This window comes from Ostrea edulis, chromosome 2 (assembly GCF_947568905.1).
Source record: "Ostrea edulis chromosome 2, xbOstEdul1.1, whole genome shotgun sequence".
Classification (NCBI taxonomy): Eukaryota; Metazoa; Mollusca; class Bivalvia; order Ostreida; family Ostreidae; genus Ostrea; species Ostrea edulis.
In genome coordinates this window covers 26657700-26801878 of record NC_079165.1, presented here as the reverse complement: position 1 = coordinate 26801878, position 144179 = coordinate 26657700, and the positions used below count along the sequence as shown (strand labels likewise).

At 36.3% G+C, this 144179-nt stretch overlaps 6 protein-coding genes across 6 annotated transcripts in view; 4 read left to right on the top strand and 2 right to left on the bottom strand.

Annotated features, from left to right (window-relative positions):
• LOC125680480 (uncharacterized) overlaps positions 1-48273 on the top strand; it is a 53996-nt gene extending 5723 nt beyond the window's left edge. The window contains exons 4-17 of the mRNA XM_056156541.1: positions 3197-3269; positions 16931-17012; positions 18631-18754; positions 19529-19580; positions 29886-30003; positions 31089-31147; positions 36404-36504; positions 37475-37527; positions 38129-38160; positions 38370-38472; positions 40573-40655; positions 42493-42664; positions 43109-43149; positions 43414-48273. Of these exons, the coding sequence (XP_056012516.1) occupies positions 3197-3269; positions 16931-17012; positions 18631-18754; positions 19529-19580; positions 29886-30003; positions 31089-31147; positions 36404-36504; positions 37475-37527; positions 38129-38160; positions 38370-38472; positions 40573-40655; positions 42493-42664; positions 43109-43149; positions 43414-44253 (1933 nt within the window). The 3' untranslated portion in view covers positions 44254-48273. The remainder of the gene's footprint in view (positions 1-3196; positions 3270-16930; positions 17013-18630; positions 18755-19528; positions 19581-29885; positions 30004-31088; positions 31148-36403; positions 36505-37474; positions 37528-38128; positions 38161-38369; positions 38473-40572; positions 40656-42492; positions 42665-43108; positions 43150-43413) is intronic.
• Positions 48274-59495: 11222 nt separating this feature from the next.
• LOC125681189 (protein inturned-like) lies at positions 59496-81615 on the top strand. The gene is made up of 18 exons (XM_048921156.2): positions 59496-60774; positions 66626-67116; positions 67230-67315; positions 69517-69720; positions 69898-70004; positions 70484-70573; positions 71072-71324; positions 71563-71616; positions 71751-71813; positions 72147-72371; positions 73757-73806; positions 74865-74966; positions 75977-76077; positions 77459-77568; positions 78713-78795; positions 78991-79159; positions 80403-80542; positions 81444-81615. The coding sequence occupies exons 1-18, from the start codon at positions 60695-60697 to the stop codon at positions 81544-81546; spliced, it is 2511 nt and encodes an 836-aa protein (XP_048777113.2). The 5' UTR covers positions 59496-60694; the 3' UTR covers positions 81547-81615.
• Positions 81616-83706: 2091 nt separating this feature from the next.
• Positions 83707-92967, bottom strand: LOC125680801 (chitin deacetylase 1-like). The gene is made up of 6 exons (XM_048920573.2): positions 92409-92967; positions 90300-90398; positions 86807-86956; positions 85171-85285; positions 84133-84259; positions 83707-83905 (listed from the first exon to the last, which is right to left on the bottom strand). Exons 1-6 carry the CDS (start codon positions 92797-92799, stop codon positions 83810-83812), a joined length of 978 nt encoding a protein of 325 aa, XP_048776530.2. The 5' UTR covers positions 92800-92967; the 3' UTR covers positions 83707-83809.
• Positions 92968-95661: 2694 nt separating this feature from the next.
• LOC125679840 (uncharacterized) lies at positions 95662-111423 on the top strand (the record flags this gene model as incomplete). The annotated part of the gene is made up of 5 exons (XM_048919297.2): positions 95662-95731; positions 99812-99886; positions 107038-107274; positions 110518-110700; positions 111165-111423. Coding segments are annotated over 5 exons (795 nt in total), but the record flags the coding sequence as incomplete, so codon positions are not given.
• LOC125680800 (chitin deacetylase 1-like) lies at positions 99934-104243 on the bottom strand. Its single transcript, XM_048920571.2, has 6 exons — positions 103778-104243; positions 103148-103246; positions 102617-102766; positions 102224-102338; positions 101098-101224; positions 99934-100379 (listed from the first exon to the last, which is right to left on the bottom strand). The coding sequence occupies exons 1-6, from the start codon at positions 104172-104174 to the stop codon at positions 100284-100286; spliced, it is 984 nt and encodes a 327-aa protein (XP_048776528.2). The 5' UTR covers positions 104175-104243; the 3' UTR covers positions 99934-100283.
• A 17085-nt stretch (positions 111424-128508) lies between the features above and the next one.
• LOC125680441 (mitochondrial import receptor subunit TOM70-like) overlaps positions 128509-144179 on the top strand; it is a 20723-nt gene continuing 5052 nt past the window's right edge. Inside the window, exons 1-8 of the mRNA XM_048920040.2 lie at positions 128509-128793; positions 131879-132058; positions 136546-136672; positions 137122-137231; positions 137838-138170; positions 138877-139011; positions 140440-140545; positions 142321-142448. Coding sequence (XP_048775997.2) covers positions 128539-128793; positions 131879-132058; positions 136546-136672; positions 137122-137231; positions 137838-138170; positions 138877-139011; positions 140440-140545; positions 142321-142448 — 1374 coding nt within the window. The 5' untranslated portion in view covers positions 128509-128538. The remainder of the gene's footprint in view (positions 128794-131878; positions 132059-136545; positions 136673-137121; positions 137232-137837; positions 138171-138876; positions 139012-140439; positions 140546-142320; positions 142449-144179) is intronic.

Genomic DNA, 144179 nt, shown 5'->3' with positions numbered 1-144179 from the left:
TGAAAGCTTTCTGATATTGTGCAGATTCAAGTTTGTTCAAATCATGGACCCTGGGGGTAGGATGGGGCGGCCCACAAAGGGGGATCAAAGTTTTACATTCAAATATATAGGAAAAATCTTCAAATATCTTCTTCTCGTGAACCATTGGGCCAAAGAAGTTCACATTTACATGAAAGCTTTCTGACATAGTGTAGATTCAAGTTTGCAAAATCTATGGCCTCCAGGGGTAGGTTGGAGCCATAATAAGGACTACGGTTTTACATGCAAATATATATAGAAAGTCTTCTGATATGGACCAAGGTGACTCAGGTGAGCAATGTGGCCCATGGGCCTCTTGTTTTGTTTATGGTGCCATAGTGCATATTATACATTAGTATGAAATTGTACATGTTGTATATTTCATGATTTATGAATTCTTTTTTAATAAACCATTTACCGTATTTTGCCGAATATAATACGCACTTTTTTTAGAGAATATTTTTGTGCCAGAAAGGGGTGCGTATTATATACCACAATAGGTTTTTGACCTTTTTTTCCAGATGAAACTCGGCGATTAAGTAGTGTAATATTTCACTCAAAGACCAAGGCTTCGGATACTGTATGCCTTTTCACTTTCACCTATTTATTAAGTAGAAAATTCGACCTCAAGAAAATTACTACAGAAACGTAAAATTGCAGAAAATGTGATATATATACTTACAATATCTAAATAATTCAATTATCATGAAACAAACAGCCAATCAAATTGCATTGGATCTGACTATTCATTACATCGCATGCCGCCATTATTGAAAGCATGTGTACACAATAATGCCTTGACACGTGCTAGAATTGTTGGAAAATAATTTTGTCACTTGCTAAAAGTTTGTTTACTGTAAGTTTTATGAATAGGCCTAATTTTTAATGAAATACTTATTTGAATCTTTGAAATAACTATTCTTGCGTAAAAGCATGTGTTTTACGAAGCCATTGTTGTGTACACTGCTTTTGTTAGATACCCCCTCCGGGTAAAGAAATACCTAACAAAATTTTTTTTCACACATTTTAATAGTCATCGTAGTTAACGAGGAGTTGATAATTTGCATCTTTGTACCTACCATGGTGTGTTGATTACAGTAAAATAAGCGATAGTTTAATTGTTTAATTTTATTTTTATAACATCGGCTATTTGATTGATTTTAAGTTTCAACAAAGGAAATATCGAGTCAGTTAAGACTTTAATGCTACAAAATCTCGTGCTTTGCTGAAATGAACAGGCTTGTCCGGGTTGATATTTCCCTGAAGATTCTCATTGAAGATTACCGCGATGTAGACCTCATCTCAAAAAGTTTGCAAATTATTGTGCGGTGTTTAGAATTAATTATTTCTGCAAAAATATTAAGTGAAAATTAACACCAAGTATAAAATAAAGATTACCGCTTGGTCAAAATTTTTGCTGCGTATTATACACCCGAAGTGCGTTTTTTCACCAACTTTTAGGCTCAAAGTGGGGGGTGCGTATTAAACACCACTGCGTATTATATTCGGCAAAATACGGTATATTGAGTTACACCAGGGACGTATATGGTTTATAATTATGATTGTATTTTTTCTAAGTCTTGAATGTTGTCAGATATTACCATGTTCCCCCTCTTTCAAGGGGAAATATTTAAAAATTCCTGAAAATTTGGTGCCATCTTTTAAAAATCTTTTCAAGAACCACTGGGCCAGAAAAGCAGAAATTTATGTTGAAACCTTCATTACATTTTGTAGATTCAAGTTTTAAATCATGACCCCGAAGGTAGAATGGGGCAAGAGTGGGGGATCAAAGTTTTATATAGGAAAAAATCTTTCGTAATCTTCTTCTCAGGAACAGCCATTATTGTTCTCATTGATATGGAAAAATCCTTAGGTAGGGTAGATTCAATTTTGTTCAAATCATGACCCCCTGGAGTAGGATTGGCCCAATTAATATTTCAACTTTTTGAAACTGAATTCCTCTCTGCTTTTTCTAGCAGTAACCAAAGTGATCAGGTGAGCATTGTGGCCCATGGGCCTCTTGTTTAAGGGTTGCAAACTCTTTCACGTGGAATCCCTGAAGTTTCACCAAATCAGTGAGGTTCACACATTGTGTACAACTTGCTATATCAGTATCGCAAGAGAAATGCGATTCCCGTGGCTAAGGATATAAAGTTTGAGAAAAGTGAAATAAAGAACACAAATACTGTATACATTTTATTTTAATTTGGGTGTTAATTAAATTTCTACCACAATGTGCAATGTTGGTAGGGCAAGTAGATTGAAAGGTTTGGCAAGTGAATTTTGCCTAACCACTTGCCCGAGGGCAAGTGCTTAAAAAAAAAAATTGTCAGCCCCTGCCCTTATCAGAGGTTCGGGGGGCATTAATATATAGTTTTTAGTCTGTCTCTTTGTCTGCAAAAACCTTGACCATAAGTTTTGAGTGGATGGATGGTGATGGGGCTTTCATATTTCACGTGTGTATTCATTGTGATAAGACCTTTTTAGCTCACCTTAGCCGAAGGCTCAAGTGAGCTTTTCTGATCAAAATTTGTCAGTTGTCTGTCATCGGCGTCGTAAACTTTTCACATTTTCATCTTCTGAAGAACCACTGGGGCAATTATAACCAAACTTGGCCAAAAGCATCCTTGGGTTCAGGGTTTTCAAGTTTGTTCAAATAAAGGGCCATGTCCCCTTCAAAGGAGAGATAATCACAAAAATGCAAAAATAGGGTGGGGTCATTTAAAAATCTTTTTCTCAAGAACCACTGGGCCAGAGGAGCTGAAATTTTCATGAAAGCTTCCTGACATAGTGCAAATTCAAGTTTGTTTAAATCATGGCCTCCGGGGGGGGGGGGGGGGGGGGGGGGGGGGGGGGGTAGATTGGGGCCAGAATAGGGGATCAAAGTTTTACATACAAATATATAGGGAAAGTCTTTTAAAAATCTTCTCAGAAAGCAGTGAGCCAGAAGAGCTGAAATTTATATGAAAGCTTCCTGATATGTTGCGGATTCAAGTTTGTAAAAATCATGGCCTTCAGGGGTAGGTTGGGACCACAAGTAAATACTGATCCACTTCCTTAATAGTGACATTCTGTACAAGTCGGTTCTAAAGGAAACCGAAAAGTTTGTTATACATGCATTACTTAAATACTGAAGCACAGGAAAGACTGTTATTGGAAAGTGTTGATTGTGTTGCAGGGTAGATTTTGTAGTTTACGAAGTGGTGGGGAAGCCGCCAGTGGATTTGACTGGAAATGGTTTCGTGCGAAAGGTGAGTCCTTGTTTGGATGTTTTGTCAAGAGTTTGCTTTTTATACACCCCCCCACCCCTCGTCCCGCTTCATGGGGGGGGGGGGGTATATAGGAATCTGTCTGTCTGTCTGTGCAGATTCGTGTCCTGGCCATAACTTCTTTGTTCTTTGACATAGGCATACCATATTTGACACATGAGTGTATCACCATAAGATGATGTGTTGGGTTCCTTCATGACCTCTATATGACCTTGAACTTTGACCTCGAGGTCAAAATTGATTATAGGGTTTTGACATAGTCATACCATAAGACATGGGTGTATCACCATGAGACTATGTGTCGTGTACATTCATGACCTCTTTATGACCTTGACCTTTGATCTCAAGGTCAAAATTATAGATTTATGCCATGGATTTGTGTTCGAACTAAATCTTCCATTTTCTTCTACAAAGGCATACCATATTTTTACACTCAGGAAAGAGGTAATTTATACCTATTAACAACACCCTTTGGGAGATTGGGGTAAGCAGGGGGTATTCTTAGTAAGCATTGCTCACAGTACCTCTTGTTAGCTCACCCGAGTCAAAGGCTCCAGTGAGCTTTTTTGATCAAAAGTTGTCTGTTGTCGTCCATTGATTCATTTTGAAAATGGTTATCATGAGTCCAGCGGACTCCCCTTGATTACAATAATGAGTCCCATGCTAAAATCAACGAGTCCAAATTTCATTATTTCAAACAAACGGCCTGACAATCACAGGTATAAACAAACCAAGTTAAGGAAGAAGCTTGGTGTTGTCACCCCCTTCTAGAGAATGAATATTTCGCTTTTTATTACAAGCCATCATTTGCAGAAAATTCTTGTTCGTAGCTAGTTCATATTGCCAAATGATTTTCAGGTGCTTAAAGTTGAATGATGGAAGTTTTTATTCCTAGCTGCTTTGTTCATGCCATTTAGTTTTTAGCTCACCTGAGCCGAAGGCTCAAGTGAGCTTTTCTGATCACTTTTTGTCCGGCGTCTGTCTGTCTGTCTGTCTGTCCGTCTGTCTATAAACTTTTCACATTTTCCTCTTCTTCTCATGAACCACTGGGCCAATTTCAACCAAACATGGCCAAAAGCATCCTTGGGTGAAGGGCTTTCAAGTTTGTTCAAATGAAGGGCCATGTCCCTTTCAAAGGGGAGATAATCACTAAAATGCAAAAATAGGGTGGGGTCATTTAAAATCTTCTTCTCAAGAACCACAGGGCCAGAAGAGCTGAAATTTACCTGAAAGCTTCCTGACATATTGCAGATTCAAGTTTGTTCAAATCATGGCCCCCAGTGGTAGGATGGGGCCCCAAGGGGGGATCAAAGTTTTACATACAAATAAAGTAAAATATCTCTATCTCGAAGTCCGAGGGACCACGAAAAAACTTCGAGATATTCGGGGGTTCGAGATATCCAAAATCGATCTTGGATATTTATTTATTTTTTGAAGGAGGATATTTGATGCATAGTATGGGATTTGCATTATAAACAAAAACCCCGTTGCCGTTTCTTATAGTTTAATACAAGTTGATAAATTAATATTGTGGAATTTCAAAGACAAACATTTCGTTTTTTTTTAATATATATAAACATTCAATTAAATTCACAATGCGTTTCAAAATTAAGATGATCGTGCCTGGTTGCTTTAAGTTTACTGATGTCCAGGCTCGACTGGGATGTAGTTATTGCGTTGTAATGAAATAACCTATCACGTAAGAAACAAAAAAGACGGATTAAAAGAAAAACCAAACTGTTAAATGTTTATTAAATAAATTATTGTGTTTTCTCTGTACTAGTTTAATGATGAAGCGTGTATTATTAAATGCATTATCGTTATTACTATTTAGGGTATCGGACTTTGAAAATACTTCGACATAAGCATAGTATTCGAGATTACCGTGTTTGAAATATCAGAAGTTTTTTAAATCATTTATATAGGGAAAACGGCCGGGACCGGCGGTCGACTTCGACTCGGGCGGGGTATTCGAGATAAACCATATTCGAGATACAGATATTTTACTGTATATAGGGAAAAACTTTAAAAATCTTCTTCTCAAGAACCACTAAGCCAGAAAAGCTGAGATTTACATGAAAGCTTCCTGACATAATGCAGATTCAAGTTTGTTCAAATCATGGGCCCCGGGGGTTGGATGGGGCCACAATAGGGGATCAAAGTTTTACATACAAATATATAGGAAAAATCTTTAAAAATCTTCTTCTCAAGAACCACTAAGCCAGAAAAGCTGATTTTTACATGAAAATTTTCTGACATAGTGCAGATTCAAGTTTGTTCAAATCATGGCCCCCGGGGATAAGATGGGGCCCCAAGGGTGGGATCAAAGTTTTACATACAAATATATAGGGAAAAACTTTAAAAATCTTCTTCTCAAGAACCACTAAGCCAGAAAAGCTGAGATTTACATGAAAGCTTCCTGACATAATTCAGATTCAAGTTTGTTCAAATCATGGGCCCCGGGGGTTGGATGGGGCCACAAGTGGGGATCAAAGTTTTACATACAAATATATAGGAAAAATCTTTAAAAATCTTCTTCTCAAGAACCACTGAGCCAGAAAAGCTGAGATTTACATGAAAGCTTCCTGACATAATGCAGATTCAAGTTTGTTCAAATCATGGGCTCCGGGGATTGGATGGGGCCACAATAGGGGATCGAAGTTTTACATACAAATATATAGGAAAAATCTTCTTCTCAAGAACCACTTAGCCAGAAAAGCTGATTTTTACATGAAAACTTTCTGACATAGTGCAGATTCAAGTTTCTTCAAATCATGGCCCCCGGGGGGTAGGATGGGGCCACAAGGGGGGGGGGGGGGGGTCAAAGGTTTACATACAAAGATAGGAAAAAGCTTTAAAAATCTTCTTCTCAAGAACCATTGGGCCAAAGAAGTTGACATTTACATGAAAGCTTTCTGACATAGTGTAGATTCAAGTTTGCAAAGGGTAGTTTGGGCCATAATAGGGACCAAGGTTTTACATGCAAATATATATGGAAAGTCTTCAGATATGGGCCAAGGTGACTCAGGTGAGCGATGTGGCCCATGGGCCTCTTGTTTTTGTTCAGTGCAAATGCTGCAATAAATGATTTTTTCTCCATTTTCTTCATTTTTTTCAAATCTTAGTCAAGAATAAAGTGTAAGTCATTTTTGATGACATTTTTTTTCACCTTTCGAATTTTCTCAACCTCTACTTTGTTTTCAGGACTGACGTTTGATTTCGGGGACTCCGCGTTTGTTTTTTACCCATATATAGTTACTGATAATATTATCATTCACATCACTTTGCAAAACTGTTGTTAACTTTCCATGATTAGGAAGTTTTAAAACAAAAAAAAATCGGTGGAATTGGATTATATGCAAGGAAATTCTAGTTCCCAGTTTTGTTTACCCGCCGTAATGCCTTCTATATCATTTGGTTTCATTGGTTAATGCAATGCGAGTTGACCAATGAAATATCAATATTCTTAATTCGGAATATCTCGGGTGTGTAGTACGTTTTGGAGCTTAGATTTCATACTAATTAACGGGGGGAAATGAAAACATTTTCATATAATTTCAAATGTTCATGCGTCCGCCGGGATGCACAGTTATTGAAATCATGCGTCCTGAGCAAATTCAATGCGTAATTTACGCAGGACGCACGCCAAAATGAATCAGTGGTCGTCGGCATCGTAAACTTTTCACATTTTCGACTTCATCTCAAGAACTGCTGGGCCAATACTTGTCATTTCCATTAGTGGAACTCTTCAAATTAAAGGTGCGTAAAGTCATGCTATCGGGACAACATACATAAACATTACTTAGGCCTACGTAATATAAATTATGGTATCGAATACATATTATAACCGACTGCAAACCACGACACTGATTAAAATTCTAAAGGCAAATTTAGGAATTGATTATTCTTACAAGAAAACAGACGAACTTATTAAACTATGTGAAGGAGTGCAGGTACTAATTCTGCCAAATCTGACCGATATAAAGCATCAATTGCAAGAAGAACTGTGAAGGGAAAAACCAGTATGCACATCCAACACAATAACTTTTCTTGTAATTAATGGGATTCATATGTTATTAAAATTATACTGTCAATATACTGTCAATTATGAAGACATTCTATTTTATCTTACAATTTGGACAGGTTCATATGGCATGGACTTTGTAATCGTTAATGTACCCCCCCCCCCCCTCTCTCTATCTCGATCGATCTCTATCTCTCTCTCTCATTTTCAAATATTTTAGAATAAGTTAAATATTTGTCAAACTGCATTTCTTTTTTAGACGTTTATAACACTAATTAACACAACAAATGCGTTTCTAAACTGCATCTAAGCTATTTTGAAAATTACAAAATATTGATTGACTTGGGACAGAGAACATCGTTGTTTGGAATTTTTATAATAGGTGTAGTAGAGTTTAAAAAAACATGTAACATCCTTGATAAACTAGTGTTAGAATATTTTAAAAATGCAGTTTGACCAATGGCTATTTTATTTAAAAGTACACCATGTACTTCAACTTAAAGAGGGGGGGGGGGGGTACTATGAACGTTTCGTTTATGTCCCAGTAGTTTCGCACTTACTCGCAAGACTTGTGCATTTTCTTACCAGTGACGCACAAGAGTCATCAAAGCTCGATAACTCTAATGTGCTGGGAATGAGAAGTATTTCAACCAAACTTGCCACAAAGCATCCTTGGGTGAAGGGCTTCAAGTTTGTTGAAATGAAGGGCCATGTCCCTTTCAAAGGGGAGATAATCACTAAAATGCAAAAATAGGGTGGGGTCATTTAAAAATCTTCTTAACCACTGGGCCAGAAAAGCTGAGATTTACATGAAAGTTTCCTGACATAATGCAGATTCAAGTTTGTTCAAATCATGGCCCCCGTGGCTTGGTGCATACATGCATGATGTATTTGGCATGTGTGCATTTGAGCTAAATTCATGCATGTTTTAGCCAATTCATGTGAATCAATAGGCATAATTGTGTGTATTTTTCTCATCATTAAAAGTCCTGTCTTGTTATATTCAGGAAACACTTGGGTTTTGGAATGTTATGCACATCAACAACTGGCTGGAAACGGCCTGTTGTATAAAACCACAATGCAACCGCAGGGTTCCAACTTCGACTAAATACCTTAGGGGCCAAATGGGCCCCTGAATAAGAAATCCTGTTAGCCCACATGAAATTTTAGTAGCCCACACATATGAAATTGAATAACATGGTTTTTTTTACAAGAAAAAAGAAACATCAGGTCACATTGCAATTTATTTAAAAAATTAAAATATCAGTATTTGAATTCTGTTTCCTTCTCTGTAAGTCTTTCAAATACCTCTCTCATTTCCACTCTCATTTCGTCAACCTAGCAAAAATATCAGAGTTCATGGACTTGATGATCTTCGCGGTGTCTGACTTTAACACACATTTCTTCAGACTTTTTATGTGATTTCAAAATTTCTCAGCTTTACGATGCTTTTAAGTTTATAGCTTGGGAGAGCTGTCACAACGATTGGACCTTTCGTGTCATGTTTTGTACACACAGCACGTCATCCCCTTTTCACCGTCATCGAGCCATATTCTCCCCTTCTTTCCACTTTGGTAAAAGCAGATGCTTTCTTTTCGTTTGAAGTAACCCTTGCGTTGTTCAACTTCTGGTTTAAATACATTTTGGAAGGTTTGATACCCCAGGAAATCGTACTCCTAAATCGTAAAGGGGGTGGGGTGGTGGTGATCCTTTAGTACATGTATGAGTTCCATCAATTTAACCTTGCATTTACACTACCATTCACCGCTACTATTAACTATATCAAGTTACCAGCTAATAAATCGATCTTTGCATGTACTAAAAACAAATGTATGTGATAATTTAACACGATGTCAGGAAGGGGGGGGGGGGGGGGTCTGGAGATCTTTTGTTTTGTCTCCGCTGCCAAACTTCAGTAATTTAATCCAATATTTCATGTTTTGGTACCAGGGCATTTATTTGCAACACTCTGAAAAATAATCTTCAAACCAAGCAGATATTTTTGTATCAGAAATGAGTTGTCTTTAGCCATCACCAATTTGTATGTACAAGAGTTGCCCAAGTGATGCATAATTTTCGCAACTTCTTTTTCTGAAGAGTTCCAAAATTTTCCAGTTCCGATATCCCATATACGACTCGGATCGGTCGGAAAGAAAAATGTTGATCAGACAATTGCGATCGCCAAGTGGGCGATGAGAACGGAAATTTTGGGTGCCCACAAGCAAAGTTTAGTCACCAATGCGAGTGGGCAAGCGGTAATTTGGAACCCTGGCAACCGTGACCTGCAATAACACATGCACAAGTCATGGATAAGTGGCCTTGATAATCAAGTGTATATCTACGAATAATAGAGTTGTCGTCAAGATAAAACAAAGGGTTATCAAAATCCTGAAACACTCTCTCAAGTTAAATATGGCAATTTGTCCAACAACTAGTAACATACTATTTTCCCCCAAAGTTCAACTTAAATACCTGAGTGGCTGTCCAAAATTTATAAAATTCATGCAATATATATTTCAATGGAAAAATGCAAGTAAGGAAAAAAATATACAATTTGGATTAAAATTCTTTTTTAAGTATATCTTGAGGACATTTTTTAGTCCTATGAGGGTAGCTTAACAAGTGTACAGTCTGTAGTCTGGAGAGTCCAAGACAATACTGCAGTAAAACCAGTCAAAAATACTCAAAAACTTTATTGAGTAAAGATGAAATGGTAAGAAAACTGAAAAGTAACAAAGAACACACTATTACAATTCAATCATGTACAAAAAATGAGATTAACCATACATACACAAATCAATGCAAGATTATGACAATAACTGGTGACCATACTTTTTAAATTCAGACAGCAATTCGCTTTAAAATTGTGGTAATTAAAGCAAACAAACAATTGAAATATGATAATAGAAAATATAAGTGCATACACTTTATCTCTGATATCCATAAATTCATGTAAACAACTATGTATATACCATCAATACAAAACCCCGCATCATAAACATCATCCATACACACATGTAAATGGCATAAAAATCCCTAAGTTGTGTATGCATCAGGAGATATTCATATTGAAGGCTTGTTTAAATACTTCAAGAAATGCTAGTATGATAGCATTACAAAAAATCCAGATAATTTCACAGTAACAGTTCCTTTCATATTTATCCGGAAATTTCTCTGATACACAACCTAGTATACATATGCAAAACTGAATAGGTAAACAAGTTTCCATAACTTTACAATCTAAATAAAAAACATCTAGATAAACACTTGCGCTGTGCAGGAACAGTTTCAAGTGAACAAGACACTGAAGATCTACATTTTATGCAGGTAAACAGATACGCGAGTGCTCAGGAGCACATGCTGCATATAACGTTTGTAATACGTTCTCAAAACATCAGATTGGAAAGAACTAAAAATCAAAATCCGGATAAATAATTCCAGTGACGGAACAACAAGCATGCGTGTAGGTCTGTCATATAGAAATAAGATCTTCAGAACTACAAATAAATATCAAAGTCAAGTGACTTTGACCTCTGACCTTGATCATAAGAACTTCTTTAAAACCAGGATCGATAGATACATGAAATCTTAAGAAATAATAAAAGGATGTTGTGACCTATAAACTAATATCTACAGTGCATGGCCTTGACCTTTAACCGTCATAATAAAAACTTGTTATACTTTAAAACCAGAACTGAGAGACATGGATTCTTTAGAAATGATTAAAGAATGTTGTGACCTACATGCAAGTATCAAGATCAAGTGACTCCAGTGACCTTGACCTACCTTGAACATATAGAATTGATAAACTTCAGAACCAGGTCTGATAGGAAATGAAAATTGGTAACCTATGATCTGAAATGATGAGAGGATTATGGGACTTGCAAACTAGACTAGTGTCAAGTAGTGATGTACCGATTATCGCCAACTTTCGATTGTCGGTCGCTATAACTGAAACGATGTGAATAATTGATTGTCATTTTGAAAATCGAAAATCGCCGACGTTGGTATTTTAAAAAAAAAATAATACAAATATTCCTGCCGTGACTTAACTAAAATCAAAAATGGCTGAAGAAGCTGAATCATCCAAAAAGATTGAATTTGCATGAATATTGTTTAACAGGGCGGGGCGCTCAAGAATATTTCACTAATATGAAGATGTCACCATTGCCAGTGAAGGGCTGCAAAATTTAGGCCTATGCTTGGCACTTACAGTCTGAGAGCAGGGAGGGATCTTTATTGTGCCACACCTGCTGTGACATGGGGCCTCAGATTTTGCCTCTTGCAACAAACAAGGGGTAATGAGGCTCAGTATACTAACGCAGATTCAACAAGAACAACATCAAAAGTCGAGAGATCTATCCCTATCTCGGAAAAGCCAAATCAAAAGTATCGGATTATTAATTTCAAAATTCTAATGATTTTAGATGTCTCCATGAGTGAAAAATTTTCGAGAGACGTTAAACATGAGACGTTAAACATGATACAATCAATCAATATCTTATGATTTTATTAGCTCTTCTGAGCCAAAGGCTCAAAGAGCTAATGCTATGGCCATTTGTGCGGTGTGCGTAAACTTTTTAGAAAAAGGGCTATAACTCAAGAACCCCTTGGCCAATTTTTTTCAAATTTGTTAAAGGGTATCATTGGCCCAAGGGCTTTCATACATACTAAATAAAGGGATGTGACCCTTTAACAAGGGGAGATAATCAGGAAAATACAAACAGAAGTAGTGGTTGCTAAAAAATCTTCTTCTCAAGAACCACAGGTCAGATTATCACCAAACTTACACATAAGGATGAAGATATGTTGTAGATTAAAAATTGTTCAAGGCATTACCCTGGGGCAAAGGGCATGTCTCAAGGTCACTTCAAAGTTGACCTAAATTTAAATTTTTTTTAAATTCCTTAAATCTTAGATATTTTAGTCATTATAAGGACTAGGATCATCAAATTTTGACAGTTGATGCATCTTAGGACCTTGTGTCAAGTTGTCTCAAAAGTAGGTCACGGTGACCTACTTTTTGAGTTTTGCAGGTATTTATTTTAAAATTAATTTTGATGCATATCTTGGACACTTTGAAGCCTATGATCATCAAAACTTGTCAGTTGGTGGATCATGGGACCTTGAAATGCGTCAACTGAAAAATAGGTCACCGTGACCTACTTTCTGAATTTTATGGCTTATCATTTATAGATATATTTTAAGTTGTTATTTCAAATACCGAGAGGTTTAGAATCGTCAAATCTTGTAAGTTGATGCATCTTGAGGCCTTGAAACATATTTATAAAAAAAGTAGGTCACAGTGACCTACTTTTTGAATTTTGCAGATATTCAAATTTCACATTTTCAATTTTAGATGCATATTTTGGGCACTGTAAAACCTAGGATCATCAAACTTTGTCAGTTGATGCGTCTTCAGTCTTCGGTTTGTGTCGACCAAAAAGTAAGTCACCGTGACCTACTTTTGGTATTTGACAGCTAAATTACTATATTTCAGACACTATTTGACCTACAATCATCAAACTTTGTCGGTTGATGCATCTTGAGTCTTCGGAGTGTATCGACCAAAAAGTAGGTCAATGTGACCTACTTTTGGCATTTGACAGTTATATTTATATATTTCAGTCACTAATTGACCTACAATCACCAAACTTTGACAGTTGATGCATCTTGAGTCAATGGAGTGTGTCGACCAAAAAGTAGGTCACCTTGACCTACTTTTGGAATTTGACGGTTATATTTATATATTTCAAATACTATTTGACCTACAGTCATCAAACTTTGTCAGTTGATGGGTCTTGCATGTTCGAAGGGTTTCGACCAAAAAGTAGGTCAACTTGACCTACTTTTGGAATTGGACACCTATATTTATATATTTCAGATACTATTTGACCTACAGTCATCAAACTTTGTCAGTTGATGCGTCTTGCATGTTCAAAGGGTGTTGACGAAAAAGTAGGTCACCTTAACCTACTTTTAGAATTGGACGGCTATATTTATATATTTCAGATACTATTTGACCTACAGTTATCAAACTTTGTCAGTTGATGGGTCTTGCATGTTCGGAGTTCGCTGACCAGAAAGTAGGTCACCATGACCTACGATTGGAATTTGACAGCTATATTTCAATATTCAGATACTAATTGGCTTAAAATCATCAAACTTTGTCAGTTGATATTTCTTGGGTTCTCAAAATGTGTAAACCAAAAAGTAGGTCACAATGACCTACTTTTTTGAATTCTTAGGATTTAACTAAAGATTTAGAATACTAAGAGGCTAAGAATAGAAATGGTGGGGTTGTAGAGTTTATCAGAAGAGCGATTCTAGGCCCTTGGGCCTCTTGTTTTAATTAACTTAATATTTAGGGTAAAAAATAAATATATTTATGCCATAAATTTGAAATGAATAAACTTCAATTGTTTTTCGATTGATCAATCGAAAAGGTGCAGCCGATTAATTCGATCATCGATTAATTTGTTATTCCCGATTGCTCATCACTATTGTCAAGGTCAAGTGACTCCACAGACCTTGCCCTTTGATCTTGTTCATTAAAACTTGCATAAACATTAAACCAGGAATGATAGAGACGTGGCATCTTCAGAAATGATGAGAGGATGTTGGGACCAGTCACCTACAAACTAGGATCAAGGTCAAGTGACACCATTTTACTAATAAGATAAAATGAAACAAAGAGAATTTTTGAAAATTTCAATAATCAAGGTTTTTGTGATCTTGATATTTTAAATAAAATTTATTAAATTGACTTGGATTTTATGCAAGAAAGTTAATTAAATGATCATTGACCTTGTATATAGCTAAAGAGTGTTTTGGGAATTTTTATAACCATTTTCCCAATTAATTTCTATCAAAACTTGCTTTTCATTGTCCAATAAAAACCAGACACAGGTAGTAGACCAGGTAAATTTCACCAAAACACGCATCCTGACATGCGACATAGGTAATAAGGAATGGCTACTTGTCTCGATTTCTGATTGGCTAGCTACAGAGAAGTGACAAGGGATTTTGAATTTGGGTCGTGAATCTGGATGGTTGTAAATCTTGGAATATCTAGTTATACTAAAGTGGGATTTCTGGAGATTTTTGCTCCCAAAAAAGAAAGTGAGAATGGCTTTTCCTAATGCTTAAAATCAGGAGAATCCAGCCTAGAATAGAATAGTTTGCATTATCCCAAGGTCATTGGCAAAAAAATAAATTTAAATAAATGTGGAAGTTCATGTGTGACACAAAGGTTATTTATGAAGAGGCACGGCATTAAGGTTACGAGTAAAGATATCAGAAGTATCTGTAATGGGCTGTGTATAGCTGATGCGGTTTGGATTTCTCAAAAACAACTTTTAAAGTCGAAACTTGGGACTGAAATCTTGAGATTTTACTTAAAATTTCACTCCCTATATAAAAGAAAACGCAAGTTTGAAATCTTTTTCTAGAAATCCAAGTCAGATGCATTGCTTGAAACATCCACATGAATAAGCTCTCCTGCAATACTTCTAATTTCAGGGATTTTTTTAGGGTCTATAGGGGGCCGAAAGAATGCCCCATTCCCAATGCTAAAAAGCAGGTATTTTTCCCAATTTTTGCTTTGAAATTCCCAAACAATGAAAACTAATCAAGCAGGGTAGCCTAATTGTTCATAAATCTTCTTCACATGCAAGCCCACAGATTACAATTTTTGCTGCAAAATTGTTAAGTAAACCTAATTTTTTGGCCTCTGCTTATTTGAATGAGGTAAGCTTTGACCAAATTGAATGTCAGAAGGAGCCCAATTATACCTTAAAGCACTCTGGATTGGTTTTCCCCGTATTTTTTGTATGACACATTTTTCCCAATTTCAAACAAATGTTGTTATTTTTCCAAATGGAAAGGCCCAGGCACTTGAAATCAAAACCTTTAAAAAAAACCCTCTGAATTAGAAAATTTGTTTGCTACTATGCAATACACATGTAACCATTGAGATTGTGAGCATTGAGACCCATGAGCATCTTGTTCATTCAATTGTGTGTAGCCACATTAGGATTTGAAGTTTGACATTGGAACATTTTATATTAACTTTTCTCCTTGAGAGTCAGGAAGGTACAATTCCTCCAGTTATGAAGTATTTTTGTGCAGAACATGTTCAATTGGTTCAAACCTTGTTCATCAGTGTAAAGCCAAGGTCACGGAGCTATTTTAAGTTACACAAGTGAGAGTCTTCGATTTTATATCTTTATATGAGCCAGGTGGCCTCTTAAAGTTTTGTAAAAAGCTTAGAACCAATCAATAGTTTTCATACATGCCAACTTTCCCGATTTGTGCGGGATTCTCCCGATTTGAAGCAGTTGAAAAGACAAATCCTGATCGGGATTGCAAAAATACCCCGAAATCCCGATTTTCTAAAAATATCTCCCATTTTACGACAACCCCCCATTTCCAACCGGAATTTGAAATCCCGCGTCATTTCTGAACTGGCCAATCAGAAATCGGGACAATAGTCAGCCATTGCTGTTTACCTGTGTCGCATGGTATAGGGGTGATGTAATTTACCTGGTCTGCCTGTGTCGGGGTGCTTATTGGACAGTGCGAAGCATGTTTTGATAGTAATTAATCAGGAAGACGGATTTCAAATTGACATATCCTTTACACAAACGTGAATGACAATGATAATAGTGTCGCCACCAAACAATCGGACATTCCCGATTTTTGCCTCTCGCTGACAGCATCTAAAATATGCAATATTAAAGGTACGTCAAATATATGTTTTTCTAACTATAATAAATATAGGCTATCCGAATCTATCCGTCTATAGCGATGTATTACATAGTCTATATAGTGTAGTATTCAATAGACTTTGTGATCGTAATTTGCACAAATCTACTGAATTTTATATTGGCAAGTAGCCTTATTTTACAAGTAAAAATGTATATTTTGATGCGGTTTTTTCCCCCCTGGTAATTATTTCAGATGTCATGGGTGCAAAGGTTTTGTTCGCAAACTTCATAGCAGGGCAGACCACTCCTTTTCTGGTTGCAATGCAGATTGTTCCACCAGACTCTGCAAGCCCATGAAATTGTTTACAGACGAGCAAGATCGCCTTTGTAGTCGTACTTAAATACATGTGCTTTAATTTAAATTTTGATATATAGACCAGCCAATGTGTATATGGTGTAAAAGGATGCAACTTTAAGTATTATTTGATAATATGTATGTGACTTGTTGGAGAGGATTTTTTGCTGAATAGATGATTTTAATAAAATACTTATGTATATCTTTCAAAGTTTTTTTTATATAGTTTTGTTAAAGTTAATGGTCAAACACACTTGATGTATGATACATGTATAATGATTAGATTGATATTTTATTTGAAAAGACAAATATTTATTTTAATTGTAAAATGTCGTGAATTTTGAGCGTTGAAAAAAGGTCGTCGCACGCAAAATCCCCCATGGGGATTTTCAAAAGTTGGCATGTATGAGTTTTAAATTGAAATTTAAACCTTAAAGTGGAATTTCAGACTTTGAAAATATACAAGGTAGGGACATGAATTTTCTTGCATTTAAAAAATCCTCTAAGTTTGATTATTCACTGATCTTTTTCAGAATTTTGTAGATGAATTTTTCAGGTTGTTCTGTGTCGCCTTGACAACAATCAGCTGGATTGTGTCTACACCAAATGCTACCATGCAGAACTCGCTATTTGTCAGTGTAAGTGCTGCTCACCATTGGTATGTACTAGTTTGTCAATCAAATTTTACCATGTAGAACTTATGGCTAATGTTGAAAGTAAATGTGCTTCATGTACGCAAATATTGACATGCAGAGGTTGCCGTTATTGTAGAATGAAACATGTATGTGTCGTCCATTACCAGGTAGAGTACAAGTATCCATAGTTACACCAATTGTTTCCATGCATCACTTGCTATTTTTGACCTCAGTCTGTGTCTTTTTGTGTATAGAGCTTGCTACAGGAGAAATATGATAAGACAGGCAATGATTTGAACCCAGGACCTTTGGATCTTTAGTCTGCTGCTCAACCATCTGATTCAAGCTGTCTCCGGTCCCTGATGAATTCGACCCAAACATTTCTTTTAATGTCTTCACTTTAAATACTTAATTTAAATGACAAACGTTAAGTTTGAACTAAAATGCATTTAGTTGTCTCAAAAAAATCTTTAGTCTCGTCATTCAATTTGATGCTTTTATTTTCAAACACATTTTCGGTTTCTTTAAATTCTTACCGGCATGGAAATTCTTTAGTCCATTTAGAATAAAATTACCTCAATCTTTTTTTTTCTATTTCTATTTCATAAGCCCTGCTTTGTTTCTTCCCAAACGTTTTCCTTTTTTCTCTTTCTTGGGACATCTTTTGCTTTCCTTGAGGATGAGAATTCGTATTTGAATGTAGACATTCCTGCACATATGTAAACACCAAAAAATTGCTGTTTACGACATAATTTATTAATTTGATAAACACTCTCTTAAATCAAATTCAAATGAACTGTTTTGTTTTTTAAAATGAAAATGAATTCAATAAATCTATATATCCGAAACATAACTAATTACACACATTAACATTGTAGATGTCTTAGAACATCACTTCCGACTGCGACTTATTAGAACTAAAACTAGAGATTATGTCATCATGCAGTTCAAAATTGCTCGCAAACTCTTTCGTTATTTTTTTTTTTTTTTTTTTTTTTTTTTTTAAAGAATAAAATATCTTTTGGTTTAAAGTAAAGTTTCTTAAATTTTGTTTATTTTTTCAACAGTAAAATCGACATTTTACCCAATCGGACCTATCATTTAGTAGACTCAGTCGGTTGGACGTGCTTTAGTGTCAAACCCTGATATATATAAAATCTATGACCAGGGAAGATCGAGTCATCTTGTCACTCAAGCACTCCAAGCAGTCTGCTGCCACAAAATATATTGGGCTTTTATTCACAAACAAGAGCATGGCTAACAAATAAATAAGTAGAATTTTTGGGTCAGCTCAAAGCAATATACAGATTAAAACAGCTTATGATTTAGGTTTGCTTGTAGTAATGATGCCTTGAAATGTCTGGGAGGGTAAACTTTGTATTTAGATAGAACAAAAGTGCAGAAATTTACCCAAGGATGTAAACTTGGATAAAAGTGTTTAAGCAATTCAGATAAGCCCAGTATTTAAAGAAAATAAAATTGTTATTTTTTATCAAATGCTCTAATGATATTAAATGGAGTAAACTGTTTGAAGTGCACTCATCATTTACTTTGATGGAGCCTATTTAAGTCAATTTGGGTCTTGTGAACTTCAATTTTTCAGATATCTTTTTTTTTCCAGCGATTGTGTACGAGATTTTATACAGGAAGGTGTTTCATCTCCATTCAGAGCTGGAGGAGGCAGTCCACATTATTCGTGAACAGAACAAAAACAAGAACAAGAACGGAGTCTTTCCCGTTTTAGAGTAAGTCGTAATTAAAGATAAAATGAAAAATTTCATTCTTTTAGGAGTGTAATTCCTGTTTTGGATTAGTCGTAATTAAAGATGTAAAATTTCATTCCTTTAGGAGTCTTTCCTGTTTTGGACTAAGTTTTGTGTTTAAAGATTAATATTTCATTCTTTTAGTAGTGAAATTTATTCACCTTCACTTAATATTAAAAAAGTTCTTATTGGAGTTTTTATCAAAATTTTTATCCTGATTCTATTTTCGCATGAAGGTGATTTAAAATCGGGGTGGTTATGATCAGTAGTATTTTAGAATAATCAAGGAGGAAATTGTGTAGAAATGAAGAACAGAAATCCTGACTAAATTGTAGTAATTTATGAAGTGTCAGTTTTCAGAAATGCCAATACAACTTCATTGAAATTCATGAAGAAGTGTGTTGTACACAATATAATCAAATTGTAAAAAAAAAAAACTGTAAAAAGAAAACAGATATTGATCGACCTATGTACACAGCTAATGCAGCAGAATAATGAACTGACAAGTTATCTCGTGAACAAGAATTTTTTTTTTGAAATCTGGCTGAGTGACAGTATTGTATCCTGGGTGATTATGATGCATAAACAGATTTGTACATGAGGATAGGATGGGGCAGTCACAGCTGTTGAGAGGCTTCTGGAGGTGTAGCTGTTTGATCAATAACTTAATTTTAAGAAGCATTGATTGAAGAGGACAGAAATCAGACATAAGACATACTGTCATTCAGATTAATGACTTCTATCTTAACTTTGTAGTGCAGACTTTAGCCCAGACTCTACAACTAGTGGAGAAGAGAGTTTTACCAAGGTAAGTGTCTGTAACCTGTAACTCGAGTGCTCAAAGAGATGTAGGGTCACCGAAACATATTGATGACAGGCAAAAATGAATATGGTCTGATCGAAAAACACCCTATATAAGTTTTTCATGGGTGCATCATGCACTGTTTTTTGGTGCTCTTGTAAACCAATTGTTTGGCTGTTCTTGGCACCCAGATTTTGACTACGGATTACTCTGTTAATCTGATAAGACAAAAGGTTCACAGTGGATGTAACCGGTGAACAGGGGATGTTTACTCCTCCTAGGTACCTGATCCCACCTTTGGGGGTCTGGGTTACCTTACTCTTTAATTTTGTGTTCTTTATAGCATTAATGAGATTGATTATTGTTCGTTGTCTTCACTTCTTCATATAGTCCAGATTGTAAACTCTATCCTCCTGGTAGATTTTGATGAATTACATAGGAATTCAAAGTTTTGGATTACAAGATTCAGTTATGTTGAAGTAATTACATCGTGTGTCTGTTGAATTATATACATTGTTTATTTGTTGAAGTAATTACATCGTTTATCTGTTGAAATAATTACATTGTTTATCTGTAGAAGTAATTACATCATTTATCTGTTGAATTAATTACATCTTTTATCTGTAGAAGTGATTACATCATATGTCTGTAGAAGTAATTACATCATGTATCTGTTGAAGTAATTACATAGTTTATCTGTAGAAGTAACTACATCGTGTATCTGTAGAAGTAATTACATTGTGTATCTGTAGAAGTAATTACATCGTGTGTCTGTAGAAGTAATTACATCGTGTATCTGTTGAAGTAATATTACATCGTGTGTCTGTAGAAGTAATTACATCATGTATCTGTTGAAGTAATTACATAGTTTATCTGTAGAAGTAATTACATCCAGGGCTTTCAACAAATTTAAAAGTAGGAGGCTGAAATGAAAAAGTAGAATGCGAACGGCACAGCCGTATCGCACGCCGAGCTATGCTCGGCGACCTTGCGGCCAGGGGTCTGGGGTAAATGACGCAAAATCCTGCATTCTGGCGGTTTCCTGGCACTTAAATGCAGTTTTGAAATTGTCATTTTTTTGCCTGAAATTTTTACTTTTGCCATGAATTTATTGTTTCATATGTGAAATTTTCTGTTCATGCAAAGACTTAAAAAATTCAACATTGCAAAGCACTAATTTTGATGCAAAATGAAAAATCAAGTGCATCAAGATAACTACATGTAATTATTTTTTGCAATGCTGTATCAATTAATTATGTTCCCCAAACAAAGTTTGGGAACATATTGGTTTTACTCTGTTTCTTATTATGTTCCCCAAACAAAGTTTGGGAACATATTGGTTTTACTCTGTTTCTTCTTCTTCTTATTATTATTATTCTTTCTTTATTCTTGTCACCCTTTTTTGTCCACGAGTGTTCTCAGAAACTACTGAAGGGATCAAGACGAAACCTTTTTAGGATGATAGAATACTCTTTGTAGATGTGCGGAACGAACGTCATTTTGTCTGAAAATGCATGCATGTGCATGCACGTGCTTTGGATTTTTTGTTTACAAACTTTGGAATTCGTCTAACTTTTTTATTTTTCAATGAAATCGTTTGATATTTATATTGCAGGTATAACTTGAGAACCTTAACCGTTTGGCATCGTCAAAATTTCAATTCTGCACGCGCATGCACGTGTGCTTCAATTTGATTGGATAAGACAAAACCGTTTATAACTTTCATGTAAATTTAGACAATTTAATGATATTTGCAGGATATGTAAAGATTATAAATATCTACAAATCTATGTTATAAAATTTGAAAACGCGCATGCGCACGCACGTGCATTGACATTTGAATATTTAATTCTTTCAATGACCATAACTTTTTTGTTTTTTGTCAAAATCTTTTCAAACTTGTATTGTATATGTATATTGATATTCTTAACAAAAGTGTACAGTCATAATTACCATCCGGCACGTGCATGCACGTGAGCTAAATTCTGATTGGACGATTTTCAAATCGCCATAACTTTCTTATAAATGATGGAAACAATATGAAATTTATACTGTAAGTATATCTATCAAATGTCTATTGAATGACATCAACATTGATGTTGAGTCATACTCACGTGCGCGTGTATGCACGTGCATAGCTATTCTTTCATTTTTCGGGTACTAAAATGGTCATAACTATTGAATTAAAAACTGAAATGAATTCAGATTTACCCTGAGGATCTATGATATGAATGTCTATGAAATGATGTCAACAAATTTTCCATTATCAAAATCGCGTGTGTGTGTGAATGCGCGTGCATTGTAATTTTTGATGTCTAAATTTAAGTATTGGTCTATAACATTTTGGGATTGCAATGAATAGGTTTGAAAATTAGGTTGTAGGTATGTTTTGGGCCTCTCAATTTACTAATAGTCTCAAAATCACTTCCCTGCACGTGCATGCACGTGCGCTTAATTCTGATTGGACGATTTTGAAATCCCAAAAACTCTCTTATGAGTGAAGCAATCGATACCAAATTCATATAGTAAGTATATTGTTCAAATGTCTATTGAATAGTATCAACAAAATTGCTGTGTGGTACTTACACGCATGTGTATGCACGTGCATTGATTTTGGTCTTTGTAGTTTTGAGTTGCCGTTATTTTCTCGTTTTTCATTGAACAGTTGTAAAACTTCTCTTGTAATCATATAGTAAGACTTCTAATGTATCGAGATGGTCGAATTATTCATATTCACGTGCATGCACGTACGTGCACGTGCACAAAACTCTCAGATCTTTATAACTGATTTGAACTAGTATGAAATGGACTGAACGTTATAAGATAGTTATATATTCACATGTTTCACAGTTTGCAATGGTCAAAACCACTTGTACTGAAATAAATGACACCACTTGCTAAATGGGGGAATGTTTGGGGAACATGTGTAACGGTCCCCGTTACAATAAGTACTAGTTATTATTATTATTATTATTATTATTCTTTCTTTATTCTTGTCACCCTTTTTTGTCCACGAGTGTTCTCAGAAACTACTGAAGGGATCAAGACGAAACCTTTTTAGGATGATAGAATACTCTTTGTAGATGTGCGGAACGAACGTCATTTTGTCTGAAAATGCATGCATGTGCATTGGATTTTTTGTTTACAAATTTTGGAATGCGTCTAACTTTTTTATTTTTCAATGAAATCGTTTGATATTTATATTGCAGGTATAATTTGAGACCATTAACTGTTTGGCATCGTCAAAATTTCAATTCTGCACGCGCATGCACGTGTGCTTCAATTTGATTGGATAATACAAAACCGTTTATAACATTCATACCAATTAAGGAAATTTAATGATATTTACAGGATACGTAGACATGCAAAATATCTACAGACCGATGTAATAAAAATTGCAAACGCGCATGCGCACGCACGTGCATTGTCTTTTGAAAGTTCAATTCTTTCAATGACCCTAACTTTTTTGTTTTTTGTCAAAATCTTTTCAAACTTGTATTGTATATGTATCTTGATATTCTTAACAAAAGAGTATAGTCATAATTACCATCCGGCACGTGCATGCACGTGTGATAAATTGTGATTGGACGATTTTCAAATCGCCATAACTTTCTTATAAATGATGGAAACAATATGAAATTTATACTGTAAGTATATCTATCAAATGTCTATTGAATGACATCAACATTGATGTTGAGTCATACTCACGTGCGCGTGTATGCACGTACATATCTTTTCTTTCATTTTTCGGGTACTAAAATGGTCATAACTATTGAATTAAAAACTGAAATGAATTCAAATTTACCCTGAGGATCTATGATATGAATGTCTATGAAATGGTGTCAACAAATTTTCCATAATCAAAATCGCGTGCGCGTGAATGCGCATGCATTGCAATTTTTGACGTCTAAATTTATGTATTGGTCTATAACATTTTTAGATTGCAATGAATAGGTTTGAAATATAGGTTTCAGGTATCTTTGGTACCTTTCTATTTATTGTTAGGGTCAAAATCACTTTCCTGCACGCGCATGCACGTGCGCTTAATTCTGATTGGACAATTTTGAAATGCCAATAACTTTCTTATGAGTGAAGCAATCGATACCAAATTCATATAGTAAGTATATTGTTGAAATCTCTATTGATTAGCATCAACAAAATTGCTGTGTGGTACTCACGCGCACGTGTATTGATTTCGGTCTTTCTAGTTTTGAGTTGCCGTTAGTTTCTCGTTTTTCATTGAACAGTTGTGAAACTTCTCTTGTACTCATATAGTAAGACTTCTAATGTATCGAGATGGTCGAATTATGTATATGCAGGTGCATGCACGTACGTGCACGTGCACAAAACTCTCAGATTTTTACAACTGATTTGTATTAGCATGAAATGGACTGAACGTTATAAGATAGTTATATATTCACATGTTTCACAGTTTGCAAAGGTCAAAACCACTTGTACTGAAATAAATGACACCACTTGCTAAATGGGGGAATGTTTGGCGAACATCTGTAACGGTCCCCGTTACAATCAGTACTAGTTATTATTATTTTTCTTTCTTTCTTCTTGGGACTTTTTTGTCCACGAGTGTTCTCAGAAACTACTCAAGGGATCAATATGAAACCTTTTTAGGATGATAGTATAGCATATGTAGATGTGCGGAACGAACGTCATTTTGTCTGAAAATGCATGCATGTGCATGCACGTGCATTGGATTTTTTGTTTACAAACTTTGGAATGAGTCTAACTTTTTTATTTTTCAATGAAATCGTTTGCTATTTATATCGTAGGTATAACTTGGGACCCTTAACTGTTTGGCATCGTCAAAATTTCAATTCTGCACGCGCATGCACGTGTGCTTCAATTTGATTGGATAATACAAAACCGTTTATAACATTCATGCCAATTAAGAAAATTTAATGATATTTACAGAATAGGTAGACATGTCAATTATCTACAGATCGATGTAATAAAAATTGGAAACGCGCATGCGTACGCACGTGCATTGTCTTTTGAAGGTTCAATTCTTTCCATGACCCTAACTTTTTTGTTTTTTGTCAAGATCATTTCAAACTTGTATTGTATATGTATTTTGATATTCCTAACAAAAGTGTACAGTCATAATTACCATCCGGCACGTGCATGCACGTGTGCTAAATTCTGATTGGACGATTTTCAAATCGCCATAACTTTCTTATAAATGATGGAAACAATATGAAATTTATACTGTATGTATATCTATCAAATGTCTATTGAATGACATCAACATTGATGCTGAGTCATTCTCACGTGCCCGTGTATGCACGTGCATAGCTTTTCTTTCATTTTTCGGGTACTAAAATGGTCATAACTATTGAATTAAAAACTGAAATGAATTCAAATTTACCCTGAGGATCTATGATATGAATGTCTATGAAATGGTGTCAACAAATTTTCCATTATCAAAATTGCATGCGCGTGAATGCGCGTGCATTGTAATTTTTGACGTCTAAATTCAAGTTTTGGTCTATAACATTTTGAGATTGCAATGAATAGGTTTGAAAATTAGGTTCCAGGTATGTTTTGGGCCTCTCGATTTCTTAGTAGTCTCAAAATCACTTCCCTGCACGCGCTTGCACGTGCGCTTAATTCTGATTGGACGATTTTGAAATCCCAATAACTTTCTTATGAGTGAAGCAATCGATACCAAATTCATGTAGTAAGTATATTGTTCAAATGTCTATTGAATAGCATCAACAAAATTGCTGTGTGGTACTCACGCGCACGTGTATGCACGTGCATTGATTTCGGTCTTTGTAGTTTTGAGTTGCCGTTAATTTCTCGTTTTTCATTGAACAGCTGTGAAACTTCTGTTGTACTCATATGGCAAGACTTCTAATGTATCGAGATGGTCGAATTATTTACATGCACGTGCACAAAACTCTCAAATCTTTATAACTGAATTGAACTAGTATGAAATGGACTGAACGTTATAAGATAGTTATATATTTACATGCTACACAGTTTGCAATGGTCAAAACAACTTGTACTGAAATAAATGTCACCACTTACTAAATGGGGGAATGTTTGGGGAACATCTGTAACGGTCCCCGTTACAATAAGTACTAGTTTTTAAGTGTCTTTGCTTGAATCTCTGCCACCCAAGAGTAAGCAGATTAAAGTAAAATGTAAGAAGAATATAGATCACAACCAACACCAGTTTTATATAATAAAGCATCAATATATATTATATTTATAGTTGTTCTAATTACCTGTATTGTCAGCTTTCGTTTCCTTTTTTAACGGATACATTGTATGTTATAAAAAAGTTTACATGTATTTAATCATTTTTTTTTTGAATTGCAAATAAGAGTTACACTCCCAATATTTTAAGAATATTCTTCACCATTAACACAACTCTATATTTCTATTTTCATTTGGTCCCTTAAAGTCTGTTAACTGACACTGGGAGTAATATTTTTCTCCAAGACTGACATGAAACCCATTGGGACCTTTTACTTTTGCTCACCCCAATATTATTTAAATAAAACCCAAACAATCTTTATTACAAATTAATAAGTAACATTTAAATGACCTATAAGTTTATTTTTCCACAAATTCAAGTTAACAGCTACAGATTTGTTGGTAACATAGCGAATTTGTGCTGAAAAATTCTACTTTCGTTTTTATTTAATACCACGTGGGCATTTGCAAATTAAAAAGAATAGCAAGTCTGAAATCTTTCCTGATTAAATTCTGTTTTCGCTTTAAAATTGTTGATTGATATTATACTTGTGTCACTTTTACTTCTGGCCTTTTTAAAGCCGAAACTGAACAGGGTATTTGTTCTCTTCATTCCGTCAACATCATTGATTTTTACGTTCAGGACTTGTTATCTTTCGGAACTTCTCGTCTGTGTTGTCACGAATTGGGTAAATCCGAGGCTTTCCGACTATTGCAATTGACGTATTATTTTCTACACCAACAGACGACCAATCAGGTGCCGGTATTTACCTGAACTAAATTTAGCGCAAGTAAACACGTTTTTATATCCTAACGGCCGCGATTTGTGAGTCTACTAAAGTTTGGAAGATGTTTAAAGTTTTATAAAAGTTTTTTTCATTAGACATACATTTTGTCACTAAAGTAGCCGGCACCTAATGTTACTATAGGCGGCGGAAATCCGCCGGCTACCGGCTACTTTTGAAAGCCCTGTACATCATTTATCTGTAGAAGTAATTACATCGTGTATCTGAAGAAGTAATCACATAGTTTATCTGTAAAAGTAATTACATCGTTTATCTGTAGAAGTAATTACATCGTGTGTCTGTTGAAGTAATAACATCGTGTGTCTGTTGAATTAATTACATCGTTATTTGTTGAAGTAATAACATCGTGTATCTGTAGAAGTAATTACATCGTGTATCTGTTGAAGTAATATTACATCGTGTATTTGTTGAAGTAATTACATCGTGTATCTGTAGAAGTAATTACATCATTTATCTGTTGAAGTAATTACATAGTTTATCTGTAGAAGTAATTACATCGTGTATCTGTTGAAGTAATTACATCGTGTGTCTGTTGAAGTAATTACATAGTTTATCTGTAGAAGTAATTATATTGTTTATCTGTAGAAGTAATTACATCGTGTGTCTGTTGAAGGAATTACATTGTGTGTCTGTAGAAGTAATTACATTGTGTGTCTGTAGAAGTAATTACATCGTGTATCTGTAGAAGTAATTACATAATGTATCTGTAGAAGTAATTACATCGTGTGTCTGTTGAAGTAATTACATTGTGTGTCTGTAGAAGTAATTACATCGTGTATCTGTTGAAGTAATTACATCGTGTATCTGTTGAAGTAATTACATAGTTTATCTGTAGAAGTAATTACATCGTGTGTCTGTAGAAGTAATTACATCGTGTGTCTGTAGAAGTAATTATATTGTTTATCTGTAGAAGTAATTACATCGTGTGTCTGTTTAAGTAATTGAATCATGTATCTGTAGAAGTAATTATATTGTTTATCATTAGAAGTAATTACATCGTGTATCTGTTGAAGTAATTACATCATTTATCTGTTGAAGTAATTACATAGTTTATCTGTAGAAGTAATTACATAGTTTATCTGTTGAAGTAATTACATAGTTTATCTGTTGAAGTAATTACATCATTTATCTGTTGAAGTAATTGCATAGTTTATCTGTAGAAGTAATTACATAGTTTATCTGTAGAAGTAATTATATTGTTTATCTGTAGAAGTAATTACATCGTGTGTCTGTTGAAGTAATTACATAGTTTATCTGTAGAAGTAATTACATAGTTTATCTGTAGAAGTAATTACATCGTTTGTCTGTTGAAGTAATTACATAGTTTATCTGTAGAAGTAATTACATCGTGTATCTGTAGAAGTAATTATATTGTTTATCTGTAGAAGTAATTACATCGTGTGTCTGTTGAACTAATTACATCATGTGTCTGTAGAAGTAATTACATCGTGTGTCGGTTGAAGTTATTACATTGTTTATCTGACCTGTTGAAAGACACATTCATAAGCAGAATTAGAAAGTTAGTCAAATTGTCACACACATCCTAACGCGATACACACAAGATATTTTCTTGTGCATTTGATTTCATGATGAAGAGGACTTTATAACAGATGTGTTCTGTTGCAAGTATAGTTGGACAACTTTCAATTGATATGCAGATCTGTTGATGTTGTCTAGTAGGAAGACCTTTCATTGTAAAGTTAATATTTGATTGCCCAAATTCTGAATTTGCACAAGATTTTGAACATTAGTTATCTTCTTTTTAATTGTCGTTAGCCTTCACACTTGGATTTGTGCTTCCTCTACGAATCTGGTGAGTATTGGTTATGAAATACAAATGTTTTGTTTGTCTTCCTTTATGTTTGAGTCATGATTTTCTATGAAGTTAAAGTACCAAAGCTATTGATATTTGACTCGGAAAGGTTACTGAATCACTATGAGTGATTGCATGGAGATTATGACATACTTTTAGTTCAAGGTTCAACAAAAGGTAAAAAATCAAGTTCACGTGTGTAAGCAAATGATTTGTTATGGTGTAGGCTTGCCCATCTGTCTGTTTGGTTTCTCGTGTCTGGGTTACATCTTTCCCACCATGAGGTGTAGGACTATGAAATTGAGACAGCTGATGCATGTTAATTAGGGTGTGTGTGTGTGTGTTATAACCCAAAATTAGTTCACGGCAGCCTCGTTCTGGAATTGTATGGCTATACATACTCAAATCTTGTCTGGATGATATCTTGCAACCTGTGAGGCTTACGACTTGGTCAGTTGATTCAGCCGGGGAGTAAGACACTGGTCTAGTTTTGGAATTTAATGGCTATATACATTTACAAATGGTGTCCATATCGTGTCTTGAGCACTGTGAGGCTTTGAGGATCATCAAACTAGGTCTTGGGGAGCAGGTGTTTTGTAATCCAAAAGTAGGTCACTGTGGTCTCGTTTTGGAATTGCAATTGACAGCATCACAGCTTGTGACTTAAGCATGCAATCAGATATGCATATCATATACATTTAGTTCAAGAAGGATGTATCGTGTACTCTAGTGGTGGTGCATATTTTTCTCGGGGGGGGGGGGGGGGGGGGGGGGGGGGGGGGTGTGTTGGGGGGGGGTGTTGAGAAAGTTTTTTGTGGAAATTTCCCTCAAATTGAGAGATCTCCCTTGAATTGAATGGTTCTTGGAGGTTATTATGTATAATGGGATTCCACTGTATGTGCCATATGGTAACTTGTTTGTGTGTCTAGCCCCTTTGTAAGGATATTGAAAAAAAGGAAAGTCTTTGAATGTAACCTGTTAATTTTGTAGCCACTCAGAATACAAGGCATGGGCTTTCAGAAACTGGAATTAACAGAAACTTGTATTGAAATGATTTTTTGGAGGTGATGCTTAATGAATCAAATCGTTTTGTTAAGTGAGAGGTAATTTACTTTTATACTAGATTGAGCAGCTGGGGCCCTTAGGTAGTCTCTGCTAAATAGATGTATATTTAGACACATGCTTCATCGATCAGACGTGATGTTAAGATACCCGTTCAGTACCATACTGAGCTTTTACAAATGTCCCTTTTCCCAGGATTACCTTTGGGATGCAGGAGGAATCCCGGCTCCTCAATTAGTGTGTTTATTAATGTACACTCGAGTAGCTGTAGGCAATTGGCGAAGTATGTCCGAATTTTGTCATTTTTCTGCTCAATAAGGAAAATTAGATTGTGAATTTGTATGAATTGGAAAGGTGTTTCCTTTTTTTATAAATTTGACATACCGTTTTTAATTCTATGAAATTTTTCAGAATGAAAAGTTCACTGGTCGACGAGTAAGCCCTCCTGTTCCATATAGAATCGCCAAAGCCTTAGATCCAGTAATTTATAGAAACACAGAACTTGACATTTGGGAGGAAGAGAAAAGAGGTAATGTGTCTATGTGACATGAGTGAATTTAATTTGACCTTATAATAAAAAAATTTGTTTCAAACATTCACATTTTGTTGTGATTAAAGGCACTGTGACAGGATCATTTTTAAAATGATAAAAAAAAAAAATCCAAGTGACAGACATTTTGAAGACGCATTGGTTCACACAGACTTGAAAAGTGCTTCAATATTAAGCATGTCTGAAAAATGCTTAAATTTGCAATTAATCAAACAAGTTATGGAAAAGTGTTTGAATTTTATTATGTGCTTGGAAGTAAAAGTATTCATTGAAAGGGATGATTTTGTTGTATTTACAAAAGCATAAGTTGTAAGGATTGCATAATAATCCACTAATTTAGTGGTTAAGAAAAAGTTTGAGCTGAATATGTTCCTCAAAGTTTCTTACCTCTTCGTCAAGGTCTGTGCAATCCATGTAATAATCAAATTGTCGATTAAAACCCCCCAGAGTTTTGAAGCAGTAGAAAGACTTAAATTCTATGTTTCAGTTGGGACTTTTGTTCAGTTAAGGACAGAGGTTGAACTCTTTAATAACCTGAAAAAGCAGCAACTACACGGCACCATTTGACATTTTTGTGATTTTCCAAGTGTCTTCATTCTAAGGAAGTCAAGATAGTAAATTAAACATTGTAAACATGATTATTCCTAATGATTTTCTAGATGTGTGACTCCATTGTCAGCCTGGTGGATTGTTTGCTCTGACAATATTGACCACTCAGTTGATGGTGTCACTTAATGCCTTGGGTTTAAAGGAAATTCTCCTCAATGTCTGCTCAGTTGTTATTTTAACAGAAAATGAATTAAACAGATTAACTTTAGATTAACTGATTTGTTTTGCTTAATACTTGCTAATATATGAATTGATAGGTTTTCGTTTCCAAAAAAAACTTTCAACCTAATGTTAAAAGTAATGTGAGAATTCACTGAGAAATTCTCCCGAAAATTATGAAAGTACTAAGAACTGCAGGAGAGAGTAAGTCCAAGATGTGACTGGTGATTTTCAAGTTTGCTTACCAATTCCTAGAGAAATGTCTCTAATCAATGTGATTTTTTTTATATTTGTAGAAGCCATTCACAGGGAGCGATACAAATCTGTGACGTTTTCTGCTGGTGATAAGTGTCAGGTAAGAAATTTAAAGGCGTTCCTTCATGTGTTTTTTTTTACCTGAAAGTTTTTTTGTTGAGGGTCAGTCATTTTTGTTTGAAATAAAAAGAAATTTCCCTACCTACCAACCCTGGCTGCTAGTTTCAGGTGTGGGTTAGCAATGCCAAGCCAACATTTATTTGATTTAGGTCTATCGAAGGCCATTTCACTGGATACGATGTTGTAAATTAATAAATTGTGTAAAAAAAAACCTAGTAGTGGAAGATGACGAGTCGGATCAATCATAACTACTTGGTTATTTCCGTAACGGCAAATAAATCTTGTATGTAAATTGACACCATCCGAGTCTGTTGCTATGTGTACTAAAATGTAACCATGACGTCACACTGTTCTTTACGATATGAAACTTGAGCTTTTGGGGTTAAAACAAATGCAGCACAAATATCAATCATAGCTAAGATATTTGAACACTCCATTTGCACTTGCATGTTTATAATAGAGTGAGGAAGATTTTAATGAAAACTGAATCTGTTGGTGAAAATTAATCTTTGAAATCGAACACATTATCCAGGGATTCGGTTCTTAGCCTTTTAACCTTATCCACATTGGGTATTCGATTCAATGCAATCTCTACACCCGATCCACATCCGAGTCTTCAGTTCAGGAAAGGGATGAATGAATTAGCATCGGGTGTTTGTGTACCATGTGCACATATAATGAAAGGTTATTCAACAGAAATTCGAGTGAGTGATATGTTGCCAGTGTTAACAAATACAAGCATTTATAAATAATAATAAATTAGCCAAATACACCAATATTACAGACGATTTCAAGTGAATTCATTGACGAATGAGTTGTACTTGTGATGTTGTGATATTGAAATGGGTTCTTCGAGCTTCGTGCAGTTGATAAAATGTCTGATAGTTTGTGGATTCTTTTATGTAACAGAATTTATTACTGTCATCCCATTAGAAAAAGGATATTTTGTAATTTTTGTGATGGGATGTGATTTATGAATTTGGTGATATGCAGCCTCACTTGTATTTCTGGACAGATGAGAATTTTTATATAAAAAAAAAAACCCACCCCGCAACAAGTTGGGGGGGGGGGGGGGGTATACTGGAATCGGGTTATCCGTCCGTCCGTCTGTAGACGCAATGGTTTCTGGGCTCTAAAGCATTATCCTTTCCACTTACCGTCACCATATCATACATATGGACTACCCATGGGATGAAGATGTTCCCTATCGATTTTGAGGTCAAAGGTCAAGCGCACTGGACATCGAAGTAGCAATATGGTTTCTGGGCTCTAAAGCGTTATCCTTTCCACCTACAGTCACCATATCATACATGTGGACTACCCATGGGATGAAGATGTTCCCTATCGATTTTGGGGTCAAAGGTCGCGCGCACTGGACATCAAAGTAGCAATATGGTTTCCATTTAAATTCTTTAACGGCTTTATTCATCGCATGGAGATGCTGTGTTGCTAGATACCTTTTGGATCATAATACTGAAGTTTTACCTATTACCAACACCCTTTGGGAGATTGGGGTAAGCGGGGGGTATTCTTAGTGAGCATTGCTCACAGTACCTCTTGTTTCATCAGTCTGCATCATCATTGATATTTGATCTGAACCAGCTGAGAGTACACTTAAAGATTACATCGCAATCGATAAGATTCTAGTTCTGTTTTAGCTCACATTATTTATTTTGTTAAGGTTGTTATAACTCACTTGCATTGTACTTTGTTGTAAGAATCTAGCCACTCATTAAAAGTCAAAGAGCAGTTTTAAGGTAGCTCCACCCCCGTGTGTTCTAAATACTGGCAGACATACATAAACAGAAGTATTATGTCGACCTCAGAAAATCATGCATATTCATTAAACATCATGATAAAAATACAAAAAACTGGTTTAAAATACAAAAATAATTATTTCAACATTTGATTTTTTTAAACAATGTAAAAATGATGTCAATTAATAGATGACTATGACAAAAATGGATGATGCAGATGTAAAGTTTTACATAATGTAAATGGAAATATACAATGATCTACATAAAGTTTATGGCAATAACGGACTTGCTCGAAAGTGCAGAAAGTAAATGGATGAAGCATTTTAGTGAGGTAAGGGAGACTGTTCAAGATGATGTTCGTTCTGGGTGCCCAGTGAACATTAGTATGGAAAGGAATGTATCGCAGGTTGTATAGTTTGTAAAGAAAGCTGGACGAGTCACGACTGGAGAAATAGCTAATGATCTTAACATGTCTTGTGAAACTGTTCAGGAGATTTTGACCAGTAAGCCTGGAATATGGCACGTTTCTGTAAGGTGGGTTGCTCTTCTTCTTCTGCTGGAGCGATTGAGCATGCAGGTAAATGTTTGCCAGTCTTGAATAGAATTGTAAGATGTAATGAAACATGGTTTCATTTATATGATCAAAAAACAATGCTTAATTTGGAAGCATGCATCCTCTCCAACTCCATTAAGAGCATGTGTAGTGAAGTTTGTAGGAAAGACCATGTGGGTCCATTGTTTTGCGTGACAACAAGAAGATTATTTTTAATCACATGGTCCCCCTTCAAACTTCAGTTACTTGAAGCTACTATGCACATGTTATTAATTTTATGAGGGCCGCTAAGAGAAAGCGCCCAGATTTGATCGCAACTGGATTCGTTCTGCAGCAGGACAACACCTAGCCATAAGGTTGGGGTTGTGAAGGACTACATGGAAACACTGGGCATAGAAATCCCAACCCACCCTCCTTACACTCTAGATGGGCTATTTGTGACTTCTGGCTATTTCCAGTATAGAACGATAGCTGAAATCCCAACCCACCTTCCTTACAGTCCAAATAGGGCTATTTGTGACTTCTGGCTATTTCCAGTATAGAAAGATAGCTGCGGGAAGAGAAACGTTGGACCCGGGAAGATCTTGGTACTGCTGTGGAGCATGTCGCGTTATGCCTTGGGTCGTATGTTTTGGTTACGGGCAGATCGATGGCACAAGTGCATCAAGGCTTGGAGCCCTTCTTTGATTTGTATAATGTTGGCTATTCAACTAGTTCGTGAAGATTCTGATCACCTGAGCCCTCCTATACTGTCATACAAAAGAGCACATAGTGATTTCTAACAAAATTGAGTGTAAATGATCTAATTTTAAAACTTGCATGAGAAATACATATCAAGCTTTGACTAGACCTGTGCCTTTTTATTATGCGCCTGTCATTAAATGGGCATATTATGTTATGGGACTGTACGTGCGTCTTTCATGGTTGGCTGTCCATCCGGGGTCATGTTTTCCAGACTTTTTTCCATAACAGATGCATGTACGACATTGAAATTTGGTCACAATTTCTCCCTCAAGGAATATAGAGTGAGTTTGCATTTCAGCTGGATTGGTTTACCTTGACTTATTTTAAGGCTATAAGTAGGTCTTAACAGTTTTTAAGACTTTTTTTTGTTACAGATATTGCCCAGAAATTTACACATAAGCTTCCTTTAAAAGGAATGCAAGTTTGGTTTGCATTTCAGCTGGATTGGTTCAACCTTGACCTATTTTTCGTATACATGCAAATATTGCCCTGATATTCAGTCAAAGGCTTCCTCTCGGAGGAATACAAGTTCAGTTTGCATTTCAGCTGGATTGGTCCGTCCTTGAGATATCTGTATATTACACACGTAGATATGAGAGAATTGTATCTCGGATGGCATCAGGATGATTTCACATTTAGAATTGCAGTAACTTGACGAAAATTAATAAATTCTCTGTTCTGTTGAGGATATCTCCTTATCATTCGATATGAGTAGAATTCATGAATCTGTGCTGATGAAATTACCTTGGTATAATTAAGTAGAATTCTTGTGTCATCTGTACTGTTGAAAATATCTCATTATAATGCGATATAAGTAGACTTCATGAATCTTCTTTGCCGATGAATAGACTTTTCTTAATGTTAATGTTGACTACTTATACCGATTTCCAAATCATGTTAGGAACTCCACCCATCTTCTATTCATGGAGAAGTCCTTGGGTGTTTTTCTTTTTTTTCGGGTACATTAATCTTCAATTGAATGCTGGTGATTGAGGCGAATCTGTCATGGTGATTTGACACGACTCTCGAGAACCTGACGTTGAGCTTGCATTCTCTTATCTCTATGCAATCATCCCACCACTTCACATCAATGTATATATCATGGGTTTCTGGTGATGAATAATCAGATTTTAATGCATTCAAACCGACTTCTTTACCTTAAAAAAAAAAAAGCCCTAGCTGATAAACGAAAAAGATGTCGAGGAAAATGAAAGTTGTGTTGTGAATTAGGAAAAGCTTTTCTGCTTAGTAAGTGACTATATCAGGTAAGGAGAATAGCTTTCTGTGTATATAATGACTCAGTAGTTACAAAAAAGTGTAGTAACTGTGTGTGTATCAATTCTAGATAACGAGATAAAACTGCCATTATATTTTATTGAGGTATTTAAAGAGAAAATCCCATTGATGGGGTTTTTAATTCGGAGTAGATTTTCTTTTCAATCTTGTTTGTGTTTAACTATTGATAACAATATAGTAGATAATATCTCTGTTCTTATATGTTTTTGAGTTATGTTCTTATACTGTAAATCTAATTCTCTTCATTAAAATCTGGCTGTAAATCTAATTCTCTTCATTAAAATCGGGCTGTAAATCTAATTCTCTTCATTAAAATCGGGCTTTAAATCCAGTATCTTCATTAGAATTGGGCTGTAAACTGTTTAGTTATTAATTGTCAAATGCTTTAATTCTTTTCTAATTTGGTTGTGAATATAAAAGATGATGATGATTACAAACTTTGTCTTTTCACTTTTGATTTCATAGCGTCTGTGAATTTCCCTGATGATGACTGTAAATTGTGTACCATATTTTCTAATCACTGTCAAGCCTTCAATTTGATAGAGCAAAGTTATGAACAATATGATTTTAAAAAAAAGAAAAGAAAGAATTTTGACATTACAGAAAGGTAATGGGACAGGACAATGAAGCTATGATAATGAAATGAATTTTCAATTTGTGGCCCGTTTTTCATTTGGAGTGATTGCAATGTTCTCTGATAATGCGTACACCGTGTGTATTCAGTATAATGTAAATTTGACCTCTGATATGTTTGTCATGATGAACAAATAAATACAATAAAATGCCGAGAAACCCTATGAAGATGTGGGTCTTCAGCTGGTGGTTTCATCAATAAAGGGATCTGTTGAGTGGGAAGATGAATTGATTTAATGTTTTGTGATTATAGGTGTTGTCATCAGAAGGCCCCCTGTATCATGGACACATACAGCAGATAGGACCCGGAGCAAGTGATCCCGCTGTTGTGTATATTGAGGAAATCGGACAAAAGTAGGTGCTTTCATTATTTTCCTCGCGACTGTAGTACTACGGTGTTAGGTCTGGATGGCTGAGGGGAGGCGTGTAGTACTACGGTGTTAGGACAGGTGAGGGGAGGAGTGTAGTACTACGGTGTTAGGTGTGGATGGCTGAGGGGAGGAGTGTAGTACTACGGTGTTAGGACAGGTGAGGGGAGGAGTGTAGTACTACGGTGTTAAGACAGGTGAGGGGAGGAGTGTAGTACTACGGTGTTGGGACAGGTGAGGGGAGGAGGGTAGTACTACGGTGCTAGGACAGGTGAGGGGGAGGAGTGTAGTGAAGCAGCAAATTCCGAGCTTTATCTGATTATAGTTTGTGATAAAGGGTGGTGTGAAATTTTGTAAATTTGTATACAAGGAAGTCTCAATTTGGTTAATTATGTGAAAATCACCAGAAATGGATGAAAGTTTTTGGGTTGTCATCCTCCAACAAATTTGGTGTAATGGTGGCATCTCTAGAAGTGCATCAGTCACTGATAAGTGATACAATGCCATTTTATGAGGGAATTCTCCAATTTGTTAATATATCTGTATATTTGATTGAAATATGCTTATTCAATATACCTGTGTATGATTTATTCATATTAAGAATTTTTTCTGCAAGGTTTCTTCTTTGAATATTATTTAGTAAGATATTGGTGCTTGAGTCAATCTGTGACTTAGTGTGTCACCCAGATAAGGTTGAAAATTACATAATATTTTCATTAGGTTCTCTTAACCAGTTGTCCCCAATCAATGCTGATTAATATGTGGTACAATGTGATAAGATTGAGTCCGTTATAATATTTATAAGACTGTATTCTGTGGTGAGATTTACGATGGAGATGAAGAGAACTATTGATGTTAAGGGTTGGTAGGCATTGATTTAGGAGACGGTAAAGAGCCCTCCTTTGTTTGAATACAAGATGTGCATCGTCTACAGATTGGATGATCATTGTTTTCAGACTAGAAGTCAGTCAAGATAGGTTGCGTCCTGCAAAAGCCTCGGGACGATCAGGTAAGTAAAATATGCATATCATTAAGACAATTCTATTTTATTCTGTCTTTTGATGTCAATTCAAATATGTGGAAATATATACTATGTCAGATTTTCATTATTCCATTGCAATTAATGAAATTTAGATAAAAATTTAGAACAAACCCTCGGTATTATTTTTTAAGAATTCAATTCTTTTGGGACAAAACCATGGTAACGTTTACAGCCTTGTACGTACTTGTAATATTTTAAAGTTTGCCACCAGAACATTTATTATGAATAACAGATAAATGAATTAATGTGGAATTCTAAATTTTGATTAATATATTTACCTGAAATTTTTCCTTGAATTGAGGAGGGGGGTCCTAATTTTTTATTATCCTATACGTAAATCACGGTTATAGTGAATCACTGGAGCCATTAAAAAAACAATTCATTTCAACCATGCAAACTGTTATATCTAGTGAAGTTTTATTTTCCTTTGATAGAGAAATTGATTATCACTTCACAATAAGCATGTGATCCCAACAACTTCATGGTTACTGTGCATCTGGTCTATAACCATCGGCAAATAATAATTATTATGATTTTGGCAAATTCATTTTTTGTCATTTTCTTGCAGAGTGGTTTCTGAAACAGCAGAGGAGAAAGAGAGTAAGGACTTAAAGGAATTATTATAGATAGAACTTTAATATGGCAAAATTAAATTCAGGAAAAGGAAATTAATTCAGACTTGCATTGATTTCTTAAAGTTTTAAGATGAATATAAAGTCATTTATTCATGGTAAGTTGGATGTTAGATTTAGATATAGTAAGTGTTTGTATACAAGTGTGATGAATACAATAGCATGTTCTATTTATAGTTACAAGAGATGACCGTCACACAGGACAGAATACCCCCAATGATGCCCCATAGTCTACCCCCACCCCCCATCCAGGTCGTTCAATCAACATCCCTTCCCCAAGGTGCGTATTCAGTAAAGCAGAACCTGCACATTTGGTACTATTCTTGCAGTGCTTTCTGTTCAAATGTTAAAAAAAAAAAATGCTGAGAAATGTCAAATTCTTCCATAATCAGCAGGTTTGATATGTATAAATTTGCTGATTAAGAATTTACCTCAAGGCTACAATATGTCCAATTACTATGCATGCATTAGCCGACATAGTGTAATAGATCAATAGATACTGGTAATTAAGTGCAAAAAGTATGTCGGCAGCCTTTGGCTCGAGTGAGCTTTTCTGATATTTTTGGAGTGTTATTTACTTTTCACATTTTTACCTCCTTTTGAAGAACTGCTGAACAATGTTCAACCAAAATTGGCAAAGTATTCATCATTAATAGATGAGATCAAGTTTGTGAAATGTAGAGTCATCACAATTTTGAGGGGAGATAAATGGGATAGGGTGTTAAAGAGGCTTTATCAGGAACACTTGATTCTTTCACAGATAACTTTCCCTCATTTGAATTAACACTAGAAGGATGGATTTCCTGATGAAATTTAATAAAAATGTGCATGTTATGTTTGAAATGTTGTATCTTTTTAAATGTGATAAGATATGGAATTTGAAATTTCATCTAAGGCTGCAATTTATTAACCAACCCATGTAGTGTAATAGATTAAAGTTTGTTTGACCTATGTCCAACATTGTCAAAGAAGGGCCACAAATAAGATATAAAAGTTTATATGAAAATACATATTAGTAAAAATAGTCTGAAGAGTCTTGCCATTTGTATAGCTGTATGGTTTGATGTTCATTTTATATTGTACCCCACCACAATGCGGAGGGGACACCAAATTTACTGGTGTCCCACCTGACTTTGTGGATGCAACTCCTCCGAAACGGTTGAACGAATTTTGTTCAAATTTTGTAGGATTGTTAGTCGCCATATGTAGATGATGATATTGCACTGCCATGTTGATTCAACAAATTTTACAAGAGTAATGGGACTTTGTTGAATTTGTACATGCTACAGTATAGGAACACTGTGGACTCCTCGGAGACCGCCGTACGGATTTTGTTTAGATTTTGTAGGATTGTTAGTCACCATAAGTTGTTGATCATACTCCACCGCAAATTTGATTCTACAAATGTCACAGGAGTTATTGGACTTTTGTGCTTCAACTTTTTTTGGTGGCAGTGGGGGACATGGCTTCTCGTAGCAATTAATCTTGGGGTGTGTTTTTTTTTTGGTACAAAATTGCTTGTATTAGTTTAAAAGGTATTGACTTCCCTTGAATTAAATGATTGCAATCATTTGTTTGTAAAAGAAAACAGTGGTAAGATTATTTAAGCAGTAAATGTTTGTCTGTCTGTCCGTCCGTCTATCAGTAAAACTTTTCACATTTTCATCTCCTCCAGAACCACTTGGCCAATTTCAACCAAACTTGGTACACATCGTCCATGGGTGAAGGGGATTTAAGTTTGTTCAAATGAAGGGCCCCTTCAAAGGGGAGATAATCACAAAAATGCGAAAAATAGGATGGCGTCATTTTACATGAAAGCTTCCAAACATAGTACAGATTCAAGTTTGTTCAAATCATGATTCATGACCAACAAAGAAAAAGCTCTTGAGTTTTAGTAAACGGTCGAATTTATAGGGCTCAGAACAATAGAATTTAAATTACAATAGAAGATACTTGCGATAAAATAAGAATGACTTTGGTAAGCACAAAACAACCCGGAAAAATGTTCAATTTACTACAGTATTAATTTTTTAGAGAGAGAGAGTTAATACATCTTTGTATTCTTAATATATACTTTACCTAAAATAATCAAAAGTTTTCTTTGAGTGAAATATAATCAGTTTTGATCTTAATTATGTTCACTCTCAAAAACTACAAGAAACAGCTGCATAAGACACTGAAATCTACTCAGATTTACCTGTAAAAGCAATCTACGCTTGAGTAACTTTGTGACCTAAATTCAGACCAAATGTGAAACTTTGCTGACCAAATTGTTTTAATAGTCTATTGATCAATCCAGCAGGCACTTGAAAGCTCTACCATCTTTTGTAATTCGCTGTACTGGAGAATAATGTTGAGTGATATACCTTGTCTTTTGAAGAAGTATTGAACAACAGCATATTTGTTCCAAAGTGGCAGATTCTGAGTTGCAGTCGTGGTGTTCATACAAATAAACCTGCAGAGGTATGTAACATGTTTATTGGGGGTAAATTGCAGAGGTATGTAACATGTTTATTGGGGGGTAAACTGAAGAGGTATGTAACATGTTTATTGGGGGTGAACTGCAGAGGTATGTAACATGTATATTGGGGGTAAACTGCAGAGGTATGTAACATGTTTATTGGGGGTAAACTGCAGAGGTATGTAACATGTATATTGGGGGTGAACTACAGAGGTATGTAACATGTTTATTGGATTTAAAGATACTGGAACTTGTGTCAACCTTAGTTTCCTTCAGTCAGATTATTTTTGGTTTGGTCAACATGGACCAGTAATTTAAATATTCTTGATTGTTTTTCTAAATATTCTTTATTCATATGTTATTGTTCTATATTTGATGCCACCTGTAATTTTCCATAACTACGTGTCAGGTGTTGTTTTATATACTTTATGCAATAAGCACATGTATGTACAGCATGGCAACATTGTAACAAAGTCAGAACACAAGTCTCCAAACTAACTCAGTTGCACAACTCTGCCTGAGCCAGGGAAACAGGAAATGGGAGTGACTATAGAAATGTTGAAAGGTCAATAGAGTTTCCAGAGAGTTAAAGACCTAATGCTGAATAAACTAGCCATCAATTTCTATTAATGGGTTGCAGGTACATTGTGACACACTGCACTATCTAATAAATCAATGTTACTAGTTTAGTACTTTGCACTAGCTATGCTCACCATAATGTTTGTTAAATGAATTGCATTTTCCAGACTGGAAAAATCTGTTCTCTATATAATGATTCCACTTCCAGAAATTTCTAGGTTCAATAAATTTCAACATTTACAAATCTTAATTATTTTCATGAATATACAGTATTTAGCTCACCTGAGCCTGAGCTTTTCTGATAAAAATTTGTCTGTTGTCTGTCGGCGTCGTTGTTGTAAATTGACTTTTCACATTTTCATCTTCTTCTCCAGAACCACCAGGTCAATTTCAACCAAACTTGGCTAAAAGCATCCTTGGGTGAAGGGCTTTCCAAGTTTGTTCAAATGAAGGACCATGCCTCCTTCAAAGGGGAGATAATAACAAAATGCAAAATTAGGGTAGGATCATTAAAAAATCATCTTCTTAAGAACCACAGGGCCAGAAGAGCTGACATTTACATGAAAGCTTCCTGACATAGTACAGATTCAAGTTTGTTCAAATCATGGCCCCCGGGGGTAGGTTGGGGCCACAATAGGGGATCAAAGTTTTTACATAAGAAATACAGGGAAAATCTTTAAAAATCTTCTCCACAACCACTGAGCCAGAAGAGCTGAGATTTACATGAAAGCTTCCTGACCATAGTGCAGATTCAAGTTTGTTCAAATCATGGCTCCCGGGGTAAGTTGGGGCCACAATAGGGGATCAAAGTTTTACTTAGAAATATATAGGGAAAATCCTCTTCTAAGTCAGAAGAGCTGAGATTTACATAAAAGCTTCCTGACAAAGTACAGATTCAAGTTTGTTCAAACCATGGCCCCCGGGGTAGGTTGGGTCACAATTGGGGATCAAAGTTTTACATGGGAATAAATGGAGAAAATCTTGAAGAATGTTCTTCCTAAGAACCAATGGGCCTTTGTCTAAGACTAGGTTAGGGTATCAATACTTAACTATTATTGGCATATTTATAAAGCATAAAACCTCAACAGAATTCATTTCTGAAAAGCTTCAAGTCAAAATATCCATTTTCGGACCCCAGACCCCCAATCTGCTTTGGGAGGACTCTCAAACACACACCCCCCTTCCAGTTTATTTTACCTTTCTGCAGAATTGTGTTTGACGTAAGCATTGGAGTTGATAAGGAATGTTTTACTTTCACAGTCCACAAGTTGCTTTCCCCCCTGCCCCCAACCAGAGATGTCGATGTTGCCAGTGTCTCAAGTTCAAGTTCCCAGGATATGGGTTCCCTACATGGACAGTATTGCGCTGTCAAATGTGGATGTCAACATCCTACCCTCCCAGGAACCCAGGGGACAGGACCTGCCTCTAAATGGTAAGAAAACATTCTGTCAGATAGATACCATTGGTAAAATATTCTGTCAATAGGTACCTGTAAATGGTAGAATATGTTGTCAAATCAGGATACCATTCGTTTAGTGTAAATTTCAGTTTGACCACTCCTTGGTCATCGACTGGTCAGAGTGAAGCTTGTTGTTCAAGAATTATCACTTACTGCATGTAGCTTGAATTTGGAATGCATGTTCCCAAGATATGTGTCCTGTTGCAAGGGGAATTGATCCATTTTTTTTATGTTCTGCCATTTTGATTTAGTCTGTATGATGATATAAAATGCTACATATATTTTTGTGAAATAAAGTGCACCTGATTTTAAAATCTTGAAAGAAATTGGCAGGCGTAGTGTTTGAAATGGTATTTGTTAAAACAAGTCACATTTTCAGAATTTGCAAAAATGATAACTGACTTTTGCTAATTTCAGACATGAATACTTTGAGATTTTTCTTCAACATCGGAGTTGCTGTAAGTATACAGAATCAGATTTTGATTGATTTTAAAACTTTTAAGAATTCTATAAAGAAAAACTATTCAACAATTATGGAATTCCAACTGATTGCCTTAACATTGCAAGGGCAATATTTAAATGAGTAAAAACCAAGGTCACGCTTCATAGGGTCAAGATGTGTAATGCTCAGTGATGCATGGTGGCCTTCCTTCATCTTTAGCACAGTGATTTAATTGACGTATGTGGATTTGCACTGAATTCTATTTTCCTTTTTTGCATAGCATTATGGAATGGTGAGTCAGCAGGCATTAGCTAATGGAGCAGCTTCAAGAGGAAACATCCAGCCAATCATCTACTGCCATGGGAAGCCAACCAGCGGCATGGAACCAGTGCGAGGACTTCCTCAGATCGGTAAATCTACCTTGTCTGCTCAGTCTCCTCCCCCCACCTCAAATTCTGACGACGAGAGTAGCAACATGTCTAACGACAGTGGATGTGATGCTGACGAAACAGCTGCTGCACGGGAAAGGGTGGTTAAGACTAATGACAGCTCCCATGTAAGGGAGGTAAATGTATCGGCTGTCCGGCAGAATCGGAGCTGCGACACAGAAAGTCGATGTTCTGACATGTCTCTTGCTGATATGTGTGACGGCAGCATCGCTGTGGAAAACCAGGAACAAGGCGAGCCTAAACAATATAAACCACGCCGGAAGTACTACATGTACGGCAATCTCAAACTGGTGAAACCCATTAAAGAGGTACCAAAACGATTCATGGATCTTTTAAAATCCATGAGCGCCGAGAAATCTCGTGTTGAGGGAGAACCAATCATTTTGGCTTTCCCGCTACATCACAAACCCGATAAGGGGCCCAATAATCAGTTCAACCCTAATGCACCAACCTTTGTTCCTGGTTCCCATGGTGACAGAATGTCTGTCGATAGCAACCATGTCATTAATTCCCCATCATCCACTTCATCTAATGTGTATTATTGTCCGCAGTATGTATCATTGCCTAACTCTAATGTATCGTATAATCCTAGTCTAAGCTCTGTCATGAATACCCACCCTCAGTTCCATCACAATCCTCTTTGCACAGGTTTCCCTGCACCCCCTCCCTAGGTCAACCCCACAACTGGCTACATTACTATTAACAGCATCAGTAGTTATGCATGAGGTGCTGCAGCTGAGAGAGGTGGTGGGTTTACAAGCGATGCAGCTGGAAGTTTGGACTTGATGGTGCGCTTCATGCTTGCCAGAAAATCAGTTAACACAGCATTGCAAGAGCTGCTCCTTTGTGTACGTGTTCTACACTATGGACATCATTATTATTATCTGCGTATGTGTCTTCTATGGTAGATTTATGCTCATCTGTGTGTGTGTCACATGGTAAATGTATTCTTGTTATGAAAGCTATGCACAGTATTTTAATCTTCTTGATCTGATGATAGTAACATTTTGCCTTGGATAGCTAAATTTCCAATAATTTGCACATTTTTTATAAATATATATAGACAGTAGAACATAGTTATAATCAACCTCTAGTCCAGCGAAAAACAGGTCATTATAAGCAAATTTTGTTATATCTGATAAAATTTTGGGTGTTTTACTCTCACTGGGTAATGAATATAACTTCACAATAAACATGAATTTGTTATAAGCATGGTCGTTATAAGTGTGTTTTACTGTATAAACTTTTTTAAGTAGTCACTAACCCAAACTGTTATTGGTGATATTTTATAGCAGGATCTGTATGATTTTGAATTTCCATGGACTTGACACTTTTTGCATTCATGTAATTTTTTTTATTGAAGACTTGACACTTCTTGCATTCATGCAATTTTTTTTTATTGAAAGTATTCCTAGTGCAGATCACTTTCCTGAAGAAAATTATCATAAGCTGAATTATCTTGCCCATGTTCATTTATCTCTGTATGTTGTATATATTCATTGATTCTCACATTGATTGCACACAATTTCAAGGGCTGAAGAAGGGCAATAGTGGGGGCTTACTTCAGAAATAAATGCATTTTTTTTTTACTGTGATGCTTCTCGCTAGCATACATCATGAAGCATCGCAGTTCATAACCTTGTGTATTTTAAGAAATAGAATTTATTCCTTCATTGTATCAGTAAGCAGGCATGCTCGTCTTGTGTAAAGATTCAAATTGTTTAGATAGTGAGTAAGGATACTAAACGGGGTTAAAGTTGTCTTCAAAATCTGCCATAGAACCACACGGGTACATATTGTAAAATCGATATAAAGAAGTGAATTTTATTTTGAGAATGCATGAGGGTATGAACTGCAATGCTTCACTGCCTTGGCGCTTCATGAAACGTATGTTTGCGTGAAGCACTGCAATTCATATATACTCTCATGCACTTTTAAAAATATTTATTTTGTTTACATTTTACTTGCATTTCTGAGAATTCCCAAGTTGTTATATGTGATGCAAGTTCTCAATGTATGACTTGTTGCACTGTGGCATTATTAGACTACATGAAGGATAAAAACAATTTTTATTTTAAAAAAAGAAACTTCCAAAGCTTACATGGTATGATTTGCATTCTTGTGTCAGTCTTGCTCATGCTATGACCTCTGGATTGGGTGGGAGCACAATAGTGATTGAAAGTTTAATTTAAAAGTATTAGTTTATATTATGCCAAACTAAGATGTAATCTATATGATGTACGAGCAAGGTGAGCAGCCTGTTGCCCTTTGGGCCTCTTGTTAGAATCTTATTTCCAATACAATATGTTCATAAGCGAGATTAAAGTGACATTTTGTTACTATGGTGATGGGATTGTTGCCCTGGTGATGGTAGAAACATGTAGTTGTCCGTGTTATTTCATTAGCTAATCAACGCCTTTCCTGTTGGTGCTACTTCTTGTCCTTGTATCATCCCCCCCAGAAAGAACTATTTATTCAAGTGTGTCCAACATTTGATACCCCCATTTGCATCATTTGAAATAAAGATTTGGGGGAAGGATGTTCAAATTGTTATTTACGATTTTGCAAAATTTCACTTTTTTTTGGTGTACATTGACATTACATTTTTTTTTTTTTTTTTTTTATATATAACTGATTTTTTGACTTTTTCCTTCAGTTGATCTGATATGTGCTTTTGACTTTAGAAGTGTTTTACCCTGTTTGTTAGTATCGTGTTAGGTATTACTATTGTAGGATTTGTTGAAACTTTTGTGTTTGTTGACTCTGGTAATGATGTTATTTTTAGACTTTTACTGAGTTAACAAACATCTTTGTGTGATACTTCATTTTTTAGACATGCTGTTCCTTCACCTTTTCTAAATGTAATTAACAATTTTTATATGCCTGTTTCTAGATGGGATGTATTATGGTACAACGATGTCTGTCCATCCGTCCGTCTTATTTGCAGTTTTCTGTTCCTATTTCCATTTCACTGTTTTTGTCCTGTCTGTAATTCTGTCTGAAACTTTAACCTTGCTAATAACTTTTGAACAGTAAGTGATAGAGCTTTGATATTTCACATGAGTATTCCTTGTGACAAGACCTTTCCGTGGGTACCAACATTTTTGACCCCTTGACCTTGGAGTTTGACCTACTTTTTGAAAACTTTAACCTTGCTAATAACTTTTGAACAGTAAGTGATAGAGGTTTGATATTTTACATGAGTATTCCTTGTGACAAGACCTTTTCGTGGGTACCAACATTTTTTAACCCTTGACCTTGGAGTTTGACCTACTTTTTGAAAACTTTAACCTTGCTAATAACTTTTGAACAATAAGTGATAGAGCTTTGATATTTCACATGAGTATTCCTTGTGACAAGACCTTTCCGTTGGTATTGAACCTTTTGACCTTGACATTTGACCTATTTTTAATTATTATTTTTTTTTACATTGGTCATAACTTCTAAATGGTAAATATTAGAGCTTTAATATTGTACAAGAGCATTTCTTTTGACAAGATCTTTCTACTGGTACCAAGATATGTGACCTTGGCCATCTTCAGAATTGGCCATTATCGGGGGCATTTGTGTTTCACAAACACATCTTGTTAATCAATGTCAAACAAACCAGACATGAACTCGTGATGGGCGTATTATGTATCGTTTCCAGTTTTCTGGTTGCGTTCTCCATCATGTTCTTGCTCAGTAATGAAATTATATTTATAGATTTCATCTTCATGGTTTTTTTTTTTTCATATAAAAACTATTCTTTTCTTTATATATGAGATGTATGCATGTAAAAGTAAAAAAAAACCAAAATGCAATGCAAGTTTAATGAATTTAACTTTCATTGGTTATATTGAAATTCAAATGATGAGCAAGGTATGATTTGAATATGGAAAAAAGGAACAACTTATAAACTGACAACTTGAGATTGGAATTTTTTTTTTTTTTTTTCTGTTTTAACGATTTGATCCCACTTTTGAAACTCGATATGTTCTTGTAATTTTAATACAGTTTCAGTGTCTTGCTAAAGAGAGCTGTGGTATTGTAAAAGTTGCTGATTTTCCCTGTTCTTAATTTTTGTTGTTCCATTACGAGTTTTTGAATTAAGAGATGATTGTAAAAAGTATATGACATGATTTTTTAGCTGACAATTTTTGTAATTCTTACTTGTATATTAAATGATGGCCAGCTTTGAAACTTCACTAACCAGAATTTTATTTGAAGACATATTTGGTTCCCATGCTAAGTTTTATCGGTATTTTAGATTTTAAGAATCAGAATACTCGATACTCACATACTTGCTCTGTATACAGGAAATGCAGCTTCACATGTCATTGTTTTTAAGATATTTTAAACCTTTTTAGCTTAATGCCAGATTGGAGCCACATTTAATAGAAATCCATTTATTTATGTATGATCCCCCTTTATTTTTTTTCACAGTGTCACATTCCATATTCCTCTTGTTTTGTGTACTTAATTACAGCATTCCATTTTGAAATACATTCCACTTCGATGTTTCAAATGATGCAAGAATTTTTGAATAATATATGAACAACCACTTGTTGATATTTGCTGTAGATTTTCCCGCATTTTGAATATATAAAACTGTTTAATTGCTTTGAATGTTGATTGTGAAGTTGGAAGCAAGATGTAAATTTATTTATACTGTTCCTTTAATAAAATTTAGCGTTTTGTTCTTAAAGCAATTTGGATTAGTGTGATACTTAAGAGTTATCTTTCTTGGTGCTTACAATTGGACCCATTGGATGGTCTACTGAGGACCGATACATGTACATGTATATAAATGCCTCGGTATACCTTTCACAATTACATCAAGTGAATACTCGTAATTAAAACATGAATTAAGAGGCAGCCACCTGTTAATATTAATTAATCCCTTGCTCTAACAGATCAGTGTGTCGTAAACCAGTTTGCATCTACACTACATTGTTTTTGTACTTTCTGTCCATCCAACTGTCTGTCAGTGACAAAATCTTGTGACCGCTTATTCTCCTATATGGCTTATCAGATGGACTTGAAACTTTGTACAATGCTTCATTAACTTTTGTAGATGTGTATATTGGTGGGACAGGAGGATCCAATTATTAGTCCCCTACTGACGAAGCTCCGTCTGTCTCTCAGTCTGTACAGTTTTCTGCACTTTTTTTTCTGTTCTTGCAGATATTTATTTTATATTTGGTACATTGCTTTACCATAACAAGTTACAGGTTAAGTTTGAATTTCGTCTCGGTCCGTTGATTTTTCATTAAATTATGGCCCTTGGGCTTGTTTTCTGGACTTTTTAGCTCACCTGAGCTGAAAGCTCAAGTGAGCTTTTCTGATCACCCGTATTCCGGCGTCCGTCCGTCTGTAAACTTTTAACATTCTCAACAACCGCTGGGCCAATTTCAACCAAAGTTGGCACAAAACATCCTTAGGTAAAGGGAATTCTAAATTGTAAAAATAAAGGGCCAGGCCACCTTCCAAGTGGAGATAATCAAGAAAAGGTAAAAATAGGGTAGGGTCATTAAAAAATCTTCTCAAGAACCACTGGGCCAGAAAAGATGAAATTTATAGATGAGCTTTATTAGGTAGTGCAGATTCTAAATTGTTAAGATCATCGCCTCCGGGGGTCGGATGCCCGGGGCCACAATAGGGGATCAAAGTTTTACATACAAATATATAGGAAAAATCTTCTTCCCAAGAACCACTGAACCAGAAAAGCTGAGATTTATATGAAAGCTTCCTGATATAGTACAGATTCTAAATTGTTAAAATCCTGGCCCCCCGGGGGTCGGATGGGGCCACAATAGGGGGTCAAAGTTTTTTTGTTTGTTTTTGATATAGTGCAGATTCAAGTTTGTTAAAATCATGGACCCCGGGGATTGGATGAGGCCTTAAGGTGGGCATCAAAGTTTTGCATACTAATTTATAGGAAAAATCTTCTCAAGAACCACTGAGCCAGAAAAGCTGAGAGTTATATGAAAGCTTCCTGATATAGTACAGATTCTAAATTGTTGAGATCATGGCCCCCGGGGGTCGGATGGGGCCACAATAGGGGGTCGAAGTTTTACATACAAATATATAGGAAAAATCTTCTTCCCAGAACCACTAAGCCAGAAAAGCTGAGATTTATATGAAAGCTTTCTGATATAGTGCAGATTCAGGTTTGTTAAAATCATGGCCCCCTGGGGTAGGATGGGGCCACAATAGGGGATCTAAGTTTTACATACAAATATATAGGGAAAATCTTCTTCTCAAGAACCATTGGGGCAAAGAAGTTCACATTTACATGAAACCTTTCTGACAGTGTAGATTCAAGTTTGCAAAAACCATGGCCTCCAGGGGTAGGTTTGGGGCCATAATAGGGACTACGGTTTTACATGCAAATAGATATGGAAAATCTGATATGGACCAAGGTGACTCGGGTGAGCGATGTGGCCCATGGGCCTCTTGTTTTTGGTTGTGCTTGCAGATATTCATTTGATATTTGGTACATTGCTTTGCCATGACAAGTTACAGATCAAGTTTGAATTTCATCTCGGTCCGTTGATTTTTCATTAAGTTGTGGCCCTTGGACTTAGAAAATTAACATGAATTATCAGTTTTCCGGACTTCTTCTGGTTGGTTGTGCTTGCAGATATTCATTTGATATTAATGCCCCCCTTCGAAGAAGAGAGGCATATTGGTTTGCACCTGTAGGTCAGGCGGTTGGTAGATCACATGTCCGCTCAATATCTTGAGAACCAATCTCTTAATCGTAATGATATTTTAATGTGGGTTGGTTATGAGAAGAAGAGGACCCTTGTTGTTTTTCAGGTGCAAGGGTCAATCTACTTTGGACATGGGAAGACCTTGTCCGCTCAAAATGCTTGACAGTCATCGAACTTGGTACACTGGTAGATCCTAAGAAGTAGATGATCCCTATTGATTTTGAGGTCACATGATCAAGGGTCAAACTGGACATGGGAATATACTGTTCACTCAATATCTTGAGAACCCTTTGCTTGACAGACATCAAATTTGGTACATCGTCAGGAGAAGATCCTATTGATTTTTATGTCACATGGTCAATGGTTAAACTGGACATAGTAATATAATGTCTCCTATAATTTAAAATCATTTGCTTGATTGACACCAAACCTGGTACACTGGTACAGCATAAGGAGTAGATGACCCCTATTGATTTTTAGGTCGCTTGGTCATTCCACTCCTGACATTGGCAGATATTGTCTGCTCAATATTTCGAATTGGTGATACTACTATCAATCAAATTATGCATGTGCACAACCATTTTCAAATTTGAACCATGGGGGCATATATGTTTTACAAACATCTCGTTGGTACATTGCTTTGCCTCAACAAGTTACAGATCAAATTTCGTCTCGGTCTGTTGATTTTTCATTAAGTGGTGGCCCTTGGACTTAGAAAATTAGCATGAATTATCAGTTTTCCGGACTTCTTTTGGTTGTGCTTGCAGATATTCATTTGATATTTGGTACATTGCTTTGCCATAACAAGTTACAGATCAAGTTTGAATTTCCCCTCGGTCCGTTGATTTTCCATTAAGTTGTGGCCTTTGGATGTAGAAAAATTGCATGAATTGTTAGTTCTTGTCTCTATATAAGAGTACTACACTCATCAAAACTTCTAGCATAATAATGCAACGATATAGCTAAATTATTCCTGATCACCTACATGTCGCAGTTACTTGACTTGGTTAAAGACCTAAACCTAATTATAAATTTGGAAACTTATTGTTTTTGCTCGATTCTTGTTATACTTTCGTTTTTTCTGCTGCTTCTTTCTCGCACCAAAACTGACCGACACCGTTTTCCATAACCAGTTGACGAAAGTAATAGACATCCAAGGATATGATAGGCCAATGTATCTAGATGTCCATAAATGTTTTGTTTTCAGATTAAAGGGGTTTGGGTACATTTTCGGGGGATCAAATGGGGGTGGGATTTATCATAGAACTCTGTGGGGGGAAAAATTAATTCCAAAAATTCAATCTTCAGAAATGAATAGAGAATGACAGGGCCTACAAATTAGTATCGAGGTCAAGTGAATCCAGTGACCTTGACCTCTGATCTTAGAACATAAAATTGGTATTGCTTAAGAACCAGGTCTGATAGGGACATGCCATGGGGTCTTCAGATAGGATGATGAGATCTACAAATCGGTATAAAGGTTAAGTGACTCCAGTGATCTCAGAAATAATAAAAGGATGATGGGATCTACAAAAATTGGTATCGAGTTTAAGTGACTCCAGTGACCTTGACTTCTGACCTTGCACATAAGTCTGGGATTGGTGGAGATATGGGATCGTCAGAAATGATTTTTAAAAAATGTAACAACTAGTATCCTCAGTGACCTTTGACCTGGATTATTAAAACTTGTATAACTTCAGAACCAGGACTGATAGAGACATGGGATCATCAATGATGAGAGGATGTTGGGGTATAACTTTAGAACCAGGACTGATAGAGACATGGGATCATCAATGATGAGAGGATGTTGGGGTATAACTTTAGAACCAGGACTGATAGAGACATGGGATCATCAATGATGAGAGGATGTTGGGACCTACAAACTAAGAGCAAGGTCAAGTGACACCAGTTTTGCCAAAGGAAAAATTTCAAAATCAAAGTGTTCATGATCTAGATTATAGAAACTTGTATAACTTTAGAACCAGGACTGATAGAGACATGAGATCATTAAAAATGATGAGAAGATGTTGGGACCTGCAAATTAAGAGCAAGGTCAAGTGGCACCAGTTTTACCGAAGGAAAATTTTCAAAACCAATGTCTTCATGATCTAGATTTTTTAAATGAAGTTGAAATTGGCATGGATTTTGTCAAGGAAGGAAAGTTGTAGTACTTGGGGGGGGGGGGGGGGGGGGGGGGGCACTTTTATACAACAAGTACTTCGTTTGGGAGACTTTATTATCGGTAGATTATAATCATGTCTTGTCATTCTTGTGCAAGACTTTCATCCCCTGCATGAGCGTTCCAAACGCCAACCCTCAGGTGAGCGAAATTTTTTGTCCAAGACTAACCAATTCTCAAGTAGCATCGAATTGGTGTGCGCATTCCATAAATTAATAAAAGAAAGGGTTTATTTGTGCAATGAATTATTGCTTTCGTCGATATTGAAGATGTCTTCGATTACATACTACGATTTTGTGCAAGTTAACGTTAGAAGGCTTGACTGTTGTTGCTCTGAACTTGTGTATCTGTATATGAAAGATGGGCGTCATAGTCCATGAGACTTGTTTCAGCCGAAGTGCTGGGAAGTATTGCTATGCAGCCTAAAACGTTCAATGGTTGTGGGTATTGGAAAATGGTGTGACGGGGGTTCCACAGCGTCCTTTTATGAATTTGGCGAGCTTAGTGTCCATTGGACGTCATATCTCGTGCGGAGTTTGGTTCGCCTTATCCTAGCTCTGGTTGTCAGTGGAATTTTCATCTGGCATTGTGCAAATTTCAATGAAACTTTTTGTATGGTGGCACATTTGTTGTCATCTTTTTGTTATTTCGAGATGGAAAAATGACGAAACGAAGATTAGCGACTTTAACTCGCCCCGAGATGAATAAATATTAAAACGAAACGACGTCAAAGAAAACCCACGAATTGGTGACCAGTTTGATCGTGTCGCTTGTAGGCGAAAAGTTCGGAAATGTCCATAAAAGTGCCTTCCTTGTCTTGTTCATTAAACACTATCATGTCGATATTAAGAAGTTAATATGTCGCTAATTTCAACCATTAAACAACCCATTTTAACTCAATAAGTCTTCATGTATATAGAATGAACGACATATTTTTCTCGTCTTGGTTGTAATAAAATCATCAAGATAACCTTAGATTAGCCTATCGCTAAATATGAAGCCAATAGAATGAATGTCGTTTTGGTTATTTTAGGGTGGAAAGTCTCTAATCTTCGTTTTGTCCTCTTTTCGCCACGAACGTACGAAGACGACAAAATGGCACGAATCAACCACCATCTGGTGAATACAAATCTGAAAAACTTCACCAGGATAAGTACAACTTGTGAAAGCTTCCTTATAGAAAATACAAGGAATGCTTATTCTTCTCAGGCACCTGACCCCACCTCTGGTGTGTCACACCATGGGTCCATTTTTGCCCTACTTTCTGTTATGTGATCTTTATACAGGAGTTGTGGGATTGATCACTTAATATCTTCACCTTTCATAAGGGAATTCTTTTAGACATTTCTTCTGGAGAAGTACGAAAGTATCGTGACATTCAATATACAAACATCTGAACATGTTTTGTATAGATTTTTAAAAGCTTGTGAAAGCCGTGACGCCCCGGACCGGTTCAATGTGGGGAGAATATTTCCGACAACCACAAAAAAAATTGTATGCAGGCATACTAAGGCTATACCGCTATTAGAAGCCATAAACGAAATTTTTGATATGAGTGTATATGTACTGGAAAATTCCCAGATGATTAAAACTGGATATAACATATGTATCTTAACATTTGGGCTAGGGTTGTGAATGGGACCGGGTTAAAATATGTAGGGAAAAAAATCTGACTGATAGAGCTTGGAGTTTCCACAGATATTTTTCTGGTTATTTTCGGCCCTGGGAGAAAATGCGTTTGATGAATTGTATTGACTTTAAAGGCGGGCGGAATCCCTCGATGATCCGCCGTGATGGGGTCATGGATTAGCCAGATACGGGTTGACGGACCCAGGGATATGTAGCTAGAAGCACATTACACAGTTGTGAGACTGGGGGGTATAAATTAAGGCATTGTTCTTGTGCTGTGAGATATACGTCGTTTGGCCCCCTGCAGACAAAGTTAATGGCTACAATGTGAGGCAAAAAGGCATTTGCCTAGTTTACGCATGATTTTATTCAGTAAATTTCATGAACTACCATAAAGTTAATATTTTTATCCCTAAACAGGAGAGGACCACCCCCTCCCGTGCCTACTTTCTGTGTCACTGGATCCCTGCCTACATATGATATGACACAAGCTATACGCTGCTGAGTGTGAAGGTCGTTTTGTGTGATACATTATATCCGTACATTTCGATTCACAAATGAGAGTCCAGTACTAATGACTTCATTAGCGGAACATCAGATGTCCATGGTGCATTGTCATGCTATGTTTAATGTTACGAAATATTGGTAAAGAAATTTGTGTCATTCAACATTATTATAAAACGTTATACAATGAGCTTGAGATCAACTTGTGCAATGTGAGTAATGTATAGGTATATTCTAAAAGGGGCAAAATCTAGATCAAGTTCAGGAGTTTATTTTCCCCAAATTGATCTTATAGCTGAGATGTATATCCCTTGTGTCAGTGCTTAAAGACGTGCATGACGTTTCTCAATAATGTTTGATTTTGCGGGACATGCAACCATTCACGTGCATCCTCAGTATCTTGTTTTATTAATGAAAAAAAAGTTGGGGTTCATTGTCAGGTTTGTTTTAGAGTTTGCATGTTTCGATAATTCCTGTTTGTGGCAAGTAAAATGTATTAAGGTTGTGTATAATGTATATTGATGACTATGTAGTAAAGATTGGATTAATTGGGGATCAAACATGACGCTGGATGAGATTTAACCGCTGATCTAACCAGGCCGATATATTATATGAAATAATGTACACGTATTACAACAAGAGAGAATATAAACGCAATGTCGGAAATCATTGCTTTGCTATATAACTGATACCCATAGGAATTATAGGTAATGTTTCTTGTTTTGTATGGAAGAAAACTTCCAAAAAATACCTCAATTTTATATTAAGTTGCTTCGTTCTTTTAAATGCATGGACAATTTTCATGCCCCCCGAATCGAAGATGTGGGGGGCGGGGGGCTTATAGTTTTTTGGCCTGCACGTCTATCTGTCTGTCTGTGGCAAGAAACTTTAACCTGGTCATAGCTATTACATCATTAGAGGTAGAGCTTGTATATTTGGTATGTGTATTTCATCTGGCAAGACCTTTCCATTGACACCAAAATGGTGTATCGATCTTAACATTGACCTTTGACCTACTTTTAGAAAATTGGAATATAAGCCTTATCTTTCAAAAAAATTATACGCCCGTCTGTAGACGGAACGTATGTCTGTATACGTTGTCTGTATACGTCCGTCCGTCTGTCCGTCCGTTCGGGGTTTTCTGTTTCTAACTTCATTTCTCTGCCACATATCACGCTAAATCTTACTATGTAGCTTCTTTGTAGAAGTCGCAATGTTTATCCATTTCGACCTCTCTTGCAAGAGTAGTAGCCCCTAGCTTTATTTGAAAATTATTGTTATAAGGAGGGTACATAGGTAAACTGTTTATAAATATGGGTATTGAAGGTGTGTATGTGGCAAGAATTTTGATTTTCTTCAATTTTTGAGAAAATTACAGGTTATTGAACTTGGTCAGATTTGAGGAATTATTAAATGGAGAGGACATGATTTGTCTGTTTTTCCTTCCACAGTTTTCAAGTGAGGACCTTCTTATTTTACGGAGTATTTGAATGGGTATGGAAGATGTGCATGTGGCAAGGATTAGGATTTTCTTCCAATTCTAAGAAAATTGCAGGTTGTTAAACCTAGTACACTTTGAGGAAATATATTGGATAAAGGACATGGTTTGTCCTTGTAACTCCTCTCACAGTTTAGAAGCTAGGGTATTTGTAAATGACTTGAAGATGTGCATAGTGCAAGGATTTTGATTCTCAACAATTTTTAATTTTCTTTAACATTTTGAATATTTACAGGTTGAACTTGGTCGAATTGGGGAAATATTTTACACACAGAACTCTTGGTTTATCTATATACATGTACCTCCTGTCGCAGTTTTAAGCTAAGACCCTTTATTCATATTATGCAAGAAAAAGTATGTCACAGCCTGATGATGGCTGATACTACCTGAAGCAAAGTTCTACAAATTATGGCTTGATAAAAACACCCTATGTAAGCATTTTCACGGGCGTATTATGTACCGTGTGCGGTACTCCTGTTGCGTTTCATTTCCGGTTTCCATGAAAATTTCATATATAGCTTGAAATCGTGGGCATACATTGTGCACACCATTACCTTCGTGAAAAAATATTAATTTGGACATAATTTGAAAGTCAGAATATTGCCTCGGAGAATTGTGGAGCGCCAAATTAACATAAACTCAAATAATTGAAGATATCTTCAATTATTTGAAGATATCATCAATTCAATTATTGCTCTCTTTAATTGAATGAATGCACGCATTAAATCAATCATTGCTCCCATGAAATGAATTAATGCGCGCTTTAATTTAATTATTGCTTTCATCAATTGAATTAATGCGCGCATCAATTGAATTAGTAAGAGCAATAATAGATTTGATGCGCGCATTAATTCAATTATTGTCTTCAATTCATTTGATGAGAGCATCAATTTAGTGGAAATATTGCTCGCAATAATTAATTTAGAGCTCGGTATAAATGATTTGATGATCTCTTTAATTTAATTGAAGATATCTTTAAATCATTTACAATGCTTCTGTAAAAGGAAATAATGCGCGCATCAATTATTTTAAAGAAAGCAACAATTCAATTAAAGATATCATTAATTCAATTGTGGATATGTTGAATTGAAGATATCTTTAATTATATAGTTGCTCTCTCTAAAAGAATTATTGCTCTCTTCAAATGAATTAAAGATATCATTAATTCAATTGAAGAGAGCAATAATTGAATTAATGTGCGCATCAATTCAATTGTTGATATCATTAATTCATTTGAAGAGATCATTAATTCAATTAAAGCGCGCATCAATTCAGCTGAAGAATTAATGCTATCATCAATTCAATTAATGCGCGCAATAATTCAGAATTGAAGATATAATTAATTATTTGAAGAGATCTTTAATTCAATTGTTGCGCGCATCAAATGAATTGATGATATCTTCAAATAATTGAAGATATCTTCAATTATTTGAGTTTATGTTAATTTGGCTCTCCATAGAGAGTGGGGTAATAAGGAGATATTGTATCATATTCAATGGCTGGATTTCCCTTTTCAGTGTTTCACAAACACATTGCACATCTTATTTATCCGGGGGCATCAGTGTTTTACAAACACATCTTATTTATCCTGTAATGTAAACTATAGACAATCGATGTATTGTATTGGGCATCCAACAGAAAAAACATGTTTTCATTATTATCATATAATGACCAACTGGCCTTCTACCAAAATTGTGAAATTCATGTCCCGTGGTTAAAGTGGTCTTGTCCCGGGGTGGGACTGTATTGGTCATATGTTGACAAATGCTTGAACTTTTTTTTTTAAACCTCTTTATTCCTGTACCGTGATCAAACACACAAACTTTGTGCATCTTTATGACCACTGGGTTTTCTACAAAATGTACTGAATATTCAAGCTTTTAGAACTCGAAAATTGCATTTCACTATGATGTGATAAAACTAACTCTCCTATAAAAGAACTCTAAATTATCAAATGCGTATGAGAGTTATACCAGTATGCCTTTCATCTAGTACAAAGTGTAAGGATGTATTATTATAAATCGCACGCAGGTAACATAATTAATTCCAAAGACTAAAATGTGCATACTCACGTGACCGTTAAGGCCCGTGGGCCTCTTGTGGGAAAGTTGTTTTTTGAGTTTTTCTGAGGTGAGTAAAGGCGTGACCATTCAGACTGACGGACATCAGACAGAATACACACAAGACTTTAATGTCACTGAGGATGAAGATTTATTGGGGTGGGGTGGTGGTGGTAATTTTTTCTTATATAAATTTATTGATAATTATAAGTGTTAAAAATATTGTTATTTAGTCTCTAACATAATTGTTCTTGTTGCAATTAAGAATATAACAAATTAGGTAATAATAAAGTTTTTAAAAATGACTTCTTCGGCCTTTTGAGGTTGCCCAGTTCGGTTTTTTATTTGAGCGATACATGTATACACATCTCTTAGATTATAGGACCTCGTACATACAACAGAAATCAAGTCTAAGTGATCAGTATCAGTGGCGGATTTAGAGGGGCGCAGCCGGCGCGCGCCCCCCAAAAATTTTCAAATTTAAGGTAAATCGCGGTATTTTGTTTCGGAAAATGTACTAAACGTTAAAAAAAGCAATAATTTCTTCCACTCCCGGAGAAATAAATGACAAAATCTTTGGATTTCTTGTATCACTTTATTGGGAGAACTTAATTTTTTCCAAAAAAAACCCTTAAAATTTGGGTCATTTTATTAATTTCACCTTATCAAAATGATAGAAAATAGTACAAATGACTAAATAGGAGAAATATTTCAAGCCCCATAAAATCCGGGGGCTTCGCACTCTGCCCCCCCCCACCCCCCGCGCGCTTCGCCCTGGACCCACTGCCTCATAAAATGGCGCCCCCCGTAACCGCAATTCCTGGATCCGCTCCTGAGTATAATTACAGTGTTAAAGTGTTCATCTCCACGCTATAGAGTCACACCGAGGTGGATATGATAATTAATTAAATGAATGAATTTATAAATTCGGTTCTTCATGTGTACTAAAAATGTCGGTACTAAAAGTAAATAGAAATACACGTAAGTAGATAAAACAAATAAATCCCCCTTAGAATAGGTGTATTTTGATTCAATAATTCAAAGTGTACTCCAAATGTGGACCTTGAATACTCAAGACGGTCTAATCGCCTCGTTGTCTTTGCACGTTTTCATGTTTACGTACACAAATGTTACATTTCCCTCGACCCGAGAGACCCTGATACCACAATTATAAAAGGGCCGCCTCGAATATTGACAAGCTTTCCAGTATTATCGCGCGACATTCTAAAAGCAAATCAAACACAAATAGCAGTTTTAAGACGGTTAATGTTCAATCAGTGAGGTTCAAAGTTTTGTTAAGATATCGGGGTATAGTTGTGATTACTGCTTGGGTGATCGTTATATACATACAGGCGGAGGGGGCGAGGGGATAGACTACTGGACAACTCGTGTCTCGATCGTCTAAACGGATCCACTTGACTTGTTGGTTTTCACTCAGTTGCAGGAAGGAATGTAAGCGAAGTGTCCGTTAATGAAAATCATAATTAATGTCAAATTCACACGACCGATGGAATACACGGGATTTATGACAGTGTTTTTGTTTGTGACAGTAAACGTTTGCTCGTAGAACTTTAAAAATAATTTTTTTGGCTTGGATTTAATTCACTTACGGTTACGATACACGCAGGGCACCGCTGTGGTCTGAAAAAAAGTCCTGGGGTGAGGAATTCCGATGAACATTTAAAACACTTCGAAATTGGATGGCAATTGTCAACATATAAAAATTTATATGTCCAAATATTGGCCTGGATTATCCTCCAATACACAAACTATCTTTCATTGTTAACAGGAATTAGGAGATTGCGAGAAGAATTGAATGAAGAGAATCCCCGCGGTGAGGATTATTAAATGATTATGTGGGTCCTGTTAAAGCCGGGATTTGTCACGCGGCTTTTCCTTTCTATTTTTTTGTAGGTCTAACATAGCAATAAAACAAAAACATACAGCTGGTTATAGATGGAGAACGGAATATGGCCTCTTCCATTTCTATCAACAAAAATACATTTTCATTGGATCCTGCAGGTTTACTTTGTTAATGGAAAAAGGAAATGTGTACTGAAGTAAGATTGTCTCACGATTCTTCTCAGGTGATTGATTAAGGTGAATCGTAGCATTGTTTTACCTGAACGCTTTGGTGATTATTCAGTATTGGTTTTATTGGAAATCAATTAAGATGGAATAAATCGAACATAAATGTGACACGGTGGGGAAAAAGGTCCCAGTCTTTGAGGAAATATTCGGCAATAAAGTGGACGAAACTGTGCGCGGGGATTAGCGTTACAAAGGCTCGCTCTTAAACAAACGGACGACCGTTTCTACTTATTGAAAATCGAAGGAATTGTTCTTTAAACTTTTTCAAAGTGCTGTGAAAATTTTTGGAAGTTAACTTTTTTAAACAATAGTCGTCAAGATCATTGATCGATGGACAATGCAGAGTGTCCAAAATGTACGAGATAACGCACGGAATGAGTGACAGATTCAGACGAAGGTGGCGGGAAGTCCGACTCCACACTCAGGAAAACGGAAGTGCTTAATATCCAGGGGATGTTTGGTCTGCAGGTGCCCCTGTCCCGGACGACGGAGGCTGCGGAGTTTGACAGTGTCAGCACAATCCTCTCTCACAGGTATCGAGTCTGAAGTCTGACGTGCGGGGGCATATCGGACTAAACGATACTGTTTCACATATATTTATATATATATATATATATATATAGATTATTTGTAAACATACGTCTACTAGATCTCAAAAGTCCCCTCCCGTATATAAATGTCCATCGTGCGTTATCCCCGGGATTTTTTGGAATGTCAAATACTCATTAATTATCTAACGATTGATAGAAGTCAAAATCATATCTGGGAACTAATAGATATCATTGAACGTCAACGACAGAAGAGTTAGAAAGAATCATTACATTTAAATTTCTTCACAGATGGACCTCTGGGCGCCGTTTCTCATGACTACTGATTTTTTTTTTTTTCTTTATTATTGAAACATATTTCTGAAATGTAACGAGCGCACTAAGGAGACAAATGGCTCACTCAGTCATGCGTGTAAATTTTGAGCTACTTGTAATGCTTTCACTTAAACACCTTTTCCCTTTTGATGTTCCCTCTTTATTCCCGTTAGCCATCACGACAATACCTGAATACTAGGTGTGTGAGGATATCAATCAATCTAAGTATGAATTTTCATACGAACATAGGCCTAGGGCAAATTATTCACAATATTTGGGAGGTTTTTGTTGTAATTTCATTTGCTGAGTGTTAGCAATATATTTTTTTCAATATTCTGCATTATTCAGTTACACGGAGACATCAATAGTCCTCTGTTTTAATGGTTTAACACTTGTAGGCATGCAGACACCGTTTGTTCCCCGTTCGTATGTCGATTTCGATCTTAATGTATTTGCTATGAACCAAATCGTCCCCCACAACTATGTGAAATAGCTATTGTATCGAAGACTCGCTGCGCTCCCCGCAAGTGATGGAGATATGTAGGTCCCCGCGAGCTTTCTTTTGTCTAAATACCTACATATCAAAGACGCGTGTTAAGACAGCCTAATCCACTGGCACTTTATTCTATCCGGGTACTTGTCATTGATTGTGACGGGTTCTGTTGTTTATAACCTAACTCCTATCTTTGAATGTGTCCTGGTTGAGTTGTAGTTTATGTTAGGTCGGATTAAAGTAGAGAAATAACTCAGTTTTTGATGATAAAGTATATTTTGATTTAATTTGATTTTTTCCCCCCGAAAGTGTGTTAAGGTGTCCGTCAGTTCAAAGTGATCGAGTCGGGCTATTGAAATTGCCGAAGAATTTATTTATGTAGAACATTAGTTGTTTTTTTTTTTAAAGTTACATAAATCGATTTATAAAAAGTCACCGAAAATACACACATTTTAATTAAAATTAGATCCCTTGCTCTGCTCGCGTAGGTCATTTAGTGTATAGCGAGTATATACAAGTGGATCTAACATCTAATCTTAATTAGATAAAAAAAAAAACGCATTCAGTTTATTAAGTCTAGTTGGATTACGACTACTTGTTGTCTCTGTTAGACATGGAAAGAACTTTTTATCCTCCGCCCCTCCCGTTAATCGCTTTAGTCACAGGTTTCTTTTTCTTCAAGTTACATAAAATATCTTTATCCCTATTAAGTCATTATCCGTCTTTTATACTCTCAATGTTCTGACTTAATGAATGAACTTCTAGGGCTCCCGCCAGAGTTCCGACAATCGATTTACTTAAGACAAATTTGGACAAGTAAAAATGTTTATTTTGTAGTTCAAACTATTTTCTGTTTGAAACTCGAACAATAGCTCCACTGGGACCGAATGGCGGGTATTTGTTCGAGCTCTGGTGTAATGCATTTGACCAAACTCTTAAAAGAGAAGGAAACTTTTAATAAGTTAATTCTAAATAATGTAAACTTTTGTAAATATTCCACCCTTCTCTACAGAAATCGTGCACAATGAAGTCGAATAACACTAAATATTTCGTACGTTAGATAAACGGGAGCGGTCTGCGGGTGACGACTCACAACTAAAAAGGGAGGCCTCTCATGATACACTGCATTTTTTAAATTTCTAGAAGATATTTTATTTCCAATATAAAGTCCCCACGTAGAGGCGTGAAAGCGTGATGTATAGGCATAAAATGATATTTATATTCATATAATGACAGAGAGCAACACAGACTTTACTATACACAGATTCACAGATAGGAAAATGTAGATACATTTAATTAAAAATGACACCATTTATATTTATTTATAGTTTTGTATAGAACCCAATTTTTGTACGGGAAGACAATAATGTAATTTTGTTTCATTCAGAACCTTTGAATAAATTTTCTAACCCAAGTATCAATATCAAACGTTTATAAACCTTAATTTTTCTGTCATTGAAATGGTACTTTGTTAATCACAATTTTACAGTGAAACTTTCCGACACCAAATTGACAGCTGATATTGCTTGAATGTTATCTGAGAGAGAGAGAGAGAGAGAGAGAGAGAGAGAGAGAGAGCGAGAGAGAGAGAGAGAGAGAGAGAATACTGTAAGTATCCAGAAATATTTTTGAAAACTATTACATGTATTTTAAAACTTAAGAAAACGCGTGCCAAGTTGATATATTGTTCAAAGCATCAGCAAGAGTCCAAAAATGAAAATATATACATATAATCGTTTTAAAGAAAAGATAAATGTCAAAAGAGATATTGATTTCTTAAGAAGTGGACAATCTATATAAAAACACCAAATCAGATCGAGTATTTAACAAGTTCAATATTTAGGTGAACAAATTCCTTTTGTACTAGTTCTGCATAGATTTCAAATAATTTACAATAGAAATTAAGTATGTCTTTCCACTAGAGACTTATAATCAAATATAACATATTACATCATGCTATTTATGTCTCTGTTTCCACTGAAGATTTCACTTTGTAAAATAACAGGAATAGGATATTCAGGAAAATCGCACGATTTCGTTATAAGGATGTTCACATGAACATTGCTTTTGCGGGGCTGAGGTGTGCATATAGCGATCATCCAATATAGTGAGTTGTTTGATTAAGTACTATTATTTACTGTCAATTAGTATATTTCATTTGCTTGTATAAAAAAAAATTCCAGTGGGGCAAGACCCCCCCCCCCCCCCCCCCTCCCTCTTACGTGCCGTACCGTCCTTGCAAAGTTGTGACCCCTTTTAGAAAATCTGGTTTTCCACTGAGGAGGGTGGATATGTGATGTTGTATGATAACTATGTACAGGTAATACATGTAGAATGCTGAATTATATGTCAACGCATCAATGACTAACTCAGTAGTGGGGTGATTTAAAATGCGCAATGAACCGGAACCATGATGATTGCTGCGGATTGGTTTCATATTTAGGAAGTGTTTGAAAGTGATGGTGAAAGAAACTTGAAAGATTCGGTTGTAAAAAAGTTTGTGCGATGCCCTAAACGTATGTAAATCAATGATGTATTTATCAAGGTTGTCACAACAGAGAGGGCGACTGACATTCCAATAACTGTTGTCGGAAATTTTATGTTAACTATGGGCAGATGCAGGGTGTGAACGTTTCGTGTTGTAGGGGGTGGGGATGGCTGTGTTGGGGTACCCCATGGCAGGTCCAAGGGAATTTTGCAGAAGTTAAAATTTCAACATTATGCATGGTTATGAAGAAATTTTTATCTTACAAATATATATAGGGAAAGCAGATAATTTATGGCAGGACTGAATGACCCAGAACCCCTACTGCAATACTGATGCTCTGAGCTATGGTCGATGTAGTAAATTTTTAAATCACTCTCTTTTTTAATTTGCGCACACCCCAACGTGGCAGAACAGTCAATCAGATGACGGAGGCCACTGACTGGTAGAAGTAGTCCAAACCACAGCACGTCATAATGTTATGCTTCTTACAGTCCAATGCTCTTTAACATAATTTTTGAATGTACTACCATAATCTAACTACGTTTAGATAACTCTTACATATTCAGTTGAGATCAGAGAACAGGACTTGTAGTTTTGGTTACAATCTGCCACACTAGGTTGAGAATGAGAGTAGTCTACGAGTGGGTAATATATTGTATCGCTATAAAGTCACAGTAAATAGTCTCATCTTTTTCTTTAACTTGTTGCTGTTGATTATCAATGTTCTCATTGAATGTTAAGTATGCTCAGCTCCAATATTTTGTACATGCTGGACATTTTAAGAATTTAATCGATCCAAACAATAAACTGTTTTGTAACTTTCTCTCAAACTGGCAGTTTTACACAGACGTTGCTGCTAGTATTATATGCGTCCACAGATCTTGATAAGAGCAATTAAAATGATGATGTATGAACAAAATTAAATTTAAAAATCTACAGAAATCATTCACAGGAGCTATGTAATATACACTCAGACCATGTAGATAGCAGGTGTGGTCATTGTTGCTGTACATAACTGTTTTAAAGTTAATAATCACTGTACGTATTGAGAGTAGTCAATGGCTTGATGTACTCGTTCTGTCTTGAGAGTATTTACTTACAGATTATAATGTACGTACGGTCAATGAAATTGTTAGAAATATCAAAGATAAAGTTTTAGGTGTGTTTAGGGGTGGATACATGACCGAAAACTCGAGGATAAAAACAGAAAAAATGTCTTGCTGATAATTAAGTATATACTTTTAAAAATTGTTTATGTGCCCCATATTTTATGATTTTCCAAGAAATTACTAGTTTTAGACTTTCGAGAACTTGTATTGTGAGGATGGGGTTAGGGGTAGGATGGGAATGAATTTAAAATAATGAGATATAATTATGAAGGTGTGTATTTAGTTTAGTTATTTATGATACCTATTGTTTTCCAAATCAAGGAGGTTCATTAGTAATAAGTTAGGTTACTTATATCTATCGATCGGGTGGGGGTGGGAGAGAGAGAGAGAGAGAGTAAATGGAAATCTTACAGTCACATATGTTGTCATATATTTTTCAAACAACATTTTTTTATGAACAGTGTGAAAGGCTTCAATAAAGCATATTTTCCTTATAAATTGTTTCAAAAATACAAGAACACACCATTTTATATTTTAATTAATTTATTTTTATAAATATTCAGCCGTTCGAATTTACCCATCGGTCAAAATTACCCTGATCGACTTTAAAATCATTTTATATTTATAATCATATTATCGTATTTATATGTAATATAATCACATTATCATATTTTATATTTGTAATCATAAAATATATCACTTTAGCATTAGTTACTGCCTAATAATAATTACATTGATGGACTGTTATGCAAAATTTGAGTTTGATGTAATAAGAAATTGTATGTGGAATGGTGAATATATTAGGGGCTGGTGGCCTTTGATCACTCAATAAATTACCAAACTGATCTGAACTGGCTAGACTGAAATCTTCTTGGTACACTTGTATAGCAACAAAAACCATAGATTATAGAATTATAAGCTGATAATATTCTCTGGGATTTGTTTAGTGGTTAAAGACATTTAAAATCCCATCTTTTCTGTTTATTGGGTCACACAAAACAAACTCGGTACATATAATAGAATACAGAAATGCTTTAGGTAAATTTACATTGAGATAATGACCGATAAGCAATGGTAAGAGGGAACAGTTAAATAACCTTTTGGGGTAAATGTCTTACATTATCACTGCAGTGCCATGTTAGTTTAAAATATCGACAGTGTTTCATATTCATTAATACATGTACACATACAAGTTTTTTTTATGTTTTATGAATAAAGATATGAGTAGTACAGTTAACTAATTACTAAATAAATGATAAGCAAAGGTCTGAAAGGGTGAAATGACTTTGTTTAATCTGTGAACTGTTAAGTGCTGTGTGATTACAGTAGAGACATGTTTATGACTTAATGTGAGTGATTGTAAAACTTTGAGAGTATCACTTCAGTCACATTTCTGTACCTTTCCCATACTATTGACTCTTTCTATTTCAGTGCGTACAATAGCTCCACTGCATTAAATCTACCAGAGTGTCGGAATAATGGCCGCCTTTTTGTCTTAGAACTTTTTGGAAACAAGAAACACAAGTGTGATAATATTCACTGTCCACACAACGGTCACTCTACGGACGACACTGGGTACGGGACAGACAATGATGAGACAAGTGGGGGACAGGAAGGGAATCCTGACTATGAACCGCTGAGCATTGTGGGAGATAAGTGTACAGAGGCAAGCATAGATTTCACAAGGATGGACAGTGTTCGCAGAGTGAAACTAAAAGTGAAAAATGTGAATCTTCAGAATTTTGACATTTCTGACCGTACGAGGAGGCCCGGTCAGTTGGGACGGATTTTGTGTAAGGAGCTGATTGGAATTATTCCCGGTCACTTCCCGTCCAAATCTAGGTCGTCCTGTGGACAGAGACTGTGTATCAGGGGGCTAGTTCCTCACAGTCATACTGCAAAGTACTCCAAAATTCAGATAGGTAAATAGCTTAAAAGTAATACTATTTCTGTGGAATGATCCTGTCTAATATATTTGTGTAACAATGCCATTGATTTGTGTGTCAGACAATATATATATGTTCTTTCTAAACAGGAGATTGTTTACGACTAATTAATGGTCGTGAGATCACATGGGACAACATTGATGATATCCTGTTGAAGATTTCTCACAAGGAAGAGGTATGGCAAAAAAAAAAAAACCTTCATAAATGTAGGTTTTCATGGACCAGTGGAATTTAATGCATGCATTCCATTTGTCTATCAATATTGAATTGATATTATGATGGTAGTATTCCATTTTCTTTAGGTATGTAATAAGCTAATCAGTGATTAAACCTCGACGACCAAATACTGTGGGACATATATAAAAAGTTCACTTACGGCTTAACCACCCTACTTATCGACTTCTGGCAACACTCCTACTTATTGACTTATGGCAACATTCCTACTTATTGACTTATGGCAACACTCCTACTTATTGACTTATGGCAACACTCCTACTTATTGACTTATGGCAACACTCCTATTTATTGACTTATGGCAACACTTCTACTTATTGACTTATGGCAACACTCCTACTTATTGACTTATGACAACACTCCTAGTTATTGACTTATGGCAACACTCCTACTTATTGACTTATGACAACACTTCTACTTATTTACTTATGACAACACTCCTGCTTATTGACTTATGGCAATACTCCTAGTTATTGACTTATGGCAACATTCATACTTATTGACTTATTGCAACATTTCTACTTATTGACTTATGGCAAAATTTCTAGTTATTGACTTATTGCAACATTTCTACTTATTAACTTATGGCAACACTCCTACTTATTGACTTATGGCAACACTTCTACTTATTAAACTATGGCAACACCCTATCGACTTCTGACAACACTCCTATTTATTGACTTATGACAAAACTTCTACTTATTGACTTTTGGCAAGACTCCTACTTATTTACTTATGACAACACCCCTACTTATTTACTTATGGCAACACTCCTACTTATTGACTTATGACAACACTCCTACTTATTGACTTATGACAACACTCCTACTTATTGACTTATGACAACACTCCTAGTTATTGACTTATGGCAATACTCCTTCTTATTGGCTTATGGCAATACTCCTTCTTATTGACTTATGGCAATACTCCTTCTTATTGACTTACGGCAATACTCCTACTTAGTTATTGACTTATGGCAACACTCCTACTTATTGACTTATGACAACACTCCTACTTATTGACTTATGACAACACTCCTACTTATTGACTTATGACGACACTCCTACTTATTGAATTATGACAACACTCCTACTTATTGACTTGTAACAATACTTCTACTTATTGACTTATGGCAATGCTCCTTCTTATTGACTTATGGCAATACTCCTTCTTATTGACTTATGGCAATACTCCTTCTTATTGACTTATGGCAATACTCCTACTTAGTTATTGACTTATGGCAACACACCTACTTATTTACTTATGACAACACCCCTACTTATTTACTTATGGCAGTAATCCTTCTTATTGACTTACAGCAATGCTCCTACTTATTATATACTTTCAATTTCATCTCTTCTTTTTTCTTTAAAAGTTTGCGGGCATATATCACACGATATATGCCCAGAAACATTCCGGCCCGCAAACATTACGTCACAATCAAATTTCTACGCCGTTAATTTTGAAATTTTTCGTGTTTTTCATCTTTTACTCAGTTAAACCGATAAAGTTATTGTTAAAAATAAAATTATTGTTAGTTTCTAAATGAAATTGAAAGTACATAATAAAAAGGTTATAGACTTTGTATGGGAAATATGATGACCTCGTTTTTTGTCGCGGACGGACCTCGCAAGCTCGGTCCGTGTACGCGCCAAAAAACTCAGTCGTCATATTTTCCCATACAAAGTCTATAACCTATAAATATTGACTTATAACAACACCCCTACTTATTGACTTACGACAAATAAGAAAACTTCTAGTACCCATTTTATAAACAGAAGATATCAAATATTACTGTTAAATTGCTTGTGACAATGCACAAATTTTGCAATTATGTTGAACTATATTCTATTTATGAGCAAAACTGAATTTTGAATATTAAGAAAAGAATCACCCTTTACATAATACATAATGCTGATGTGCTGTGTATGTGAAAAACATTTAATGTATTCACAGTAGATTTTTTTCTGTATTTTGAATTACTGTTACATCATCATTGAATGTACTCAAGTAAACTGTTTTTGAGTGTTGATGTTGCAAATACTGTAATTCTGTTGAGAGAATCAAGTTAGAAATCAAGGTATGGATGCCCACGGCCCTTCTGCTGTACATTTTCACTGACGTTTATTGTGTTATCCTCAGGTGTCCGTAGTCATACAGCAGGTGATCAGTAAACAGCCGCGGGTACCTGTCCTCAGTCCACTGAGGGCCACTACAGTGGACCAAGATCTGGTACAGGCAATCAGCGGCCTCGCCCCGGGGACGGACCACTTGGCTTCTACCCTGGGGCACTGTCTGATGTTTATAGACCTCCAGAAACTTCAGTCTGAAACTGAGGCATCGCAGGTGAGGAGCTTCAAAAAGTTCTTACTGTATTGCTGCCTGTTGTGCATTAAACTTGGTATGAAGAATACCCCGGTACAGATATGCATGTATTTTATGGAATGTGATAGTTGCAATTTCAAGTGATGTTTAAACTTACAGGCTGATTTATAGTTGACAAATTTTGGTATTTTGTGACAGGATGACCTGGTTTATCGGTACCCAAAGACGACCTTGACAGACATCAGGGGAGCACTAATTACCCTGTACCACACGGCACAGGAGTGGTCACACACCAAACTACAACAGTAAAGATTTTAAAACTTTCACAAAACTTAGATGAAAACTTCATTGTGATATCCCTAGGCATAGAGTTTTATGAGATATAGGACAATGTGTTTGTGTGTGTGTGTGTGTGTACGTGTGTAATTCTGTTATTTGATTATATTAGTTTTGGCATAAATTCCAGTGTTGTGAGAGGAAGCCCCATTTTCGGAGTCCACCAGGGGATGACCCACTTTGTGGAGCCAGTGTTTTGCTTGTGAATGTTTGATTGTGTTGTAGTTTTCGGAGTCCACCAGGGGATGACCCACTTTGTGGAGCCAGTGTTTTGCTTGTGAATGTTTGATTGTGTTGTAGTTTTCGGAGTCCACCAGGGGATGACCCACTTTGTGGAGCCAGTGTTTTGCTTGTGAATGTTTGATTGTGTTGTAGTCTAGTATGCTGTGTTTTTGATTTGTTACACCGTCTTCCAGTGCTATCAGTACTTTGATTTGATTTGTTACAGATCGAGCTATGAACACAATGGGGAGAGATACACTGTGGGGTATTATAAGGAGGAGACAACTCTGCTTCTTCTCACCTTCAAACAGACTCAGTGAGTTACTGTCAGTAGATAGTGAGCAATTTACCAAGATGATATTTAAACTTGCAATTTTTATAAGATAGCGAGCGAAGCTCGTGACGAGCTCGCTTCAATGATTGGACATGTAAGTCACATGATTTACTCTTCACCAGCTGGAAAATAATGGGAATTACCCATGTGGAACTAAATTGTGTTTTTTAAAATATGTTTTAAGGAATGAAGGATGCAATTTTTTCCTGATTTGAAGAAAAAACATCGAATCACTTGTGGCATATTGGAGTACTTATCACTTAGACTCTGCTACTGATAAGGCTTATCCACTTCAAATTTATGACATCACAATACACCAATTTTTCACCAAGAAAAAAAAAGTGAAGCATCACAATACACTGTTTACATCAACTGCGGTATATTTCAGCATTAAATGAATAGGCAGATCAAATGTATTACTTGATATGCACTCTGTATATACAGTAGGTAAACTAATTATGATTATTTATTTCTCTTTAGGATCCCTCGGTTGAGTGTGTTCATGGTGATGGGAAATTTACTCCGTTTGTTACGCATATTGTACAACTCAGTAATGGATGCCTTTATGAATGCTAGTAACCATGGTGATCTGAACTGCTTATTAGCTCTGTTCTTCAACAGCCTCGGTTTAAATCAGCCTCACTCTGAGAAATCGTCACAGAGACTACAGGCTTCCTTAGATACCAGTCTCTGTAGTCATGTAGCCTACCTACCTCTTCTATCTTCAGCCAGTGTAAGATTTAAACTATTTTACTCTAAATTTTGAGGAACCACATACAAAAATGTTGTTTTTCTTTAAAACAAATAATTAAATAGATAGATAAAATACTGGTAGATGGGGGGGGGGGGGGGGGGGACCCCACCAGGATTATTTGTGTCTGAAGGAGGAATATTGATTACATGGTATAAACATCACAATGATTCTGGTTTATAGAAAAATGAGAATTCAAATATTTTCTTTTTTTCTTCAGGAAAAAATTGACAAAATCCTTAATTCATGGGAAGCTCAGGAATTTTCAGATATGGTAAGGACTGGAGAAATAATTGATCAGAATGGATCTCCATGATTGTTTTTCACTGTTGCTGGTCCCTGTACTGCTCTGTAGTCTGAGAACTAGTTTTTTGCTGTTGTGTTACTAATTCTTGAACTGTTTTGTAGTCTGAGAACTGTTTTGGATGCCGCCGCGCTTTCACGATATTGGGTTCTTGTGTTTTTTACAAGGTAAGAAATGTACATGTATATTGTACAGAGAGTCTGAAATGATATGTAATATTAGTGAAAGTACAAAACCTACAGCATGCAGCAATCTCTACAAGATGTAAATACTGTGGAGTCAAGTGGGGACCAATTTTTGTGAATTGTTGAGATTTTACAGTTTTGTTGGAATATGTTTTTGTGGATATTGTTTCTGTACAATAAAACATGAAATAGACTGTATATTTTGTTGTGGTTTGAAATTCATGGGATCAAAATCCATGAAAATTGAGCCCCAATCGAACAATAGTAGTATTTTCGTGTAGTTTCTTTAGCACCTACCATTTCTTGTTTTGGTAGTCTCATCTCTTGTGCAATCACCTACCTAAAGAAGATTTAATTGACATATACCTCTACCTGAAATACCAGTCCCTGTTGTTGCTGTGTTGCCGTGACAACATTCAGCAGCTGGTGGTGTGGCAGGAAGTGAACTCCACGAGACAGATGTTTGACCTGGGGGAGGAACAGGTGTTTGGGTACACAGAGCCAGTGGATGCCAAGCTCATGTGGCTCATTGTGGGATATGTGAGTACACAGGAGCTTGTATATTGTTGCCAGTTGATGAATTTATGCAATGCTGCATTTTAACCTTCAATTTACAGGGATATATTATATGGGCTGAATATTGATGTATGGACACAAATAGTTTCTGTGTGTGTGTGTGTGAGAGAGAGAGAGAGAGAGAGAGAGAGAGAGAGAGAGAGAGAGAGAGAGAGAGATTTATGTCAGCTTTATGTCCAGAATTATAATAAATGGTATATAATTTGATATTAGATATTCAGTATTTTCTCCCACTCTCCTCCGATATAAAGATCTGCAAGGTCTTTATTTCTCCATAAGAAGCAATAGTGATGGGTTGGTTGATTGAATTGAGTCACACCTGAGTGAGTTTTGTTGTTGTGGATGATGATGGGACTTATGGGTAGTTACAGTAATGGGGCTATTGATCAACACACACAGTAACCTGAGTCTTTATTGTCCAAAAATTCATAGCACGTAAAGGTGTGACTCGCTGTCATAAAATTAAGAGTATAAAATTAATGAGCATGAAATTGATTTGCCGGACATTGTTTCTGCATCTGATAATAAAATCATTGCTGTAACAGGGCCATAAAATTAATGTTCCAACTTTAGAAATAGAGACAAGAGGAGCATTATGTAAATACAGATACTGTGATGTGGAAGTCTCAGGGAATGGTGGCCTCATGACACGTAGTGGAAAAAGAGGCTAACTCACAGGACGGGAGGAATGTGTTATACACCACTTTAATACACTGATTAAGGCTCCGTCTAGATGTAAATCTTCAGAGTCAGGACACATGATTTAGTATTATTTGAATTTTTAGTGTGTGTGTTTGTTGTTACTAAAATAAGGTTTTGATTGAAAATAAAGAATGGAATTTTATTATAAAGCTGTAAACTGAAAATGATATATATAAGAAACATGTGGCCTCATATCTTTTGGCGTAAAATAAGAATTGCTCTATTTTTGATAACTCAGCCAACCCTAAATTATACCCCCTACCCAAGAAATGTTTTTTAATGTATTGCGCAGTAGATTATTGGTTCAGAATTAAAATTCTTTTGGAGTTGACACTTACAATTTACTTTATAGGCAATTTATATCAATGCATAATCAACAGCTGCATTGATAGTGAAAACTGAGCCCCTCATATTCTATATGTTGATGTACATCTACAATGGAAGTTGTGATCAGAGTTTAGAATGTTTCTTTGTCTAATCTTAAATTACAGTTTGAGAAAAAAAATGATTTATTTCCTACAATCACCTACCCTAAATTTGACTAACACAACAATTGATATTTTTGGCCTTGTACATTGAAAAATCAAAGTCAAACAAAAATTTTATAACCTGGTTATGAGATGATCATGTTACCCTGTTTGTTTCAGAGGCGGAGTTTGTTATGCACGTTACTGGAGATAAGGGGAGGAACTCTCAAGTAAGTATACACATTGGAAATAAGGGGAGGAACTCTCAAGTAAGTGTATGTATCCACGGAGTTTGTTATGTACGTTACTGGAGATAAGGGGAGGAACTCTCAAGTAAGTATACACATCCACGGAGTTTGTTATGTACGTTATTGGAGATAAGGGAAGGAACTCTCGAGTAAGTATACACGTTCAGAATAATTTATGCTGTCTTTTCTAAATGATTTTTCCAGATGTAAGTAAAATGCTTTGAAAATACTTTAGAAATATAGGTAGGTAAAATTACAAACACTTGATAACAGTATAGCATTACTGTTGTGTAGTACCTTGAGATTTACATTCATTTGTACACATTAATGACACATAAAACACAGGGACACCAAAGTAAACTTCAGTCAGTTTATTTTGGAGGGGAGGGGGGGGGGTTGGATTTTTGTGATAGCCCAGGCATCTACGAGTGGTCTTGTAGTGATAGGATTTGTAGCATGTGTCTCATCATATCCATAGGTACAGCCTTCAGCCAGTAAACTTTGAAATGTTGCAGATGATTATGTTCATAAGATTGAAGTTATGGGGGAGGGAGTGGTAAACCACAAGGTCAAAATAAATACAGTGAAATATTCGCCCCATTTTATTTTCGCTCCTGTCGCCCTCGTCAGTGGGCAGATTTAAGACAAGGTGAAACCATTTCTCTCTTATCTCTGTGTCTGGATGAATGTAAAATGGGACAAAACTATCTACAAGTGTAGAAAGAAAGAATAAACCCTCTAAACAGCCGATATGTAAAAAAAAATTCCCACAGTAGGGTTTTTGCTACATGGTGGGGTGGGGGTCAAAGTGTATTATTCACATTTACTTTACATTCTAGTAGTAGTAATGAATAAGAAAACAAGAAATCCTCTACTGAAATTGCAAAATTCATGTGATTAAGTCTTGTTTAACACTTCCATGCTTGTATTAGACTAATGATGTGAATATTAAGTAGTTATGATATGCCTTAAGCCCTCTACCAAAAATAGGAGTACTGCATAAACTCTGCATTAATAAATGTCTCTTTTCCTGTATTTAGGCGGAACAAGTTCCCTCAGCCGGATCCTCTGTATATTGATCAGGCCAAGACAGTGCTACTACAGATAAACTCACTAGACCTGAACCACCTCTGCTCTAAAAGGTAGCCATCTACTGGGGCGGAAACAGTTCGCTTTCCACCCCAACAATTTTGTGGATTAGCGATGTGGCCAGCGATGTATTTCCAGAGTATTATTTTGTGGATTTCCTCATAAATTGGGATGAGACACAAAACATTTAACTGTCAAATGCAGCAAACATCTGCATATATGTTATTAAATAAATAGTGCATAGAGTTGATGGTAACATTAAATTTTCATCTCAAGAAAACCATTATCAATTTAGGCGCTGTCGAGTCAAGGAGTGAAAATTATCAATGTTACCATCGACAACGTCTTAAGTTATATTTACATCATTTCTGTAGTTTTGTTTTCCCTGGATCTTGTAGAGAATGAAAATAATAGTATAATAAACACCCCCCTAAGGCCTTATCCTCTCCATGGGATGTTACCTGTATTATAACTACATGTATAACACGGTACACTGTACTGGGTTAGGAGGGAATGCGAGATTTAATTCATCTGAGTATTATTTTACTTTGTGTGTACAGACATCACTCTGTTGATCTATTGTAATATATGTTTCCCCTCTTCAGGAGGAGACATATTGTTTTTGTGCTTTCTGTCTGTCCATCCATCCGGCTGTCTGTCACAAAATCTTGTGAATGCTTCTCCTATATGGCTTATCGGATAGACTTGAAACTTTGTACAATGCTTCATTGTTATTTGTAGATGTGCATATTGGTGGGACGGGAGAATCCAATTATTTAGTGGATCTAAGCTGTGGAGGGTGTAATATAGTTTGTGAACACTTCTCCTATGTGTCTTATCAGAGTTCATGATGTTTATGTTCCTGCCCATGCTTTCTCCTTCATACCATGCAGTACATTAAGGGGAAGAAGTTTCATTGGGAGCACTTCCAATTTGGGAAGCTGGGGAGACATTTGTTTTTCATTAAAAAAAATTCTAGTACTTTGTTAGTTTGTACGAAATTTACTGTTGATGAAGAAAAACCAGTGGAAAATGTAAATGTGTGATAAATAATTTGTTTCAGGAGCATCACCCAGGGAATTCGACTTGTCCCGTGTCTAGAGTTGAGAAATTCTGTCCCTCATAACAATATAGGATACCCAGTGACATCGAGTCCTAAACTAGGTAAGTGTTACACTGTCCCTCATAACAATATAGAATACCCTGTAACCTCCAGTCCTAAACCAGGTAAATATCACAGTCACTGTCCGTGACTCCAGTCCTAAACTAGGTAAATATCACAGTCACTGTCCGTGACTTCAGTTCTAAACTAGGTAAATATCACATTCACTGTCCATGACTTCAGTTCTAAACGGGGTAAATATCACATTCACTGTGCGTGACTTCAGTTCTAAACTAGGTAAATATCACATTCACTGTCCGTGACTTCAGTCCTAAACTAGGTAAATATTACATTCACTGTCCGTGACTTCAGTTCTAAACTAGGTAAATATCACATTCACTGTGCGTGACTTCAGTTCTAAACTAGGTAAATATCACATTCACTGTCCGTGACTTCAGTTCTAAATGGGGTAAATATCACATTCACTGTCCGTGACTTCAGTCCTAAACTAGGTAAATATCACATTCACTGTCCGTGACTCCAGTCCTTAACTAGGTAAATATCACATTCACTGTCTGTGACTTCAGTCCTAAACTAGGTAAATATCACATTCACTGTCCGTGACTCCAGTGCTAAACTAGGTAAATATCACATTCACTGTCTGTGACTTCAGTCCTAAACTAGGTAAATATCACATTCACTGTCCGTGACTTCAGTTCTAAACTAGGTAAATATCACATTCACTGTCCGTGACTTCAGTTCTAAACTAGGTAAATATCACATTCACTGTCCGTGACTTCAGTCCTAAACTAGGTAAATATCACATTCGCTGTGCATGACTTCAGTTCTAAACTAGGTAAATATCACATTCACTGTCCGTGACTTCAGTTCTAAACTAGAGAAGGCTTACACACACTGCCCCTCATAGTAATCCAAGTTACCTCATGACCTTTAGAATAGGTGAAGGTCACAACATTCAGAGTTTTTATGGGTCACCTACAGACCACAGCAGACACATTTTTAAGTTTGTTTACTTACCCATTTTCTTGTCCATCTATTTGTTTGGGTGAAGTGACATTTTTACAAAATTTTCAGAGCCCATTAAATTAGATTTTAAAAAACACCAAAATTTAGATTGTGATTCTGTAGAGAATCCATCACATATTTTAAAATTTGATCAAGAGCTATTCATCCTGGAAAGATGAAGTTAAAAATTGAAATAAAAACCAGTAACAAAATGTGTACACTGTCTCTGTAGAGGTCTATATTGAAGCTTTATTCATGTTTTAGATAGCATATGTCAAATTGAAAGTCAAAGCCATTCAATTTGCCATGATCAGGCAAACTACATCAGTCTAAAGCCAATGAGAACATGATTGAATCATTAAAATGTGAAATTTCATCGACTGATATTTGTGTAACTTACTGAAACTCACTTTCCAGATGTAAGTAATTTGTTGAACAAAGGACGACAAATACCAGTGCTTGGACGGAAGGACTCGATACGGTCTGATGGATCCTTGGAAAGTAACTCCAGTGCAGGAAGTGATAGGGTAAGCAGAGCTACCTTTTATATAAATAAATACCAGTACTGATACGGTCTGATAGATCTCTGAAGTATAAATAACTACCAGTACTGATACGGTCTGATAGATCTCTGAAGTATAAATAACTACCAGTACTGATACGGTCTGATAGATCTCTGAAGTATAAATAACTACCAGTACTGATACGGTCTGATAGATCTCTGAAGTATAAATAAATACCAGTACTGATATGGTCTGATGGATCCCTGGAGTATAAATAAATATCAAAACTGATACGGTCTGATGGATCCCTGGAGTATAAATAAATACCAGTACTGATACGGTCTGATGGATCCCTGGAGTATAAATAAATATCAAAACTGATACGGTCTGATGGATCCCTGGAGTATAAATAAATACCAGTACTGATACGGTCTGATGGATCTCTGAAGTATAAATAAATACCAGTACTGATACGGTCTGATAGATCCCTGGAGTATAAATAAATACCAGTACTGATACGGTCTGATGGATCCCTGGAGTATAAATACATACCAGTACTGATATGGTCTGATGGATCCCTGGAGTATAAATAAATATCAGAACTGATACGGTCTGATGGATCCCTGGAGTATAAATACATACCAGTACTGATAGATTCCTGGAGTATAAATAAATACCAGTACTGATACGGTCTGATGGATCCCAGGAGTATAAATAAATATTGGTACTGATGTGGTCTAATGGATTCTTGGAGTATAAATAAATATTCGTAGTGGGGTTTTAGGACTCGATACGGTCGGATAGATCCTTCGAGTATGAACAGATACCAGTAATAGAGTAACAGATTGGAGGAGGTCTGATACTCTCACTGTACAAAGGTTCCAGTAGTTCTTCCACAGAAATATTCATATTTATTTAATCATATGTGTTTCTAAAGTATATTCATCATGGACTTCTCCTATTTAAAATAAACTGTTTTAGCTCCATAAAATTCTTGTATATAGGTTACCATGCATCTGATAAATGATGTGATTGAGGTAAACATTGTGGTCCACGGGCTTCTTGTTATTTTTTTGTTTGGTCAAGTTTTTGATTTGTGAAAAAGAATCGTTCGAATATATATTTTTCAGATATTAATGTAAAATCTAATTCTTTTATGTATTTTTAGGCAAGAAATAAGAAAGGACGACTGTTTTCAGAAATACAAGAGGAGAAGCAGACAGATTTCTCACTCAACTCAGACAGAATCAAGTACGGTTTTGTACAGAAAATGTGTGAATGTGTTGTGTTCGCTTGTGAATAACATTGAAGTGGGGGGGATATGTTATCTCTTGTAAAGAATGATGTAGACAAAGGTACAGAATATAAAACAAGAGCATTGATCATGTGTAAAGTGTGCAACAGTTTTAATGAATCAAGTCAAGTGTGAAAAACTTTTATTTCCAGACTGACATCAGGGGCAGACAACTCTCTTATTCACTTCCTTCATTATGACAAGCATGAGGGAGTGATCATTTCCCCTGAGCCTGTGTCTGGTAACACAGAAATCATCCAAAATTTCCACCGCTGTTGTTCAGAAATCAAACACATGTTTGATAAGTACAGATACCGAAGGGTAAGTCATAAAACCCAGACAAACAAAGACTGTTGTAAAACCCAGACAAACAAAGGCTATTATAAACCCAGACAAAGGCTATTGTAAAACCCAGACAAACAAAGGCTATTGTAAAACTCAGACAAACAAAGCTATTGTAAAACCCAGACAAACAAAGGCTATTGTAAAACCCAGACAAAGGTTATTGTAAAACCCAGACAAACAAAGGCTATCATAAAACCCAGACAAAAAAAAAGGCTATTGTAAAACCCAGACAAACAAAGGCTATTGTAAAACCCAAACAAACAAAGGCTATCGTAAAACCCAGACAAACAAAGGCTATTGTAAAACCCAGACCAAAAAAAGGCTATTGTAAAATCCAGACAAACAAAGCTATTGTAAAACCCAGACAAACAAAGGCTATTGTAAAACCCAGACAAACAAAGGCTATCATAAAACCCAGAAAAGCAAAGACTGTACGTATCTGTTGGCAAATTATAATATCTGCTGAGTTAGGGTTGAATTATGATATCTGCTGAGTTAGGGTTAAATGATAATATCTGCTGAGTTAGGATTAAATTATTATAATATCTACTGAGTTTTGGTTAAATTATAATATCTGCTGAGTTAGGGTTAAATTATGATGTCTGTTGAGTTGGGGTTAAATTATAATATCTGCTGAGTTAGGATTAAATTATGATATCTGCTGAATTAGGATTAAATTATGATATTTGTTGAGTTAGGGTTAAATTATAATATCTGCTGAGTTAGGGTTAAATTAAGATATCTGCTGAGTAAGGGTTAAATTATAATATCTGTTGAGTTAGGGTTAAATTATAATATCTGCTGAGTTAGGATTAAATTATGATATCTGCTGAATTAGGATTAAATTATGATATCTGTTGAGTTAGGGTTAAATTATAATATCTGCTGAGTTAGGGTTAAATTATGATATCTGTTGAGTTAGGGTTAAATTATAATATCTGCTGAGTTAGGGTTAAATTTTGATATCTGCTGTGTTAGGGTTAAATTATAATATCTGCTGACTTAGGGTTAAATTTTGATATCTGCTGAGTTAGGGTTAAATTATAATATCTCCTGAGTTAGGGTTAAATTATGATATCTTTTGAGTTGGGGTAAATTATAATATCTGCTGAGTTAGGGTTAAATTGCTACATATAAGGTACACTATTCTATGTCACAGAAGAATATTTATTATGACAACATACATCATCGTGCATACATGTTTATGTACCATTTTCAGAAGCCAGCCCCTCCACTGATTCCAGAAATGGACACCAAAGTCCCTTATGTGAATGATTCAACGTTCAATTTCATGAGGGAAGAAGGCGTGATGTTTACAGTTCCCGCCCCCGGGGTGCCAGCCAGTTACTGGGTTGTGGGGTGAGTTTCCCAGCCTTTCACTGACCACACCTGGACTATGGTTATTCCTACCTTTTGACAATGTTGAAGTCTCGGAGTTTAAAAATGGTTAAAGTATCACAAAAAAAATTATTAAAGTGTTATTGACATGATCTGAAACTAGTATGAAACAGTAGGAGAATTGAAAAATGGAAACATTACACAATATTACAATTGGTAGAATAGTATTGAATACACAAATAATAGATTCATTATAAGCGAAAGTATGATTAAAAAAAACCCCTGTCATTGATCAAAAGTGTCATTCAAATGCTCAAGAAAAGTAAAGATACCTGCAAAAGGTGTACAAAAGTCACTTAGAGACCTGTGTGTGCTTTGAAGATGAGGACAATGAACTTGTTGAATGCAATTTTATCAAGGTTTGAAATTCCCACAACAAAAAAGATACATATTTGATACTAGCTATGCATTTATTTAAAAAATACAGGTATTGCAAACAATATCATTATAAGGGTGACCAATTCTACAAGACTTCATTCATTCATGGGGTGCAGTGGGTGATATAGATTCCTGTCACATCATCAAACACAATTGTTAGGTAGTAAGTGTAAACGAAATGAGGGGGAGTAAGCAGTACACGTGGTGTGTTGAAGGCCTTGATTAATACACCTGTATTTGAATTGAAGACCTCTGCACTGTTGGAATTGAGAGACTATATTTTATCAGGTGCACTTGAATGTCAAATATCTTTATAAACATTTGTCGATTGTCATTCTTTAGATATATGCTTATTAGTTTTCCTGAAGTTGTCTGGTAGTTCAGTTGTAGATATTCTATGAAAGCGGAACATATACAATATTGTTATACTATGATTTAGTTAAATTACAGTTATAATATAGTTAAATATGTTTTTTCTGTACAGTCGCCAGAGATCTAAAGAAGAATTTTACGTCTGTTTTCAAGACGGAATTCCACAAAATATGGTAGAGTTGACATTCAAGGCAGGATTTGGACTCAAGTGTTGAGGAAGCATTTCAAATGGGATATTTTTGCAAAAGATCAACTTCTTTGTCATTAAAATGACTGAAAATTGGGATTTGTCTTTTATTCATCAACAGCCATTCTATGGTCAATGTTTACATGACTGTGTGATCATTCTATGGTCAATGTTTACATGACTAGGTGGCCATTCTCAAGTGACTTCTTTTGTATGAATAGTACGAGATGCTAACAATTCTCAGAAGAGTGTACACTTGAATATCTGTACAATTCAAAACTTTATGCGCAAACGACTGTCTGTCAAACTTTTTCAATTTGCATTCCACAGTAACGGTGAATGGCATTTACTTTCACTGTTAAATCCATCAGTTGACTGTTACGCTTTGCAGTTTCTTTTAGCCAATGGGCAAAAAGTGCAACAACTGTGTTCAGAAGTTTAGTAAGATGTGTCGGAGCATATATTCATATATGTGTGACATCCTACCTCTGTTTCCATTTTGTTCCCATGACAGTATTACTTTAAAAAAATTCATGGTGTTTTTCTATGATTGTTACATCAAATCCGTTTTTTTTCAAAAAGTTAAATCACAAGGAATGAAAGTAAATTTTCCTAATTTTATACAATATAAAGTAAATTCTATCAATTCTATACAATACAGAGTAAGTTTGACTAATTTTATACAATATAAGGTAAGTATTATTAATTTTATACCATATACAGTAAGTTTTATTAATTTTATGCCATATATAGTAAGTTTTATTAATTTTATATATAGTAAGTTTTACTAATTTTATACTATATACAGTAAGTTTTACTAATTTTATACAATATAAGGTAAGTATTATTAATTTTATACCATATATAGTAAGTTTTACTAATTTTATACAATAATAGTAAATTTCACTACTTTTATACAATATAAAGTAAGTTTTACTAATTTTATACTATATACAGTAAGTTTTATTAATTTATACAATTTAAAGTTAGTTTTCCTAATTTTATTCAATATAAAGTACATGTATATTTCCTAATTTTATACAATATAAAGGAAATTTTCCTAATTTTATACAATATAAAGCAAATTTTCCTAATTTTATACAATAGAAAGGAAATTTCCTAATTTTATACAATGTAAAGGAAATTTTCCTAATTTTATACAATATAATGCAAATTTTCCTGATTTTATACAATAAAAACGAAATTTCCTAATTTTATACAATAGACAGTAAATTTTCCTAATTTTGTGCAATATAAAGGAAATTTCCTAATTTTATACTTTATAAAGTTAATACCTTGATAATGTACATGTATACTAAAAGTGGATAGAGTGTATCATTTATTCAATAGCTAAAAGTATTTCAACGAAATTTTTCAAACCTAACTAATGGTAAAAATAAAACCTATTTAATCTGTTTTTCATCTTTTGCCAGATGTTTTCATTGAAATAAACGAGTTCAGGATGGGACTCCTTATATATCCATACAAAAAATGGCACCATCCTCCAGTCCCGGGTTAGAATAGCTCCTTGGTACGGTACCCCTTGCTTGTCGTAAGAGGTGACTAAATGGGGCGGTCCTTCGAATGAGACCGCAAAACCCGAGGTCCCGTGTCACAGCAGGTGTGGCACGATAAAGACCCCCCCCCCCCCCCCTGCTCAAAGGCCGTAAGAGCCGAGCATAGGTCTAAATTTTGCAGCCCTTTACCGGCAATGGTGACGTCTCCATATGAGTGAAAATTCTGGGGGGAAGGGACGATAAACAATCACAGCCATTCGCATTTGGTATCGACCCCTATTATCATCATCACAGACCGGTAATGGTGACGTCTCCATATGAGTGAAAAATTATCGCATTCCACAGTTAAACAATACAAATTAAATCAACCAAAATTATCGGTTCCACTGGTTACAGTTATAGAGCCCATTCAGGGTTACAAAGATGCTGACAGGCAAACAGACAGACAAACCAAAACAATGTAACCTCCGATCTGCGGGGGGGGGGGGGGGGGGGGGGGGGGGGGGGGAATACGGCTTTGCACTCACAAAGTATACAAGTAAAAGAGGAACACTCTGGACTCGAACATTGAACACGGTTTGTTCTAAAATTTTATTTATTAATTCACTCTATAACTAATAAGTCAACAAAAAGCATCATCAGCATAACAAATGATTTAAGAAAAGCATACAACTGTACTTTATTTTTTATTTTTTCGGATTTTAAACGCATGGAATTGAGATGTAGTTGATAATGATCCATATATAAAGCAATTTGATATTGCACGGGTATGACTTAACACTTGAATGGTATGAAGTCGTTGAGGTCTGCCTTTTTAGTGGGAGTCTGGACCCACTGCAACATTTGGTCAACAGTTACAATCCACACATCCTGAAATCGATGTATAAATACTCAAAACTCAACAGCTACAATTCACACATCCTGAAATCGATAATAACTACTCAAAACTCAACAGCTACAATTCACACATCCCGAAAATCGGTCATACAGCATAAGCGCAGTTTACTAGGACCTTCATTTTAAACTAGTTGATGAAGCAGACTGAATTTTTACACTGACGTCTCTCCTCCGAGTACATACATGTACAGATAACTTACATCAAAAGCCGACCTTATGTATCCAACGAACTCCACAGTACCCTCTAGTTTATAATCCGTCTTCATCCAGGCAGGATCCAGAACAAGAACGTAGGGTTCCTTGTTGCCTTCATAGTGCGAGGCAAAGCTGGAATATATCGTACACTGTGTAGTTCATGTTTACTAGGAAATGATGCGGTGTTGTATAACTAACTGCGTCAGAAATGTGTACGTCTAATTGTTAATTGTCGACGCTAACGATTTTACACACACACACACACACACACACACACACACACACACACACACACACACACACACAACCAAACAAACAAATTTAAAAACACACAAATTAAACAAACCAGAAATTTGTTTAAAGCTTTCATTTCCTCATCGTTACCTTACCAAACCCAATCGCTGAATTGAACTGTCGATAACTTTTCCCATTTTCGAATTTCTCGATTTATCAAGAACAACTGGACTAATTTCATCCCATTTTGGCAAAAACACCCAAGAAGCAAATGATAGAGAAGTATTCTCATGAACAAAACTGTCCCTACGTCCCATTCGAGAATTTTTCTCTCATCTAGAGACGTCACCAGTTTTAGGTGAAGTGCCACAAATTTTGACCCATGCATGACATCAATATGCGAACAAATAAAAAACCCAATTCTGATTAAGGATTTCTTGCAAGAGTTGCTTGAAGTAGTTTTCTTGTATGTAAAACTTATACGGTATCAATTTTGATGCACCAGATGCGCATTTCGACAAACAATGTCTCTTCAGTGATACTCAACCGACATTTTTGAAATCCGAAATAACAATAAACTTTAAGAGCTATTTTAGAGGAAAACAGAGTGCCAAAAAGTGGAGTCCAATTCCTCTAAGGATAAGAGCTATGCATGAAGGAGATAATCCTTAATTTTGAAATAAATTTCTAAATTTTATCACAGCAATTAATATACATCCGTATTTTCAAGCTAGTGACGAAGTACTTAGTATCTAAATTAATTGAGTATGACCTGCTAATTGAACTAAATACAATGTCGATTTACTTACTTGTTGTAAAGAAGATCAAACACGTCCTTTTTAGTGCCTACCTCGGGACATCCGGCTGGTGAAGGACATTTGCTATCCTTCCACGTCAAGTCGGCTACAAGCACCTGCCATTTACCTGAAACACAATTCTTCTCCATATCAATCATGTCCATTGTTTTCAATCATATTGAAATTAATAATATGATTCGCTCACAATCTCAACCTTGTACAAGTACCTGTTATCTCCCTTAAACAGGACCCTGGCTTCTATGATTAATAAACACGACCCTGGTTTCTATGATTAATAAACACGACCCTGGCTTCTATGATTAATAAACACGACCCTGGCCTCTATGATTAATAAACACGACCCTGGCTTCTAAGATTAATAAACACGACCCTGGCTTCTATGAATTAATAAACACGACCCTGGCTTCTATGATTAATAAACACGACCCTGGCTTCTATGATTAATAAACACGACCCTGGCTTCTATGATTAATAAACACGACCCTGGCTTCTATGAATTAATATATCATGATACATCAGTAAGGTTTTCCAATCAAATTGAGATTAAATCAGCACATTGATGCACACACTTGATCATAGACCGGTTGTATCCAGGACTGATTGTAATGAGTTTTTGTGCACTAAGACGGGATACCTTTGAGTATCGCGACATCTGAGCCCCTGTTTATAAAGGGCTTTGGCGAATGAATTAATTCTAAGCCCACTCACTTCTACAGACGAACATGGCGTTCACAATACTTGTTACAAAACATCTTTTCTTAAAAAACAATGAAAATGAAAACTAAATTAGTTTTTTTAATAAGTAAAATGAATGCAATTTGCAGTTTGGAATGTAATATATTCCTATGATTTCTCAATGAAGTCTAAAATAGCGGGAATTTTTTTTATAGAGTTATATAGGGAGGGGCAATATACCGGTATTTCAACTTTTGAAAATTGTAGAAAATTATATACATTCATCCATATAAAAAGAATAATTGTATCATGTGTCTTTAATGTCATAGGACACCCAAGATTTTGGACGCATCAAATGAATTAGGGGATGCTTACTCCTCCTAGGCACATGATCCCACCTCTGGTATATCCAAGGATCCCTGTTTGCCCAACTCTTTATTTTGTATTCCTTATAGGAGTTATGAGATTGATCACGGTTCGTTATCTTCACCTTTCATTCTTTCTCTTTTGATATTTTTATGTGGGATTTTCTATTATTTGTTCAAACAACAATGTAAATCGGTCATTAATACATAAAATACGCCATTAAAAAGACGTTTCTGAAGGATTTCAATTTTCGGATATTGCCTTTCTATGGAATTTTCAAGTAAAGAGTTGTGAATAATGCAAAAAATAAAGATGGTTTCATGGGAAAATTTTGTGGTAAATATGTTTGTTTATTGTTTTTTTTTTATTTGGTTTTGTTTAAATTTTTTGTTTTTTGTTTGTTTGTTTGTTTGTTTGTTTTTTTTTTTTTTTTTGTATTTTTTTTTGTTGTTTTTTCTTTGCAATATTAAAACATTTAAAGATAGTTTTACAATGTCCTATAAAAAAAATTTCGGTATCCCAGGTCTGGAAGTCTTTTTTGGAGAACACCGATAGAAAGGGTTAGGCGGTAAATGGACCCCGTTACCTGGGTATTCGAGGGTGGGAGATGTCCCAGTGGTACACAGATTCTCAGTTGGAGGGAAATCATACGTGAACGGCCATTTGTAATTCAATTGTTGGTCATACTGATTTGTAACGCAGCCGGCATCGTACATGTAACCAGTGTTACCCATGGCTGAAAAGATAAAACACAGTGTATAAATAAAAAAAATCACCCATGGCTGTAACGATAAAACACATTGTACAAGTAACCAGTGTTACCCATGGCTGAAAAGCTAAAACATAGTGTATATATAAAAAATTTTTACCCATGGCTATAACGATAAAACACATCGTACAAGTTACCAGTTTTACCCATGGCTGTGTAACAAGAACGGAGTAAATGCATCGGACTAATCTCGGTTGAGATTCGGCTTGGATGAATATTTGGACTGACGCCTTCACCGAATCTCGGAGCAGTCCTTCGTAATTCATGTCTGGAAATTTACTTTCAGCTTCTACCGGTTCTAGCAATTAATGTGCAATAGGTGACACTGCTGTACGCTTCAAAGTCTGCTTTATCTAGTTACTGATACATTGTATCTCCACATACCTACTTCTATATACATCGCTCACTAAAAAACAAACTTTAGGAAGTCTTCAATTTTGGGAGATAAGATATTGCGCCATGGAAGTCTTCATTTGAACAGAAAATTTAGTGATAGTTTATTTTATGGAATTTACACACTTAGACGGTAAATATTGCAGCGTTAAAAAATAGTGATTCAGATTTTGTTTAATAGTCAACTAACTTGTTTGAAGCAAACAACAGTGCCACCTAATATAAGTGCACATTAATTGCTAGAACCATCTTCGCAAGCCAACTGTCCGATTCGAGTAACCGAATCGGGCACTTGGCTAGCGAGGATGTGCTAAAACCGGCTGAAGCTGAAAGTAAATATCCAGACATGAACTTTGAAAGACTGCTCCAAGATTCTGTGAGGGCGTCAGTCCAAATATTCAGCCGATATTAGCAACGGACCATGCAGACCGGGATTCAAACCCAGGTCCCCTGAATCTCTTAATGAGGTGATCTACCAACTGAGGTAGTGTATCTGACCACCGGCGATCGAACCAGGCTGACCGCTACATTCCTCCCTCCTTAAATTGTTGTCGCCCTCGAAGACGCACAACCAAGATTTTTTTTTGCCCTTGGCAGGACTTTCACCTACAAGTCCAGGGGTGGTACAAATCCAGGGGTGGTCAACGGCACCAAATGTAACAGGAAGGGAGAAAATACAATAGACCAGACCGGGATTCGAACCTGGGCCCCCTGAATCTCTAGTCAGGCGTTCTACCAACTGAACTATCTGGTCACTGACGATCGAACACGTCTGACCGCTACAGCTGTAACGATCAAACACGATTTACAGTCTAGTAGTGTTACTAATCAGTGCTAATGGGTCGACCTAGTGTTGCTCACAAAACACATCGTACAATTAACCAGCGTTCCCACAGCTGGAACGTAAAACACAACGTACATAAAAAAATTGGTTATGTTCCCGTTTTCATTACATAGCACTGGGGCCAGTTTCACAAAACTATCTTACGAATAAGATCTGCCTTAAGTCCAAAATTTGTCATAAGATCCATCATAGTTGTTTCACAAAACTGTCATATCTTAAGATAATCTTAAGATTGTTAGAAATCTTAAGACATTCAGATATACTTGTCTTAGTCTATACTGACATATGTTGTGCTAAGAGATAGGTAGCTTATCCGGAGGGAACGTGGTTTCATGGACAGTAACAATCTATTAGACTATATGGAGGATGTGACATCATTGATAAAATTCGTATACCGCGACCTGTGTTCTTTATGATGAACTCAATATTCGTTTAGAATATCCCACAGCCAACTTTTTCCTACTTTCGCTGTTTAGGCATGTCCACTTTTTCTTCATATCTTCACCCGGCCGGACACACTCTGTTAAATTTACAGATCTTAAACACAAATGTCTTTTTTCCCCTCCACCTTGTCAAACAATACTGATATTCAGCAACTGAAAAGTTTGGACATCGTTTCATATGGAGCGCCAAATTAACATAAACTCAAATAATTGAAGATGTCTTCAATTATTTGAAGATATCATCAATTCAATTATTGCTCTCTTTAATTGAATTAATGCGCGCATTAAATCAATTATTGCTCTCATCAAATGAATTAATGCGCGCTTCAATTCAATTATTGCTCTCATCAATTCAATTGATGAGAGCATTAATTTCGTAGAAATATTGCTCGCAATAATTGATTTAGAGCTCGGTTTAAATAATTTGATGATCTCTTTAATTCAATTGAAGATATCTTTAATTATTTACAATGCTTTTGTATAAGGAATTAATGCGCGCTTCAATTCTTTTAAAGAGAGCAACAATTCAATTAAAGAGATCATTAATTCAATTGTGGATATGTTGAATTGAAGATATCTTTAATTATTTAGTTGCTCTCTCTAAAAGAATTATTGCTCTCTTCAAATGAATTAAAGATATCATTAATTCAATTGAAGAGAGCAATAATTGAATTAATGCGCGCATTAAATCCATTATTGCTCTCATCAAATGAATTAATGCGCGCATCAATTCAATTATTGCTCTCATCAATTGATTTAATGCACGCATTATATCAATTATTGCTTTCTTCAATTGGATTGTAGCGCGCATCAATTCAATTGTTGATATCATTAATTCATTTGAAGAGATAATTAATTCAATTGTTGCGCGCATCAATTCAGCAGAAGAATTAATGCTATCATCAATTCATTTAATGCGCGCAATAATTCAGAATTGAAGATGTCATTAATTATTTGAAGAGATCTTTAATTAAATTGTTGCGTGCATCAAAGGAATTGATGATATCTTCAAATAATTGAAGATATCTTCAATTATTTGAGTTTATGTTAATTTGGCGCTCCATAGTTTCATAGACATCTTAAATCTTTTGACACCGATTTCTCTGAGTGCAGAGAGAAAGAGAGAGAGAATAAAAAATACACCAGACTCTACAAAAATATCATTCAATGTTTTAATTTTTGTATCACAATTTCTGAAATAGTACAGAAATCGAATGTAACTTTTGAAATACGAAATAAAGTGTAGGTCACATGATTTAAAAAATAAGTACAATGTATCAAATTTTATGAATATATTAGATAATTACAAATGCCTAAAATTGCAATATTTCAGCTTCCTATTTATATTTTTATATATTTTAATCTTTCATTTACATGTAACATTTAAATTCATCCACGCAGTTAAAAGATTATAAAGGAAACAAGGTATTTTACAATGTAACGAGTATACAAGTGCATGTAATAACGTCCTAAGATCTATCTTAAGATTTCTTGAAGTTAAGATAGTTTTGTGAAACGGTACTGTCGTATCTTATGATTGTCATAAGTCAAATCTTAAGACACTCTTACGATCTATCTTATGACAATCTTAAGATAGTTTTGTGAAACCCGGCCCTGAATTATAACTCACCAGTAAATTCTGTATTTCCGGAAGTCGATAGCTGCGGCAGTCGTACACCTTTAACGGCTACTTCGCTGATTCCCGCTGTATTCAATTCTTGCTTCACGTCTGTAAAAACAATCCCGATTTAAGATCCCCAATAAATCGTAAGACGGCTGCTGGATTTATTTTCCTCGGAGTCTGCCACGGTGTTCCAGTGATTGAAATTCTTCAGAAACTGATATTAGTGCTGTCAGATATTTAATTTATTTTATCATTTCCCTCAATTGCAATATCAAAGTCTAACCAAAGTGAAGTGACAAAGTCTGATCTAATCTGTTGTTGAATACAAAAAGAGCGGGAAAATTTTCTAATCTTCACAATATGAAAAAGAATAATACAATGTATACATGAATTGGACATTTTTATTTCAATAATACACATAAACAAATAATTTCATTTCTTCTTAATGAAAAAGTGAAGGTAACGAACAGCGATCAATCTCATAATCCGATAAAAGAGTAGGGCAAACGCGCACCCCTAGACGCATTAAAGGTGGAATCAAGTGCCTAGGAGGAATAAGCATTCCCTGTTGACCAGTCATATCGTCATGAGTCCTATATCTTGATTAAGTCAACGGAGTGATCCGTAGTCAAAATCACTATGTAAAGAACGACCTAACAATTTATATGAAACCCGTCAAACAGCATTTGACCCAATGATAGGTTGTATTGGCAAACTAGATTGTTACAACGACCATAGAATTTGCGAAATGCTGACTTTAAAGAGACACTACAGCTCATTTTGCGCAAAAATCATGAAATGACAATTTTCCCAGCGCTTTCTCAATTTTTGTTGCATTGTTGAAAGTATGAACTTTGCGAAAATAACACTTATCTAAAGTTAAAAATTATCGTTTTAACGTTAAAATTAATACTTTTTGATGGCCTATACACAAAATATCGAGTCTCCTCCTTTCAGTCTTCAGACGCATGCGCATAGACAGTAAACAGTGCAGCATGTCGTCCAGAGAGAGAAAGTGTAGTTGATAGATCTAGAATTTTGACAGATTCTGTGAGAAAAGAGGTAAAATTAGAATGAGATAAAACTCATACGTGAAATAAAATTTACCTTGGTATCAGTTTGACCGTTGGAAAACAAAGAGCTCGGAGAAACACATGTAACTCAGTGGCGGATCTAGGATATCCGAAGAGGGGTGTGAAAGTCAAAGATTAGCCAAAGTAATCGGCCATTCTGGTGCAAAATTTGGATTTCCATTCACAATCTGTGGGGTAAAAAGGGAGGGGGATCCTGGCCCCCTAAATCTGCCATTGAGACTAGCTGCGAAGACACCACGTTTAAAAGTAAGTGTTATTTTTATCTGAACACGACACGTGTTAGTTGTAAAAACATCGGTCAGTGGGAACATGGAAGGTTTCTGTTGAAATAATGATTTATAATTACTTATTATAAGGAGCAGGGAATAATCTTATACTTGAAAGGTGAGTGTGGACCCCTTGAAGGGGAATTTAAATAATTTCCTTCAGAACACCTTTGCTGTCATTCAAAACCACGTGATGTAAATAAGCATTCAAAAGTCCGAGTCAGCATGAAGAAACCTTTGAATTCCGAACGATCTTCAAAGCGCATTTGAGAGTAAATTGATGCATCCCAATTGTTCAAAATTGTCAGCATCGATATGAAATTTATCATTTTATCAATACATGGTTTTAAAAACACTTTATTAAAATGTGGAAAATGAGCTGTAGTGTCTCTTTAAACGAGACTGTTAAAAACTCTGTAACATCATCTTGTTAGCATATGAAACACGTCATACAGCATTTGACCTGACGTCATACAGCATTTGACCTGACGACATATAGCATTTGACCTGACATCATACAGCATTTGACCTGATGACAGGTTGTAGTTGTAAATTATATCATTATAAGGATTCTAGAATTGACTTTAAATGACACAGTTGAAACCTCGGTAATATCGACTTTGACAGTGGCCTGTCTCGATTTCAAAACTTACCATACGCAGAGCATGCTCTTGCATATAGAATCATATAATACACCTAGCAGATATGCTCATCAGACAGTCTAGTATTACAATAAAGGTAGGTAGTAAGTATACTTCTCATCATATTGATCATGTCTCCCTCTGTGACAGGAATAGTTCCATCTATAGAGTTGACCCCGATTTCAAACCCTCCATCAAAGTAACGCTTGACCAGCCCGAGATTCGATCCTTGGTTCTGGATAAAGAAGGTTCCCCTAATTTCACAGCCGTTAGGGTTGTTGACCACAAAGATCTGATCATACAGGGGTTCGTATTCCTCATTGAGGGTATAGTCCATGGTCAAAACTACTAACTGGGGGACATCGGTCAGATTCAGACCCCCGGGAACAGTGGGTTCCAAAAAACAACGACAGTTGGGAAGCCGACAGTTGGTGGTGGGATTACAGTTTCCCTGGGCGGAGACCCCGAGGGAAAGAGCAGCAAGAATTGCGAGAATTGGGATCATGTTCACATTGATCGTCTCGGTAGTGCAGTGATCTCCAATGTGCTTGTAGAGCAGATTTTTATCTCAGACACAGTCCAAAATAGGGAGGAACGTAGGGACGTACGAGTGTTACTGCTGACGTTTTGCAATGTTAACAAATGATAAAGAATTTATCCAATCCCAATCCACGGGTTGCAGGTTTGCTTATGATAGTGAAGATAAGTTCGGCCATTTTATTTGGGGAGATACTCGACTCTTTGTTTAAATTGATATCCCATGTAGTAGCCCCAAAATTCGGCAGTGCATATGGTGACCTAAGACACAAGATATGCTGCACATGTCGCCTGTAAGTTCTGTACGACAGATAAACTAAAACGGCATCACTCTTCAGAACTACATTTAGCAAAACGTACACGAAAAACGACTGTTCCTGAACAGGGTCCTAAATTACAGGTAGGATATGAAATGGATTTGGTCAGGGCCGTAAATTACATGGAGGCGGAGGAGGCAGCTGCCTCCTCCAACTTTTGAGCCAAAAAAAATTAAAATTTAAAGTTCATTAGAATTTATGTTGTTTCCAATAACTAAGAACATGATACCTCCCTTAAAAAGCATTCCAAATCTTTCTTTTAGAATGAGTTAGTCAAGTAACATCTTAGAAGGCCCTAGAATCAAGGATTTTGCACGAAACGTGTTCAGTGTGCACAAAATGTGCTCAGGGTCTGGGGGCCTGGGCCTAATTTCCTGCCTCTTCCAAATTGAAGGTTAATTTACGGCCCTGGATTTGGTACTTAGTGTCTTTGGATTTTTTTGTCTCGCTACATACACCTTGTATCTATGGTGCAAATAAGGTTTATAACAGTTCTGAGTGACAGTTTATACCAGTCCCGTGGGAATTCGGGTTAGAATAGGTCCTCAGCACCCATTGCTAGTCGTAAGAGGTGACAAAATGGGGCGGTCCTTCGGATGAGATTGCAAAAACCGAGGCCCCGTGTCTCAGCAGGTGTGGCAGGATAAAGATCCCTCCTTGCTCAATGGCCATAAGCGCCGAGCATAGGCCTAAATTTTGCAGCCCTTCACCGACAATTGTGACGTCTCCATATGAATGAAATATTCTCGAGAGGGACGTAAAACAATATACAAAGTAAAGTTTAAACCAGAGGTATTCGCCTGAAATAGTTTTGTTTACTGATGTCTCGTGTTTCACCACGTACGACTTATTCAGCATGACGCCTTATTTATTGGTCAGTAAAACCCATGAATGATATTGCATTGAACATAGATGGTAACGGCATCCTGACAACTGAACTTTATGACTTAAACTTCGCCATATCTTTGTAGCAACATTCCATTATCACTATGCCTATGATGTTTATGTATCTCAACTGATTCGATACGCGAGAGCATGTTCTATGTATGATCGATTTCTAAATCGACAAATAAGCTTATGTTACTGGGGTTTCAACAGACTCGTTTGAAAGGTGAAGATAAAAAACAGTGATCAATCTCATAACTCCTATAAGTAATACAAAATATTTAGCAAATGCTATGGTTGTTATGATGATCTTATTTGCAAATACAACCTGTCGTAAGGTCGAATACAACCTGTCGTAAGGTCGAATGCTGTCTGACGTGTTTCATACCAATTGTTAGACCGTTCTTTACATACTGATTTTGACTACAGATTATTCCGTTTACCTGATCAAGATAGAGGGCTCACGGCGAGTATGACCGGTTCACAGGTGATGCTTAATCCTCTTAGGAACCTGATCCCACTTCTGATATGTCCAGAGGTCCGTGTTTTCCATACTCTTAATTTTGTATTCTTTATGGAATTTATGAGATTTATCACTGTTCGTTATCTTCGCTTTTCATTCAAACACAAACGTAAAATACCGTCTTCCGAAATTTAACAAACTTCTATATTAATCAAGCTCAACAATATTAACAACATCTAACAGTTCGGAGAAGAAAGTCATTTTAGCTCCTGTGAGATGAAAGCTCAAGTGAGCTTTTCTAATCACCTGTTGTCCGTCGGTCGGTCTTTTCGTCTGTAAACTTTTTTCTTTACATTTTCGACTTCTTCTCCAGAACCATTGGATCAATTTCAACCAAATCTGGCATAAAGCATTCTTAGTGGAAGGGCTATTCGTTCTGTTCAAACGAAGGGCCATGCCCCTTCAAAGGAGAGATAATCACAAAAATAGCGTGGAAATATTTAAAAATCTTTTTAAGAACCACTGGGCTAAAAGAACTGAAATATGCCGTCCACTTCTGCTTCGATATTTTATTGAAAATTAATATTAATGGCAAACTAACAACGCAACTTTATGATAAACAGGATGATTGCAGCTTCTTTGTCGTCGACTTCCCATATTTATGTAGCAATATTCCATTATCACCTGCATATGGTGTTTATGTCTCTCAACTAATTCGATACGCAAGAGCTTGTTCTGCGTATGATCAGTTTTTAAATCGAGGCAGGCTACTGACAAATAAGTTGATGGTGCAGAGTTAATATAAAATATTCTTCAACTCAAATTCTCAAAAATCTTTTGATATTGTCCTTTACAAAATTTAGACTTTTCCCTCAAAATTTGTATAATTTTTTCACCAGAGGGCGCGTTACGCAAGTTTCATTTATAGTGTGTGTAGCGCACGGAGCTCTGGGTAGAGAATGAATTTGTATATTGTATATCTGTAATAAGTAATTCGTACTATGGTTTAGTCTGTTAAGAATTTAATTGCAAGTAAGAGATGGTTTCCATCTACATCTGTGTAAAATCCTCAGTCACTGTAAAATTGAATCTCAGCAGGAATCCACCGTATAGTTTCATAACTATTTCCTTATAGGAATTATGAGATTGATCATTGTTCGTTATCTTCATCTTTCTATTCATCATCGGAAGAAAATCAGCAGTACCTCTCCAAGATGACCACACCCACTGTCAAGGTAATTACATTCAGTTCACATTCTTTGTTTTTGATGGATGAAATTTCGCGGAGCTTAATTTTAGGTCACTGATACAACTTTCTGATCTGTTTTACGCATTACCGACGATTGATTGTATCTTGCTTAACGTCTCACTCGAGAATTTTTCACTCATATGGAGACGTCACCAAGACCGGTGAAGGGCTTCAAATTTAGGCCTACGCTCGGCTCTTACGACCATTGAGCAATGAGGGTTCTTTAGCGTGCCACACCTACTGTGACACGGGTCATCCGTTTTTAAGGTCATCTTCGAGGACCCGTGACAATCACATCTGATGCCGAGCGTTTGGCAATGGAACTGTCACTACCTGTTTTAACGACTTCGGTGTGTCGCGGCCGGGATTCGAACCCCGGGCCTTCCGCATGCGGGGCGAAATCTATAACCTCTCGGCCATTACCGACGAAGGGAAAACGTTCTGATTTGTTTAACGCACTATCAACGAAGGGACAACTTTCTGACTGTTTAACACACTACCGACCAAGGGACAACTTTCTGATCTATTTAACGCACTACCGATGCAGAAACAACTTTCTGATTGTTTAACGCACTACCGATGCAAATACAACTGTCTGATCTGTTTAACCCACTACCGACGAAGGGACAACTTTCTGATGTGTTTAACACATTACCGACGCAGAAACAACTTTCTGACTGTTTAAAGCACTACTGACGAAGGGACAACTTTCTGATCTGTTTAACGCACTATCGACGAAAGGAAAACTTTCTGACTGTTTAACGCACTACCGACGAAGGAACAACTTTCGGATCTGTGTAACGCACTACCGACGAAGGGACATCTCTCTGATCTGTGTAACGCACTACCGACGAAGGGACAACTCTCTGATCTGTTTAACGCACTACCGACGAAGGGACAACTCTCTGATCTGTGTAACGCACTACCGACGAAGGGACAACTTTCTGATCTGTTTAACACACTACCGACCAAGGGACAACTTTTTGATCTGTTTACGTACTACCGACAAAGGGAACTTTTTGATCTGTTTAACGCACTACCGACGAAGGGACAACTCTCTGATCTGTTTAACGCACTATCGACGAAGGGACAACTTTCTGACTGTTTAACGCACTACCGACGAAGGGACAACTCTCTGATCTGTTTAACGCACTATCGACGAAGGGACAACTTTCTGACTGTTTAACGCACTACCGACGAAGGGACAACTCTCTGATCTGTTTAACGCACTATCGACGAAGGGACAACTTTCTGATCTGATTAACGCACTATCGACGGAGGGACAACTCTCTGATCTGTTTAATACACTACCGACGAAGGGACAACTTTCTGGTCTGTTTAACGCACTATCGACGAAGGGTGCGCTGCCGATACCGTTCAAGGTGTTCTCCGGCTATCAAATTTTCAGTGTACTGTACCGGGTGTCAGTATGTGTACTGTACTGTACCGGGTGTTAGTATGTGTAGTGTACCGGGTGTCAGCATGTGTACTGTACCGGGTGTTAGTATGTGTAGTGTACCGGGTGTCAGTATGTGGTGTAGTGTACCGGGTGTCAGTATGTGTAGTGTACCGGGTGTTAATATGTGGTGTAGTGTACCGGGTGTCAGTATGTGGTGTAGTGTACCGGGTGTCAGTATGTGGTGTAGTGTACCGGGTGTCAGTATGTGGTGTAGTGTACCGGGTGTCAGTATGTGGTGTAGTGTACCGGGTGTCAGTATGTGGTGTAGTGTACCGGGTGTCAGTATGTGGTGTAGTGTACCGGGTGTCAGTATGTGGTGTAGTGTACCGGGTGTCAGTATGTGGTGTAGTGTACCGGGTGTCAGTATGTGGTGTAGTGTACCGGGTGTCAGTATGTGGTGTAGTGAAGCTGGTATTGAGGTGTATTGATGTTGTGGTTATGGATATAAATGTTATTGGAATTCTTGCTATTTGCATCCCCGCGTTGTACTGTAGTTATAACATTAAGAGCGGGCTTAACCCAAATGATGCACTGCAATTTTATTGTTTAATATACAATCATAGCTACCCTCTACTGCCTTCTACCAATTAACATAATATTTTGTATTATAGTTTTATGATTTTGTGATATTATCACACTTTGAAATCTCCAAATATTCGTGTTCAACGAAAGAATGAAACCATGCACGCTACCATTATGTTACAAAGAACTGTGGACCACGTTTTACATAAGAAATTTGCGACTAAGACCAAAATCTTTTTTTGCAATTTAATTTATTCTTTACTTTTATCAAATTTTGATTTTAATGTGAATAAGAAGCTTTTAGGTATGTAATTATGGTGTCCGGATAGGGTCATGTGCATAAGTGTTATAGCACGTTTCTTAAAACGCAATATCACGTTAATACACAACATGCCACCGCGCTGAGTGTTGAACTAATACACAACACGCCATCGCTCTATAACACAACACGCCGTCGCGCTATCACGCTAATACACAACACGCCGTTGCACTAATACATAACACGCCGTCGCGCAAACACGCCATTGCACTGTCACGTTAACACACAACATGCCGGTGTGTTAGCGTGACAGCACGACGGCGTGTTGTGTATTAATGTGTTAACGCGACAGCACGACGGCGTGTTGTGTATAAGCGGCGTGTTAGCGTGACAGCGCGACGGTGTGTTGTGAATTAGCGTGATAGCGCGACGGCGTGTTGTTTTAGCGTGATAGAGCGATGGCGTGTTGTGTATTAGCGGCGTGCTAGCGTGACAGCGCGACGGTGTGTTTTGTGTTAGCGTGATAGCGCGACTGCGTGTTGTGTGATAGAGCGATGGCGTGTTGTGTGATGGCGCGTTTTAAAAAACGCTCTGTTGCACTTTTGCACATGGTCCTATCAGGACACTATATGTAATTGTATGCAAGATTAAGTTGACGTGTTTATAGAACTATGTGACATTTTTAGTCAATTCTAATTGAATCAGACTTCTTCGATCCGCGCCGTAAACTCTGCGTTAGAGTTCGCGCCGCGGATCAAATAAGTGTGTTTTAATTAGATTGTATTTTTAGTCTTTTTCTGTAAGGCATCTACTGGTATTTATAACTACATGTATCACTGAAGACACATTATTTGTCGAAATGCGCATCTGGTGTATCTAAATTGGTACCGTATAAGTTTTACATTATGACCCCTGGGTCGAGGCCTCTGCTAGTGGACTGTCCCGAGAGTCTCTACAGCCCAGTAGCTAAGTTCTTCGTTACTAGCTTGAAAATACGGATGTATATTTAATTGCTGTGATAAAATTTAGAACTTCATTTCAAAATTAAGGATTATCTCCCCCATGCATAGCTCTTATCCTTAGACGAATTTGACTCCACTTTTTGGCACTCTGTTTTTCCCTAAAATAGCTCTTACAAGTTTATTGTTATTTTGGATTTCAAACATTTCAGTTGAGCATCACTGAAGAATTATTTGTCGAAATGCGCATCTGGTGCATCAAAATTGGTACTGTATAAGTTTTACATTATGACCCCTGAGTCGAGGCCTCTGCTGGTGGACTGTTAGTCCTCGAGGATCTCTACAGCCCAGTAGCTAAGTACTTCGTTACTAGCTTGAAAATACAGATGTATATCTAATTGCTGTGATAAAATTTAGAACTTCATTTCAAAATGAAGGATTATCTCCCTCATGTAAAACTTATACGGTACAAATTTTGACGCACCAGATGCGCATTTCAACAAATATCTCTTCAGTAATGCTCAATCGAAATGTATGAAATCCGAAATAACAAACTAAATATACATCCGTATTTTCAAGCTAGTAACGAGGTACTTAGCTACTGGGCTGTAGAGACCCTAGGGGACTATCAGCATAGCTCTTATCCTTAGACGAATTTGACTCCACTTTTTGGCACTCTGTTTTTCCTTAAAATAGCTCTTACAAGTTTATTGTTATTTCGGATTTCAAACATTTCGGTTGAGCATCAACAAAGAGACATTATTTGTCGAAATGCGCATCTGGTGCATCAAAATTGGTACCGTATAAGTTTTATATGTAGCTTGTTAAGCAGCTCAGCTAGTTAATGATGTTATCTTTATTTCATAGTATCAGCAGGGCCCTGTTTGGTATATATAGATACACTGCGAATAAACATAAAGGGACAAAACTACTCACAAACAAGTATAGTAGCCATGTACGCATTCATTACAAACATTTTCTATCTGAAAGATCTTTCTAAAAACTTTATTCCTATGTATATAACTAAGGAAATGATTGAACATACTAAATGTACATATCAATATTGCTTTTACAATTCAAATCATTTAAATTCGCGGAGACCAAATTTCGTGGGTAAGATTTTACGGTTTTGGCGGATGTGTAATTTCATGGATATGGTATCTGTACAATGAAACATAAGAAAATAGTGTAATTCGTCGGAATTTGAAATTGACATTCCACAAAAGTTAGCCTACGCGAAATCTGATGATCCCGCAGAATTTTCTCATATTTTCAAAGCCATGACTATGATGGTATATAGTCTAAATGTAAATGAGTATGATTTTGCACCGGGTACGACTTAACACTTGAATGGTACGAAGTCGTTGAGGTCTGCCTTTTTAGTGGGAGTCTGGACCCACTGCAACATTTGGTCAACAGTTACAATCCACACATCCTGAAATCGATGTATAAATACTCAAAACTCAACCGTTACAATTCACACATCCTGAAATCGATAATAAATACTCAAAACTCAACCTTTACAATTCACGCATCCTGAAATCGATGTATAAATACTCAAAACTCAACCGTTACAATATACACACCCTGAAATCGATAATAAATACTCAAAATTCAACCGTTACAATATACACATCCTGAAATCGATAATAAATACTCAAAACTCGACAGTTACAATATACACATTCTGAAAACGATGTATAAATACTCAAAAGTTAAAATCCAAACATCCTGAAATTAATGTATAAATGCTCAAGACTCAAACATCCTGAAAACGATGTATAAAAGTTCAAAACTCGGTTCAAAATAGTTTTCATTATCATAAAAAAAAAAAATACCACACACACGCACACTAGTCTAGCTGTACTGCAACTAGATGTTACCTATTTTGAATCTATCTTCTGTAGATCACTTTAAAAACAATAACTAAAATTGAATACAGACACAGTCTTCGCTATGACACCCGACAACCTGTATATTGGGTCCATACATGTAGCACAAGTGTGGTCGCTGTATACAGAGTACCGGGTGTCAAAGCGAAGACACATACTTACGCTAGTGTGTGTGTGTTTCATTGAGGAAAGCAGTAACGCGCTATATTGTTTACACATCATTTCCAAGGTAACGTGTGTATGCGATGTTTCGTGACTTACATCAAAAGCAGCCCTTATGTAATCCACAAACTCCACAGTGCCCTCTAGTTTGTAATCCGTCTTCATCCAGATAGGATCCAGAACAAGAACGTAGGGTTCCTTGTTGCCTTCATAGTGCGAGGCGAAGCTGGAACAGATCAGGCAGTGTACCATGTGCTTCATGTTTATTAGGAAATGATGCGATGTTGTGTAATTAACTGCGTCAGAAATGTGTATTTACGTCTGATAATTAAATGTCGATGTTAACGATTTCACTCCAAAAACTTCACTAGTCGCTGGACCTAGAGATTGTATCTACCAAGTAAACATTAAGCCGCTGCTGGTGAACAATTAGAGACATAAAAATAATTTGTTTTCCCCATCATTACCCCACCTAACCTCGATTGTTCAAGTGAACTTTCTATATTTCATTGCGGATTACTTTTTCCATTTTGGTTTCCTAAATTTCCAAAAACATCTAAATAAACTTCAATGAACATAAGAACCCTATCTCTTCTAAAAGCTAATGTTTCAACCCTGTCCATTCTAAAATCAAGTATCTCAGCCCTTCTAGAAGCTAATTATAAGAAATATTTTCAGAACGTTCTTCTCATGAACAAAGCTCAAAACCAGGACGTTATACTTTATGTATGAGGATGAATCATTTCTTCAAACCATGATCCCTGATATCAAAAACAGGATCATGATAGAGTTTTTAGCTTTATATAGGAGTGTTTAATCTGTTCCTAAAAGCCCCCAAGGGCTCATAGTGTGAACTTATTATACAGACACCCTGGTTTGTTTATTTGTTTCACGTCTTGTCGAAAAAATTTCACTTTCAATGTGGCGCCATCAGCTGTAGGTGAAGTACCATAAAAAAGCTATTGCATGACTCCCAGGGGCCGTAGCAGTTGGGGTTCTTGAACGTGTCAGCACCTGCCGCGACCTCCGTATTTAAGGTCATATCCGAAAGATTAGCGACTCTCTCTTCTAAATGCTGAGATATTGGCGAGGGAGTAGTCACTTACCTTTTTAATGACGTAGTTTTCACGCAACCAAGACGTAAGTAGGATGAACACATGGACTTCCGGTCACGAAGCGAACGTCGTAACTACTGACTCACCTCGACAGATGGAAAATAACTTACTTATTGTAAAGAAGATCGAACACGTCCTTTTTAGTGTCTATCCCAGGACATCCGGCTGGTGAAGGACATTTGCTATCCTTCCACGCCAAGTCGGCTACAAGCACCTGCCATTTACCTAAAACACGATTCTTCTCCATATCAATCAAGAGCATTGTTTTCATTTAATAATAAAATTCGCTCACTAATATCTCAACTTTGTACCCAGTGTCTAATTCAAGTTTGAGATGATTTTTTGGGTTGTCATAGGATACATACGGCGGCAATTCTACACATATTGCATGCTACTTGACATAAAGATAACATTGGCTTTGAAATGATTACACTGGCAGACAGATAGATAGATACTAGGGTATATAGATAGGAATGTGAAATGTGGTAAATGGACCCCGTTACCTGGGTATTTGAGGGTGGGAGATGTCCCAGTGGTACACAGATTCTCAGTTGGCGGGAAATCATACGTGAACGGCCATTTGTAATTCAATTGTTGGTCATACTGATTTGTAACGCAGCCGGCATCGTACATATAACCAGTGTTACCCATGGCTGAAAAGATAAAACAGTAACCAATTTTACCCAAATAACCAGTTTTACCCATGGCTGGAACGATAAAACACGTCTTTTATACGTAGAGTCACTCACAAAACACATCGCACATATACAAGTAGCAAGACTTTGTGCTAAACATGACTGGAATGACAAAACGCATTGTACATAGTGCAATACGTGACTGGATCGACAAAACAAATTGTATATATGCTACACATGACTAGATCGACAAAAGAAATTGTATATATGTTACACATGACTAGATCGACAAAACAAATTGTATATATGCTACACATGACTACATCGACAAAACAAATTGTATATATGCTACTCATGGCTGTCCAAGACATCCACAAAACAAGGAAAAGCCTCTGTTACCGGTGAATTCGATATTGCCGGCAGTTGAGAGTTGTGGTAGTCTGACCCCTTTAACTGCAGTCTCGTTGATTCCCGCTGTTTTTAATTCTTGTTTGATGTCTGAAATACAAAACAAATCTTATTCTTCGATTTATTCCCTAAACTTTAAACCATTTCCAAGTGATTTAGACCATTTTTACTACTGTTGTTAGTTATATACAATGCTGATATCAAATCTATATTTTCTATATTTTTGCCTCTTCTTTCAGCGTCTTGTCAAAGGACAGTGATAAAGTCTAAACGGATACTTTAATTCGTGTTGACAAGGTTACTGTAAACCGACTATTATTCGCGAGCGAAACATTTTCGCGAGGTTAACAAGAACCTCATAATCGCAAATATTTCTCACAACGAAAACAGTCCTTTCTTATCTCTTGTATATGTTTAAGATAAATTAAACTCGGTCCCGGTAATTAGTCGCCGCAAACCAGATAATTACTCGTAAATCACGAAATAAAAGTCGTCGCAAATAAAAGTCGATTTACAGTCTCGGTATTTTTGAAGACACAAAGAGAGAACAAAATCCAGAAGAATTCAGCTTTTTGAGAGAGAAAGTAGGGCGGCTTTAGTCCAGCTGAGTGGTAGCCTTACTTTTCATCATGTTAATCAGGTCTCGCTGTGTGGTGGGAATAGTTCCATCGTTAGAGTTCACCCCGATTTCAAACCCTCCATCAAAGTAACGCTTGACCAGTCCTATGTTTGAACCTTGGTTCTGGATAAAGAAGGTTCCCCTAATTTCACAGCCATTGGGGTTGTCGACCACAAAGATCTGATTATACAGGGGTTCGTATTCCTCATTGAGGATATAGTCCATGGTCAAAACTACTAACTGGGGTACATCCGTCAGATTCAGACCCCCGGGAGCAGCAGAGTCTAAAAAACAACGACAGTTGGGGAGCTGACAGTTGGTGGCGGGGTCGCACTTTCCCTGGGCGGAGACCCCAAGGGCTAGGGCAGCCAGTAATACAAGAATTGGGAACATTTTCATCGACCGTCTCACGTTCCGACCAATATTCAAGTGTAAGTGTACTGAGAAATCTTATCTCAAACAAAGTCCAGACCACGCAGGATCAGCGGGAAACAACTGGTCATTTTCCCATCATTGAGCCATGTCAACGAATATGCCCGATCCTACTCAGAGGCGGATATGTTTTTAATGACATAGTAAATAAAGATTCTGTTGTTTCTTCTTCTGGGTATCAAACGGTGTGTGAATACCCCGTATAATGGCCTCGTTGTCAGACGTGCAAACTGCATGGCGACCTGGGTCATTAGATAAGGTGTCTGTATCTCCAGAAAGAGAACGAACAGATGGTGTTCGCCACAATCTGTGTGATTATGTACGCGGAAGACCGCCGTTCTTGTACTTCTGTATGACATTCAGTACTTAGAATCTTACCTAAATCTTATATACATGTATATATAATCTTTATACTGTCAAATAGACGAAGCAGATCGGAACATCTCGGTACTTAGTCTTGTGTTTTGTTTGGTTTCATCAGAAATATATGGCCAGGTGAAACAGGGTTTGTGAAGGTTTTGTTCCGTTTTCTGTCCGTCCCTCGTCCCGTTTTCTGTCCGCCCCTCGTCCCATTTTGAGTTTAGTTCATTTCAAAGGTACACACACGCTTATTGACGAGCTAGAGGATTTTAATTACGTTGACATTTCTAGAAATAATTTTCATTACACGGGATCTTGGTATAGTTTTTGTCTGAATAAACTGCACACATGTACTGATCCCTTGTCAGTCGTGACAGAGATTCAAACCATTTGCTGATCACAAAGCGTTCAACCAGTGGACTACCGTAGAGACCTATTAATGTACAATCCTGAATCTGTTTTATGCCTGTCTCTGTTTCATGTACTTTCATTTTGTAAAAGAAAATCTCAATATGTTTTCTCTAGTTGTAATTGAAGTTTCGAGCAATTTTCCATTCCCCTTTGTTGCCTTGGAAACAAAACGTCAATTGCAATTCCTCTTTGAGGCATGGATTTTGAATTTTGTTCTCTATGTATAACATACATGTAAAAGTGATGCAAGTAAAAATCTCTGTGAAATAGAATATAAAACTAAACCGGATGTTTACTGTGAAATAGAGAATATAAAACTAAACAGGATGTTTACTGTACATAATATTTCCCCGGTCTCTGTGAAATAGAGAATATAAAACTAATCAGGATGTTTACTGTACATAATATTTCCCCGGTCTCTGTGAAATAGAGAATATAAAACTAAACAAGATGTTTACTGTACATAATATTTCCACGGTCTCTGTGGCTCAGTGGTTAGAGCGTTCGCACCCTGACTGGTTGTGGGTTCGAGCCCTGTATGTGACTATACCATGTATAGCTTCATACTTTAAAAGTTAGTGACTGCTTTTTCGATCGCCAAAATTTAGAAGTGAAAGTTCAGATAAGATCTTAAAACGGGACGTGTCGCGGCTGGCGTTGGTACGATAAAGAAACCTCACCGCTTGCGGAGCTGAGCGCTAAATTTGTGGTATTTCACCTACAGCTGGTGACATCTCAATATGAGTGAATTTTTTAGAAGGGACATTAAACAATCAAACAATGCAGTCATCTAATTAACCAGCAACTTATAAGTATTTTCTTGTCAAAACAAACATCATATGAAAGATGACATTACAAACGGAGTCCCGTGTTGCGGAAGGCGTTGGCACAATAAAGAACCCTCACTGGGCTAAGCTAGATCTAGATTTGTGGTACTTCAGCTACAGCTGATGATTCTCTATGATTTTTTCCCGATGGGACATAAAACAAACAACAACAAAAACCATAGAAAGCTATAAGAACTAGTCGGATGGCATTGAATGGTACTCAGGTTTTTTTGAACGTGTTAACCGATGACTGGTGTAACTTCTCGAGAAGTATGATGTTCAAAGAATGTCGTCTCCTGGCAAATAATCCCTCGTGTTTGTACGCGAGGTTAGGCTACAAGTTCTATATTGGTTTTGAATTAATAAAAGATGGGTAGTCTAACAGAAAAAAAAGTTTAGTGATTGGTTACTGTGTAAAGCAGCCTGAAGGGTGGGACGAAGATCGATTTGATAATATCTATATAAGCTTTTCTTATACAAATAGCTTGATATCCTGACAGAAATTCTGCAATCTTACAACTCACTGTATAACACACACGTGTTATTCACTCCTGGAAAATGCGAAGTGGTACTTTGTTACGAGCACGTGTTTTAATGTTGTTTTCTGTTTTACCATTGCCTTATGTCGCAGGTAAGACTCATGTTACACAGTTTAAATTTATCTGCAATTAAGAAATAAATTTCATTTTTGAGAACATTAACTGCGACGCTTCACGCCAGCATAGGACCGGTACTTAATGAACAGCATAGGACCGGTACTTAATGAACAGCATAGGACCGGTACTTAATGAACAGCATAGGACCGGTACTTAATGAACAGCATAGGACCGGTACTTAATGAAGCGCGTTAGCGCGCCATGAAAAGTTTGCTGGCGTGAAGCATTGCAGTTTCATACCCTCCTGTATTTTTCAAAAATGAAGTTTATTTCTTATATTTACATTTTCCTTTTATTCCTGTCGGAATTCCCAATCGTTAAGATAGTCGCACTAAATTTATCAAGATTCATACGCACATCGTTCACATTCACGCGGATATAACTATCATGTCAACTGTTAACATGGTTAAAGACCAAAGGCAAAGACATTGGAAATGGAAATGTCAATATGGATTTTTAAAAAACCCAACGTTTTGATAATGGAACTCCATCAAATACTGACATAACCGTTCAACTTCATGTGATATTTTATTGCACTAGTATATATTTATCACATTAATTATCCCTTTGTTTCAGAATATCTCGAGACAACGTTTTCAAAGGTAACATCTATAAGTAACAAAATGGCGAACACAAACATTCTTTGGCGGAAGTCCGGAGGAATGATGACCTGCCTAGCGACCTGTGCCAGAGACAGCAGGTGCGTGTCCTGCTTCCTAGACGGTCAGTCCTACTGCAGTGGACATAGTGCTATTTATAGAACCAGCAGTACCCTACAAGACTCTCAGGGCTTGCAGTACTACGAAGTACAAGGTGATTTTTTTGTTGATCGATCAATTTTATGACAATTCTAAACTATTCGCAACAGCACATATCTCTTTCGTTGAAAATATAACCTATATGTACACAAGCAGTGACGGATCCAGATGGGGGTTCCGGAGGGTTGAAAAAAAAAACCCTTTTGTCAGAAAATTGTGCTAAAACAGGTAAAGATAACGCATTTTGAGGGTGGAATCCCCCTTGTAAACCAAAATTAATGGTAGAACACCCCCCACCCTTTAAAAATTCCTGGATCCGCCCCTGACAAGGTATGTGTATGTGGCAAACGAAGTACTGGTGAATTTCATATCTGAGTACAGAAATGGGGAAAGAAATGCAAACAATATACATGTACTTATCTAGTAAATGGTAGAAAATATCTGGATTTGCTGATTACAGATGTATCCCTTGCCTAAGGAAATCCAGCCATTGAATATAATATAATATCTCATTATTACCCAATTCGCCGAGGCAATATTGTGCCCACGATGAAATTTACATGGAAACCGGAAACGAAACACAACACATGTCAAGAAATTCCTAGCAAAATCTCCGGTGTAGAAAAACCGTTATGAATCAGTGACCGGCTACTATTAATCAGCATGTAATATGGTCCTATTCAAGACCGGACGGAATTTCTTGTCATGAGAAGAACCGCAAACAGTATATAAAACGCCCGTGAAAATGCTTGCATAGGGTATTTTTATCAAGCCATAATTTGTAGAACTTTGATTCAGGTACAATCTGATTAAAATAAGATCTTTTGATCTGCTCTGTTATTGTAGCGGATTCAAAACAGCTAATTTTAATTAGATTGATTCAGGTAGTATCAGCCATCATCAGGCTGTGACATACTTTCTTTGCATTGTATGAATAAAGGGTCTTAGTTTAAAACTGTGATTAGAGGTAGATAGACAAACCAAGAGTTCTGTGTGCAAAATATTTCCCCAAATTTGACCAAGTTCAACAACCTGCGAATATTTAAAACATCAAAGAAAATAAAAAATTGTTGAGAATCAAAATCCTTGCACTATGCAAATCTTATTATTTACAAAGAACTGTGAGGGGAGTTCAAAAGACAATCCATTCCCTTTTTTATCATAATATGTCCTGAAAACGGACTGGGTTCAACAACCTGTAATTTTCTCAAAAAATTGGTGAAAATCAAAATCCTTGCCGCACGCACACCTTCCATATCCATACAAATACTCTGTAAAATAATGTCCTCCCTTGAAAACTGTGGAAGGAAAAATAAAAGACAAATCATGTGCTCTCTATGTAATAATTCCTCAAAACTGATCAAATTCAAGAACCTGTAATTTTCTCAAAGATTAAAGAAAATCAAAATCCTTGACACATACATACCTTCAATACCCATATAAACACTTTGTAAAATAAGGTTTCACTTGAAAACCGTGGACGGAATTCACCGGACAAATCATATATTCTCTATGTAATATTTTCTCGAAACGGACTAAGTTCAACAACCTGTAATATTCTCAGAAATTGAAAAAAAAAATCAAAATCCTTGTCACATGCACATTTCAATACCCATACAAACACTCTGTAAAACAAAATGACCCTCACTTGAAAATCGTGGGAGGAGTTCACCGAACAAATTATGTACCCTCCATATAACAATAATTTTCAAATAAAGGGACAAAACTCCTGCAAGAGAGGTCAAAATGGATCAAAATTGTAACATGATCTAGAGTGATCCACAAAGAAGCCACATACCAAGTTTCAACTTGATGAGTGACAGAAAAATCAAATTAGAAACAGAAAACCCCGAACGGACGGATGGACGGACATGCAGACATTGCTGTACCATAATACGGGAGGTGCCGTCTACCGACGGGCAAATTAAACACGAAGACCTAACATTGTTAAGAGCAAACCTTCAGCAGATTTCGCATACATACATTCATAATATAAAATTTACTATAATACATGTAGTTTTCTGCATGTTACCGGCCACTGCCAATTGTGGCTGTGTGCGAATAACAGCCTAAAGTTTTTGTATGGATACATACATTGTACAAGTACTGGTCACTGGGTGCTAGAAATTTGGGAGTGGATGTACAGCAGCAATTTTTGTTTGCTCTCTGTCTATTTGTGCGTCAGAGGAGATCGTTACAAAAACATTGTTTACCTTTCAAATAATTGATTATCTTCCATATAATTTCTAAGATGCATGTGTTTTTCAACATTCTAATTGTTATTTATTTAATTTGCCTGAAAAAAGTTGAGAGACCTTGATGTCACTAAATTATACATGCATAGGTCTAAAACTAAAACAAGAGTTGCGCAAACCGTACATCATACACCCGTCATACAATGTAAGCTGAACTGTGAACTGATTACATGTACATCATACGCCCGTCATACAATGTAAGCTGAAATGTGAACTGATTACATGTACATCATACACCCGTCATACAATGTAAGCTGAACTGTGAACTGATTACATGTATTTCTCGGAGAAGGAGGTGACGATAGATCAAAATGGCTGTGATAAGTGAAAGTGCAGACGGTTTTACAATTTTCAGTTACTTGGAGCTATTATGGACTTTAGTTTATGAATTGGGTTAAGAAATTCAACTTAGAAATGATATCTTATGCTGCACATTCTAAGTAATAGCTTGTTGCAATGCTCAAACACTCTGGTCGTATTGTACCAGGGCCCAGCTAAAAGTCGACCAAAAAATGATAGGCATTTTTCCGAATTCATTTCTGCATATCTTGGGAAGTATACGGAAGTCGGGGTTGAACTTTAGTAGTAATGTAAAATGATTATGTATGAATATATTAGAATACAGAGTAGAATTTTATACCATTTGGTTTATTGTTTTTACATCGGCTAACTTGGGTACTCTATATTTAGTGTTCTATACTTTTACTCTTTAATAGTAAATTCGAACCCAAGTGATATAATTGCCCGTGGGGCATGTAGAACATAGAATTCTTCAGGTTAAAGACTTACATATTTCATCAAACTGTGTCCACCAACTCTGACCTCCAAGTAACTAGATTACAGGAGCACGCCACCACTTCCTTTGGGCTAAAATAGGCTGAGCCTGCTGCCCAATCCCTTTCACGTTTTGTGAATAAAATTATTATAAATCAAAATCAAACTGTTCCTTGGAATCAATGACCACCTATTTGCACAAGGATAATTTTTTATATGCATGCATTGATTTGTGTTAAATATTCTTTTACACAGTGTTTCCTTTCTAGATCCAGCCAGTAAATTAGGATGTGTAGCGGTACCAGGGGACACCGGATATTGCGTCAAACTATACGTCACCAAGCTGTCCTGGCCAGACCAAGTGGCGTCGTGTCAGGCTGACAACATGAGGCTAGCCTCTCTGACCAAAGATGTCAGGGTCAATTTTGTCAGAAACTACCTGTTTGCGATAGGTATGGTGTCCCGTACTGATTGTTTAGCTAATCACGCTGATTTTAATTTTGTTTACTATATATTTTATGGATTGTTCAGTAGATGAACATTAATTTAATTTAATTCATTTTCGGTGAAATCAACTTACAAGTCCAAATTAATCTACGATCGTTTTGATAAACGATATGAAAATGTGGGATGTATAACTATTCTTATAACGCGCTTCATGAAAAGTATGCTAGCGTGAAGCGTCACGGTTCATTGTCTCATGCATTCTTAAAATGTTTCTGTCGAAATTCCCATCCGTGGAAATAGACGTACTATAGTTATCAAGATTCATACGCACATTGTTCACAACTGCAACGTATTCATGAGAAAATGTCTATCACTACAATTTGCACAGATAGCAAAGGCTAAACATTGGAAATGTAAATATATCTGTAATTGTAAACATATGTTGAAGAAATACTCTATTTCTATACAGGGCATGCACAGGCCGTGACTGTTGGCGCGTCCCTCAATTCTGGGACATGGAACTGGATGTCGGGGGACATTCTTTTATTTAATTCTCCCCATTGGGGGCCAGGGGAGCCCACGTCAGGCCCAGGGGAGGAGTGTGTCATCATGGCTTACGGTATTAGCTATCAATTCAACGACGGGCAATGCGGTACACTGAAATCCTTCCTTTGTGATCTGGTGTATATAGCAGATTAAAGCCATTCTGAATAAATTCTATGATTCAATTAATGTTCAAAATGTAGAAGGGAACACAGATTTAATCATTCTCTCACCAGAGGGCGCCTTAGGCAAGCTCCACCTACTCCGGGGCTGTACTTGTAGGTGAAGTTTGCGTATCGTGCCCTTTAACTTTTTCAACTTTGTGACAAAGGGTTGTTAAATTGATACAACATTCAGTGTCAATATGATAGAATAAGCAAAAACATGATTCCACGGCTAGCCAGAGATTAAAACTCTCCTTAAGAACGGAAATATTCCAGCCAGGTATATACGAAGATAAAAAGTACAAAATCGCTTTACATATACCAATTGTTAGGCGGTTCTTTACATACTGATTTTGACCACGGATTACTCCGTTTACCTGATCAAGATTGAGGATTCACAGCTGGTGTGACCGGTCAACAGGGGGTGCTTACTCCTAGGCACATGATCCCACCTCTGGTGTTGCCCAAGGGTCTGTGTTTAACATACTCTTAATTTTGTATTAAAGTTTGACTTTGTTCTTATTTTCACTTCTCATGTTTGACATTGTATGTACATTCAGAGCAAAGGTGCGGCTATTTATCTGATTTTCACACGTGTAATATTGATGACAAATACAAGAAATATAGTTATTGAATTGTGGGTAAATAGATTAGGTCAAGGTCACGTCAGTATTAATCTGAAACACTGTTGTTGATACTATACAGAGCATAGCGTTCTAACTGGAGAAAGAAAGAAAGAAAGAGAGAGAGAGAGAGAGAGAGAGAGAGAGAGAGAGAGAGAGAGAAGCTTGTGTCAATTTTGTGGTCAAAAATCAAGTTCACATTCAGATGATCAAGTATAAACCTTTTTAAAGATTGTTTCACAGTAACGAGATTAAAGGCACAGATGAAAGAATTGATAAATGAACTCAAAGTTGAACCAATCATGGTCAGTAAAGTATTGTGGATTCAGATTTTCAGGCCTGTGCATGATGTGGAGATTTTAGTACGAGGACCAAATGTCGAGTCCTGTGTTTGAACTCTATCCTACAGTGATTCTCTCAACATTAAAGGGGCATGGACACGATTTGAGATGAAAAATTTCAAATTTTTTCTTCACACAATTAAAGAGTTTCTAGTCTTGGACACATCTCCTGTTTGTTTTAAAGTATAGTATTAATGCCTTAGAAATATACTTTTATATCGTGTAATTGTGTAGTATTTCTTGAGGCCTGGATTTGACAATGCCATAATTATTTCTTGATTGTAACTCGACGGAAGTCAATAATCGAATAAAAACAAATCCCTAATATTCTCTCCTTGTGTGTTTTCTGGTTTGGCAATTGAACTGTAAATCCTTTCGCCGTTATGTTTCCTAACACATTTAGTGTCCACTTTCACTACCGTATATTGTAAATATTAATTAATCACTTGGAGTTAATATCCGTAATTAGTTTCTAGAAGGAAATTTACACTGATGTGATAAATTAGATTAGCATACTTGAATAGACTGAGATAGATTCATCGACCGAGATCAATACGTCTACATTGAAATATTCAGACGTGGTAAAATATGACTTCATGGGTATTTCTTGCGATCATCACACAAAACATTTTAATTAACTCACCTTTGGTTGTTGGCGACATCGTGTGCATTATTATCTACTTTTTCAAATCGAATCCATACTAACAGTTTTAATGAGTGGATGTATTATTTGACAGTCTTGATTTATAGAGGTTGTATATTGGTTTATGGTTTTCTCGAGATCGGTATCACTAATCCCGATTTCTACCGGTAGATCAACATCCCTGTAGTCTTGATTTCTAGATCAGCGTCACTGTAATCTTGATTTCTAGATCAACATCCCTGTAGTCTTGATTTCTAGATCAGCGTCACTGTAATCTTGATTTCTAGATCAGCGTCTATGGCATGTCAAACGTTGCAATATTTGATCTTTTCCATTTGTATTCTATATTTTCCATTTGCATTGTATAATTTTTCATTTGCATTGTATAATTTCCATTTGTATTCTATAATTTTCCATTTGTATTCTATATTTTCCATTTGTATTCTATAATTTTCCATTTGTATTCTATATTTTCCATTTGCATTGTATAATTTTTCATTTGTATTGTATCCAGGGAATGTTTATTTTGATTTGTTACGAAGGATTTCATTAGTTAACATCACTAATGTACTACATATGTAGACGTGCTTAGCACACAGGGCCGTAGCAATGACGGTTCTTTATCGTGCCAACGCCTGTGCAGCGATACGGAATATCTGTTTTTAAGGTCATTACGGAAAGACCCGTGATTCTCATTTTTAAATGCCGAGTGTTTGGCAAAGGAGCAATCACTGTCTTTGTTTATGTCTTAGGTTTGATGCGGCAATGACAATAACGGTTCTCGAACTCACGACCTCTCGCCCACAAACCAAGCGATCTACTGAGCTACCGCGACCAGGTCCACGGAGGACTAGTTATTTTTAAAAATACATAGCAAGCTCTAGTAATGGCGAATCCCCCCCCCCCCGATCATTTAAAAAAAAAAATAGAACTGTCCAGAAAATAATGCACATTTTTATTTAGTCAGAATTCAGTAGATTCGGGGGACTTAATTCGGCCCTTGGGTCCCCAACAATTGTTAACATCGAGTTTGTTCAATGGATTAATCTTAAGTTATCGTTTATCGAATTTGGTAATGCAAGAGATGTTGAAGAGGTAAAGTTCAGGAGCCACGTTTCGCAGGAATATACCGTATTTGCTAAGTGTAATGGCGTAACACCCCCCCCCCCCCCCCATTAATTGATCGCTTTTATGCGTCTAATGTGATCAGCATATTCAGACTAGTCTCCTATTTAACCACTGGCTGATCTAGAAAATTCTGAACGAAAGGATGCAGTAAACTGCTGGATGTCTGGGGACTGTCTTAAGATCCCTAGTGAGTCCAGTGCAAAGCCTTGGTGGAGGGGGTGGGGGTGCAGAGGGGGCGGGGTAGCTGCAATAATGTAGCCCTATCCAATTTTTTTAAATTCTGACGTTAAAAAAAAAATCAGAGAGGGCTACATTATTGCAGCTAGGGGCGGGGGTGCAGAGGGGCGGGGGGCGAAGTCAGTGGCGGATATAAGGGGGCGCAGCTAGCCGCCCCCCCCCCTCCCCTCAATTTTTTCAAATTTAAGGTAAATCTTGGTCAAGATTCCTCATTGCTAGCTACATGTATGTTCAACTAGTCCTTATATGGAACCGATCGCGGTAGTTCAGTGATATACCCTTTGGTTCGTAACCGTGAAGTCGCATGTTCGAGTTCTACTCGTGTCATTGCTGCATCAAACCTTAGACGTAAATATAGCTAATACTTTCCCATACGCATTGATATCTAAAAGTGAAAATCACGGATCTTTCGGATAATGTGGCCTTAAAGACAGACATCCTGTGTTGCGACAGGCGTTGACACGTTAAAGAACCCCCACTGCTACGCCACTGCGCCCGTACATGTAGCATAGTAAGTCCATTTGTGGTACGTCACCTGCAGCTGGTGACGGCTAAATGTAAGTGGGACCTAAACTAATGAAATCCTTCGTAACAAATCAAAATAAACAATCCCTCGCATGCAATACAAATGAAAGATTTTGCAATGCAAATGGAAATTATACAATGCAAACGCGAAAAAATTATATAATACAAATGGAAAATATAGAATACAAATGGAAAATTATACAATACAAATGGAAAATATAGAATACAAATGGAAAAATATACAATACAAATGGAAATTATACAATGCAAATGAAAAATTATACAATGCAAATGGAAAATATAGAATACAAATGGAAAATTATACAATACAAATGGAAAAGATCAAATATTGCAACGTTTGACATGCCATAAGCGTCACTGTAGTCTTGATTTCTAGATCAGTGTCACAGTAGTCTTAATTTCTAAATCAGTGTCACTGTAGTCTTGATTTCTAGATCCGCCGCACTAGTCCCGATTTTAGAGCATCATTGTAGCTCTGCGTTTTAGGTTCACTTCCGTATCATATGAAGACCAGTGGAGTAGAGCGTTTTTGATAATCTGTTTTATCAATACTGTTTTATCAATCTAAACGTTATCTAATTTAGATTTTTTTTTTCATATCTACGCCGTAAGCCTACGCAATTTTCTCGAACATTGCGTCATAATGCGGCCTAGTGGTCTTGTGAAAATAGTCCGCTGTGGTTGTTATGTCTATGATGCAAGGACGATGGCAAAGCGTAGGACAAACGAATGGTTGTGGTGGGATGGCAAAATAAAAAAGTAAAGATAACGAATATTGATCAATCTCATACCATATAGCATACAAAATTGAAATTACGGCAAACACGGACCACTGGACACACCAGAGGTGGGATCAGGTGCCTAGAAGGAGTAAGCATCACCTGTTGATCAGATAAACGGAGTAATGAATAGTCAAAATCAGTATGTAAAGAACGGCCTAACAATTGGTATGAAACGCGTTAGACAGCATTCGACCTAACGACACGTTGTATTTGCAATTTAGATCAATATATAACGACAACGGAATTTGCGAAATGTTGCATATAAGCAAGATAGTTAAAACCCTGTAACATTAACTTATTTTTTCAGTTTCTTGTCTCGATTTTTAACAAATGATCATACACATATACAGAGCATACTCTTACTTATTGAATCAGTTGAAAGACATAAATACCTACCATATCCAGGTGATAATGGAATGTTGCTACATAAGTATGAGAAGTTGACGATGGATTGTTTGTTTGTTTTACGTTCCTCGAGAATTTTTCACTCCTATTGAGACGCCACCAGCTGAAGGTGAAGTACCACATATTTAGACCTATGCTTAGCGCTCAGGATGTAGCAGGGAGTGTTCTTTAACGTATCAACGCCTGCCGCGTGATGGGACATCAGTTTTTAAGGTCATATCCGAAAGACCCGTGATTCTCACTTCTCAAGAGCTTGTTCTGCGTATGATCAGTTTTAAATCGAGACAGCCTACTGACAAACAAGTTGATGTTACAGGGGTTTCAACAGTCTTGTCTAAAGTAAAAATTTCGCAAATTCTGTGGTCGTTATAACGATCTAGTTTGCTAATATAACCTGCCATTGGGTCTAAAGTTATCTTGAGTGTTTCATATCAATTGTTAGACCGTTCTTAACACACTGGATTTGACTACAGATTACTCCATTTACCTGATCAAGATATAGGGCTGACAGCGGGTGTGACCGGTCGACAGGGGATGCTTACACATCCTAGGCACCTGATCCCACGTCTGGTATATCCAGGAATCCGGAGTAAGAACACACCTGATCCCACTTCCGGTATATCCAGGGGTCCGGAGTAAGAACACAGAGAATAGACAATCTCACTTTCAAGCTTGATAATATAAACAAACACCTGAATAAACTTGACACTATCGAGCAACGGCTAATTAAAGATATCAGAGGACAGCGTAAAACTGTCAAAAGATGATATCAAACACATGAAATTCAAGTTTTCTGGAATTGTTCATAAACGAAAAATTTGAAGAAGAAAAAAAATGGGGGGGGGGGGACCAGAATTCAAGGAATTCCAGGATTCATTGAAACAGATTGATAGTGCTTCCAAACCCCACAGGTTGGCACAGTTTGATACAATATGTAAGTCCTTAACCACAAGATCTCCAACAACAGCTGGTTAATTAACCTTATCTGTGGTCACAACAATTTGAAGGAGAAATATGTTAATCATCAAGGATAACCTATAAGCTGTTTGACTCGCGTGAGCACGAAAACAACAACCCCAGGAATACTGGACCCACAACCGGAAGGAAACATGGTGTCCCCAACCGAGGCAGGAGAATGAACTCGCAACGCGAGGACTGTCGCGGGAAAATCAATGGAATGTGCACGTGACTCTGACAATCTTGATGTAAAGTCTACTTCAAACCCACAAGCGTCATCTGACCACCCTCTCTTACAAGTACTGATAAAAATTTAGGAATTTTATGCTTTAATGTATGTGGTTTAAATCCTTAACTTCCCGGAATTTCTAGACTTCTTAGTTTGGTCGAATTAAAAACTGATTGTACAGATAGTTTAGACTTTCCAAATTTTGATTGTATATGGTAAAAAGGAAACAACTTGTACAGCTAATTGATGGCGGACATATGCTGTATATGCCTATGTCAAGGATTACCCATAAAAGCCACATGACTTATTTCCAATGGGGTTCTTATAACCTTATAAAATGACATACACAATATATTATAACAACAAAAAAGAGTGATTCTTGAAAAGGAGGAAAAACAATCAAATCACCTATTTTTGTGCATAGAAACAGGTTTTCTTGTCAATTTCCAAAATAAAAAGAATTCACAAAATTATTTTCTACAGTGTTTTATTATGCCAACCGTGTCTACCTGGACTGACTTTACATTCGTTCTACGATTTTAAAAAAATTGTTTTCAATAACAAAGAATATCCTAATCCGTCTACTACATGTACATGTATGATGTTCATAAAAGTGATATTCGATATGATGTTAATGATTTTGAATTCAAAATTGACTTTAAATTTGACTGAATGGACATTATGATGCTGATTAAATCATAAACCAGCACTATATGATGCAGTTATTTTAGGTACAGATACTTTAACAACAAAGATCTCTCTGTCTCTTTAGATTTCTTTCTCTTTCTCTCGCAAATGATGTGCACGTACTTGCGTGTAGGCAGCTACGTTCCTGACTGTGGTTCAACAAACACTGACGCTCTCGGCATGAGAACCGTTATTCCTAAGATGGTGGGGCTTATAATATTTTAAATAAAAATCTTTTTGTTTAATTGCTTTAAAATAGAATTCAAAACATCAACTGCCAAGTCAACATTTCTATTGTTTGGCAAATCTATAGCTTTCATGTCATTCTCTCTATCCGCGTTGAATCCAAATTGAATTCTATTGCTCTGAAACTTAAAGTCAGGTACTCAAAAATGTACTTATGCCCACGATTAATTAACAAGACATTAACATAATCATTTGTCCAATTAAGGTTGTAATACATTTTTATATTGCCCCATTAAGGCTAATTGACACGGTCAAGATAGCAATCAAGGCTCATTCACAATGCCCCATCAAGGCTAGTTCATAATGCCTCACCAAGGCTAAATCACAATGCCCCACCAAGGCTAAATCACAATACCCAATCAAGTCATGCACAAAATGTTAGATCTTATCAATGTTACGCTAATTACGAATTGTCACAAATATTCATGAGAAACGCTTTAAAATTCTGAAAAGTCATTGTATTTAGTACTAACATATTGCTTTGAAACTGGTTCAGCAACACGCTCTCGGCCTGAGAAACATTAATGAAAAAATTAATGAGGCTTATGAAAGGTGAAGATAACGAACAGTGATCAATTTCAAAACTACTATAAGCAATACAAAATAGAGAGTTGGGCAAACACGGACCCCTGGACATACCAGGGGTGGGATCAGGTGCTTAGGGAAGTAAGCATCCCCTGTCGACCGGTCACACCCCAGGATCGGATCCAGAAATTTTTTCCAGGGGGGGGGGGGTCGAACCTTTTCACAAAATCGAACCCGTGATATAATGTTCAACCCTTTATTTTCCAATTCTCGAAGGAAACGCTCTATATAACCACTGCACCACGCGGGCGACCTTTTTGTCGTGTATTGATGTTTTCTGGTAGGAAGTGTTATTTAGCTAAAGAGACTTGACTGAAATAATCTTCGTTTTCCTTGCCTGATAAATGATTGTACAATTTCCTTTTGGTAAATTTCTAATGAATGGTGAAGATGCATTAGTGCAAGCCCAGTCAATCTGTCCTCTTACATAGTACTGCACATGTAACTCTTGATGCGTCTTAATCCAGAAAAGGATCTTTCGGCCTCACATGATAAGTAAAACACATCCAATGTGAAGAAGAATTTTCACGTTCGGGAAAACGTCCCCATCTACAAAGTTGAAAAGATTGAGCAGATTGCAGAGCTTGTCTGAAGTTTCTTTGCTCATGTTAACACAATAACGTCTCCAATCTCTGAGTTCTTTCTCCAGGTCCTTTACAGAAAGACAAGGCAGGTCGCTCCCCAAAAATATTAGTTTTGAGGCAAGTTTGGACAATTCCTCGTGTGAAATATTTGTCACATTGACAGGCAACAAAGAGCATATTTAATATGCCGCCAGATCTTCTTTCTGAAACCTCGTATTTAATTCACTGAGGAAAAGGTCCAGAAATGGATTGGCCACGACAGATCTATAATAAGCTTTTGGATTACTTGTGGAGACATTTTCTCTGTGTTGCTGCTTGGAGCAAACCCTTGGGGTTTTAATCACTATATCAAGGTCGTCTGTAATTTGTTTTGCATCTTCAAAGCAAGACTCCAATTCGGTATCTACCGCTCTACGAATTTCTTTGATCCTATCCACGTGTTCCTCAATTAACTTACTTTGCAGTGAGAATGTCAATATCTCTTTTCTGAAGTTTGAGAGTCAAAGGCTTTATTGTATCTAGGACATACCTTACAAAAACAAATGTTATCAACACAGAGAAGAACGTTATCGAAGCCAAAAGCCCCTGTACAGTCACTTTAGTTTGTCTATCCAAAGACCAGTCTTCACTGGTACTTTCATCAAGGTTTTGATTGAGAATGTGCGGCAAACATTTGATGACGAACTTGTACATAGTGTAGAACACATCAAAGCAGATATGACGCTCAACCCACCTAGTCTTACAGAGTCCAACTAGTTTCTTTCTGGAAAAATCTACAGACCCATCATTTTCTATAATAGTCTCAAGAAACCCTTGTCGTTTAGGGGAACTGTCAAAGAAAATAAACACTGAATTAAGGACATCTATCATATTCCTCACAAGGGGTAATTTGCAGGCTGAAGCGATGCTCAGATTCAATACATGACTCTGACAGTGTGTGTACAAAGCTAATTGGTTTTGAGACTTGATTCGTCCCTGACACCCCCGTTTTTCCGATGCCATTGCTGCTGTACCATCGTATGCTTGCCCTCGCATGTTCTCAATCGGAATTGCAAGCAAGCAGAGGATTTCAATAAGTTTATCAGCAATTGCTTCCCCAGTAGTTCTGCCTATATTTGCAAAGTCAAGAAACTCCTCCTTAATGATGGCAGGGTGTTCTCTAGTATCTAGAAATCTGAGACTCAAGACTAAAACTTCTTTGTTAGCGCACTTGTCAGTTACCTCATCGGCTATGATGGAATAAAAAACCCTCCCTTGTAAACCCTTCAAAATTTTACCTGTGATGTGATTTCCAATGAGTTGGATAACATCATTCTGAATGGTTTTGCTGGTATATAAGGCATTCTTTTTTGCTTTTTGTAGATGAGACCAGAGCTGCTCATCGTGCTTTGCCAACAGCTGTAATATTGCCAGGAAATTACCTTTATTTGAGGAATCACTTGTGCTATCATCTCTGTGTCCTCGGATAGGAATATTTTGTTTCCCACAAAGAATGATCGCATCTACTATTTTCTCAAGAAACTTTATGTTGTGCTGATACTGTGTCTGATTTTGCTGATTGAGTTGATACGGAAGAGACGAAGATGGCACTTCAGATGTCATCTTGGTTGTGTGATAAACAGATTTGGCACTCTTGTGGTGTTCTGAATTTTGATGCTTCAAAAGGGCAGATGTTTTTCCAAGGGCTTTCTTATACCAGTAAAAAGTTGTTAAAGATGATACTTGGATAAGACAGAGGGAACCCCCTTTAAGATTTAATAGTTCTGTCAATACGGAGTTAAGGGACTTAGATTTTTTTAATATTAAAAAGGTAATAGCACTTTCTATGATACACAATAACTTGAGAATATTTTTTTTAGAGTTTAAAGGTAAAGCTCAGATTTCTATAGTAATCACTTTGTCCGTTTGTTCATTCATTCTATGGTATGCACTAACTGAAGTTTCCTTGAGATGATGGATGGTACTGAATCTTTTCTCCATATTCCATCATGACTGATGTCATGTCTGCCTCTGAAATACTCATTGTGGGGCCCTATACTGACTTGTCAGTTTTCTAGCTATAAATGTAGTATATTGTTTAATTCAGCTTTTATTATCCACACATATGTAAACATATCAACACATACAATCTGAAGCTTAAAGGTCCTGAGAACAGCTTACAACAGGGAAAGAGTAGGAAATATACAACGATATAAAAAACGATAAAAAAAATCACGGTTTTACATTTTACATTTATAATTTAAAGAATATAAAACATAAAACATTTGTAATAATTGAGTTGTACAACATCTAAGTTTTTTTTATATACAACTAAATATCTTCATGAAATATACAAGGATGGTACAGAACTACATATATATGTAACAATTCAAATTTCCTTTCCAAACAGTGCATCATTCTTTCATATTGAAATGACCAAAAATATCAATACTGATATTCTTACTAGCAATTAAAGAGATTTACCACAGATACTAGGGGGAAAACCGTTCTTGTACTGTATCATCTATGGCCTTGTGGAAAAAATCGCCTTATAGTGTTCGTCATATAGGACTAAGAAAGATAACTCTTATATAAAGTACCAACCTTCATCGTATTCGGTAATCACAATAAAATAGGACAATCACGCTGTGGTACAGTCATCTAATGCATGCATTTGTTATAGATCTGACACAGACACACTGTTTACATGTAGCGGATTTTCCTCACTTTTCCACTGTCCGACTCAGCCACGAAGAGGTTGTCTTCAATGTCCACACATACACCTCTTGGATCGCGTAAGTTACAGTTCTGAATGTAACGGAGGAACTGTCCGTCCTGATCTATGATGTGGATACGGTGATTGTGTAAATCTGATGTCAGGATGTGACCCTGGCTGTCTGTAGCGATGCCATCTGGAAAAAATAAATCCTGGGTATTATAGGGATGACCAGTGTATCTAAATCGGAGTTTTCCGAACTGATTCACCACCACTACTGATTTAAGTCCATGGTCAGCCACACAGATATCCAGGTTCCTGTTCTCACTGATGTATTTGATCCAGACACCACATGATAAGAGAGACTGGCCCTGATCGTCAAACTGAATGGATTGTGTCTCTGTGGAGCCACAGTAACGCACAACTCTGGATTGCCACCAGTTATCACTGCTCATGGTAACCAGGAGGTCATTAGAGGATGTGCTGCAGACATTGTAAGGTCTCCACCCCTGTAGTGTGATCATCGTCTGTATCTGATTGTTCATCACTACATTTACAGTTCTTGTTCTAGGGTCAGTATAGACAAGCTTCCCATCCCTTGACACTGCAATATCCTGTGGAGAATACCCCGACTTGGTTTGCTTTGCCTCCAATAGTGTGCTCTGGAGGTCGTGGAGCTTCATGATTTGGCCTCGTGTGCATGTCCAGACTTCCTCATCAGTGAGACATGCAATGCTTCTGGAGGATTCCCCAACCCCGGTGTCTATGGTAGCGACGAGCTGGGGTTTTTCCAGCAGTGGTTTGGTCGATGGAATGGGTACCGCATCTGATATCTCTGTTGTGTCTGACAGAGAACCAAACAGCCGATAAAGGTGTTTGGAGTTCATCTCTGTAGGACAGAAACGTGGTATTGAAACTTGGACTTCAGGAGGTAGTTGTCTGAACTCGGCATTTCTAGATTTGTATGTAGATGCAAGGGAAACATCCGTCGAGTCCAGCATGTCCTTCCCTTAAGTAAGTTCGTTCAAGGAAATTATAGGGCCTAATATATATATATATATATATATATATATATATATATATATATATAAGAAGGAAGTTCGTTCAAATTTAACAACAAGGAATTTACGGTAAATTCAGATATGACGTGCTCCACCAAAAATTTAATTTATGTTATAACATGTGCTGGCTGTGGAAAACATTATATCGGTGAAACTGGAACTACTCTGCGAACTCGTATACGAGTTCATAAACAACACATTTCAGCACCCGAATACAGAAAAATTAAAGTTAGTGAACATATTGATGTGTGTGGCCACGGACAATTCAGTGTATTTCCGTTTTATAAACTGTATACAGAAAATACTATTTCCCGACGAGAAAAAGAAAGACACTTTATTAAGACTTTAAAACCGGCTCTCAATAGCTTACTGTGAAATATGTTTACTGTTATTATCTATGACGTCATAATATGCTTAACGTAAATACCTTCATTCGTTTATGACGTCGTTATGTACGTGAAATGTTAGGACGCCTTTATGACGTCAAACCATTTCAAAACTATTTTAAAATGTAACGCCTGAGGATTATAAAATGAAAGCGCTTGCGTTAAATTTTTAACTTTGTGTACTGTTTATTCTATTTCTTTTAATATATATATATATATATATATATATATATATATATATAAAAGCACTGAAAAGGCCACGACACTGTTGGTTATTTAAAACTCAAATTTTCGACGCAACCCGCGTCTTTATCAAGAGACATAAATTACATAAACAAATAACACACAAAAACGACAAGTATCGATAAACTACATTGGTGAGAAGAGTGATACACTATTGTACTGAGTGATAAAAATGGTGGTGGTTACGTTGTAAAGCGTGTTTACTGACTATGGTTTAGAGAGTTTGTACCATGGTCGGGTCGGGATGAAAATAAAATTATTCTTGAAAAATTACAGAAATCAGAAAAATTTAGAGGGAAATCTTACAAAACAATGTGATTATGGAATAAAATGGTGGGAAGATAATGATATGGAGTGATTAAGTTCAAAACAATATTAGGTAGTCCGTACCATTGATGATTCGGATATGGTGAACAGCGAAAAATAATGATTGCCAGAAGAACACGATTAAACAACAAACAAAGTCAATCAAAGGACACTGATCTAGCATTAAAATCAACAATCGAATAGGTGAATGGGAGAGAAGTCTAAGGAAAAAGATTCAATAATATTTTTATTTTTCAAGGTAATATATTTTTCAAGGTCAGACAAATTGAAGCCGCATTCTAGAAATTCTGATATCCCAACATAAAGAGCTATGCGAATCCGAATTTATGTTGATTTAGAATAATGTTTTACCATAGTTTAGAGGTCTTAAGATGATATATTAATAAAATACTAGTCTTCAAGGTCAATACATTTTTTCCCTTATTATCATCCCCCCTTTTTTTATTTTAAAATTTTAAAAATGAGAGAGAGAGAGAGAGAGAGAGAGAGAGAGAGAGAGAGAGAGAGAGAGCTATAAAATTTCATAATTGTAATGATTTCTTATGATGTTCTAACATAATTAGGATCAGAATTTCTAGAATGCGGCTTCAATTTGTCTGACCTTGAAAAATATATTACCTTGAAAAATAAAAATATTATTGAATCTTTTTCCTTAGACTTCTCTCCCATTCACCTATTCGATTGTTGATTTTAATGCTAGATCAGTGTCCTTTGATTGACTTTGTTGTTTAATCGTGTTCTTCTGGCAATCATTATTTTTCGCTGTTCACCATATCCGAATCATCAAAGGTACGGACTACCTAATATTGTTTTGAACTTAATCACTCCATATCATTATCTTCCCACCATTTTATTCCAAAATCACATTGTTTTGTAAGATTTCCCTCTAAATTTTTCTGATTTCTGTAATTTTTCAAGAATAATTTTATTTTCATCCCGACCCGACCATGGTACAAACTCTCTAAACCATAGTCAGTAAACACGCTTTACAACGTAACCACCACCATTTTTATCACTCAGTACAATAGTGTATCACTCTTCTCACCAATGTAGTTTATCGATATTTGTCGTTTTTGTGTGTTATTTGTTTATGTAATTTATGTCTCTTGATAAAGACGCGGGTTGCGTCGAAAATTTGAGTTTTAAATAACCAACAGTGTCGTGGCCTTTTCAGTGCTTTTATAAATTTCTTTACTGGCCTTGTATCTTCTCAGATCCGACACTTTAAGAAAGTAGGGTGTTGTTGGGTTTTTGTGCTTTTATATATATATATATATATATATATATATATATATATATATATATTAAAAGAAATAGAATAAACAGTACACAAAGTTAAAAATTTAACGCAAGCGCTTTCATTTTATAATCCTCAGGCGTTACATTTTAAAATAGTTTTGAAATGGTTTGACGTCATAAAGGCGTCCTAACATTTCACGTACATAACGACGTCATAAACGAATGAAGGATTTTACGTTAAGCATATTATGACGTCATAGATAATAACAGTAAACATATTTTATCATATCGAACGAACTTCCTTCCCTTAAGTATGGGCACGTTCCGCATCGCCGATCGTCACATTTGGTAACGGTGAAAAAAAAATTGTTGGACTTTTCCTGAAAATTAGATTTACATAACAGTCTCCTAAGATTTTTCGGTTGTCTCTTGCTGTTGATAAAAGTATATTTCTTCATAATTTTCCCCATTTTTTCATCTGTTTTTAGTAGGTCGTTGAGTTGCCGAACGATAGGTGTAACATTAGAGTTCCTTGGGTTGTATGTTGTAACAAACGGTAAAATGTGTGAATTTGTTGTGGGATTGATTTTGGATTTATTGATAAGATTTTCTCTATTGAGTTCTCTGGCTTTCTTGATTCCGTCGTTTATAAGTTTGATTGGATAATTCTGTTTTTGTAAATAACTATTTAATTCCCCTAAACGTTGTTCTCTGGTAGGTTCTTCGCTAACGATGGTACATATTCTTCTGGCGAGGTTGTAAGGTATGGCACGTTTTGTGTGTCTTGGATGCGAGGACGAAAAGTGTAAATACTGGTGAGTGTCCGTGTGTTTGTAAAAAATATCTGTAATTATTTTATCCTCCAAGGAACTCTAATGTTACACCTATCGTTCGGCAACTCAACGACCTACTAAAAACAGATGAAAAAATGGGGAAAATTATGAAGAAATATACTTTTATCAACAGCAAGAGACAACCGAAAAATCTTAGGAGACTGTTATGTAAATCTAATTTTCAGGAAAAGTCCAACAATTTTTTTTTCACCGTTACCAAATGTGACGATCGGCGATGCGGAACGTGCCCATACTTAAGGGAAGGAAGTTCGTTCGAATTTAACAACAAGGAATTTACGGTAAATTCAGATATGACGTGCTCCACCAAAAATTTAATTTATGTTATAACATGTGCTGGCTGTGGAAAACATTATATCGGTGAAACTGGAACTACTCTGCGAACTCGTATACGAGTTCATAAACAACACATTTCAGCACCCGAATACAGAAAAATTAAAGTTAGTGAACATATAGATGTGTGTGGCCACGGACAATTCAGTGTATTTCCGTTTTATAAACTGTATACAGAAAATACTATTTCCCGACGAGAAAAAGAAAGACACTTTATTAAGACTTTAAAACCGGCTCTCAATAGCTTACTGTAAAATATGTTTACTGTTATTATCTATGACGTCATAATATGCTTAACGTAAAATCCTTTTCCCTTCATTCGTTTATGACGTCGTTATGTACGTGAAATGTTAGGACGCCTTTATGACGTCAAACCATTTCAAAACTATTTTAAAATGTAACGCCTGAGGATTATAAAATGAAAGCGCTTGCGTTAAATTTTTAACTTTGTGTACTGTTTATTCTATTTCTTTTAATATTTTATACCGGACACTGTGATTTTTTTTAAAAACACAATTTGGATATATATATATATATATATGCATCCAACCGTCCAGAATGATATAAAGCTAATACACACCGATAGAGTATAATGAACAAAGTATAAACAAGGCCACCAACGACATTCATAAAATCCTAAACAAAGTAGCTAAACTATCTTTACAAAGAAAAACACAACATAGAAACACAACCAATAAAAAATGGTTTGATTCCGACCTTACAAAAAAGAAAATACTTATTTGAGAAAGCAACATTACTTTCAAGATTTCCCAATAACCCTTACTTACGAGGTTCCTTTTTCAAATTAAATAAGGAATATGCCAAGCTGCGGAAACGTAAAAAGCGAGAATTCAGGCAGGGTATTCTAGATAAACTAGATCAAATGAGTGAAACTAATCCTAAAGAATATTGGAAATTAGTGAAATCGCTTCGTGAAAATGAAGGGAACAAAAAGTATTGATGGGGATACATGGTTTGACTATTTTACTTCTCTGTCTAAATTACCAGATCATTACAAGGACAGAGTTAAGACTATAGAAGCCGAAATTAATAAACTAAAAAACAGCCAGACCTGTAAGTCTTTTAGCAAATATGAATAACAAGATTAGTATAATAGTGCAACGTTTTACACGCCATAATCAGGTACTTTACTGGTCAAAACGACGTGAAGAGGGTCAGAAATCAGGAAAACTCACAACATATTTTTCGTATAAAGAAAACTTTACTATGGAAAGTTATATATTTTTAGATTCCCTAGAATTAAGAAAAAACTCTATGTAGATTTCGAATTAGTGCACACGACCTTCGAATTGAAAGAGGAAGATATGAATTTACAAAAACCAATTCTGGCCAGAAGATTTCTTTAGAAAGAAACAAAAGAATCTGCGAATTATGTAACCTTAATTGTGTAGTCTAAGATGAATTTCATTTCCTTACTGATTGTCCATTCTGTGTTGAAGAGAGAAATATTTTTTTTAATGGTATATACAAGCTCAACAAAATTTTTATCTATCTAACAAATAAGACAAATTTACTTGGTTGATGATTAATGAAGACAAACCAGTAATTGTCAAATTGAGTGAATATTTAGTGCAAACTTTCAGAAAAAGAAGTGATGCTTTAAAACTGCAAAAATCATTATAGTTTATTATTCATATGTTGGTATAATACTGATACTGTCCATTTACTTGTGTATACACATGATTAGCAATTCATAAATGTATGTACTTGTTTCCCCCAACATGCTGCATCCACATGCAGTTTGCAGTCTATGTAACATGTAGTTAATGTTGTAAACTTTCTTTCTTTTTTGAATTTCCTTCTTTATAAACTGTCTTACTGTTATGCCCTCTGGGCCCAAAATTGGAATAAACTTATCTTATCTTATCTTATCTATATCTACATGTATAACTATCTATCTATCTGGACTATTGACAATCCGGGAAATTTGGATCCGTTTGTGAATATTTTTCCTTTTATCTTTGTCACGTGACGTGTTTGGATCAACATGGCAGCCGCCAGACGTTTCGGCATGGAAGTCCCAGCTGAAAACGCGAACGACGCGTGGCCGAAGTGGAAAATCGGACTGGCAGTGGGTGTTCCCGTAGCAGTAGTGCTGGGTGGTCTTTGGTATGCCAAACAGCGGGGAAGAAAGCAATCCAAAGAGAAGAAAGACGAAAATGATAGTAGAACCGAAACGTCCAAAGCGAAAGCAGCCAATTCAGCCTCACCAAGTGGCAATGTTCCAGAGAAGCCTGAAAAGGTTACAATCTTCAAGTTGTATATGTTTTTAAAAAAGTGTTTTGTGTTCAAACTGTAGGATGTAGAGAAAGAAAAAAACCCATGATATTGTGACCTTCACCAGCCGGTCTCGTTTTAAAATGAAAGCGAGAATCAGTTGGGTCTTGTGGGAAGTTGTACACTAGTCAGAGACATATATGATAGAGATTGATTCGAATCACGTACACGACATAACATTTTCATAAGACTTGTCAGTAAAATGAAAGTGAAGTTTCTAAAGGTGATGCAAGACACAAACTCAGCCAAATCAACGATATTTCAGGAAATGATTATGATCTGTGTATTTCTTTGGTAATAGTATATTTGTTAACCATCAAATCATATCAGAAATTGTTAAGTTCCATTGCATATATCAGATGGGAATACAGTATCAACTTAATGTTTTGTGGTGCGACTGCTGAGACAAGTGAAGACCTTTAACATTTTGACTTGAGACATTTAATCCACCCATTCATTTAATGCAGGAATTATAACCCCAAAAGAATTTGGAAATAAGTAACAATCACACGAAAAATATGGCTGAAATACGACACAAAAAGGTTTGCCAACATTCATCCTGGTGAACTTCCTTTTTTCTTTCCTCTCCACATCAGACCACCTAGAGTCATGATCAGTAACCCAAACTGTCATGTCCCCCATCCATGACCATCGATTTTGAGGTGATCCCCCAGCTGTTTCCGGGACTTTGTTTTGATGGTGGCAGGGCTGTCACTGTTCTTTTTGGTACAGGGTCTGGGTCCCATTAGATTGGGAAAATTATCGACGTTTTGGGTCAAATTGGGAAATTTTACTTTCATACAATGATTTTAAAAACTATTAAAACATAAATTTTATTGATTGTTCGTAGGTAAAGACAAAAACAACAAAGTAAGTTTAATCAGGTTTTATTTTTCAATTGATCACCTGGCTGCCAATCTATAAAGAGACTAGAAGGCATAATAAGAATCTGCTCTAGAGGTAGTTCAGTGTTGACTTAAAACTGTACAATTCTATCCTTCTGTGATTTAAAATAGTCAATGGACTTTGATAATTGGTTATGATTGAGTTGAAACTCTGGACCTTTAGAGCAAATTCTTATCATGCCCTCCAGACTTGACTGACCAAGTGTTGATCTAAGAGGTATGCAGAGAGATCATTAGGCTAAACAATGATGAATGTTATAGGGTTATTGAACTTATATTGGTGAATATTGGCATGAGTTGGCTGTGAAAATGCACGAGCTTGCAAGTGCATTTTGACAGCCAACAAGTGCCAATATTCACCAATATAAGTTCAATAACCCTTTTATTATATAGCTAAAGTATTTAGTTGTTAAATTATATCCCTTTTCATTCAAAATACTCCAAAATAGACGAGAATTCATCAATATTGGCATCTAAGGTGAAAGTGTGCAATATCAGCATGCATTTCTTAACTGTTCAATATTAAACCCGTTGTCGTCTGCCATTTTGGCTTGATTACGTCGTTAGGGTAAGGTCAATATTAAACGCTAACACTCGGAATGTTTCGGGCGCACACTATTTATGCAATGCAAAGTTAGTGTTCAATAAATTCTCAGGATATTCTCTAGATTTTATGCAGATTTTATGATAGACTATTTATTAGCTATATAATTATCGTTACTATCGGCATCCTGAGTTTCCTCAATAACTGGCTCGGTAATTGGGTTTGCACGTGTTATACTCACAGACGCTGTTGAATCACTGCTTTCATTTTCAGTTGCCTGTGTAACTATTGTTTTACTTTGACGAGTTTTGCTTATGTTTTTAAAAATGTTGCGTATTTTCTTACATGATTTACTTGCTTTCGAGTCGATTCTTTTGACGTAGTATTTCGAGTTGTGTGATGCCATTTTTAAATGTTTTTTTAGCTCGCTCCTAAATATAGTCGCCTCGACATCAGCAAAGGGTTTATCACAAGATATATATGAACTCAATATTCAAGCGTATCGTTGAGTGTGATTACTATCTCTTGCACAACTTTTCGGGCCTTATCGAAAATACACGAGAAGTTTTAAGTAAAAACTAAACTAACACGATTTAATTTTTTTTATACACATAGTGTATCAGTTTGGGATATTGGAAATTTTTAGATTAGTAAATTGGGAATTTCTAGAAAGGTAGATCGGGAATTTTGGAATTTTTTCCCAATTGGGAAGGGTCCTTTTATCGGACCCAATTCAAAGAGATTGACAGCCCTGATGGTGGATTGGTGGATATTGATACATGTTTGTCTGATGATGTCTCCTGTTTCCCCAACATACTGCCTCTGCCAAACCATTTTAGTTTAGCTTAATATTGTGCTGTTTTTGTTTATTTTCCACATGAAAGTAGCCAACTTCTTTGTCATGAGGAAGGGACAGATTGTCCTGAAAATTTGACAGTTAAGTTTTCATTGTTCATGTCATCGGGTCATTTTAGTGCTTTACATAATTTCCCCATTGACCTTGCATTTACTTTGTAGATCCAGTACTTTTTGTATAGGAATGTTGCTGGTATTTAGTGATGTATAACATTTGAAAATGAAAGTAAAAATCCATCTGGTGACAGAAAAGCACTGCAAAAGTATGGTTGAAACTGAACTTGCAGTATGGTCCACTAATTTTGAAAAGAAATGTTTGTAATTTAAATATTAATTTCTGTTAATTACAAAGTTCTCAGCTTCTAATGTTGCATGTGTTGCTAAAACCTAAATAGAGCACAACTTCTGGAGAAATGAGATTTCTTTATACAAAATTTGTTTTAAAAAAGTCCTCAGGATTTAGTTAATGGGAACATTGAATAGAAAAAATTTTAGAGCCCAATTTGGAGAAATTATAAGTATTGAAGAAAACTTTGAGTTACTTAAAATCTGGAGGTTTATTTTAAAGGAATTGTCACTTAGTGAGCAGGCACAAGAAAACTTTCAGTTACTTAAATCTGGTGGTTTATTTTTAAGGAATTGTCACCTAGCGAAACTTTGAGTTACTTAAATCTAATGGTTTATTTTTAAGGAATTGTCACCTAGTGAAACTTCGAGACACTTAAATCTGGTGGTTTATTTTTAAGGAATTATCACCTAGTGAGCAGGCACAAGCGGAGAAGAATAAGGGCAATAAATACTTTAAAGGAGGAAAGTATGACCAAGCCATTAACTGCTATACGAACGCCATCCAGACCTGCCCCGAGGGCGAAAAAGAGGCCCTGGCCACATTCTACCACAACAGGGCTGCCGCCTATGAGAAGCTGGTAAGACAAACAATGTTAAACCATACTGATCGCCATAAAAGTCCACGCTAAAAAAGTAAGACAAACAGTGTTAAACCATACTGATCGTCATAAAAGTCCACGCTATGAAAGTGTTAAACCATACTGATCACCATAAAAGTCCACGGTAAAGCGGGTTAAACCATACTGATCGCCATAAAAGTCCACACTATAAAAGTAAGACAAACAGTGTTAAACCAGACTTCTTCTGGTTCAAATTAACTTTCCTTTGTTCCCATTTGTATTATCAAGTTTTTCTATAAATTTTCATACTCAGCTAGGCATTTAGATTTCGTACGACTTGATTTCTTCTGTCTCAGATTGTATTGATAAGTCGTCCTGTTAATTTTCTTACAAAAGGTATATAAATATATTTAGTTGCCATATGATTTGACTCTCTTCCATCTCGAATTGTATTAGTAGGTCGCTCTATCAAATTTCGTGCATGCCAAGATATTCAATAGTTGGATAATGTGTTTTGTCAGGTCAACTGACCTACATCTGACAGGTCATACTAAAAATTCTCGCGTTAGAAGAGGAACGAAAGCTGGACGCAGGCTCATTAGACATATCCACACAGTGTGTGTTGAGCGGTCTAAATATGTGGGACACCAACAATCTAGAGTTAACATGGATAACCTAGTTTCTCTCTCATGTGATACACCCAGCACTCACATATCAGCCGTAACAGTCTCTGATGAGCCTAGCGAGATTGTCCCTATTCCAACTGTTGGCAACCAGTTTTCAAAACAGAGGAGAATACAGGTGAAAGTGTCGCTGGAGAGAAATGTAAACATCAAACAATTGAGTGGTGTAAATGAACATAACTTAGTGCATATACCTACCAAGAACAAACATGTGCACGTTACAGATAAATCCATCAGTCTGCATGTGATTAATGCAAGATCTGTAGCAGGAAAAGCTGTATCCCTTTGTGAATGTATCACTGATAAGAGTGTCGACATCTTGGCTATAACTGAAACCTGGTTGCGTGAAGGAGATGATTCACATATAAATGACCTCTGCCCCTCCGGGTACAAATACACTGGTGTGCCCAGACCTACATCCAAAGGGGGGGGGGTTGGCTTCGTTATCAGGGCCAGCATGGATATCACATGTACCCCTCAACCTGAATTCAAGACATTTGAAACTTGCATGGTCAGACTCAATGTCAACCATCCTGTCACTTCAGTGCTTGTGTATCATCCTCCTCCCTCACGACAGAATGGTCTCACAGTGACCCAATTTCTCCAGGAGTGGGAACAGTTCCTGTCACACATGTGCACCACTACTCCATCCCAACTGTGCATCCTCGGAGACATGAACACCCATTATGACGAACCGGACATGTCCAACACCAAACAGATGCAGAACATAGTGGCTGGATTAGACCTCAAACAACATGTAGATGTCCCCACACATGCAGCTGGACACACTCTGGACTTAGTGTTCACAAGGAATGACCCTATGTACTCACTAGTAAAGTCAATCTCTGTGATTGATATAGGAATATCAGACCATTATACGGTTACATGCCAACTCCATACCTGTCCATTACACCTGGCAAACAAAACTCGGCTAGCTAGGCAATTGAAGCTCATCCCTGTGGAAATATTGGCACAGCAGCTAGGAGAATCGCTGTCTTCCATCAAAGAGGGGAGCAATGTCGACGATCTGCTGTCAGATTTCGATTACAAAGCAAAAGAGGTTCTAGACAGCATGGCACCCCTTCGAACCATCACCATCAAAGGCGACTCCCTCAAACCGTGGTATAATGACTCAATCCATGAAGCCAGACAATGGAGAAGACAGTTGGAGCGTAAAGCCATGAGCTCAGGCCTGGAGGTACATAGACAGATGCTGGCGGAGCAGACCCGAGCTGTGGTGCAAATGATCAACTCCTCCAAGTCCAGCTATTATTAGGAAAAGCTCATCACAGCGGACAGTAAAGAGACTTTTAGAGTTATTAGCAGTCTGGTAAATCATAATGCAGGGACTCCCTTACCACCGGCTACCAGTGACCAGACCCTTGCTGACGATTTTGTGCAGTTTTTCTACAGCAAAGTTGAAAAGATCAGACAGGGTCTCGATGCCTCAGATCTCCATGACAATACAGCTTTTCCAGATCTGGACAGACCAGTGCCTCATCTTGGTTCCTTCAAGATCCAGACACAGGAAGAAGTGGACAAGGTCATCAGGAGCTGTGCTAATAAGACCTGCTCACTGGATGTCATCCCCACTGCGCTCTTGAAAAACAGCACTGTTCTTTCTTTAGTGCTACCAACCATTACTGAGCTGGTGAATTCATCACTTTCAACCGGGGTCTTTCCAAATGAGCTGAAACGTGCACTTATTACACCACGTCTGAAAAAGCCTGGACTTGATATGAGAACTTTTAGTAACTATAGACCAGTATCAAATATCCCATTCATCAGCAAGGTCATCGAGCGTGTTGTTGCACAGCAACTTAATAGCCATCTCACCAGGAATGATCTACATGATTATCTGCTGTCAGCTTATAAGACCGGTACCAGCACTGAGACAGCCATCCTATGGATAAAAGCAGATGTAGAAGCAGTACTGGATGAAGGTGACGCTATGCTCCTGGTCCTTCTTGACCTAAGTGCGGCATTTGATACCATCGATCAGATGTACCACTGTCCACCGGAGTGCCCCAAGGGTCTATTCTCAGCCCCCTTCTCTTCCTGGTGTACCTTCTCCCACTCAGGAGAGTTCTTAACCAATATGCCATAAACCGTCATGGGTTCGCAGATGACACTCAACTTTACAGCCGTTTGAGTGTAAAAAACACTGCCAAGCGGACCTATCAAGTCAACATTATGGAGGAATGCATAGCAAGTGTCAGAACCTGGATGACTGTGAACAAACTTATATGATGGAAAAACTGAGGTTATGGTGGTTGCTAGTGCCCACAAGCAGTGCCTTGTGAGTGATATCCGTCTGAAGATTGGTGAGGCAAAATTGACACCTAAGTCTACTGTTAAAAACCTCGGTGCTGCCTTGGACGCCTCCTTATCAATGGAAATACAAGTCAACTCCGTGGTAAGGAAGATGTACTTCAACATCAGGAGAATATCCAAGGTGAAACACCATCTCACCCAGGAAGTGTGTGCGAAGGTCATCAATGCAACAGTCATATCCCACCTTGACTATCACAATGCTCTCCTGCTTGGCATGACTGATCGCCCCATGCACCGACTACAAGTGGCTCAGAACAACGCTGCATGTTGTCTCACAAGAACATGCTACAGACAACATATTTCGCCGGTACTTCAACAACTACACTTGCTGCTGGTAAATCAACGTGTTGTGTTTAAAGTGCTGACAACCATACATAAGTCACTACACTCTTTCTCAGCACCAGCATACATGGGAGAGCTATGTCCTGTTTACCAGCCACATAGGACCTTGAGATCATCATCCGACCAATGGAAACTGGTAGTGAAGAAATCATCAAACAAATATGGTGCAAGAGCCATAAAAACACTAGGTGCACAATTATGGAATAAACTGCCATTGGAACTTCGAGAGCTTGAAGCACATGGAGCATTCCGCAAGAACCTAAAAACACTCTTGTTCAAACATGAATATGCCCTGTGAATGTAAAATTCAGTGTAATATCAAGGATTCCATGTGCAATCTCTTGCAAACGGAATTTTGATCCAGCATACGAATACCTGTATGCCAATTGTATCTTGTCAACTCAAAGTCAACCACTTCATCATTTTACTACCATGTTTTATTTTAATTCTTTCTATTGTTTTATCATTTTCTTTATAGCTCTTGCAGGTCTTTTATTAGTATATTATCAATGATTATTAGCACAAACATTGTACAGCGCGTAGAAACTATAGGTAATTTTGCGCTTTATAAACGAATGAAATAATAATAATTATACTGATCACCAGGAAAGTCCATGCTATAAAAGTCCACGCTATAAAAGTAAGACAAACAGTGTTAAACCATACTGATCGCCATATAAGTCCACGCTAAAAAAGTCCACACTATAATAGGGTTAAACCATACTGATCGCCATGGTATCATCCACGCTATAAAAGGATGGTGCTGCTTGTGCACTAAATCTAGATTTACATTTTAGGTTGTATATATATTGACAGATACTGTTATACATTATAATTTGTCTAGTAAGAAACCATAGCATATATATATATTTATAAGATTTTGAAATAACTGCTTTTGGTTTTGTGGATATTATGTACAATGGAGTAAAATGGATTAATAAAAATTAAAAGATTGTTAATGACAAAGATACGAAAGATAATGTGATCTTATTCTAAAAAATGTTAAGCATTGACAATTTGTGATTGCATCATGGTTTCTTTGAGAGTAAATGTATCTTAAACTTACTTCAGAGAACTCATTTAGAACTCACTCAGGCCTTATGTGCCCTAATGAAAGTTTGTCTAATGTCTTTGTGTGCTTTTCAGAGAAATGTGAAAATGGTGATCGAGGACTGTAATGAGGCCCTGCGACTCAATCCAAAATATCAGAAGGCTCTGATGCGAAGGGCGACAGCGTGTGAACAAAAAGGGGAATTAACTCAGGCCTTGGAGGGTAGGAAATCCTGAGCTGAGAGATTACTGCAAATTCTTAGATCAGACATTGTATTGTTGGAAAGTACAGCTCTCTCAACTGCCCGAGATATATCTATTTCTCAGGTGGGCAGGGACAAAATTTCATCGATAGGCCAGTGGTTGGGCTAATTTCAACAGCCAGTGTTCAACAACAAATGTCACAAATAAAATTTGCATTAGTAAATTCATTTGTGTGAAATGATATTTTAAAAAAATTGAAAATCAGGACTAGCAAATCTTGAACAGGGCTGACAATTACAGAGTGTGGTCAGCCGTGTGGCTGGCTCATAATTTCATTGAGTTTCTAACCCTGAACGCTGTCTGATGACTGTCATTCAGAAGAACTAGAAGGACAGAATTGATTGTGCTCTGTGTTTTGTATTGATGAGTTTAACAGTTATTAAATACCTCTATTTTTATTTACATAAGATGTGACAGCGATATGTATCCTCGAGGGCTTCCAGAATCCCCAGTCCTTGATGACAGCAGACCGAGTCCTGAAATCTCTGGGTCAGACCAAGGCCAAAGAAGCGTTTAAGGTCAGCATAGACAGGAGGTGGACAATAGAAAATACAAATTACTGTTTTAAAATCAGGATTGAAATTACAATGTAGGTCGGTAGTCAATGAAAAATTGTTAGGCCTGAATTTTCTGGGAATTGGACATTGATAAACTAATCCAAAACAATATTGTAGAAATCATGAATTTATCATATTTTGGTAAAGGAACAGGTAGTAAGAAGTGAACATGTATTACATGAATACATTGAACTACAAAATAATCTGTCTGTGTTAAAATGAAAATTGGATTTTTTCATCCTGTTTTATAGTTACTGTAATACATTATACCTAGTGGTATTGATTCATTTTAAAATTAAACAGTTAAGAAAAATATTAATAAAATATATGATTTGCAGTCAATAAACATCTAAAAAGATTACATGTCAATAAATCTCTTGCAATTATTGAATGCATGATTTACAGTGTTTGTTTACCGCCGTAAAATGGCTGAAGTAATGCCACAATGGCATAAAACCATAGACAATCAATCGTTTTCTGTGTTTGTTGTTAGAAATTGTCCTTTGCTAATAAAAGATATCTTTCGTTAACTTAAAACATTTTTGTTACAAAATTTGTATTTTGTAGAAGAGAAAGCCTATGATGCCTTCCCGACATTTTATCCGTACTTATCTAAATTCCTTCCTGAACGACCCAGTAATAAATGCGGCTAAAGCCCTCGCAGAACAGCAAAACGGGCATTCTGAGGATATCAGCAGCTACCAGGTGGCGCTACAGAAGCTCGGGGCCGAGGAGTTTGATGACATCATTGATCTCTGCTCAAAGGAAATTTCAGCGAGTCTGACCAATGAGATTGAAGCACGGCTTCTGAGGGGAACCATGTACTTCCTGTGTAACCAACAGAAAGAGGCTATGGAGGATTTCAATAAGGTGTTGGCAGCGGAAATTCTGGATAAAAGGGTAAGTTCATCAAGTCTCTGTCCAATATTCACAGGAGGGAAAGATCGGCAATAGAAACAGAGTTCAACTTGATATGTTACTGAAAAGTGATATTGACTACAACCCAAAATATGTTGTTTGTTGTGATCGGCTGGAACAGCTCCTAACGTTGAGTCAATGTTTAAAGTGTTTGCAGGCCAAGAAGACAGATGCAAGGAGCATTGGAAACATTTGTATATATGCGACTCAAATTTTTTACTCTTCTAGTAGTTCATAATTTGTGATTTAGTAAATTGTATTATAAACCTTTAATATTTGATACACCATTGATGATATCTCAAAGCTATTGATTATATCTTGTGAATCAATGATTATATCTCGTGAATCAATCATATCTTGTGAATCAATGATTATATCTCGTGAATCAATCATATCTCGTGAATCAATGATTATATATCGTGAATCAAAGATTATATCTCGTGAATCAATCATTATATCTCATGAATCAATCATTATATCTCGTGAATCAATCATTATATCTCATGAATCAATTATTATATCTTTATATCTCGTGAATCAATGATTATATCTCGTGAATCAATGATTATATCTCGTGAATCAATGATTATATTTCATGTACCATTGATAATATAAATTTTGTGCATCATTAATTATATGTCATTTTGTGTATTGCTTATAGTACGGAGTGTTTGTGAACATTTATCAGGTGAAGGTGAATGCCCTGATCAAGAGAGGAAGTTTGTACATGCAGCAAGAGAAACACACCGAGGGCCTGGACGACTTTGCAACTGCCGTCAGAATTGACCCGGATAACATCGATGTATACCATCACCGGGGACATGTAAGTCTGATGATGTCAGTGTAACAAATTTTAAAGTTTTACCTTAGAAAATGTAGAAAATTCTGTAAAATTCCTTCCCTTATCAGTGATTTTTTAAGACCCATTTTAGGTCCGAATATCGGCCCATTCCCCTCCCAAAAATTACCAATTTTTTTCCAATTTAACTTGCACTTTTCCCGATAATAAAAACTGGCGAAAAACATATTTGTTAAAGAATAAGTTCATTGAGAATAGTTTATGTACGACACAACAAAGACGTATCAATTCTAGATGATTTAGAAAGAATAGACATAAATTTTAAGAGCTTTAAGAAAAGAAAGTTAAATATGTAAAATATAAGAAGAATGACATCAATTTGTGTTTGATTATTTGTTTGATATGATATATTTTGATAGCATATTTACAATAATGACTAGGTTTTCCCAATTTGATCAAAATTATTAAATGTTGACAATTTTTCCCAATTCGAAAGCCACAGGACCCTTTTGAAAAATGTTGAAAAATCACTGCTTATAAATACATTAGGGATTCAAAGTTCTCCTAAACTACCAAGATACAATGTGTAATATTTATATGCAAACACCCTCATGTGTTTTAGATTAAAAAAAATTTAATCCATGGCAAAGCTATTATAGGGCTTTAAAATTTCATCAGGGAATATATAGAACAATTCATAAGAAATGTAAAAACCAACAAGGGTACATTAGTCAAAATAATGTGCTGTAGATTTCAATTTGTTTACACTATGGCTGCTAGGTTTGAGGGTGAGGTCACAGAAAGGTTTCGAAGTTTTACTTACGAATGCATAGGAAAATTCTTTTGAAATCATTTTTTCAAGAATCACAAGGATAGTATGTTAAATTAAGCTAGCATCACAAGGGTAGTATGTTAAATTAAGCTAGCATCACAAGGGTAGTATGTTAAATTAAGCAAGCATCACAAGGGTAGTATGTTAAATTAAGCAAGCATCACAGGGGTAGTATGTTAAATTAAGCAAGCATCACAAGGGTAGTATGTTAGATTAAGCTAGCATCACAAGGGTAGTATGTTAAATTAAACAAGCATCACAAGGGTAGTATGTTAAATTAAGCTAGCATCCTTGTGTACTGTAGATTCAAGTCTGTTCACTCCTTATATAGATTCATATTTGGTCAGAACATGCTCGCATGACTAGGGTGTGGCCAATAATAGGGAATTTTGATGCAACTACTAGGGTGAGCATTGTGACCCACAGGCCTCTTGTTACATATTTGTTACCCAATGATGAATTGATATCACAAAATTGTTGCTATGCTATGGAAAAGAACCATGTTTTCATATTTTTGAAATTTGACAAGTCAGTTTTGTGGAAGTGAAACTCACATGATTTTGAAATTCACTGAACTCATATTTACTTTGAGTAGTAATCATGTGACCCATTTTTTTCAGCACAACATCCAAATGGACAGAATGGATGACGCTATTAGGGATCTAGAGAATGCCATCAGTAAATGCACGACCTTCGCTCCCTCTCATGTCCAGAAATCCTTCGCCGGTTTGTAGTCTTCATTAGTAATTATACTGTACGGCTTCTCTCTGTCAGACCCAGATATCATTTACATATATATCTCTGTCACGTCCAGATATCATTTACATGTATATCTCTGTCAGACCCAGATATCATTTACATACCGTATTTTGCCGAATATAATACGCACTTTTTTTAGAGAATATTTTTGTGTCAGAAAGGGGTGCGTATTATATACCACAATAGGTTTTTGACCTTTTTTTCCAGATGAAACTCGGCGATTAAGTAGTGTAATATTTCATTCAAAGACCAAGGCTTCGGATACTGTACGTCGCGCCTTTTCACGTTCACCTATTTATTAAGTAGAAAATTCGACCTCAAGAAAATTGCTACAGAAACGTAAAATTGCAGAAAATGTGATATATATACTTACAATATCTAAATAATTCAATTATCATGAAACAAACAGCCAATCAAATTGCATTGGATCTGACTATTCATTACATCGCATGCCGCCATTATTGAAAGCATGTGTACACAATAATGCCTTGACACGTGCTAAAATTGTTGGAAAATAATTTTGTCACTTGCTAAAAGTTTGTTTACTGTAAGTTTTATGAATAGGCCTAATTTTTAATGAAATACTTATTTGAATCTTTGAAATAACTATTCTTGCGTAAAAGCGTGTGTTTTACGAAGCCATTGTTGTGTACACTGCTTTTGTTAGATACCCCCTCCGGGTAAAGAAATACCTAACAAATTTTTTTTTCACACATTTTAATAGTCATCGTAGTTAACGAGGAGTTGATAATTTGCATCTTTGTACCTACCATGGTGTGTTGATTACAGTAAAATAAGCGATAGTTTAATTGTTTCATTTTATTTTTATAACATCGGCTATTTGATTGATTTTAAGTTTCAACAAAGGAAATATCGAGTCAGTTAAGACTTTAATGCTACAAAATCTCGTGCTTTGCTGAAATGAACAGGCTTGTCCGGGTTGATATTTCCCTGAAGATTCTCATTGAAGATTACCGCGATGTAGACCTCATCTCAAAAAGTTTGCAAATTATTGTGCGTTGTTTAGAATTCATTATTTCTGCAAAAATATTAAGTGAAAATTAACACCAAGTATAAAATAAAGATTACCGCTTGGTCAAAATTTTTGCTGCGTATTATACACCCGAAGTGCGTTTTTTCACCAACTTTTAGGCTCAAAGTGGGGGGTGCGTATTAAACACCACTGCGTATTATATTCGGCAAAATACGGTATTTATTTTTGTCACGCCCAAATATCATTTACATAATTATGTATATTTCTGTCAGACCCAGATATCATTGACATGTATATTTCTGTCACGCCTAGATATCATTCATCGGTAAGGAATTGTCCTCTGTGTATTAAATTATTATCCTGCTACTAAATTTCCTATATTCTCAATCTCTCTCGCGCCCAGATATCATTCATCAGTAATGGACTTGTTCTCTGTTGATAACGATGGTATGATCTTACCAGTGAATATTTACATTTGCTTTTTAATCCTGTGATAAAGTGTATTAAGGAGTTTTGAAGGATATATTTTTTATAAATGCAAAGACCGAACCACTATAAATCTGTTATGTGTATGAACACTGTCGAACATGTCATCTGCATCTCGGCCCACATTGAATTTTGTAATAATAATAGTAGGAGTTCATACGCACGTTATTCAATTTGTATGCACACACCATTGTGGTTATGAGGCTACATCTTTCAAAAAATAATAATTCAATGCTTAATTGTAATGTAATCTTTTGTTTAGAACACAAGAAAGCTGCCTCTCAGATGGTGGGGATGAACCTCCCCCTCCCCCAGTCGGTGTTGCAGTCCTATAAAGAGTGCGTAGACATGTTCCCAGAATACGGAGATGCCAGGGCACTCTACGCACAGGTAAATATCTATTATTGTGTAAATTCTCTATGCACAGGTAAAAATCTATTGTTGTGTAAATACTCTACGCGCAGGTAAATATCTATTGTGGTGTAAATTCTCTACGCACAGGTAAATATCTATTGTTGTGTAAATTCTGGTGATTTCTTTGGAACAAATGGTGAGTAGACAAATTATTCTGGTGATTTCTGGTTGACAAATGATCTCAGTGGGCACTTATTCTGGTCATGTTTTGGGGTCATTTCAAAACATGTTCTATAGCTACTCCAGCACACTAGAGGTTCATTTGTCTTTGTTATCAGGTATATCATGTGTATGTTTGCTTTTATGTTTTAATTTTTATTATTCCATTTTATTTCAATGTTTTTTGATACCAATGTACAGTGTGTATAAGGAGCGTAGAAATGTGAGTGGAGGCTCTTGCTTGTTGATCAACCTTGAAAGTTTACAAGCACCTTGAGATACCTCAGAGTTTAGGGATTCAACATAATACCAAGAAAGCAGTCATGTGATAGATTCTTGATGTATTCTATATGATATAAGAAATCAGTCATGTCATAGATTCTGGACGTATTCTGTATAATATAAGAAATCGGTCATGTGATACATGTAGATTCTGGACGTATTCTGTATAATATAAGAAATCGGTCATGTGATACATGTAGATTCTGGACGTATTCTGTATAATATAAGAAATCGGTCATGTGATACATGTAGATTCTGGACGTATTCTGCATGATATAAGAAATCGGTCATGTGATAGATTCTGGACGTATTCTGTATAATATAAGAAATCGGTCATGTGATAGATTCTGGACGTATTCTGTATAATATAAGAAAGCAGTCATGTCATAGATTCTGGATGTATTCTGTATGATATAAGAAAGCAGTCATGTCATAGATTCTGGATGTATTCTGTATGATATAAAAAAGCAGTCATGTCATAGATTCTGGACGTATTCTGTACAATATAAGAGTGCTTAATAAACTGACTTTAATATGTTTTATCTCGCCTGAGTGCAAAATTCAAGTGGGATATTTTAATCAATGGCTATAAATTTACTGAAGACCTCATAATGTGGACATTGTTAATGTTGATGTCAAATATTCCCCATCACACATGTAAATACACAGATTCTGCTATGATACAATATCACATATATATACGACGTGAAGAGGGTCAAAAATCAGGAAAACTCACAACATATTTTTCGTATAAAGAAAACTTTACTATGGAAAGTTATATATTTTTAGAATCCCTAGAATTAAGAAAAACTCTATGTAGATTTCGAATTAGTGCACATGACCTTCGAATTGAAAGAGGAAGATATGAATTTACAAAAACCAATTCTGGCCAGAAGATTTCTTTAGAAAGAAACAAAAGAATATGTGAATTATGTAACCTTAATTGTGTTGAAGATGAATTTCATTTCCTTACTGATTGTCCATTCTATGTTGAAGAGAGAAATATATTTTTTAATGGTATATACAAGCTCAACAAAAATTTTATCTATCTAACAAATAAGGACAAATTTACTTGGTTGATGATTAATGAAGACAAACCAGTAATTGTCAAGTTGAGTGAATATTTAGTGCAAACTTTCAGAAAAAGAAGTGATGCTTTAAAACTGCAAAAATCATTATAGTTTATTATTCATATATTGGTATAATACTGATACTGTCCATCTACTTGTATATATACATGATTAGTAATTCATATAATTATGTATG

Coding starts and splice junctions, on each gene's coding strand:
- LOC125681189 (XM_048921156.2), top strand. CDS start 60,695: ATGTTTGGTCTGCAGGTGCCCCTGTCCCGGACGACGGAGGCTGCGGAG. Junction 70,574..71,071: donor CTCACCTTCAAACAGACTCA/GTGAGTTACTGT, acceptor ATTTCTCTTTAG/GATCCCTCGGTTGAGTGTGT. Junction 73,807..74,864: donor ATAAGGGGAGGAACTCTCAA/GTAAGTATACAC, acceptor TCCTGTATTTAG/GCGGAACAAGTTCCCTCAGC.
- LOC125680801 (XM_048920573.2), bottom strand. CDS start 92,799: ATGATCCCAATTCTCGCAATTCTTGCTGCTCTTTCCCTCGGGGTCTCC. Junction 86,957..90,299: donor CGGAAATACAGAATTTACTG/GTGAGTTATAAT, acceptor TTATCTTTTCAG/CCATGGGTAACACTGGTTAC. Junction 84,260..85,170: donor TTTGATCTTCTTTACAACAA/GTAAGTAAATCG, acceptor GATATATTCCAG/CTTTGCCTCGCACTATGAAG.
- LOC125680800 (XM_048920571.2), bottom strand. CDS start 104,174: ATGAAAATGTTCCCAATTCTTGTATTACTGGCTGCCCTAGCCCTTGGG. Junction 102,767..103,147: donor CGGCAATATCGAATTCACCG/GTAACAGAGGCT, acceptor TTATCTTTTCAG/CCATGGGTAACACTGGTTAT. Junction 102,339..102,616: donor TCCCACCCTCAAATACCCAG/GTAACGGGGTCC, acceptor ATCGTGTTTTAG/GTAAATGGCAGGTGCTTGTA.